This window comes from Heteronotia binoei, chromosome 21 (genome assembly GCF_032191835.1).
Source record: "Heteronotia binoei isolate CCM8104 ecotype False Entrance Well chromosome 21, APGP_CSIRO_Hbin_v1, whole genome shotgun sequence".
In the NCBI taxonomy this organism is placed as follows: Eukaryota; Metazoa; Chordata; class Lepidosauria; order Squamata; family Gekkonidae; genus Heteronotia; species Heteronotia binoei.
Genome location: NC_083243.1, coordinates 187,878,814 through 188,022,992, shown reverse-complemented (window position 1 = coordinate 188,022,992; position 144,179 = coordinate 187,878,814). Strand labels below are relative to the sequence as shown.

At 44.2% G+C, this 144,179-nt stretch overlaps 1 protein-coding gene and 1 non-coding gene across 2 annotated transcripts; both read left to right on the top strand.

The window, feature by feature from the left end:
- The first annotated feature begins 33,130 nt into the window (after window positions 1-33,130).
- On the top strand, window positions 33,131-136,252 carry TFCP2L1 (transcription factor CP2 like 1). Its single transcript, XM_060261873.1, has 15 exons — window positions 33,131-33,222; window positions 63,459-63,610; window positions 83,580-83,656; window positions 86,335-86,440; window positions 86,857-86,963; window positions 92,581-92,733; window positions 104,437-104,547; window positions 108,269-108,360; window positions 110,006-110,054; window positions 110,149-110,242; window positions 112,601-112,691; window positions 112,874-112,974; window positions 119,571-119,713; window positions 134,928-134,979; window positions 136,111-136,252. The coding sequence occupies exons 1-15, from the start codon at window positions 33,161-33,163 to the stop codon at window positions 136,146-136,148; spliced, it is 1,428 nt and encodes a 475-aa protein (XP_060117856.1). The 5' UTR covers window positions 33,131-33,160; the 3' UTR covers window positions 136,149-136,252.
- LOC132590328 (U2 spliceosomal RNA) lies at window positions 100,995-101,186 on the top strand. The gene has a single exon (XR_009556675.1). It is a non-coding gene; the product is annotated as a U2 spliceosomal RNA (small nuclear RNA).
- Window positions 136,253-144,179: the final 7,927 nt, after the last annotated feature.

Here is a 144,179-nt window from a genome sequence, read left to right as displayed (position 1 = left end):
AACAATTGAAGCCATGATGGGTTTTGTTTATCACTATCTTTCTTATCTTTTTTGGACTGTTGTCTTGTACAATATCTCCGTAGTTGATTTGGATCTTCATCACCAGAACCTTCTTCTTCTTGCTCCTCCTCCTCATCCTTTTCTTTGCCTTCTTTCTTCTTTATACTGTCCAAAAAATTCTGAGCTTTGAAAGTGGAGTTAATCCTATATCTATTCTCCTGGTACGTAAAAAGAAGGCCTTCTGGCATTAGCCACATGTAGGGTGTCTCTCTTCCTCTCAGAAAATCTGTTAGTGCTTGGGATTCTCTCCTTTTTTGCCTCACTGGCCAAGGAACCTCTCTAAAAATTTTCACCGTATTTCCAGCTATCACCATGGGTCTATCTCTTTCTTGTTTCAAGATGTCGTCTTTAATCTTTTTTCTTGCAAGCCTCAAATGGACTTCACTAGGTAGTTTGTTTCGTCTTGTGTAACTCGATGGAACCCTTCTAACTCGGTCAAACTCATCCTCCCTCCTCCGAGGAGTCACCTGTAGAATTTCAGCCAAGGCTTCTCTTAACATTTTCTGTAAATCTTCATTTTTCTCTAGTATGTTTTGAAACCTCAACATGTAAGTCGCTTTATCTACTTCCAACTGCAGGAGTCTGGAATCTTGTATGGTCTGTTCTTTTCCCAAATGTTCCACTTTTTGAATATTCTCTGTCACCTGACCTTCTAATGCTTTTAAGGCTTTATTGGTCTCCGCTGTCTGTCTACTTTTCTCCCTAAGTTCTTGTTTGATTTCTGTCATCTGTTCATCTATATTGTCCATTTTACTTGCCATCCATGTTATAGAAGTCATTAAAGTGGTTTGCCATTCTTTCATGTCTCCTTGCATAGGTGTAAATTTCTCTAGGCCCAATTGGCCACCAGGTGAATAAGATGGTTTCCCTTCTTTGATTTCTTTTTTTGGGGGAGGTTCCTTGGGAATGACCCCTACTTTACTATCCATTGTTATTAATGTAAGCCACAGAGAACTGTTGCAGGTGCGGCTTTCCTCCACATGCCAACTGGCTGGCATCAGGGGGAAGTCCCCAAAACCAGAGGATCCCCCCTGGGGACTGGCATCCCTATGGAGTCTCCAGCCTCATCAGACAATTAAGTGTTTGGTCTTCTGCCTCCACCATTGGCCTCAGTTCCTCCAAGATTGAATGCTCCATCATCTGCACTGGATCCAGCATCAGCCCAGCCCTTTCAGTGGGACCCTCACAGGTGTTTTGGTTTGCTTGCCACACCCATGTACTTACCACAGTGGGGTTCTGGGATCAGCAGCAGCCACAACAATGGGGCATGCTCTCAAAAGTCTTCAGATCCTAGAGGCATCCAGTTCCATCCACATCAACAGGTGAGGCTCACCCCCTGTCTCATTCAGATCCAGGCATAGTCCATAGATCTGATCTTGAATCTGACACTCCATCAATTCAATCCTCTGGACAATGCAATAGGCTCTCATTCACCCATCTCATCTATAGAGGACCTCAGAATATGCCCTGAGCAGCTCTTAAGGATGGCTAAAACCTTGGATGTTGTCTCTTCAGGTCCAAAGCCAATGGAACGTATTCCAAAGGTCCTATATACGGACAATCAGGCCTCATTTTTGAAAGCAGCTCACAGGAGCAGAGCTGCGGAACCTCTAAATTTTGTCATGCTCTTTCTTAAACACCCCCACCCCAATAATTGCTTTGGGGCTCCATTGCTCAAACCTCCTATTTGTGGATGTTCTCTCCCCTCATTGGTGGATCTGTATAATATGGGATATAAAAGGAAGATACAAATGATCTTAAGGGACCCTTCACATCTGGGCCACTTGCTATTTGAGATCTTACCGTCAGGTAGACGATATAGAGTGTTGAAGGCTAGGACAAACAGATTTAAGGACAGTTTCTATCCAAGTGCTGTGGTTAGGCTAAATGCAGGGTTATGAAGGATTATCTGTTTTAGATATATTTAAATGGTTTAAATGGTTTTATGAATGTTTATCTGTTTTAGATGTATTTAAATGGTTTTAATGGTTTAAATGGTTTAAATGGTTTTAGATGTATTTAAATGGTATGAATATGAATATGTGTGTTTGATGTGTTGGTGTGTTTTGTGGAAGAGCACCTCATTTCGTTGCTCTCTTTTTGTTGAGAACAATGACAATAAATTTATCTATCTATCTATCTATCTATCTATCTATCTATCTATCTATCTATCTATCTATCTATCTATCTATCTATCTATCTATCTATCTATCTATCTCCTGTGAGAATTTTACTGAACTCTAAGATTTTACAAACTTTCCAATATTTCCTCCCACAAAAAACTGGGAAAATAACCAAAACATATAAAGCAGACAGATGTAAATCTTCATCATGCTACTGTGGCCACATAGGAGAAAGTAATTTTAAAAGTATGATGGGAGTCAGGTTTTATTATGACCATTATAATTCAAGGAGTATTTTTAAGGTAGATGCTGAGCTGATATAATTTAGTACACCTTCCGGTGATGCCAGAGGTGCGTGGCATATGCAAATGAGTTGTGCTAATTAGCTCCGGCACCTCTTTTTCTACTAAAAAGAGAGAGCCAGTTTGGTGTAGTGGTTAAGTGTGCGGACTCTTATCTGGGAGAACCGGGTTTGATTCCCCACTCCTCTACTTGCAGCTGCTGGAATGGCCTTGGGTCAGCTATAGCTCTCGCAGAGCTGTCCTTGAAAGGGCAGCTGCTGTGAGAGCCCTCTCCAGCCCCACCCACCTCACAGGGTGTCTGTTGTGGGGGAGGAAGGGAAAGGAGATTGTGAGCTGCTCTGAGACTCCGGCCTTGAAAGGGCAGCTTCTGGGAGAGCCCTCTCCAGCCCCACCCACCTCACAGGGTGTCTGTTGTGGGGGAGGAAGGGAAAGGAGATTGTGAGCCACTCTGAGACTCTTCGGAGTGGAGGGCAGAATATAAATCCAATATCTTCATCTACCTCACAGGGTGTCTGTTGTCGGGGAGGAAGGGAAAGGAGATTGTGAGCCGCTCTGAGACTCTTCAGAGTGGAGGGTGGGATATAAATCCAATATTTTCATCTACCTCACAGGGTGTCTGTTGCGGGGGAGGAAGGGAAAGGAGATTGTGAGCCGCTCTGAGACTCTTCGGAGTGGAGGGCAGAATATAAATCCAATATCTTCATCTACCTCACAGGGTGTTTGTTGTCGGGGAGGAAGGGAAAGGAGATTGTGAGCCGCTCTGAGACTCTTCGGAGTGGAGGGCAGAATATAAATCCAATATCTTCATCTACCTCACAGGGTGTCTGTTGTGGGGGAGGAAGGGAAAGGAGATTGTGAGCCGCTCTGTGACTCTTCGGAGTGGAGGGTGGGATATAAATCCAATATCTTCATCTACCTCACAGGGTGTCCAATATTTTCTTCTTCTATCTTCTTAAATTACCCCTGTTGACAATATGGGCCCTTTGGCCTTCCCCACATGCTTCAGAAACTCACTGGCATTGCCAATGGGATTTGCTCAAAGCCAGTTTTCATCTCCACCCCCAACACTATAAAACCTTTATAGAATAAAGAGCTATGTGAGCTTTTGGTTCAGCATCCTCCAGGCAGCTATCTGGTGGGGGAGGCGCTTCCCTCCAAACAGAGGTCAGGTGCTCATGCCTCACCTCTGGACAAGGAAAAGCACAAACTGGACAGGCTTGGGAGGAAGGTCTACACATCTGGTGCCATGGGTCTCAGAGACACTGACTTTGCTGTGAGAATGGGGAGGTACCAGATATGCTTCTGGGAGAGGATGGTGCGATACACTGACCTCCTCCCCAATGATAAGAAATCGGGTCAAGGTCCTCTATGCAGAGGGTGTGAAACTTGGCAAACAACAGCTAAATGCCTCCTACCATGCCTTTGATTGCTATGCCATGGCCTCTGGCATATTGCTTTACAGACATTCATGGCTCAGGTCATTGGCCCTGCCCAATTATACCAGGGCCAGATTAGAAGACAGGCTCCTTTGAGGATAAAGAGCTTTTCAATGCACAGACCAACAGCACCTTATCAAAGATTTCAGGTTTTCACGGCTGGTAACATCATTAGGGTTTGTAGAATCTTTCGGGCTCAAGTGCCGTGTTCTACTGGAGAAAGTTTTCCTTCCAGACGTTTCGTTCTCAGCTGCGGAGAACATCCTCAGTGGCGTTGCAGCCGGAGCAGGCGCTCTGACCTTCTTGGCTGCTGTGCATTGAGTGAGGCCAGGGCTGCTGGAGAGCTGCTATTTATAGGCTGGAGGGGCTGTGATGAAAGGGCAGTTGGTTTGTGGATGTGCCCATTGTTTGGTGGGGCTTCCTGGAAGGGTAGTGATAAGGAAACTGGCTGTTGAATGTGACCATGGTTCTGTGTTAATTGCTGGGAGGGTTGGAAGGGGTGTGAAGATAAGGAAGATGGTTGTTGACTGTGCTGATTGTTCTGTGGAATGTGCTGGTTGTTCTGTGACTTTCTGCAATTTATAGTCTGTCGGGTGTTTTGCAGAGCTGGGTACCAAGATTGCTGGATGAAAATGCCTTCTTCCTTTCTGTTAAAATTGTGCTGGTGTTTGTAAATCTCAATAGCTTCTCTGTTCAGGCGGGTATGATAATGTGAGACCGTAGAAAGTCCTTTCTACAAACCCTAACAACAGCACCTTGGCAAGAATGCACAAAAACAAGCTCACAGCAAAATCTGACTACCCACCGCCTTCTTTTTTGAAGCCAAGATATTTCCCTCAGCACTCTCACCAATACTCCAAGCCTCACTAGCCCACCAATAGGAACAGCAGCCATATTGCCCCTCATACACCTAGCAGCATCCAAACAGGAAGCAGCAGGGGAAGCAGAGAAATCTGGCGGAGGAAAGTCCTTCACTTGACTAGCTAACACAGTCTTCTTTGTTAGTAGGTTGAGTTACTTTGCACATTATTGGTCTCCCATTCCTCAGGATAGTTGTATATTGTCCATAGTGCATATGTTATTTCCTTGTTTCTACTCCTACCTTCAATGTCTCCTCCTGGACCTTCTCCCCTGTTGAGGAAGGAGATCACCTCTCTCCTGGAAAAAGGGCCCATGAGACATGTTTCCCCCACAGGCTGCAACCTGGTTCTTATGTTCTTATGTTCTTAAGGTCTCTTATGTTCTTATGTCCACTGCGGGGTGACATGATAGAGGCTTACAAGGTTATGCACGGGATGGAGAAAGTAGAGAAAGAAGTACTTTTCTCCCTTTCTCACAATACAAGAACTCGTGAGCATTCAATGAAATTGCCGAGCAGTCGGGTTAGAAAAGAAAAAAAGGAAGTCCTTCTTCACCCAAAGGGTGATTAACATGTGGAATTCACTGCCACAGGAGGTGGTGGCAGCAGCTACAAGCATAGCCAGCTTTAAGAGTGGACTGGATAAAAATAAGGAGCAGAGGTCCATCAGTGGCTATTAGCCACAGTGTGTATGTATATGTATGTGTGTGTGTGTATACACACACACATATATTGGCCACTGTGTGACACAGAGTGTTGGACTGGATGGGCCATTGGCCTGATCCAACATGGCTTCTCTTATGTTCTTATGGTTTTTTACTTGAGGCACTTCCTCATTAAAAAGAAAGGGGGGAGAATGAGGCCCATTTATGACTTTAGAGGCCTAAATAAAACATTAAAAGTTGCAAAGTTCAAAACGGTGTCCTTGCATGATGTTCTTCCCCTATTAAGCCTCGGAATGTGATTCACAGTCCTGACTCTAAAAGATGCTTATTTTCAATACAGCAACTCATGAGGATTACAGGAAATTTCTGAGGTTTCAATGTTGAGATGCATTTTTTGAATACACTGTATTTGCCCTTCAGCCTAGCCTAGCATTTTTACAAACTGTATGTCAGTTGTTATTTCTCACCTTAGTTTGAAGGGGAAGTACAATTTATTCCTATTTAGATGACTGACCATGAACTCTATGAAGTAAGATCACCAAGATTCAGTAAACTTGGCCAATAACACCTTAAGCTTATTAGACTTGTTGACCAATTGGGAAAAGTCCCAGCTTGCTGCTTCACAATGTGAAGATTTCATTAGGTCCAGACTAGACTCTGTAGGGGATTGTGCCTTCCTTCCTGTGGACTATCACTTCCAGAAAGCACGAGCTGTCCAAAAACTAATAGGCATAATGGCCTCTATCACTCCTCCAGTTCCTATGCTAGGCTGCACATGAAGGACCTAGAAAACTGATTTCTTCAGGAGTTAAGACTCAATATAGCTCACCAGTGGCACAGGCTGTCTACCCCCGGATATGTTCTATGTTCCTTGAACTGGTGCTCAAACAAAGCCATTTTACCCAAGGGAACAGAATTTGGGACACACCCACATGACATACAGGTCCAGGCGGGCAGCCATATTGGTCTGAACTTCTGAAGCAATAGAACAAATTTTGAATCCAGTGGCACCTTGAAGACCAACAAAAGTTTATTCAAGGTATCAGCACACTTCCTCATACATTGAACTTGACAGTAGATAGATGATAGATAGATACAGGGCTTTTTTTGAGCAGGAATGCACAGGAACGCAGTTCCAGCTGGCTTGGTTTCAGGGGTGAAACCTGTGGCCTGATATGCAAATGAGTTTCCACTGGGCTTTTTCAACAAAAAACCTTATCTGAAACTATGCTGATGTCAGGGGTGTGTGGCCTAATATGCAAATGAGTTCCTGCTGGGCTTTTTCTACCAAAAAAAGCCCTAGATAGATAGACAGACACTGATACATAGGTGAGCAAATTAGCATACAGCTTAATAAAGACGTTTTAACATATGCAAAGACTAAGTAGTAATAACAAGCTAAGTTTATAGGTCACAATATATTTGGATTTAATTACAGGAAAACAACAGCGGAGCAATAAATATAACAAAGTAGGAGACTAATGTGTAAAAGTATCCTTCTTGATTGTTAGGAGTACCTGAGACTCTGTTGTTATGCTCCGCCCATCTCCTCTCAAGCATGGAGTAGGCTAACAGCATCATTTCCATTGAGGTGTGGAGCAGCGTTATATCAGAGGAACACATTCCAATATTTATTGCATTACATTGTATTCATAATTCAAATATACTATTCAAGCTGCCTCCCCCCCGCCGCCCCAATACAGAGGATGTTTAGCACTTCTAGGTGAGAATACATATGTAAAGAATGAATGAGTTTAGCATAGGTAATGAGATGGGAAACCAATATCCCCATTAAGTCCAGGGGGGAGGAGTTGTTCCAAGTTTTGCAATAATAAGAGAAACCTTGTTACAAAACAGGCCAAAAAAAGACACTAATAGAACATCATTAGTGATCATATACCACTCTCAGCTTAAAACAGTTCAACGCATCATCAATGACTTACAACCTCTACTGGACAATGACAGTCCTTTTCCACAAGTACTGGGGGGGGGGGGCAAACCTCTTCATTCACACAGACAACCCTCCAATCTCAAACAACTCCTCACCCACAATAATGCAACATCTAATTGGAACACCGGTAGCTTCTCTGCCGATAAAGTCTCGTTACTCTGCCGCAACCTCCCAACCAGTATCGATACAGGACATGAACTGGAGGCCCTTTGGACATCTTCAGATTGGTTTTTGACAACTTCAACTGGCTCTCCCATGCCAATGCCAATAGGATCCTGGGTGCTGTTAGGCCACCCACCTGTCTCATAGATCTGTGCCCCTCGTGGCTGGTGAAAGCCAGCGGTGAGGAACTACGAAGTCCCCTGGAAGATATCATCAGTCTGTCCCTGGGCTCAGGGGTCTTTCCAGTGAGATTGAAGGAGGCGGTGGTTGTCCTACTCTTTTTTTTTTTAAACCTTCAGCTCCTTTGGATCTGACAAATTACTGCCCAGTATCAAATCTTTCATTTCTGGGTAAGGTAATTGAAAGACAGAACAGCTCCAGAAATTCCTGGATGACACATTGGTGTTGGATCCATTCCAGTCCAGCTTCCACCCATGGCCCCGGGATGGAGACGATACTGGTTGGCCTCACAGACAATCTTCATAGGCAACTGGATCGAGGCGGGTTGGCACTGCTGATATTACTCAATTGTACAGCAGCATTCTACATGGTCAGCCATAATCTCTTGACCTACCACCTCACCAGTGCTGGAGTCCATGGGGTAGCCTTGCAATGGTTTGCCTCATTTCTCCAGTCAGGGACAGAGGGTGGCGCTGGGAAAGGCAGTATCCACAAAGCACCTGCTAGTATGTGGGGTTTCTCAAGGAGCACTTCTCTCCCTGATACTATTTAACATCCATATGCCCCCCCTTGCCTAACTGGTGCAGTCTGGGGTGTCATCAGCACAATGACGACACCCAGCTATATCTGTTGATGGGCGGCCGACCGTTCCTGTGAACTTAGCCGAGGGTTTGGAGGCCATGAAAGGATGATTAAAGCAGAGTTGGGTGAAACTGAATCCTGGTAGGATGGAGGTTCTGTGGCTAAGTGGGGGGGGGAGCCACAGCTGGGTTGCCAACTCCCAACTCTTGAAGTAGTGCCCCTAACACTGACATTGACCGTCAGGAATCTAGGTGTGATTCTGGATGCCTCCTTATCAATGTTGCAAAGGTTGCCAGGCTGGTGTTTCTCTAACTGCATCAGTTTAGGCAACTGGCTCCCTACCTGTTTCATTCTGACGTAGCCATGGTAACTCATGCAATGGTCACCTCCAGGATAGACTACTGCAACTCGCTGTATGTAGGCCTGCCCTTGAGACTGACCTGTAAGCTCCAAATGATCCGCAATGCAGCCATGCAGGTTCTTATAGGGACCCCTTGGATGGTTTATATTTAGCCTGTGCTGTGTGAGCTGCACTGGCTTTGGGTGGAACACCAGGTCAGGTTCAAGGTGTTGTGTTTGACCTTTAAGGCTCTTTGCAGTCAGGGACCCACATACTTCTCTCAGTATGCCCCCAGAAAAGCCTTTCACTCAGGAAGTAAGAACCTCCTGGTAGTCCCCAGCCTGAGAGAGATCCAGCTGTCCTCAACCAGGGCTAGGCTCTTCATCCCTGGCCCCTACCTGGTGGAACTCTCTGTCAGAGAGTATCCATACCCTGCAGGATTTGTTACCTTTCCACAGGGCATGTAAGACAGAGATGTTCAACCAGGCGTTTGGTTGAGGACAGCTGTGATATACCATGTAGTCTGGCAGTCTCATACTTTCCATTCTCTGCAAGCCCCTCCCTGCTCCGTTTACGAAATCTGAAATTTTCTTGCCATCTTGGAATAGATGGAATTATTGTTGCACACATTTGTATTTTATTGTAGGATTTTAACTTTTAGTTATTTATCAAAGATTTCAGGTTTTCACGGCTGGTAACATCGTTAGGGTTTGTAGAATCTTTCGGGCTCAAGTGCCGTGTTCTACTGGAGAAAGTTTTCCTTCCAGACGTTTCGTTCTCGGCTGAGGAGAACATCCTCAGTGGCGTTGCACCCGAAGCAGGCGCTCTGACCTTGGCTGCTGTGCATTGAGTGAGGCCACCAAACAATGGGCACATCCACAAACCTATTGCCCTTTCACCCCCCCCCCTCCAGCCTAGAAATAGCAGCTCTCCAGCAGCCCTGGCCTCACTCAATGCACAGCAGCCAAGAAGGTCAGAGCGCCTGCTCCGGCTGCAACGCCACTGAGGATGTTCTCCGCATCCGAGAACGAAACGTCTGGAAGAAAAACTTTCTCCAGTAGAACACGGCACTTGAGCCCGAAAGATTCTACAAACCCTAACAGTTATTTATCACATGTTCTTTTCTGTCATAAGATGCCCTGAGCTCTCCTTGCAGGGAAGGGTGGTCTAAAATTTAATTACTTCATTAAACACCAGAGCTTGCAATAAACTCAAATGCCAACTTGGCTGCCACATACACTCAGATAACACAATCACTGGACCTAACAACATCAACTACAACATCTCAGGCTCATTCACTTGCTCATCCTTCCAGCACTGTATATGCCATTAAATGCCAGCATATGCCCTTTGGTTCTCTACATAGGGCAAACAGGACAAACCCTGTGTCAAAGGATAAATGGACACAAATCTGACATCAGGAATCACAAGATTGAGAAACCTGTAGGAGATTTTAGAATCATAGAGTCATAGAGTTGGAAGGGACCTCCAGAGTCATCTAGTCCAACCCCCTGCACAATGTAGGAAACTCACAAATACCTCCCCCTAAATTCACAGGATCTTGCTGTCAGATGGCCATTTGCCTCTGTTTAAAATCCTCCAAGGAAGGAGAGCCCACCACCTCCTGAGGAAGCCTGTTCCACTGAGGAATCGCTCTAACGGTCAGGAAGTTCTTCCTAATGTTGAGCCGGAAACTCTTTTTGATTTAATTTCAACCCATTGGTTTTGGTCCTACCTTCTTGGGCCACAGAACACAATTCCACACCATCCTCTATATGATAGCCCTTCAAGTACTTGAAGATGGTGACCATATCACCTCTTAGCCACCTCCTCTCCAGGCTAAACATGCCCAGCTCCTTCAACCTTTCTTCATAGGACTTGGTCTCCAGACCCCTCATAATCTTCATCACCTTCCTCTGGACCCATTCCAGCTTGTCTATCCTTCTTAAAATGTGGTGCCCAAGACTGAACACAGTACTCCAAGTGAGGTCTTACCAGAGCAGAGCAAAGTGATACCATCAAATCACGTGATCTGGACACTATACTTCTGTCGATACAGCCCAAAATTGCATTTGCCTTTTTAGCCAGCGCATCACACTGTTGACTCTTATTCAGCATATGGTCCACTAAGACCCCTAGATCCTTTTCAAACATACTAATGCTAAGACAAGTCTCCCTCATTCTATAGCCATGTATTGGATTTTTCCTACCTAAATGCAGAACTTTACATTTATCCCTCTTAAAATTCATTTTATTGGTTTTAGCCCAGTTTTCCAGCCTGTCAAGATCATCCTGTATCCTGTTTCTGTCTTCTACTGTGTTTGCAACCCCTCCCAATTTAGTATCATCGGCAAATTTAATAAGCATTCCCTTTATTCCTTCATCCAAATCATTTATAAAGATGTTGAACAAAACAGGTCCGAGGAGAGATCCTTGAGGCACTCCACTTGTCACTCCTCTCGAAAAGGATGAGGAACCATTCACAAGCACTCTTTGGGTGTGATCTGTCAACCAGTTACAGAGCCACCTAACGGTAACAGGATCCAAACCATATTTTACCAACTTGTCAACAAGGATAGTATGTGAAACCTTATCAAAAGCCTTACTGAAATCAAGATAAACTATGTCTACAGCATTCCCCTGATCCAGCAAGGTAAAAAAAAAAAGATCGGGTTAGTCTGACATTACTTGTTCTTGAGAAACCCATGCTGGCTCTTAGTAATCACAGCCATTTTTTCTAAATGTTCCAGGACTGACTGTTTACTTGTTCTAAAACTTTTCCAGGTATAGATGTCAAGCTGATGGGTCAGTAGTTACCCGGATTCTCCTTTTTCCCCTTCTTGAAGATGGGGACAACATTTGCTCACCTCCCATCTTCCGGCACCTCTCCTGTTCTCCAAGAAGTCTCAAAAATAATAGCCAGAGGCTCAGAAATTACATCCGCAAGCTCTTTTAGTACCCTTGGATGCAGTTCACCTGACCCTGAAGACTCAGTTTCATTTAAAGAAACTAGGTGTTTATGTACTACCCCTATGCTGATCCTAGGTTAGAACTCCATAGCCTCATTATATGTTCTGTTTATGCCATGTTGAACATCGTTTCCCTTAGAAGAGAAGACTGAGGAAATGTAGAAACTGAACAATTCTGCCCTCTCTTCATTACCTGTTACAGTTTCACTTTCCTTTTGACCAGCCTGAGCTCATACTGAGCTTTAGCTTTCCTAACTTTTTCTCTACAAGCACTGGGGGTTTGTTTATATTCATCCTTGGTTAAAAGGCCCTCCTTCCAATTCCTAAAGGGGTATTTCTTATTTCTCAAGTCTTTAGAGAGCTGTTTATAGAGCCACCTTGGCTTCTTTAGACTTCTTCCATTTTTTCTTCTCATAGGAATTGTCTGTGATTGCGCTTTCAGTATTTTGCTTTTAAGAAATTCCCACCCCTCTTGAGCCCCCGTTTTCCTTAGTATTTCTGACCATAAGATTTTACCCAGCATAGTTCTAAATTTGTCGAAGTTTGCTTTTCTGAAGTCCAGCCTAAAAGTCTGACTACGTATAGTTTTTCCCTTCCCTAAGACTGTAAATTCCGAAATCACATGGTCGCTACTGCCCAGGGTGCCCACTATTTCCACTTCTTCAGTCATGTTTTCCTTGTTGGTGAAAATCAAGTCCAAGACAGCAGACCCCTTGTTTCTTTCTTCACTTTCTGGAAAAGGAAGTTGTCGGCAAGACAAGTCAGGAATCTATTTGATCTTTCATTTTTAGCAGAGTTGAACTTCCAACAGATGTCCAGGTAAATGAAATCTCCCATGATCACTGTGTCTTTTCTCTTGGAGAACTTTGCAATCTGTTGTAAGAGTATCTCATCCAAGTCCTCTGCCTGGCTTCGTGGTCTATAGCAGACCCCCAACATAATATCATTGTTATTTCTTACTCTATTTATTTTTACCCAGAGACTCTCAACTGAGCTGCCATGCTCAGATTCACATATTTCCTCACAAGTAGATACCTTCTTAACATATACTGCTATGCCTCCGCCCTTTTTCATTGTCTGTCTCTTTTAAATAAGCTGTACCCCTGAATCTTAATATTCAAGTTGTGAGTGTCATCCCACCAAGTTTCAGTAAGGCCTATTATGTCATAATCTCTTTCCTGTATTAGGAATTCCAGTTCCTCCTGTTTGTTTCCCATACTTTGTGCATTACTGCAGAGACATTGGAATCCCTGTTTTATGCATCCTGAAGGTTTAGTTTCTGTACATACATACCTGCAAGTTAACATTACCTAGTGTATGCGCCACTCTCTGCAAAGTTGTAGTGTTCTTATTCACAGTTTCTGGCATCATATGAGGCTTTGAATTATTTAGTTTAAAGCCCTTCTTATTAGGTTAGCAAGGGTGTTACCAAACACCCTTTATCCTACCATCATAAGGTGCAAACTATCTCCCAATAGAATTTTTATTTATTTATTATTTATTACTTTACATTTATATCCCACCCTCTCCGCAAGCGGACTCAGGGCGGCTTACAATATCATAAAAACAATCAATTCCATAAAACATATAAAACCATAATTCACTTATCAATTTAAAACTATTTGCGCTGTCTTGAAAGAAGACCACCATCTTGAAAGCGTAAGCCATGGTCCAGAAATCCAAATCTTTCTTGATGGCACCATCGACCTAGCCTGAAGTATTCTTCTTTCTTGTCCTAAGCCACGGCTTTCAGCTGGAAGAACTGATGAGAACACAGGCTGAGCTCCCATCTCCTTCACCTTCTGACTCAGAGTCTTTTCTAATACTTTCAGGCCTGTGACGGGCAGTATCATTCGTTTCTCTTTGATTTGAACCAAATAAGGACTTTATTGAATAGCTACATGTCCACAGCAAGGTGTTCATTGTTAGAACTGACCTCATAGGGTAAGGCCAGACACTTATACTTTAGGTATCACAGTTAATGACATCAGCAACAGTAGGCATGCAAAAGCATTTGAATTATTATGTGCTTAATTTCCCCCCTCCCCCCATAGTCATTCAGAGTCTTTCTGTGAGAATAAAACTCCAAGCCATCCTTTCCCACACTTCAGGTAAGGGCCAAGTGCTCACCTGTGAGCACATCCCAGTTCTCTCTAAATTTACATGGGTTAATAATGAGCAGTGCAAAGCAAAGTCAAGCATCGCTATTCAGCAGATGCATTATAAAAGAGAAAATGTGAAAGATATATATGAATGGCATATGTTATAAAGAATATATTCACAATCACAGTATTAGTAATTAACATTGGCAATTGGCTGACATAACTTGAGTGGCATGAACTCAATGGAAAGAAGACCCTTCTTGACACATACCAAGTTACTCTCCTATGGCAGCAAAGGGAGCGCTGAGAAAGGCGTTCTCCCCCATCAAAGAATTGTGGAATCATAGAGTTGGATCTCCATGGTCATCCAGTCCAGCCCCCTACACAATGCAGGAAATCCAAAACTACTTCCACCTCCAGTGCCCCCCGCTCCATGCCCAGAAGATGGACCCCCTCCCCAAACCTCCAGGATCCCTGGCCAAACTGTCCTGGAGAAAATTGCTTCCTCGTCCCAAAGTGGAGATCGGCATTTCCCTGGGCATATAAGAAAGGACCATGGGTTTAACCTTCTGGGGCAACAGAAAACTCTGCACCATCCTTTATATGACACCCCTTCAGGTACTTGAAGATAGTGATCATATTACCTCTCAATCGTCTCCTCACCAGGATAAACATACCCAGCTCCTTCAGCCTTTCCTCATAGGAGGTCTCCAGACTCCTCACCAACTTTGTTGCCCTCCTCTGGACATGTTCCAACTTGTCCATATCTTCTTAAATTGTGGTGCCCCAAACTGAACACAATACTCTAGGCGAGGTCTAACCAGAGCAGAGTAAAGTGATACCATCACTTTGCATGATTTGGACACTATACTTCTGTTGATACAGCCTATCATCCCATTTGCCTTTTTAGCCACTGCATCACACTGCTGACTCATGTTCAGCGTATGGCCCACTAAGACCCCTAGATCCTTTTTGCACGTATTATTGCCAAGACAAGTCTCTACCATCCTATGATGATGCATTGGATTTTTCCTACTGAAATGCAGAACTTTACATTGATCCCTGTTAAAGTTAATTTTATTTGTTTTAGCCCAGTTTTCCAGTCTATTAAGATCATCCTCTGCCTTCTACCATATTTGCTACCCCTTCCAACTTAGTATCTGCAAATTTAAAAAGCATTCCCTCTGCTCCTTCATTCCTTCTATTCCTCTCCTGTCACATGCCAGTTTGGGTAGGAAATGCCAGCTCTGGACAGGAGGGGGAGGAGCACTTAGACAGCTCCAGAAAGTTGGAGAATTGTTCCCCGTGGCTGGCCTGCACATGTGCAGTCCCATGTGTGCCTGCCTAGAAGACGGACACACTTCGAGGACAGTTAACAGGCAACTACAACTCTGTTTTCCAGCATCCAAGATAATTCCTAGCAACCTAGACCATTCCAGCATCCAGGTGTTTACTTCAACCATTCCTTACATATACCAGCCTACATGCTAGTTTCTGGTTACTCACAGAACTTCCTTTATACTTTTGCTCAGTGTTTCTATAAACCATACTTTATTATTTGTGAAGCGAAAGGGGAAAGAATGTTGGAGGGATCTTTAGTGCTGCAGTCCTAAGCACAGACAGGGCCTGTTCTGATTTTCTTTTTCTTGCAAGGAAACTGTTGCAACACAATTCCTCCTACACCACTCTGATAACAGAGGAAATCCTAAACTCACATGGAAAGTGTTAACGGAGCTTATGCCAGAACAGGCCATTATGTACTGTATACTTGTAAATATACTAATGAGGAGGGGAAGAGCTGCAAATTATTAATCGAGATGGAAATGGCATGCACCTAATCAGGCGATTCCAATTTCTTAGCATAGAAAGGCCTTGTGATTTTGGAAGTGAATGGCTGCTCAGGTGTCCTTCAGTTCGAGCAGAATACTCCTCTGAGTTGTTTGCCAAATAGTAAAGCAGGCTCTTCAATTGTTCCATTGTTTCCAAGTGACAGCATGTGATGGAATCTCTTTTGCTATATCCAAACCAGCTGAGTATCTTACTAAGGGAAGAGTTGATATTAGTGTTTTAGTTTATCAGGATGGGAGGTGGGCTGGTTTAGGCTGACATTGGGAACTGTTTATAGAGGAGGAAAAGCGAATAATTTTCACACTGACTTTTATGGTTAATCAGTGACGCCAACCATTCCCCGTTTATTAGGCGATAAAGGGCAACCAAAGCTATCTTACCTTCTGTTGCGTTATCTACGTTCAATCTGAAAGGCAAGGATTTTAAGCTGGATCATTTACCTGCCTCTGGTTTAACATTAGTGAAGCCAAGATGTCGCAAAACTGAAGAAATGGTGAGATGTGGAACATTTCTTCCTTCGGAATCCCTGGGTAAACATTTATATTATCTCTGAGAGAGTCCAAGCCGGTTATTACAAAGCCTTTACAAAGCGATCTCTGAGTTTCCCAACAAACAACACAATCTCAACGTAGAAGAGATAGCAGCCGTTGGCTTTGTTTGTAAATCAGAACACGGGCACAAATGTGAAGTATTCAGAACACGGAACAATCTTTGTGATTTTTGCGGACGGATAACTGTCTCTTAGGGATAGCCTGTCAGGGTGACAAGTTGATCGGAGCTCAGTATTCTGTAGTTTATTGCAACTGTCCTTTTCTGCAAAAGCAATAGTGCAAATTATAAAATAATTCAAAGGTCACTTAAAATGCTAAAATTAAGCACATGTGATTAATTGCGCACTCAACGTGAACAGCCAAAGTAATACAAGGTGCTTCTAGATGAAAAGACAAAATATTTTAATGGCGTACTACAGCTATACTACAGGTTCGGGGACGTTAGAGGAATTTTCCAAGGAAGGAAGGTTTTTTTTGCAGCAGCTTTGTTAAAAGAAGCAACCGGGGGACGCCTCGCCTGGGCAGCACAGATACTTTCACTTGATTACCTACTTGACCATCCTGTAGAACAACAGCTGACATACATGCTGGATTTTTAAACTATTGAAGAATTAAAGATATGTTTTGGGGGTTGGAGAATATATTCGGGGCAGAAAGGAAAACTTGAAAGAAAGCTTGGTTGTGTTTATACGTGGGCAGCAAATGGTCATCTCTGGAGTATCAGAAGAAAGACAAAAACCCTTCCATGCTCAGCAGATCTCTAGTATAGTCATTGCCACATGATCTTTCTGATGTGTCCTTTGTTCTCTCACAGATCAGGCCAAGTATTTGGCACTGTTACACCTCCAGAAACTCAGGGGCCATCTTTCATTGGCAACAGTAGATGCTGTCAGTTCATCAGGTGTCTTTTAAGAACATAAGAGAAGCCATGTTGGATCAGGCCAACGGCCCATCCAGTCCAACACTCTGTGTCACATAAGAACATAAGAGAAGCCATGCTGGATCAGGCCAGTGGCCCCTCCAGTCCAACACTCTGTGTCACATAAGAACATAAGAGAAGCCATGCTGGATCAGGCCAATGGCCCCTCCAGTCCAACACTCTGTGTCAGATAAGAACATAAGAGAAGCCATGTTGGATCAGGCCAATGGCCCATCCAGTCCAACACTCTGTGTCACATAATAACGTAAGAGAAGCCCTGTTGGATCAGGCCAATGGCCCCTCCAGTCCAACACTCTGTGTCACATAAGAACATAAGAGAAGCCATGCTGGATCAGGCCAGTGGCCCCTCCAGTCCAACACTCTGTGTCACATAAGAACATAAGAGAAGCCATGCTGGATCAGGCCAATGGCCCCTCCAGTCCAACACTCTGTGTCAGATAAGAACATAAGAGAAGCCATGTTGGATCAGGCCAATGGCCCATCCAGTCCAACACTCTGTGTCACACAGTGGCAAAAAAATTTATATATACACACACACTGTGGCTAATAGCCACTGATGGACCTCTGCTCCATATTTTTATCTAAAACCCTCTTGAAGGTGGCCATGTTTGTGGCCGCCACCACCTCCTGTGGCAGTGAATTCCACATGTTAATAACCCTTTGGGTGAAGAAGTACTTCCTTTTATCCGTTTTAACCTGTCTGCTCAGCAATTTCATCGAATGCCACGAGTTCTTGTATTCTGAGAAAGGGAGAAAAGTACTTCTTTCTCTACTTTCTCCATCCCGTGCATTATCTTGTAAACCTCTATCATGTCACCCCGCAGTCGACGTTTCTCCCACACTGCTGCCGGTTTTCAGGAGGAAGCAATGGATGTGCTAATACCTGGTATTTGTACCACTGAGCCGAGTGACCCCGGCAGCGCTGACTTGTACCACCATAAGAAATGCTGAAATTAAAGAGCATCTTGAACTCCTTTGTGAACAGGTGAAAGATATGAGCGTAATAAGGGATAGTAATATAGCAGTGGGAGACCGATTTTTAGAAAATATCTTTTGTGTCCACTGTCTTTCCCTCTTGTGAGTCCTTCAGGAACACATGGGTAGATCTGTTTCAATGGGTAATTGCTGTTATTTTGCCTCAGCCCTTAAGGCAGGGGTCCTCAAACTACGGCCCGCAGGCCAGATGCAGCCCGCTGAGGACATTTATGTGACCCGCCAGGTTATGGCAAAATCAGACGCGAAGTGACGTTCGACCTAAACTCGCGTTAGCAACGCACACTTCCGGCACTGGGCTGAGGCGGCGGAGACAGAGTGTGAGGTGAGTTCCCAGGCCGGGGTGTGTGGTGTGGGGAAGGGAGAGAGATGCAGAAGACAGAGAACTGACGGCCCGCGGCCTTGTACAGTAACGGCAGTCTGGCCCTCCAACAGTCTGAGGGACAGTGAACTGGCCCCCTATTTAAAAAGTTTGAGGACCCCTGCCTTAAGGTATGGCAGGACATGAAGCAAGCTGTATAAAGTGAGGTTAATCACAAACATTGCGAGCTTACTGCTTACACTGCAGCTTTGTGTTTGTGCAAATGCTAAACATTAACTCAGATATTTGTGTTTAACATAATAAAGCATTTTTCAATTGAGATGTGAAGGTGGCATAAGATTAAATTCCTGTCAGGCTCATATGAAGTGCAGGAATGTATAAGTCAGCCGCCAGGGGTATTATTGCTGGTTGCTATGCACGGGCACATACGTACATGAATTAAAAACATTCTGACTGCAATTAAATACATCCACAGTGTTCTCTCTATTGTGTAGCTAGAGTTTTGTATACAGTAGTGTATACGCAGTTAGTAATTTATTGCCGATAGGACAGCAGGTAGGTTTGGGAGGAAATTGAAGATAGCATTTTTGTCAGGGATATTTAGACTGTGCCCTGACCGGAATAGTACAGAATAGCATGGTCTTGTCAGATCTCAGAAGCTAAACAGGGTTGGTCCTGGTCAATATTTGGATGGGAGACCACCAAGGAATTCCGGGGTCATTAAACAAGGCATGCAGTGGCAAGCCGCCTCTATACATCTCTTGCCTTGAAAACCTTAGACACCATTTTGAATAGAAAAAACTCCCAGGCAAAGAATATTCTTTGGTAAAATCTGCACTCAAACCCACATGGCTGAACCAGGCCCGATTGATCCATGGTGTAGATTGCATCCAATGGACAGAGAACATATGAACATATAAAGCTGCCTTATACTGAATCAGACCCTTGGTCTATCAAAGTCAGTCTTGTCTTCTCAGACTGGCAGCGGCTCTCCAGGGTCTCAAGCTGAGGTTTTTCACACCTATTTGCCTGGACCCTTTTTTGGAGATGCCAGGGATTGAACCTGGGACCCTCTGCTTCCCAAGCAGATGCTCTACCACTGAGCCACCGTCCCTCCCCAATAAATAAAGGATTATACTTTTATTTCCTCTGTGCATCGTAATTGTTTTTAGGTAGACTATTTTCTTGTTTCAGCTTCTTTGATGCCCCACATCATTGCCTGAGATATAGAAGTTAGTGTTATTTCAGATCATGCCATTCATGTAATTAGTCCTTCAGTTTCCAGAATGTGTTAGGCCACAGGTCTATGACATTTTAATGTTTCTCATTTAAAGGATGAGATTGAAAAATCAGATGATGGCTGAGGAAGCAGAGTGTCTTAATATTAATCAAGGAACAACTACTACTTATGCTATTTAATGAGATGCTTGTAAAGCTTTTATTATTGGAAGAATTGTTACGTTAGAATATTAAAATACATAATAAGAGTTCAAAATGTAACCTTGATAGTGAAAAGAAGCAGAATCAGGGCTTTTTTTGAGCAGGAACGCACAAGAACGCAGTTCTGACTGGCTTGGTGCCAATGGGGTGTGCCCTAATATGTAAATGAGTTCCTGCTGGGCTTTTTCTACAAAAAGCTCTGTGTAAAACAATGGTGACATCACGGGGTGTGGTCTAGTATGCAAATGAGTTTCTGCTGGACTTTTAAAAAAGAATTTACAATAACAATATTCCTATAATAATAATGAGTAATCCAGTACAAAACTTGTGAACTATTTATCACCAGCTTAGCACCTGTGGGTTTTGACTATATTAGCAAAGTTGCAAACTTTGCTAATTATAGTGTTACCCATTTATCTCTATTTGCAAGGAGTATCACCAGTTTGTTTTAGTCCGACTTCCCTGAGCATCATGATAAAATGTTCTCAAGATGTCTTTTGTGATCAACTGTGAATGCTGAGTATGAGTACCAAAGAATCACACAAGCCAGATCCTCAATGGACCTATGGTCACAAGAGCAGACTTACTCATTATATGGGGAACTGAAATTATCACATGACATTGTGGGTGGAATAGCCAGGAGATGAAGGCTGAGCGCAGAAGAATAGATGCTTTTGAGATGTAGTGCTGGAGAAGAATCTTCAGAGTCCCTTGGACTGCAAGAAGATCCAATCAGTCAGTCCTAAGGGAAATCAGCCCAGACTGTTCCCTGGAAGGTCAGATGCTGAAGCTGAAGCTCAAATACTTTGACCACCCAATGAGAAGGCAGCACTCACTGGAGAAGAATCCTGAGAGACCCTTGGACTGCAAGAAGATCCAATCAGCCAGTCCTAAGGGGAATCGACCCAGACTGTTCCCTGGAAGGTCAGATGCTGAAGCTGAAGCTCAAATACTTTGACCACCCAATGAGAAGGCAGCACTCACTGGAGAAGAATCCTGAGAGACTCTTGGACTGCAAGAAGATCCAATCAGCCAGTCCTAAGGGGAATCAACCCAGACTGTTCCCTGGAAGGTCAGATGCTGAAGCTGAAGCTCAAATACTTTGGCCACCAAATGAGAAGGGAGCACTCACTGGAGAAGATCCTGATGCTGGGAAAGACAGTAGGCAAAAGAAGAAGGGGACGGCAAAAGATGAGATGGCTGGACAGCGTTACTGATGTAACAAACACAATCTGAGCAGACTTCGGAGGATGGTGGAAGACAGGAAAGCCTGACGTGACTTTGTCCATGGGGTCGCAAAGAGTCGGACTCGACTATGTGACTGAACAAACAAACTAGAGAGTCTGGCTGCCAAAGCTGGAGCTCTTTTTTGACACCACTAGTCACAAACTATGCTTATATTTTAGGCTGAGAACGATGCAATTCGCCTAAAGTTGCCCAGCTAGCTTCAAGTACAGAATCGGGGAATCAAACTGGGTTCTCCAGATTAGATTCCACTGCTCATTACCACTACACCAAACTGGTTCTCAGTATAACAACCTCTTAACATTGCCAGTTGTAAAGTATCCGACATAAAATAGCCCAGGAGGGCTAAACAGAGGAGGGGAAACTGCTTTTGATTTACCAATCCATCACCATTGGAGAGTGTTTCACCACCCCCACCCCTTTCTTCTTTGGAACAGAAGTCTTTGTGGCAACTTAAAAATAAAAAACATCGCATTGTATTATACAATTTTTAAATTTATAATTTTAATTAATTTTAACAATTTCAATACAATAGCATTGATATCTGATGAACATTCATTAAAATAACAGACTGTAACCATAACCTTGAAGTTTTATGTTAGAAGAAGCTGAGTGAAACTTACTGGTCTGCATATATCCAATAAGTAAAAAAGGAGCATTAAAACCTAGTATAGGGTATCACACATAAAATATGGGTTGTAAGGCAGAAGACCCATTCATGCCATATAATCTAAGAATGGGGACCACTGTTTCACAAATGTGGAATAGCAATTATCAAGGTCCAATTGTTACAATATCTCTCATAAGTGTTCCACAGCAAAGCAATCACAAATTTTATGTAGCCTTAAGTTTTGTCATGGGGACCATCTCTTCTTTCCGTTTTGAAGCATTTGCTAGGTTGGCTGCTGTGGGTAAAATGATTATAAAGTCATCGTGATAATCCAGGGAATCCTCCCCACATAGATTCAGCAGTATTTGCTTAGGAGTAATTGCAATTTAATCATAGAATCATAAGAGTTTGAATGGACCTCCAGGGTCATCTAGTCCAACCCCCTGCACAATGCAGGAAACTCACAAATACCTCCCCCTAAATTCACAGGATCTTCATTGCTGTCAGATGGCCATCTAGCCTCTGTTTAAAAACCTCCAAGGAAGGAGAGCCCACCACCTCCCGAGGAAGCCTGTTCCACTGAGGAACTGCTCTAATAGTCAGGATGTTCTTCCTAATGTTGAGCCGGAAATTCTTTAATTTCAACCCATTGGTTCTGGTCCTACCTTCCAGGGCCACATAAAACAATTCCACACCATCCTCTATATTACTGCCCTTCAAGTACTTGAATATGGTGATCATATCACCTCTCAGCCACCTCCTCTCCAGGCTAAACATGCCCAGCTCCTTCAACCTTTCCTCATAGGACTTGGTCTCCAGACCCCTCACCATCTTTGTCGCCCTCCTCTGGACCTGTTCCAGCTTGTCTATATCCTTTTTAAAATGTGGTGCCCAAAACTGAACATAATACTCCAGGTGAGGTCTTACCAGAGCAGAGTAAAGAATATCCTGTGATAGAGTGAATTGTGCATGTAACCACACACCAGAATTTAGCAATGTGAGTACAAGCCCACCAGGAATGAAAGTAAGAATCCTCTATATATCTACACTGCTAAGTGTCTAGTATATAAGATTTCATGGTAGTTAAATACATAAATCTAGCAACCTGGGATATCCCGTTTTCTCAGGCAATGTGACAATCCCTGAAGGGGGTCTGGGGTAGGCATCCTTGGCATGCATGCTGACAGTGGCACACCAGATCATTTTGCTTGGCACCCAAGGACAGATCTCCACCCAAGCAACCGAGGCACTGACTGTACTGTTTGGGCCAGCAGTGCAGAAGGCAACAGACACACTATCCTTGTCATTATCTCCCAGACATACAGTCACCAGCCAAGCCTTCCTCTACCATCTACATGGGTAGATGTTGTATTATTCTTCTGCGCTTGAGCCAAAAAAGGTTGCCTACTCTAGCCTTATGCCGTCAGTACCCCCAGTTACTTGAGTGACACCATGGAAGGGATCTATTTCTATGGGACCCAAAAGAAGGTGCTTCTATGAACATATGAAGCTGCCTTATACTGAATCAGACCTTTGGTCCACCAAAGTCAGTCTTGTCTTCTCAGACTGGCAGCGGCTCTCCAGGGTCTCAAGCTGAGGTTTTCAACACCTATTTGCCTGGACCCTTTTTTGCAGATGCCAGGAATTGAACCTGGGACCTTCTGCTCCCCAAGCAGATGCTCTGCCACTGAGCCACCATCCCTCCCCTGCTCTCCAGGGTCTCCAGCTGAGGTTTTTCACACCTACTTGCCTGGACCCTTTTTTGGAGATGCCAGGGATTGAACCTGGGACCTTCTGCTTCCCAAGCAGATGCTCTACCACTGAGCCACCGTCCCTCCCCTGCTCTCCAGGGTCTCCAGCTGAGGTTTTTCACACCTACTTGCCTGGACCCTTTTTTGGAGATGCCAGGGATTGAACCTGGGACCTTCTGCTCCCCAAGCAGATGCTCTGCCACTGAGCCACCGTCCCTCCCCTGCTCTCCAGGGTCTCCAGCTGAGGTTTTTCACGCCTACTTGCCTGGACCCTTTTTTGGAGATGCCAGGGATTGAACTTGGGACCTTCTGCTTCCCAAGCAGATGCTCTACCATTGAGCCACCGTCCCTCCCTCTATTCTCCATTGCTTTCAGTGGAGGGGAAGAAAAGCATTTAAAGAGGCTCAGCATTGTCTGTAGCCAAATCAGATTCTCTAATAATAGCCGATTTAGATTATCAAATCTAATTCCGCTTTAAAAAACTAAAAAAAAAAAATACTGGTAAATCATTCCCCCCCCCCCCCCCAAGTTTTTTCTTTTTGGATAAACTGAATGTGCACTCTTAGTCAGCTCTTAGCACATACCCAGAATGCTCATATGAGATGTTTATGAAACTGGTTTCTGAATTAGGAAATCAGACTCTATACTTTTCCCCCTTCTTGATCGTTCTTTTTAAAAAGTGCAGTGGATGTGGGACCAAGATGGCTCAGTCAGATGACCATGAGCTTTGTCTGACCTCCCACAATGTAACCGCCTGTGCTATCTGCCACCAGTTTGCCTCAAATGTGTGTCAGGAAAGAGCTTCCTGACTCAAAGCTTTCCTACGAGAAAGAGTGCTTCGGGCCCTGGAGAAAACCAGCTTTCTTGGAGTTGAAGAACTGGAGGCTTGGGTTCAAATGCCCTTGGTGGTGTCAGTACACTCAGAATCCTTGTCAGAACTGTGCACCTCATTGCTCTAAAGTGGGTCCCAGTACCTTATTGAACTACTATTAGGAACCAACCTCCAGGTGATGACTGGAGATCTTCCAGAATTACAGTGGATCTCCAGGCACAGATTAGTTCCCCTGGAGAAAATGGCTACTTTGGAAGGTGGACTGTATGGTATTATACCCTGTTGAAGTCCCTCCCCTCTCCAAACCCCACCCACCTCAGGCTCCACTGGCAAAATCTCCAGATTTCTCAACCTGGAGTTGGAGGTCTTCAAGTGTCTGTCTTAGAAAGAGTAATCTAAGCCTTGGCTACTTCAAATAATTAAGTGTCTGGCAACTTGGGGAAAGAGGATTTTCCAATTATTCCCACTTCTCATTATTCTTTGTAGTCTCCCAGTTTCCTTCCTTATGTTTGGGTTTTTATGCATGTACCTCTGTTTTGGGTTTTTGAGTTTTTACCTATGTGTCTCTGTTTTTGAATAATTAGAAATAGGGATTTATTTATGCACTGGAACCTGTTTGCAATGTTGTGCTCGCTTCTGAAACAACCTCTGAGCATGTGTTCACTGTTATGTATTGCATTTTACTGGGTTCTCGTTGTCTGAGCTTGAGGCAGGCACTCCTTGCAAATCAGGATCCTGAAGCCTGGATGAACTGGCCACTCAGGATGCTAGGCATGTGACAACATGTAACAAGGGGATGCAAATGAAGGATTCTAGAGAGAGCCAATAGGATTAACTGTTGTCTGCTAGGGGAGTATGGCTAGCCATGGCCAGATTGTATATAGTTCACTGTGTTGCCTGTGTTCCTCTGTGACTGTTTCTTCTTGAGCTGGCTGAACTAACAATTTAACAAAATAAGTCCCGTGACCCACAGGGAGATTTAGACAGGCAATTACCGTATCTCTCTTAAAAAAAAAAAATACTGTAAATGATCTATTTCCCAAATTAGGATTCAGCTCTGAAATAGCTACAATGTAAAATAAAAAGCTGTGTATGAAAAGGGTCCTTTCTTTATTATGAAGTAATGTCTGCAGTCCTAAATATGCATGAAATTGGGGATGTGCTGGAGTACCAATGCTCCTGGGTCTAGGGTTGCGAAGTCCAACTCAGGAAATATCTGGGGACATTGGGAGTGGCCAGGAGCAAGCACAATTGAACTCTGAAGGGAGTGCTAGCCAACATATTTAAAGGGACCATGTTCCTTTTAAGTGCCTTCCTTCCATTGGAAATAATGGCGGATAGGGGCACCTTCTTTTGGAGCTCATAGAATTGGACCGCCTAGTCCAATATTTTTGAAACTTGGGAGTGCTTTTGAAAAGAAACTCCAGATGCTATGCTGAAAATTTAGTGCCTCTGTCTCAAAAAGCAGTCCCCAGAGTCCCACATTCCCAAATCAGTTCTCCATTATGCCCTATGGGGATGATCTCCAAAGGGTATAAAGGAGGTCCCAGTGGACATTCAACCCCCCTCTGATAACTTTGAAGTGGGGGAGGGCCTCCAAACCAGGGGATCCCCTGCCCCCAGCTGGCGATTAGTAGAAACAGTGGCGACACAGTATGAATAAGAAATCCAAAAAAACAACTGCGCCAAGAATACCAAACACTTAGTACAAAATACAAAAATTATATCTATTATGAGAGTGCATAAGCATCCCAAAATTCATACACGAGTAATAAAATTAATAGTCCTATACACAAAGTCCCATGTAGAATAAATCAGTTTCATTGGGTGACGCCGAAGAAATTCACCAATCTTTGTTGAGTAATCCTACTCCAAAGTAATCCAAAAAGCGGAGTCCTTCAACTGATGTCGGCTTCCAAAGAAAAATTCACCTTCAGGTGATTACCGGCTTGTCACCATGTTCCGCTGTGCTGCAGCTTCTTCATAAGCCAACTCTTCCTTGCTTTTGCCGGACCATACTCGAAATCCGGCGGACGTGAACTCCCCAGCCCATCCTTTCGAACCATAGCTGAGGAGCTACAAAGGACGAGAGTTTTGGAGGACGGTTTGGACAGGTGCCTAAAAGTAGGAGGAAAGAAACTGAAAGGCGAAATCATGTCCATCAGATTTTATATTTTTATATTTAAATTTTTAAATTTTTTATATTTTCAAATTTTTATATTTAGCATCTAGAAGGCGCTTAGTGTATTTGTAAATTGCCATTTGATTGATGGATTGGTTCCTTGTAATGTTCGATATCATGCCAATAAAGGTTATTGTACTATTTTCTGTACTTTTTCTATACTTTTTCCAATGCTATAATATCTTTTTTGAGGCGGGGTGACCAGAATTGTACACAGTACTCCAAATAAGGCCGCACCATCGATTTATACAGGGGCAATATGTTACTGGTTGATTTGTTTTCAGTTCCCTTCCTTATAATTCCCAGCATAGCGTTAGCCTTTTCTATTGGAGTTGCACACTGTCTCGACATTTTCAGTGGGCGTTTTCGCACTGACCTTCAAGTGGCGCGACGACCCTCTTCACACCGGAGGATCTGCGCGGATTTCGCACAAGAAGCGCCGGCGCACCCAAAAGAGCCGGCAACTTCCGTCGCGAAACCCGCTCAAACGGAAACCGCCAAGAAGCAGGAAAACGTTTGAGCGGGTTTCGCGACGGAAGTCGCCGGCTCTTTTGGGTGCGCCGGCGCTTCTTGTGCGAAATCCGCGCAGATCCTCCGGTGTGAAGAGGGTCGTCGCGCCACTTGAAGGTCAGTGCGAAAACGCCCAGTGAGTTATCTACCACGATCCCAAGATCTCTCTCTTGGTCAGTCTCCACCAGTTCACACTTCATCGACTTGTATATATAGTTAGGATTTTTGGGCCCCAATGTGCATAACTTTGCACTTGGCCTGAAGAAGTAGCCAAAAGTTGATCCCACAAAAAGTCACAGATTTGAATTTTGAGTATCAAGAAAGGGCAGGGATACCTGACGATAATTCTATCTAACCCAATTAGGGCTGCCAATCCCCAGCTGGGAAAGAAATCCAAAAGACAACTGTGCCAAGAATACCAAACACTTAATACAAAATACAAAACTGGCTTTATTGCTTGCAATTTGCCCTGAGCCTGCTTGTGAAAGGGCGGAATATATATTCACCAAATGAATGAATGAATGAATGATTTAAAAACAACAAAAGAATTAAGGAAAGCAGCTAGACAAAAATAACTGTGCCATAATAGCTTATTTTGACTAGCCAAACATTAATTTGGTCAGTAGGTGTTCAAGTCAGAAGAAAGATATTAGGTTTCTGTGAAGAAGAAGAAGAAGAAGAAGAAGAAGAAGAAGAAGAAGAAGAAGAAGAAGAAGAAGAAGATATTGGATTTCTATCCCGCCCTCCACTCCGAAGAGTCTCAGAGCGGCTCACAATCTCCTTTCCCTTCCTCCCCCACAACAGACACCCTGTGAGGTAGATGAAGATATTGGATTTATATCCTGCCCTCCACTCCGAAGAGTCTCAGAGCAGCTCACAATCTCCTTTCCCTTCCTCCCCCACAACAGACACCCTGTGAGGTAGATGAAGATATTGGATTTATATCCCGCCCTCCACTCTGAAGAGTCTCAGAGCGGCTCACAATCTCCTTTCCCTTCCTCCCCCACAACAGACACCCTGTGAGGTAGAAGAAGATATTGGATTTATATCCCGCCCTCCACTCCAGTCTCAGAGCGGCTCACAATCTCCTTTCCCTTCCTCCCCAACAACAGACACCCTGTGAGGTAGAAGAAGATATTGGATTTATATCCCACCCTCCACTCCGAAGAGTCTCAGAGCGGCTCACAATCTCCTTTCCCTTCCTCCCCCACAACAGACACCCTGTGAGGTAGATGAAGATATTGGATTTATATCCCGCCCTCCACTCCGAAGAGTCTCAGAGCAGCTCACAATATCTTTTCCTTTCCTCCCCCACAACAGACACCCTGTGAGGTGGGTGGGTCTGGAGAGGGCTCTCCCAGCAGCTGCCCTTTCAAGGACAACCTCTGCCAGAGCTATGGCTGACCCAAGGCCATGCTAGCAGGTGCAAGTGGAGGAGTGGGGAATCAAACCCGGTTCTCCCAGATAAGAGTCCGCACACTTAACCACTACACCAAACTGGCTCTCCAGGGGGTAGAAACTAATCAAAGTGTCAAAATTACTGATTTTACAGAGCAAATTAAAAAAAAACACACCTGGCCAACAACTGACAAATTACTGAACAATTTAATTTCAGTTTATTTATAAATTAAAATAAAACTGGGACTTCGTTAAAAAGTATTATTATCTGGCCTCCACCACCCCTATAGCCAGCCATCGCATACCTTTTGATTGGAAAAAAAATATTTTTATGAAGATAGGACTTTTTGTTATTTCACAAAATTTAAGTCAAAAAATATTGCCTTTTAAAAATAATCACATCCTGCAGAGAATAAAATGGCAAAACAATTCCGGCCTGGGGCGTCATCAATATGCTCATGACACCCAGCTATATCTCTTGATGGGTGGCTGGCCGGATAGGGCCTCATCAGTTTTGGCTGAGGAGTTGGAGGTTAAAGCTGAGCCAGCTGAAATTGACGCTTACTGGGATGGAGTTCTGTGGCTGGGTAGGGAGGTTTCAGGGTGCAAACTCCCAGCTCTTGACCGTGTGCCCTTAACACCTCCACCAAATGCCAAGCACTTGAGTGTGATTCTAGATGCCTCCTTATCAATGGAGGCCTAGATCACAAACGTCTTGGCACTTTTCCAGCTGTGCCAGGTCAGACGACTGGCCCCCTAAACTGTCCTGTCCTAGCCACAGTAACCTCCAGATTGGACTACTGTAACTGCTCTATATGGACCTACCCTTGACACTGACCTGGAAACTCCAACTGGTACAGAATGCAGCAGTGCTGGTCCTTACGGAGACCCTCTGAAGAAGAAGATGATGATGATATTGGATTTATATCCCGCCCTCCACTCCAAAGAGTCTCAGAGCGGCTCACAATCTCCTTTCCCTTCCTCCCCCACAAAAGACACCCTGTGAGGTAGATGAAGATATTGGATTTATATCCCGCCCTCCACTCCAAAGAGTCTCAGAGCGGCTCACAATCTCCTCTCCCTTCCTCTCCCACAAAAGACACCCTGTGAGGTAGATGAAGATATTGGATTTATATCCCGCCCTCCACTCCAAAGAGTCTCAGAGCGGCTCACAATCTCCTTTCCCTTCCTCCCCCACAACAGACACCCTGTGAGGTAGATGAAGATATTGGATTTATATCCCACCCTCCACTCCAAAGAGTCCCAGAGCGGCTCACAATCTCCTTTCCCTTCCTCCCCCACAACAGACACCCTGTGAGGTAGATGAAGATATTGGATTTATATCCCACCCTCCACTCCAAAGAGTCTCAGAGCGGCTCACAATCTCCTTTACCTTCCTCCCCCATAACAAACCCCCTGTGAGGTAGATGAAGATATTGGATTTATATCCCGCCTTCCACTCCGAAGAGTCTCAGAGCGGCTCACAATCTCCTTTACCTTCCTTCCTCACAACAGACACCCTGTGAGGTAGATGAAGATATTGGATTTATATCCCGCCCTCCACTCCGAAGAGTCTCAGAGCGGCTCACAATCTCCTTTCCCTTCCTCCCCCACAACAGACACCCTGTGAGGTAGATGAAGATATTGGATTTATATCCCGCCCTCCACTCCAAAGAGTCTCAGAGCGGCTCACAATCTCCTTTACCTTCCTCCCCCACAACAGACCCCCTGTGAGGTAGATGAAGATATTGGATTTATATCCCGCCCTCCACTCCAAAGAGTCTCAGAGCGGCTCACAATCTCCTTTACCTTCCTCCCTCACAACAGACACCCTGTGAGGTAGATGAAGATATTGGATTTATATCCCGCCCTCCACTCTGAAGAGTCTCAGAGCGGCTCACAATCTCCTTTACCTCCCCCCCCCCCACAACAGACACCCTGTGAGGTAGATGAAGATATTGGATTTATATCCCGCCCTCCACTCCGAAGAGTCTCAGAGTGGCTCACAATCTCCTTTACCTTCTTCCCCCACAACAGACACCCTGTGAGGTGGGTGGGGCTGGAGAGGGCTCTCACAGCAGCTGCCCTTTCAAGGACAACCTCTGCCAGGGCTATGGCTGACCCAAGGCCATCCCAGCAGGTGCAAGTGGAGGAGTGGGGAATCAAACCCGGTTCTCCCAGATAAGAGTCCGCACACTTAACCACTACACCAAACTGGCTCTCTGAACAGCACACATTCAACCTGTGTTGTGTGAGCTGCACTGTTTACCAGTTGAGCACTGGATCAGGTTCAAGGTTTTGGTGCTTACCTCTAAGGCCCTTGAGACGTAACAGGCACCTGCCCTTAGTTCTTGCAACTGTGCATCCGTCGGAGGCTTGCAAGTCCCGCTGCCGCCCTACCCCACCCCCTGGTGCTTGTATTCTTTCCTTAGTTCGCTGCCACCACTCACTGAATTTGTCACTGCTGTCTTAGTGAGACCCCTCTGGCTGAATCTTCTGGTTTGGAGGTGAAATCTCCAATCTTTGGGGTGGCCCTGGAGAGTTTGCTAACCAAAAACAGGCCTCTCCTTTTCTTTTTTGGTAGCGCGCAGAGCGGGGGAGGCTAAGTGGTCAGAGCACGACTCCAGTAGTTAACTTCAAAAATATGTAAGAATTTATTCAAACTATTTACGTTATAAACAGGGAACACATATATTGATTAGGTAAGGGAAAACTCTACAAGGGAAAGCTTATGCTGAGGACCAACAGGGCACAACTAAACCAGAAGAAAAACGCAGTCCTCTACCCCTACGCACTTCTCTAACTATCTCTCTCTGGGAGGTTGCAGGGCAGAGCAGATCTCTTCTCCAACAGGCCTTCAGCTCTCCCTTTCTCTCTCGAGAGAGGCCAGAGAAACTTCCAGTCCATCCCAGACTGGTTGCAGCTGAATCCCTTGGGTTTCCACTTCTGACTTGCAGGGTTCTCCACTTCTGTGGCCTGGTCAACCTGCACAGCCCTTCCACAGGAGTCTCCCCTATTCTTCTGCCTGCTTCCTGGTTGTATAAGAGTCTATATAGAGGTCACCCCCCCCCTTGCACTTTTTAGGTCCAAGGGCTGCTGGGTCTTGTAGGTCAGAGGGGGAGGACATTTTACATCTAAGACTACAAACAGCAGCCATTTTAAAACCAGCCAACTGCCAGCACTTTAACCATTTCGTTACAGCCCTTAATGGTTTGGGACTCATGTATCTTTGGGACCACCTCTTCTGGTAGATCCCTGGAATGGCATTGCACTCTGCTGATAAGAACTTGCTTGCGGTCGCTGGCCTGAGAGATATCTGGCTGTCTTGAACCAGGCCTGGCCCCAATCTGGTAGAACTCTTTGCTGAGTAACATCCGTGCCTGGTGGGCGTTGATGCGGTCTTGCAGGTTCCATTGGGCATTTGGTTGAGGACAGCAACAGTGCTCATCCATCAGGCACTTTCCTTCCCCTTGCTTAGGGTTGCCAATCCCCAGGTGGGGGCAGGGGATCCCCGTGTTTGAAGGCCCTCCCCCCCGCTTCAGGGTCATCAGAAAGCAGGGGGAGGGGGGGGAAATGTCTGCTGGGAACTCCGTTATTCCCTATGGAGATTTTTTCCCATAGAAAATCATGGAGAATTGATCTGCGGGTATCTGGGGCTCTGGGGGGGTTGTTTTTTGGGGTAGAGGCACCGAAGTTTCAGTATAGCATCTAGTGCCTCTCCCCAAAATACCCCCAAGTTTCAAAAAGATTGGACCATGGGGTCCAATTCTATGAGCCCGAAAAGAAGGTGCCCCTATCCTTCATTATTTCCTATGGAAGGAAGGCATTGAAAAGGTGTCCTGTCCCTTAAAATGTGATGGCCAGAACTCCCTTTGGAGTTCAATTATGCTTGTCACACCCTTGATCTTGGCTCCACCCCCAAAGTCTCCTGGCTCCACCCCCAAAGTCCCCAGATATTTCTTGAATTGGACTTGGCAACCCTACCCTTGCTGCAAGATGGCAGTATAACTGAAAATGTAGAATGCCATTTGTGCAAACTTGACTGATAACTGCAATCTTTTAATCTACCTGTGTTGCTTACTGATTGTTGTACACCACCCTGAGCTCTGTTTACAGGGAACGGGCGCTATAAAAATCAAATTTAATAAATAATAAAAATAGATTAAGGATCGCGCATAAAATAATCCTTACGAGGACAAAACATAATTGCTGTAAGCCCTGTCTTTGCTTTTGCTTTGGGTTTTTTTTTGCTGAAAAAGAACTTATGAAAGACTTTTGTTTCTCAACAGTTTTCTGCACTGCATCAGCAAGCTTTCCCCCCTCCATCTTCCTTCCCCCCCCAAACACAGTAATGAAAACGAAAAAAATAAATAAATCACAAACTGCATTCACAGAAACAAACCACCGACCACCTTACAAACGAACGACCAAGACTTTTGCTCCTTTCCCTTCCTCCCCCACAACGGACTTTTGCTCATTTCTCACCCGCGATTCTGCTCTTCTCTACATTGCAGGAGCTGCGCTCCAGCTTTTTGCACTGCACTAAAGGGAGCGAAAGGCGGCAGAGCGCTGCGTTACGGCTTGCTCGCTTGCCTTTTTTGCGGGCTCGCCGTGTCCCGTGGCTGACCTCAGAGCCTGGGAGCGGCCAAGCAGCGGGTCACGCGGCTGCCCAATAAAAGCGCGCGGCGCTTGCTTTGCAGTCGAGCGGCGGCCGGGCTTCGTCTTCACTTGGGGCGAGGATTTTGTTGGGCTGACTTCGAACTTGCTCGTCGAAGAAGGAGGAGGAGAAGGAAAATAAAAAATAAAAATGCTGTTTTGGCACACCCAGCCGGAGCATTACAACCAGCACTCGACGGGCAGCTACTTGCGGTGAGTGAGAGTCCCTAAAGCCAGGCAAACCACCGTGGCGGGGCTGGGGGAGGGAGAAGAGTGCCGGCTCCCCGGAGGGAAAGGGGTGCCAGGCCAGCCCAGTGGAAGCCTTGCATTGGCGGCGCTCGAGGGTTTCATCACGAATGTCCCAAAGCTGAGACCGGAGAGAAAGCCTCGGCTGGGGAGAAGGGGGTTTTTTCCATGCGTCCTCCCCGCTCCCGGGCAAAGACTGGAGTCCTCTTGGAAGCTTGAAGCACGCCCCGCAGCCGGGCGCTTGTTCGACGGGGATTTGCCGCGGAGCTGCTGCTTTTCGCTTGGGGATTGAGCGAGCGAGAGAGAGAGCAAAGGCCCGGGACACGTGTCTGCTGGAGGTGCTACTGCTGCAGGGGGCAAGACGCGAATCCAGAAACATGTGGGGATGATGGGTCGGGCGCAAGGTGCCGTTGTCGGAGCGTTTTAGAGAGTTGTGCTGCAGCGGCGAGAGTTGTGGGCAGGCTGGTTCTTGGGTTGTCTTGGGAGGGGCGTCGTCGAAGGGATTGCGTTTGCTTTGGCTCGCGTTGATGTCGGACGCTGTCGGGCGCTTTTCACGTCGAAAGGGCTATTTTTTTTTCTGTTTCGGCACAGAAAAATCCCGAGTACTATTGAGTGAAGAGGCTCAGATCTCCGCGAGGGCTCTCAAGGATGTGGCTGGGCGCCCTACTGTCAAATGGCGGGGCGCCTGCGGTGCATCTAGCGGGGCCGTCTGCGGTGCATCTAGCGGGGCCGTCTGCGGTGCATCTAGGGGGCCGTCTGCGGTGCATCTAGGGGGCCGTCTGCGGTGCATCTAGGGGGCCGTCTGCGGTGCATCTAGGGGGCCGTCTGCGGTGCATCTAGCGGGGAGTCTGCGGTGCATCTAGGGGGCCGCCTGCGGTGCATCTAGGGGGCCGCCTGCGGTGCATCTAGGGGGCCGCCTGCGGTGCATCTAGGGGGCCGCCTGCGGTGCATCTAGGGGGCCGTCTGCGGTGCATCTAGGGGGCCGTCTGCGGTGCATCTAGGGGGCCGTCTGCGGTGCATCTAGCGGGGAGTCTGCGGTGCATCTAGGGGGCCGTCTGCGGTGCATCTAGGGGGCCGTCTGCGGTGCATCTAGGGGGCCGCCTGCGGTGCATCTAGGGGGCCGCCTGCGGTGCATCTAGGGGGCCGTCTGCGGTGCATCTAGCGGGGGCGTCTGCGGTGCATCTAGCGGGGCCGCCTGCGGTGCATCTAGGGGGCCGCCTGCGGTGCATCTAGGGGGCCGCCTGCGGTGCATCTAGCGGGGCGTCTGTTGTGCATCTAGCGGGGCGTCTGCGGTGCATCTAGGGGGGGCGTCTGCGGTGCATCTAGCGGGGCGTCTGCGGTGCATCTAGGGGGGCGTCTGCGGTGCATCTAGCGGGGCGTCTGCGGTGCATCTAGGGGGGCGTCTGCGGTGCATCTAGGGGGGGCGTCTGCGGTGCATCTAGCGGGGCGTCTGCGGTGCATCTAGCGGGGTGTCTGCGGTGCATCTAGAGGGGTGACGCGTTCCGCGGCTAGCTGGGAGCGCTGCCTCTCAGAGGGGCTTTTGGCCGTTTTCCGCTCAGCGGTGGAGGAGGGAATATTGTAGTCTGCGTAAATGATACGGATCCATTGAGTTGTTGGAGGGGGGTGATGTTGGCTGAACAAGAGAAATCCTACAAAACACGAGGCGCCTGACAACAACGCCGTTACACCCCAGGTCCCTCTTAAAAGAGGGTTAAGTACCCGTTTTAAAATGACCTTTCCTACTGAGGATGGGTAACGGCTGTAAGGTTGTAGATGAAGTGGAGTTCCTAGTCTACGTGGATGGAAAAAAAGAGCCGAGCGTGTATATGTGGAGGGGGGTTTAGGTGGGTGGGGGGTTGTATTGGTCTGCAGTAGAAGAGCTGGATTCAAGTCCAGGAGGGACCTTTAAAGATCAACATTTTTTGGGGGGGGGGGGTAAACTTTCAAGAATCAAAGCTCTCTTTTTTTCTGATTCTCAGAAGGTAATACGCTAGAAATCTTGTTGGCTCTAAGGTGCTGCTTAGCTTGAGTTGTATATATGGAGGGTGCACGCATCTGTTGAAGTGAGCTCTGATTTACCAAAGCGTGTGGTGCTGGAATACATTTTGTTAGTCTTTAAAGTGCCACTGGACTCCTACCTTATTTTGCTGCTACAAACTAACACAGCTACTCCTCTCTAATGATCAAAACTGAATATTCATTTCCCAGGCTTTATAAACTCATGTTTAAGGGAGAGTTTAAAGTCTGTGTTTAATGACTGAATCCATAACCAGGATAGTAGTTGTCCCAGAGTAAGACAAAGAGTGAAGGTACTGAATAGGTCCAATACCGCCCTGAAGTTCGTTATGAATACGCTGGTTTGCCTGTTGTGATGCACGATGGATGTCTTTAGAACATTTTTATTTAGCTGACATAGATTTGGGAGTGGCATCCAATCAGCTGCTCCCCCCTTCACTGATCTGGCTCAGGTCTGTATGCTGAGCATTGGAACACTGCAGGGTCCACAACAAGAAATGTCCTTAGTTGACACAAGTTCAACAGAAACTGATACTGTGTGTGGGTTGACTAACAGTAACCCTGCTCCTCAGTGCCTGTGTTTTCACCCAGCAACAACTTTGGGGAATGCGGTTTAAGTGGGGGAAACTGCAGGGATAAGGGTTGAGTTGTGTGAACCTTCCCCCTGTATCACTGCTTCAGCCAAATTCATAGCCTCTTTTCCCAACTCATAAAGCAACTTTAAAGTAGAAATAAAAACAATGCAAGATACAGTCTCAGGGCTGAATGATACTGCATGTGTGAGATATTACTCCCCCCCCCCCCTTTTTAGTTCAGAAAAAATTTATTTCAGAAACCACATACAAGATAACAAATATACAAAGCCAAAATTGACAGCTTGGTGTAGTGGTTAAGTGTGCGGACTCTTATCTGGGAGAACCGGGTTTGATTCCCCACTCCTCCACTTGCACCTGCTGGAATGGCCTTGGGTCAGCCATAGCTCTGGCAGAGGTTGTCCTTGAAAGGGCAGCTGCTGTGAGAACGCTCTCAGCCCCACCCACCTCACAGGGGGTCTGTTGTGGGGGAGGATGGTAAAGGAGATTGTGAGCCGCTCAGAGACTCTTCGGAGTGGAGGGCGGGATATAAATCCAATATCTTCTTCTTCTTCAAATCGATTGTTACATGTTAATATAAGATATAAAAATAATTGGTACTTATTAATGCCAAACCAATAAACTAGAATTAGATGTGCCCTGTCCAAAAATACCACAAGCAAAATAATCTAGAAAAGGGGGCCACTTAAGAAAGGGTATTCCTGGGATCTGGTCTCATCCTACCATCCAGATTGTGAGCAATTTTATCCAAGATAAAATGTTCCCAGACAACCAACGAGGGAGGGCGAATTTAACTTCCAAGTTGTTGCTATTGCAAACTTTGCCGCAGTTAGCAGCAAGGATATCTCCTCCTTCCGCTTAGAGCCTATTGATAGTTTTTAAAGATCGCGTACATCTTCGAAGCGTCTCAGTGATGTGCTTCGTGAATTTCTAGATCAGCCAGTTGATGAATCTGAACTGGAGTTAGCAATATCTTCTATGAAAAATAACAAGTCCCTGGGTACAGACGGCTTTTCATCTGAGTTTTATAAAACCTTCCGGGCAGTACTGGCTCTACATCTGCTAGACGTTTTTAATTATGCATTAGACACTGGTTCCGTTCCTGATTCCTGGACTAAGGCAAAAATTATTTCAGTGCCAAAAAAAGATAAAGATCCTAGGGACCCAAAGGCTTATAGGCCTATATCACTTATGAATAATGACTATAAATTATTTACTAACGTTCTTACCCAAAGACTTAATAGAATAATTGGTGAGTATATTCTGTTCGATCTGGATTCATTCAAAACAGGGATATGACGGAAAATGTCAGGAAGCTGGTCGATGTGCTTCATTACTGTCACATGCATGGTGTCCAAAATTTTATCACTTGATGTGAAAAAGGCATTTGAACCCCTGTATTTGCACCTTACGGGTTTTGGCCCAAGGTTTCTTACTATAACTAAGGCACTGTATTCTAAGCCAGTTGCATTTATCAGGGTTAATGGCCTTAATTCTTTGATTCTATTACTCTCCCTTAGCTAAATTTGGATCCTGTAACAGGTAGTCTAGGCTGGGGGTGGGGTGGGATGTTTGCTAAAGTCACAAAGTATTGCAGTAGTGTGAAGTTCTGCTGTCTTCATTGTAATGCTATATATATATTTAAAATGTGTATGTATGTGTGTGTGTGTGTATATATATATTAAAATGGGGTCAATTTTTATCTAAATTATATGGATTGGAGTTGGTTGAAGAGTCTGTCAAACTAGACAAACAGCCTTTTTCTATTTGTTTCCAATCACGCCCCCCCCCTCCCCTTCAGCTGAGTATTTTGCTTCCTAAAAAGCTCTGACTTACAAAGAGTTCTGTTTCGGACTGTGTTACCTGTTTTGGGCTGTATTAGGTCAGATTCCAAAAATGGAAAAGGTCTTATGATGTAATAGGGAACTGATTATGTCAAGATTGTTTCTCCCTAAATTAAGAACATAAGAGAAACCATATTGGATCAGGCCAATGGCTCATCCAGTCCAACACTCTGTGTCACACAGTGGCCAATATATATGTGTGTGTGTGTGTGTGTATACACACACACACACACATACATACATATACTGTGACTAATAGCCATTGATGGACCTCTGCTCCATATTTTTATCCAATCCCCTCTTAGAGCTGGCTATGCTTGTAGCCGCCACCACCTCCTGTGGCAGTGGATTCCACATGTTAATCACCCATTGGGTGAAGAAGGACTTCCTTTTATCTGTTTTAACCTGACTGCTCAGCAATTTTATTGAATGCCCACTAGTTTTTGTATTGCGAGATAGGGAGAAAAGTACTTCTTTCTCTACTTTCTCCATCCCATGCATAATCTTGTAAACCTCTATCATGTCACCCCGCAGTCGACGTTTCTCCAAGCTAAAGAGCCCTAAGCGTTTCAACCTTACTTCATAGGGAAAGTGTTCCAAACCTTTAATCATTCTAGTTGCCCTTCTCTGCACTTTTCCCAATGCTATAATATCCTTTTTGAGGTGCGGTGACCAGAATTGTACACAGTATTCCACATGAGGCTGCACCATCGATTTATACAGGGGCAATATGATACTGGCTGATTTGTTTTCAGTTCCCTTCCTAATGATTCCCAGCATGGCATTGGCCTTTGTTATTGCAATTGCACATTGTCTTGACATTTTCAGTGAGTTATCTACCACGACCCCAAGATCTCTCTCTTGGTCAGTCTCTGCCAGTTCACACCCCATCAACTTGTATTTGTAGCTGGGATTCTTGGCCCCTATGTGCATTACTTTGCACTTGGCTACACTGAACGTCATCTGCCACATTGATGCCCACTCACCCAGCCTCAACAGATCCCTTTGGAGTGCCTCACAATCCTCTCTGGTTCTTACCATCCTGAACAATTTGGTGTCTTCTGCAAACTTGGCCACTTCACTGCTTACTCCCAATTCCAGATCATTAATGTACAAGTTAAAGAGCATGGGACCCAGTATTGAGCCCTGCGGCACCCCATTGCTTACCGTCCTCCTCTGTGAAGACTGCCCATTTATACTCACTCACTGTGAAGACTGCCCATTTATATTTCCTATTAATTAGCCCGTTTTTGATCCACAAGAGGACCTCTCCTTTTACTCCACGACTCTCGAACTTACTAAGGAGCCTTTGATGAGGAACTTTATCAAAAGCTTTCTGGAAGTCAAGGTAAACAACATCTATTGGGTCCCCTTTGTCCACGTGTTTGTTTACCCCCTCAAAGAACTGTAACAGGTTAGTGAGGCAAGATCTTCCTTGCAGAACCCATGCTGAGTCTTCCTCAGTAACTTGTGTTCATCAGTGTGCCTACTCATTCTGTCCTTGATAATGTTTTCTACCAACTTTTCCGGTATTGAAGTCAGACTGACTGGCCTGTAATTTCCCGGATCTCCTCTGGAACCCTTTTTAAAGATGGGAGTGACATTAGCTACCTTCCAGTCCTCAGGAATGGAGGCAGATTTCAATGAAAGATTACATCTTTTTGTCATTAGATCCACAAGTTCAACTTTGAGTTCTTTCAGAACTCTTGGATGTATGCCATCCGGACCTGGTGACTTATTAGTTTTTAATTCGTCAATCAGTTGTAGGACCTCCTCTCTTGTCACCTCAATTTGACTCAGGTCTTTCAACACCCCTTCCAAAATTAGTGGTTCTGGAGCGGGCAAACACTTTTAATCTTCCACAGTGAAGACTGAGGCAAAAAATGCGTTCAGCTTCTCAGCCATTTCCCTATCCTCTTTCAGTAATCCTTTTACCCCTTGGTCATCCAAGGGCCCCACTGCCTCCCTGACTGGTTTCCTGCTTCTAATATATTTGAAGAATTTTTTATTGTTGGTCTTTATGTTTTTTGCAATATGCTCCTCACAGTCCCTTTTTGCCTGCCTGATCACAGTCTTGCATTTGATTTGTCACAGCCTGTGTTCCCTTTTATTAATCTCACTTGAACTAGCTTTCTACCGCTTAAAGGAGTCCTTCTTACCTTTTACAGCTTCCATTACTTTGTTTGTTAACCAGGCAGGCCTTTTCTTATATCTGTTTTTGCCTTTCCTGACTTGTGGTATATATTTTATCTGAGCTTCTACGATTGTAGTTTTAAATAGCATCCAAGCTTCCCCAAGGGTTTTGACTGTATTGGCTTTTCCTTTCAGTTTCCTCTTCACATGCCTCCTCAACTCAGAGAATTTACCCCTTTTAAAGTTAAACATGGATGTGCTGGTCTTTTGGGGCAACTCCCTATTTATACAAATGGTGAAATCAATAATGTTATGGTCACTGCTCCCAAGTGGTGTGATCACTTTTACATCTCTCACCAGGTCTTGGGCATTACTTAGGACCAAATCCAGGATCGCCCCACCCCCACCATCTGCTCCATAGCACAGTCATTGAGAGCATCTAGAAACCCAATCTCTTTCTGTCGACCTGAACACATATTGACCCAATCAATCTGCGGGTAGTTAAAATCACCTATTACAACACAGTTTTTACGTTTATCCGTTATCTTTAATCCTTCCACCATATTATAATCATCTTCTGTCTTTTGATTTGGTGGGCGATAACAAACTCTCATAGTTAAATTTCCTTTTGGGCCCTCTATTTCGACCCAAAGAATTTCTAGAAGGGAATCTAATTATTTTACCTCAGTCTTACTGGATTGTATACCCTCTCTGACATACAGAGCCACCCCACCTCCAACCCTTCCCTCCCTATCCTTCCGATATAACTTATATCCAAGAATCACCGTGTCTCACTGATTCTCCTCATTCCACCAAGTTTCTGAAATTCCCACAATGTCTATGTTTTCCCCCAAAACTAAACATTCCAACTCACCAATTTTACTTTGAACACTTCTAGCATTTGTATACAAACATCTATAATTTCCCAGGCAAGTTAGGCCCACAACCTTCCTCCTGCTGCCTCGAGACTTTGGCAGACACTCCATACTGTTTGTCACCATCTCAGTGGACAACTCTGATCCATTTCCCGGTAGAAAAGTAACAGCTAACCCTTCATCTCTTTGAGATGAGTCCTCCCAAACCAGAGACATTTAATCTCCTGTCGGCTTTCCCCCAAGATTTAGTTTAAAAACTGCTCTGCCACCTTTTTGATTTTAAGCGTCAGCAGCTTGGTTCCATCTGGGGACAAGTGGAGGCCGTCTCTTTTGTACAGCTCCTGCTTGTTCCAGAAAGCATCCCAGTGCCTAACAAACTTAAACCCTTCCTCCCTATACCATCGTCTCATTCACACATTGAGACTTCTAATTTGTGCCTGTCTCTCCAGCCCTGCACGTGGAACAGGCAGCATTTCTGAGAAGGCTACCTTGGAGGTCCTGGCCTTAAGTCTCCCACCTAGCAGCCTAAATTTTTCCTCCAGGACCTCACGACTGCATTTCCCCATATTGTTGGTGCCAACATGCACCACGACCATTGGCTCCTCCCCAGCACTGTCTATCAGCCTATCTACAACACGCGTAATGTCCGCTACCTTCGCACCAGGCAGGCAAGTCACCATACAGTGAGTACGCGGTTTTGCCACCCAGCTGTCTACTTGCCTAAGGATCAAATCACCAACTACCAAGACCCCCCCTCTCTCCCTGCCCAGGGATGGTTCCTTGGCGCGAAAGGATACCCGCTCACCAACTGAAGAAGAAGTCCCTTCTGAGGGTGCATTCCCCTTATCCTCAGCACGGTGTCCTGTTCCCTCTCAACCCTCATGCTCCCTGGCAGCAATGGGGCTGCCATGTTCAGAGTGGGGCTCATCTAATACGTCCCTGAGAGTCTTCTCCGAGTGCCTAACTGACTGTCTCTGCTTCTCCAGGTCAGTCACCTCGGCCTCAAGGGTACAAACTTGTTCCCTGAGTACCAGGAGCTCCTTGCATCGAGCACACACCCAAGACTTCTGTCCTGTGGGCAGATAGTCATACATGTGACACTCAGTGCAAAACACTGGAAAGCCCCCACCCCCCTGCTGGCATTCTACCTTCATGATAGCTTTTGTAAAATATACAGTCCCCTTTTAAATCCTGTTTGTTTATGTGACTCTCCTTCTGGAGGGTCTACTTACCTTATTGGGAACACACGGAAAATAGGGATCTGGGTTCCTGGTCCTTACACAGCCCCCAGGCTAAGAGCTAATTAATGGCCTTTTAACATGTTTGAAGTCTCAGCAGTTGTCTGCAAAGTACTGACAAGTATCCCGAAAAATGAAAACACTAGTTCTCTAAATGTATTACATAATATGTGATCATACCTCAATTCATTTGATTATTAGATCATTTTTCATTCATTTTATTTGGTTTGTTTTCATATAGTTTTGTCCTGCATTATATCCACATCAGTCACGTATCATTTCAGTTTAAACAAAGACAATGTAAACTTTTCGTAAATTTACAACCAATCCCAACTATTGTAATTTTAAAAACCCTATATTTATATATAGCTTTCTAGTTAAACAAGAGCCCTGTGGTGCAGAGTGTTAAAGCTGCAGTACTGCAGTCCTAAGCTCTGCTCACGACCTGAGTTTGATCCCCGGCGGAAGTTGGGTTTTCAGGTAGCCAACTTAAGGTTGACTCAGCCTTCCATTTTTCTGAGGTCAGTAAAATGAGTACCCAGCTTGCTGGGGGGAAAGTGTAGATGACTGCGGAAGGCAATGGCAAACCACCCCGTAAAAAGTCTGCCGTGAGAACATTGTGAAAGCAACGTCACCCCAGAGTCAGAAATGACTGGTGCTTGCACAGGGGACCTTTCCTTCCTTCTAGTTAAACAGTGTAATTTTCAATTTATATTGATTGTCTGGCATGCTATTGGCATTCATTAACGCTGCTAGAACTTCCAAATAGGTAACTCTTCTGTCATTGAATGTCACCTCTTTTTGCTTCCAACATTACATTTATACCTTCACTGATAATTCTAAGAGAAGGCCTAGTTCTCACTAGCTGGAAAATATATTCAGGCGGGTTGCCCTTTTGGTTTGAAGCAATAGAACTACTTTAACCCAATCTTAGGTATACTTATGCATCTTGACTCTAACAAGCCCTTCCTAGCAACTAACCTCCCTCTACCAACCTGCTCGTCTGTCTGTCCGTCAATCCAATAAAAACATAATCATCTAATTCATTACTTGTCTTCATTGACTACAGACGGCGCTAAAATCCTAACATCTTAACAGTGCCACTATCTAATGGGGAATGGGTGGGTGGGCATGAGGAATGGGAGTGCCAAGATAGAACCGTCACTGTCCTCTACCAGCCTGGCAGAACATCTCTGCCCTACAGACCTATGAAATGTCCCACAGGGTGTGGTTGTTATTTGGCAGAGTTGCTCCATGTTGGAGCCAGAGCAGAGAAGGCCCTGGCTTCGGTCGAGGACAGCTGGATGTCTCTCGAGTCGGGCACCACCAATAAGTTCTGATCTTTTTAGTGTAATGCTCTTCTGGGGATATACTAGGAGAGGCGATCCCAGAGATACATAGGTCCCTGATCATTAAGGGCCTTAAAGGTCAGTACTAGAACCTTGAATCTGAGCTGGTACTCCACTGGAAGCCAGTGCAGCTCATGCAGCAACTGGATGGATATGTGCTATGTGAGGTGTCTCTGTAAGGACCTGTGCTGCTGCATTTTGCAGTTTCCAGGTCAGCCCCAAGGGTAGGCCCACGTAGAGGGAGTTAACAGCAATCCACTATGGAGGTGATCATTGCATGGATTACAGTTGCTAGGTCAGAGCGAGACAGGTTGGAGGTCCGTTGTCTGGCCTGGCACAAGTAGAAAAATGCCAGTCTGGCAACAATTAAGAGATGGCCCTCCATTGTCAATGAGGCATCCAGAATCACACCCAGACTCCTGATGGTATGTGCCAGTCTCAAAGGCACATCATCGAGGTCTGGGAGTTGGCATCCCAACCCAGAGCCTCTCCAGGGCAGCTACAGACCCTCTGTCTTCAAAAGATTTAGGGCGTTTTTGCACTCACCTTCAGCCGGCGCGACCCCCCTCTTCACCGCGCAGGATCTGCGCGGATTTCGCACTAAAAGCCGCGGAGCAGCCGGAAGAGCCAGAAACTCCCGGTGCAAAAGCCGCGCAAATGGAAACTGCTTTTTGGCGGTTTCCGTTTGCGCCGCAAAAGCGTCAGGAGTTTCCGGCTCTTCCGGCTGCTCCACGGCTTTTAGTGCGAAATCCGCGCAGATCCTGCGCGGTGAAGAGGGGGGTCGCGCCGGCTGAAGGTGAGTGCGAAAACGCCCTTAGTCTCAGCTGACTCTTGTTTTAACCATCCCACCACAGCCTCCAACCCCTCTGCCAAATTGTCTCGGATGATATCTGGCTGCCCACCCATCAGCAGATAAAACTGAGTATCATCAGCATACTGGTGACACCCCAGTCCAGACCTCTGCACCAGTTGGTCAAGGGGGTGCATGTAGATGTTAAATAACACTGGGGGAAAAGATTGTCCCTTGAGGTACCCCACATATTACAGTACCTGAACAATGCCTTCTCTTCCAGCACCATCCTCTGTTCCTGATCCTGGAGAAATGAGATAAGTCACTGCAAGACTACACTCTATCTGAAAAAAGAAATGTGTGTGCACACCAAAGCTTATACACAGAATTAAACTTTGTTGGTCTTAAAGGTGCTACTGGACTCAGACTTTGTTCTAGGAGGAAAATTGTAAGATTGGAGGGAGATTAAATTCTTTCCCTGTCCTAGATGTGTTCCTTGGAGCTACTGAAATCTGTTCCTAGAAGGCAATCTGTATGTTTATTTCTCCAGGGCAAAATACTTTGTAAATAATGTACTTCTGCCTCTTTTTTAAAAAGATTGTTGCCTGGCATGTTCCGTAAAAATCAGATAGAGAATGTAAATGTTCTCTATGGAAATGAATTATCTAAACTGATGAAAAACTGGGGCTCTGTATTTCTCTAGGATCTCTTGTGTCTACTTGTACTTAATATATTTAGCCTTTGACTAAAGGGAATGAGTGGATTATATATATCTGGCCTTCAGTTGGGGCTAGATTGGGTGACTGGAAGTGAAGATGTTAGTTTAGTCTCAGATTCTTCTGAATATTCAGTGGTTGTGGTTAACACCTTCCACTAAGTTAGCCTTGTAAGGATCTATAAATCGTAACAAAATACTACATTTTCCAATGGTATTATCAGCTCAGTTCTTTTGAAAGTGAAATTTTGGAATACATATTTGAAAGTACTATCATTAGCTTTTAAAAATTTAAGCTTGCTACGTATGTTAACAGAAATCGAGTTTTAATTTGAGGCTTCAGTCATAATCTACTAGGAATATCCCTCCCCAATATTTTGATATTCATCTTCTTCACCTCAGAGAGGTTAATGTTACCTTTTCACTGAGAGTTAGGTAGGGCAAACTGGAACTCAGCTGCTTTGGTCATGGACGGTAATAAAGCAAACTGAGGGAAACTGAACTCAGCTGCTGGATTTTGCTGTCAGCTCTGGGGTTATCAGGGTTGTTTGTTTAGTGGCTGACTTCTCTAGCTTTTCAGATAGCCATTAAGGGGAATGTCCCTAAGGCTGCAATCCTGTTCATATGAAGTTTTTTTTAAAAAAAAAATGCAAAGGTCATTCTTTCATACAAATTTAGCCCTGCATTTTGATATGCTTGTAACCATTATAGACTTCCATATGACCTTTTTAAATGGAGGTTGCATTTAATCATTTATTAGAGTTGAAGAAACCGAGAGTAAGGAGCCTCAGTCTGACTAAGGTATCTTTAGAATAACTAAGTGAGTCTTCTTGCAGGACCTCTAAAATTTTAAAACCTTGCTCCTTGGATGGGAGCAGAGGGAAAGTTTGTTTTTAGGAATGGCCTGAAACCAACAAGATTTTCAGAGTATAAACTTTCAAGTGTCAAAGCTCCCTTTATTAGATACTGCCAAGGGGAGCTTTGACTCTTGAAAGCTTATACCCAAAAAATCTTGTTGGACTTTGAGATGCTACGGGACTCAAATCTAGCAGTTGTATTATAGATCAACACAACTACCCTCTGAAACTGTTGAATGAAGGGGGTTTTTTGGGGCGGGGGGGGGGGTGTTGTGTGTGAATTCTTCATCAAGTTAGTAACAGGTTAGAACTTGTCTGGATTAAAAGACAATCTCATTAATTCCAGTGGCTAGCCAAAGCCAATCCATTGAGAGTATGAACAGATTTAGACAGCTAAGGGATTTGAATGACAAATAAACTAGCTGTTAAATTTAATATTGGGTAAAGGCAGTTTGGTTCAGACACTTTGGTTCAGACAGTTTCCTAGCTCAGTTTATAAAGCAGTACTGTAGTTTGATAGCTTTGATTTTTAGTACCTTGGGCTAATCTGCTAGCTATTTCCACTATTGGAACAAAAGGACACTGATACCATGCCTTAGAGGTTTCTAGATCGTAAAGTGGTCTGTATGAGACTTCACCTCAAGACTGGAGGCTTCAGTTGGTTCAAAATGTTGCTGCCACTTTCTTGTGGGGCTTGAGCTATAGAAAGCATATTTCATATTTGTTCTGTGATCTTTTTCATTTACTGTCTCTTTTAATCTTTGAAGCTGCCAGGTATGCAAATGTGAAAAATAAACAATAACAACCGTATTTTTATGAAAAACAAATTCCATTTTTTAAGGTTTGAAAAATCTTAATACAGTTCTGTGAGTTCACATAAACATCTATATAATTCAGCAGTAATAAGCATAGTCCAGTAACATGATACTCCTTTCTATTGCTGAGGACTGCCTGGTCCTCTTCACTTCCAGTGTCATCCAAAGCAATCAAAATGCGAAAGGCTAAGAAAACATTCTTTATGTCTTTGTCTCTTTCTTGCTCTTGAACATATGAAGCTGCCTTCTACTGAATCAGACCCTCGGTCCATCAAAGTCAGTATTGTCTACTCAGACTGGCAGCGGCTCTCCAGAGTCTCAAGCTGAGGTTTTTCACGCCTATTTGCCTGGACCCTTTTTCGTTGGAGATGCCGGGGATTGAACCTGGGACCTTCTGCTTCCCAAGCAGATGCTCTACCACTGAGCCACCACATAAGGAGTCGCAATTCTGCTATTGTTATTGTTTAATTTTCATTTACCCATCCTGCGACCTCTCTAGTTACTTTAGCTGAGGTATGCAAACGTAACAGAAAGGCAGCGAGCTTAAAGAAAGGCAGCGAGACAAGTGTATTAGGTTTAAAACAGAAACGTGCTAATAAGGGAGGGTTTTTCTGGGAGCTGAAAATAACAAACAATACAGGACTTAACATCCTGTCTGACTACTCTGTAATCTGCATCTTTACCCTGAGACTTCTAAACCTTGTCTGAGGAAAGACTAGAGAGACAAGGACAAAGAGCAGTAAACAAACTCAGCTCCTACTCTCCGGTCCAACCCCAGTGTATTGATTATCCAATTGGAGATCCCCAATACTAATCATGCATTTTGTCACCTAGCCCTGGGGGCAAATACGTGCAGGCTTTGTCATTGGGTCGCTAGAATTAAACTAGCTAAGACATCAGCATGCATAAATAAACCGTTAATTCTTTCATGGCTTCAGGCAGGGAACTTGCAAATCCCAACAGAAGCCCTAAATGGTTTGGGTTCAGAATATTTGACAGAACATGTACTTCCCTGTAGGATCTGCCTAAGACCTGCCAGTGAGGCTTTGCTCCTGATTTCAGCTTGGATAGCAGTTAGGTTATTACCTGCCTGAAGCAAGTTATTTTTTAAAAAATAGCTGTCTGAATATTCTGGAATTCTCTTCCCCGTGATGTTCACAGCCCCTCTCTTTGGTCTTTGTGAAGGCAGTTAAGCTTTTCCACTGACCTTTTCCTATATAAAGCAATAAGATTGTGATTGCTTGCCGGTTTATTTTTTGTGCGGCTGCTTCTGTGTGTGCTTTTACAGAGTTTATAGTAATTGTTACGGGATCGAGTCCCAATGTCTTGTTGTGGAAGCATGGCCATGCCAAGATAGAAATGTCATAACATTTTAAGAAATATAATGTTATGCGCTATCTGTTCTTTATAATACATATCTCTTGCATTAGGGATAGTGGTTATTTGTTTTCCATTAACAGAGCAGTCTTGTATATTAATTTATGAACATATATGAACATATGAAGCTGCCTTCTACTGAATCAGACCCTGGGTCCATCAAAGTCAGTATTGTCTTCTCAGACTGGCAGCGGCTCTCCAGGGTCTCAAGCTGAGGTTTTTCACACCTATTTGCCTGGACCCTTTTTTGGAGATGCCGGGGATTGAACCTGGGACCTTCTGCTTCCCAAGCAGATGCTCTGCCACTGAGCCACCATCCCTCCCCTGCTCTCCAGGGTCTCAAGCTGAGATTTTTCACACCTATTTGCCTGGACCCTTTTTTGGAGATGCCGGGAATTGAACCTGGGACCTTCTGCTTCTCAATCAGATGCTCTACCACTGAGCCACTGTCCCGCCCCTATTTATTTATTTATTTCCTTTGATTTATACCTGCCATTACTGCAAGCAGGCTCAGAGCGGACAATGACAATAAATTACAAAAAGTGAAATGATTAGAAATAAATATGAACACAGTTAAAACAATTAAAGCAATTAAAAAGGTAGGCATTGTACAGATTATAGTTCAGCCGTCTTAAAGCTGGGAACAGTTGCACCGTAGCTGAGCAATAAAGACCTTATTAGTGGCAGGGTGATAACAGAGAGGCGGTTTAAGCGTGTACACACGTACATAACTGCCTCCTGACCTCTTTCCAACCTCAGCCCGCCCAGGGCTAGATTGATGCCGCCTCAGAAAGACACCGCTTACACAGTGGTGCCTAAATACTGAGGCTACTTTTAGGTGCTTCCCAACCATCTGGACACCTGGGAAGCATCTGGGGAGTAGCCAAGAGGTGCATGAGTGCTCCGGAAGCTCCTCCAGGGTGCATGCATAAGAACATAAGAGAAGCCATGTTGGATCAGGCTAATGGTCCATCCAGTCCAACATTCTGTGTCACAAAGTGGCCAAAAAAACAAGGTGCCATCAGGAGGTCCATCAGCAGGGCCAGGACACCTTGTTGCCCCTCCCAAGCACCAAGAAAACAGAGCATCACTTGCCCCAGACAGAGAGTTCCAACAATATGCTGTGGCTAATAGCCACTGATGGACCTCTGCTCCATATGTTTATCCAATCCACTCTTGAAGCTGGCTATGCTGGCAGCTGTCACCACCTCCTGTGACAGTGAATTCCACATGTTAATCACCCTTTGGGAGAAGAAGTACTTCCTTTTATCCATTCTAACCTGACTGCTCAGCAATTTCACGAGTTCTCGTATTGTGAAAAAGGGAGAAAAGTACTTTTTTTCCTACCTTCTCTATCTCATGCATAATCTTGTAAAGCTCTATCATGTCACCTTGCAGTCGATGTTTCTCCAAGCTAAAGAGCCCCAAGCGTTTTAACCTTTCTTCATAGGGGAAGTGTTCCAACTCTTTATTGATTCTAGTTGCCTTTTTCTGCACTATTTCCAATGCTATAATTTCTTTTTTTGAAGTGCAGTGACCAGAATTGTACACAGTATTCCAAATGAGACTGCACCATCGATCTATACAGGCACATTATGATACTGGCTGATTTGTTTTCAATTCCCTTCCTAATAATTCCCAGCATGCCGTTTTTATTGCAATCGCACACTGTCTCAATATTTTCAATGAGTTATCTAACACGACCCCAAGATCTCTCTCTTGGTCAGTCTCTGCCAGTTCACACCCCATCAACTTGTATTTATAGCTAGGATTTTTGGCCCCAATGTGCATTACTTTAAACCTCATCTGTCATACTGACACCCACTCACCCAGCCTCGACAGATCCCTTTGGAGTGCCTCACAATCCTCTCTGGTTCTCACCACCTGAACAATTTAGTGTCATCCACAAACTTAGCCACTTCATGGCTTACTCCCAACTCCAAATCATTAATGAACAAGTTAAAGAGTATAGGACCCAGTACTGGCACCCCACTACCATCTTCCATTGCGAAAATTACCCATTTATACTCACTCTCTAAAAGTGATGCTGTTAAAGTGATGCACACATTATGTCAACAAATTTGGAAAATGCAACGGTGGCCACAGGATTGGAAAAAGTCAGTTTATATCCCAATCTCAAAGAAGAAGAAGATATTGGATTTATATCCTGCCCTCCACTCCGAAGAGTCTCAGAGCAGCTCACAATCTTCTTTACCTTCCTCCCCCACAACAGACATCCTGTGAAGTGGGTGGGGCTGAGAGGACTCTCACAGCAGCTGCCCTTTCAAGGACAACCTCTGCCAGAGCTATGGCTGACCCAAGGCCATTCTAGCAGGTGCAAGTGGAGGAGTGGGGATTCAAACCCGGTTCTCCCAGATAAGAGTCCACACAATTAACCACTACACCAAACTGGCTGGATAATGCCAAGGAATGTTCAAACTATTGCACCATTGCACTAATTTCACATGCCAGCAAGGTCATGTTAAAGATCCTACAAACTAGGCTTCAGCAGTACGTAGATCGGGAACTACCAGAAGTTCAAGTTGGGTTTCGAAGAGGTAGAGGAACTAGAGATCAAATTGCCAACATTTGCTGGATTATGGAGAAAGGACGGGAATATCAGAAAAATGTCTATTTCTGTTTCATTGACTACGCTAAAGCCTTTGATTGTGTGGATCACAACAAACTGTGACAAGTTCTTAAAGAGATGGGAGCACCAGACCACCTCACATGTCTCCTAAGAAACCTGTATAAGGGTCAAGAAGCAACGGTCAGAACGGGGTATGGAACAGCTGATTGGTTTAGAATAGGAAAAGGAGTTCAACAAGGATGTATATTGTCACCCTGCTTATTTAATTTATATGCAGAGTACATCATGCGGAATATGCTGGCCTGGATGAAGCAGAAGCAGGAATTAAGATTGCTGTGAGAGCATCAACAACTTCAGATATGCAGATGACACCACTCTAATGGCAGAAAGTGAGGAGAACCTAAAGAACCTCTTGTTGAGGGTGAAAGAGGAGAGCACAAAAGTAGGCTTGAAACTCAACATCAAAAAAACTAAGATCATGGCATCCGGCCCATCACACCTTGGCAAATAGAAGGGGAAGACATGGAAGTTGTGACAGACTTCACATTTCTGGGATCCAAGATCACTGCAGATGGTGACTGTAGCCATGAAATTAAAAGACGTTTGCTCCTTGGGAGGACAGCTATGGCGAACTTGGGCAGTATAATAAAAAGCAGAGACATCACCCTGCCAACAAAAGTCCATATTGTCATAGTGATGGTATTCCCAGTAGTAATGTATGACTGTGAGAGCTGCACCATTAGGAAGGCCGAGTGCAGAGGAATAGATGCTTTTGAGCTGTGATGCTGAAGAAGTATTTTGAGAGTCCCTTGGACTGCAAGAAGATCCAATCAGAAGGGAGCACTCACTGGAGAAGATCCTGATGCTGGGAAAGACAGAAGGCAAAAGAAGAAGGGGACGGCAAAAGATGAGATGGCTGCTAAGTTAACTGCAGATTTACGGTGACATGACCAGGACATATTGTAACTAAAATGGAGACCTAGGTATTTAAAATGCCTGACCTGTTCTATTTCTTTCCCATCGAATAGCCATTTGTGGATTTTACAAGACTTAGTAAAAACCAGAATCTCAGAGGACTTGTCCTTTTTCTCCATGACTCTCAAGCTTACTAAGGAGCCTTTGATGAGGAACTTTATCAAAAGCTTTCTGGAAGTCAAGATAAACAACATCTGTTGGGTCCCCTTTGTCCACATGTTGGTTCACTCCCTCAAAGAACTCTAAGAGGTTAGTGAGACAAGGTCTTCCCTTACAGAACCCATGCTGAGTCTTCCTCAATAACTTTATTCATCAATATGCCTACTCATTCTCTCTTTGATAATGGTTTCCACCAACTTTCCCAGTATTGAAGTCAGACTGACTGGCCTGTAATTTCCTGGATCTCCTCTGGAACCCTTTTTAAAGATGGGGGTGACATTTGCTACCTCAGGAATGGAGACAGATTTCTATGAAAGATTACATATTTTTGTCAGGAGATCCACAAGTTCACCTTTGAGTTCTTTCAGAACTCTTGGATGTATGCCATCTGGGCCTGGTGACTTATCAGTTTTTAATTTGTCTATTAGTTTTAGGACTTCTTCTCTCATAACCTCAATCTGACTCAGGTCCTTCAACAGCCCTACCAAAAGGTGCAGCCTTATAAATGCAAAGAGGGTAGGACCAGTAGTCAGCCACAGGCAACACAGACACTCCCAATCAGTAACAATCACCTGCTGCAATTGCCTACAGCCCACTCAAAACAAACAAACAGCAGTTCCCCAGCAACCACACAAACTCTGACTCTTTCCTCCCATAGAGTAGCACCCAGCTGATCCCCCAGCTATTAAGAAATGGCAGAAAGAAAAGGCAAACATTCTTTCAGCAGCACACCTTTCCCCGCTCTCTCTCAGAGCTCTTTGTTCCAGTGGCGGGTTGGATGCCATCTGGAGGCTCCCAGCCGCTCTGTTTCTGGCTGGCTCTCTTTGGGACAGCTTCATGCCACCCCGAACTGTCTGTCTGTTATCAGTGGCAGTGTAGAATTTAAAGCTGCAGCAGGGAGGCCAGCTGTTGGACATCCACCACCTCAACTGAAGACCTGGTGGAACAGCTCCATTTTGCAGGCCCTGAGAAACTGTGATAGGTCTCGTAGGGCCCTGATCTCAGTCACAAGCACATTCCACCAGGCCGGCACCAGGGTGGAAAAGGGCTTGACCTTGGTCGAGGCTATAGCAGTACAAATGAGAATCATGGATAGTAGTTAGGGAAGCAATGCAAAGCCTCTGCGTAAATAATCCAAACAGTAACAAATTCATAAACGCTCAATGTTCTTGTGCGAAAATGTTCTTAATATTAAACATTTGGTGTCAAATATTTGAGGCTATGTTTAATATTAAGAACATTTTTGTAGAAGGGCATTGAGTGTTTATGAATTTGTTATTGTTTGGGCTGGAAGGTTGTTTACACGGAGACTTTGCCTTGCTTCTCTAACCTGGTTGAGCCAAAGCAAATGCCAGCAAATGGTGCTCTGCAGAGCGCGAGGCTCTCCAAGGCACATATGGGGACAAGTGGTTCCTTAGATATGTCAGTCCCAGGCCATGTAGGCCTGTAAAGGTCATCACCAGCCCCTTGCAACAAATTCGGTACTCAATTGATAACCAGTGCAATCAGTGGAGCACTGGCTGTATGTGCACTCATACATGCATCACAGTTAGCAGATGCTCTGCTGTATTTTACACCAGCTGAACTTTCCAGGTCAGCCTCAAGGGTAAACCAATGTAAAGCAAGTTACACTAATCAGGCCTGGAAGTGACCATTGCATGGGTCACTGTAGCCAAGTCTTAGGTGGAGAGATAGGGATCCAGCAGCCTGATCTGCCATAGGTGACAACAAGCAAAACAAATGAGAATCATGGATGAGAATGGAAAAATCAAAGCAGTTGCTTCCATGACAACTAGCCTCTAAAAAGAAACTCGCATCAAAACACTTCAAGGTATATCCCAACTCGTTCAATCCAAATACTTAAAACAATCAATATCTAGTCTCTCATCCAAAAAGTATTTCTAATACAGAAACATATGTTCAACCACAATATACCAGGAGTCTCATTAATCTCATGTAAAATCAAATGTCCAGTCAATCTCTAGTATTATTTGCAGTCCTCTGTCTAAAAGTAATTTGAGTTACACATTAGCAGTAAGATAGGTCTTACTCCAGCCTATTACCACTGGTACAACATCTGCCCGGGGATTGCAATTTTTCTGCCCTGTCTCTTGCAGCAACCCGAAACTCTGTTTCCTGGGCTTTGCTGTCCCTCAGGAATAAGATTTGGGGGAACATTTGGGACCGTTGTGGGAGGGAGAAAGCAAGAAAGTCACACTCTGCAAGTAGAAACCCTTGCCTGGGAAATGCTGATCTGGATCCAAGCCCATGCAGGTTTTTCTACCTCACAGTGCTGAAGGCTGACTTCCAAGAACCAGAGTTTGCTGTTTATTTAGCACTCATGATGATGCCTAAAACCCAGTACAGTCTTAAATCCCTGATACAGCCTCTGGGCTAGGGGTGGCCAAATTTGCTTAATGTAAGAACTACATAGAATAAACGTCAGATGTTTGAGAGCCGCAAGGCAAGAACATCAAATATCTGAGAGCTGCAAGACAGGAAGGAAGGAAGGAAGGAAGGAAGGAAGGAAGGAAGGAAGGAAGGAAGGAAGGAAGGAAGGAAGGAAATAGATGGACAGGGAGGAGAGAGAGGTGAAAATAAAGCATATGTAACTTTAAATGCATTCTCCAAGCCACCAGCCATTGGGGTGGTGGGGGCTTTGAAAGAGCCCCATGTGGCCTCCAAGCCACACTTTGGCTACCCCTGCTCTGGGCTCTCCAAAACCATACCCAGTCTCTTGAGGAAACTCTGCTCTCTTCCGTGAACTGTGAAGGAAATATTCCAGTGCTATGTGTTGTGTCATGGTAGCAACTCTGTGATGGGAAATGCCACATTTTGTAAAACTCTGGATTCTGCCTCTCTGTCATCTTTAGGTCTAGCAGGTCTAGCTACAGGCTATTGCGAGTATGAGAGAAAATTAGTAAGTGGCATTAACACTAAGTTAAGTGGGGGTCTCCATATGGTTTTGCTGAGATTGTAGTGGTTTGGTTTATTTATGCTGTCACAAATGATGTAAATGTTGCCATGATAATGTAGTTCTGTTATTTTTAAATTTGTCTCTGATTCCATTTATTCTTTGTCCATAATTAGCAGTTATGTATAGATTATCTGTGGGTGGATAGCAGGATTGTGAAATGCCAATGTGATATAATGGTTGAGGCATCTGGGGAGACCAGAGTTCAAAAGTAATATGTATTTTCTTGATGCCCATAGATGAAAATCAGGAATACAAATGTCTCGCAAGCAAACATACATTCAGGAGCTATTTATCTCTAATGAGACTGTAAGTGGGGGAAATGCTTTATCCACTAATGTCTGTGGCAGTTATCTTGAGCATTCTTGAGGAGAAGGGTGGTGGTGAAGAGGAGTTTTCAGAAAACTCAGAGCAAACTAAAAAACAAGAGCCCCAGCAGGCCTTTGTAAGTAAAACTATCAAGGTATCCTTAAAAGTTCCGTCAAATATGGCAATATTTAACTAATTGTATGGAACAAAAAATAATACTTGTGCATATTCAAATATTTGGTGTGTTTAATCCTCATCCAGTTTTTATCACCTGTGTACTAAATTGGTGTCTGCCTTTGCCTGGTACTGGAGTTCATTTATCAGTTAGTATTAGGGTTGCCAATCCCCAGGTGGGGGCAGGGGATCCCCCGGTTTGGAGGCCCTCCCCCCGCTTCAGGGTCGTCAGAAAGCGGGGGCAGGGGAGGGAAATGTCTGCTGGGAACTCTGTTATTCCCTATGGAGATTTATTCCCATAGGGCGTTTTCGCACTGACCTTCAAATGGTGCGACCACCCTCCTCACGCCGGCGGATCTGCAGGGATTTCGCACCAGAAGCGCCGGCGCACCCAAAAGAGCCGGCGACTTCCGTCGCGAAACCAGCTCAAACGGAAACCGCCAAGAAGCAGGAAAACGTTTGAGCTGGTTTCGCGATGGAAGTCGCCGGCTCTTTTGGGTGCGCCGGCGCTCCTGGTGCGAAATCCCTGCAGATCCGCCGGCGTGAGGAGGGTGGTCGCACCACTTGAAGGTCAGTGCGAAAACGCCCATAGAAAAACATGGAGAATTGATCCGTGGGTATCTGGGGCTCTGGGGGGGGGGCTGTTTTCTGGGGTAGAGGCACCAAATTTTCAGTATAGCATCTAGTGCCTCTCCCCAAAATACCCCGCAAGTTTCAAAAAGATTGGACCAGGGGGTCCAATTCTATGAGCCCCAAAAGAAGGTGCCCCTATCCTTCATTATTTCCTGTGGAAGGAAGGCATTGAAAAGGTGTGCTGTCCCTTTAAATGTGATGGCCAGAACTCCCTTTGGAGTTCAATGATGCTTGTCACAGCCTTGATCTTGGCTCCACCCCTAATGTCTCCTGGCTCCACCCCCAAAGCCCCCAGATATTTCTTGAATTGGACTTGGCAACCCTAGTTAGTATGAAGCATTTTTTATTTTTTTGCAAAATACATCTGATTCTGAATGGTTTATCAGTGTCACCTCAAAAGGAGTTCTTACAGAATAGGTAAATATGACTTCTTTTACTAAATCAATTTTATTTGCTTACTTTTATCCTTTGTTTAAAAGATGCTATTTAGGAGACCTTGATATTTGGTGTGAGATTCCATGAGATTGCAGCGGCATCACCCCTCCCCTCCCAGATGTGATGTGCGTCCCTTAACCGTTCTGTAGAAAATGGCAACATAGTTTGGCTTGCAGGATTGGAGTCGATTGTGAATCAGCTTCCCCATTCTCATTCTAATTTATACATTGGCATTGTGGTAGAATGTGAAATTGCATGTGGCCTATTATAGGAAATGAGCTAAAATTATTGGAGTTAATAAAGATAATGTAAGTCTGATTAAGTGGAGATTGTTCTTGATGTACATGTGTTTTTCCAATATTGTTACTGGAGAAAGGCTAACTGGAAAGTGTAATACATCTATTCCACCCTTCTTCAGTGAAGCCGAGAGCAGCGGATGTGGTTCTTCTTCCCTAATTTCATCTTCAGAAAAATCCTGTGAGGTAGGCTGGATTGTGAGAGAGTATGAGCTTCATGTCACAGTGGGTCTTCCAGATCCTAGTCTAACACCATAACCATTATGGCTATCTTTGGGCACTGTAAAAAGAGAGGCATAACAACGATGTCTGGGGTATGTTGAGTGAGCATTCCAGATTTTTAAGCAGCTATCTTGACAGACGGGTTGAAGTATCTGATCAGAACAAAATTGTACGGATCCAAATGGACTGTTTGGAATGCCCAGGGCTAGGCTAGCATACTAGACTTTAGAATCATTGAATCATAGAGTTGGAAGGGACATCCAGGGTCATCTAGTCCAATCCCCTGCACAATGCAGGAAACCCACAAATACCCCAAATTCACAGAATCCTCATAGCTGTCAGATGGCCATCTTGCCTCTGTTTAAAAACCTCTAACGAAGGAGAGCCCACCACCTCCCGAGGAAGCCTGTTCCACTGAGGAATCGCTCTAACAGTCAGGAAGTTCTTCCTAATGTTGAGCTGGAAACTCTTTTGATTTAATTTCAACCCATTGGTTCTGGTCCTGCCTTCTGGGGCCACAGAAAACAATTCCACACCATCCTCTATATGACAGCCCTTCAAGTACTTGAAGATGGTGATCATATCACCTCTCAGTTGCCTCCTCTCCAGGCTAAACATGCCCAGCTCCTTCAACCTTTCCTCATAGGACTTGGTCTCCAGACCCCTCACCATCTTCGTCGCCCTTCTCTGGACCCATTCCAGCTTGTCTATATCCTTCTTAAAATGTGGTACCCAAAACTGAACACAATACTCCAGGTGAGGTCTTACCAGAGCAGAGTAAAGCGATACCATCACATCATGTGATCTGAACACATGAGCTTTTTGCCTTGCTGCGCATACACAAACACACACAGATTTGTTGGCTCGTTATGCCAGGGCTCTCCTGGATACAACTGAGTTTGCCTCCCCCCTTTCACTGTATTCATGCCTTCACGATCCAGTCTTTTTCAGTAGGAAAGCAACGTGAAATATTTAGATGAGGAATAACAAGAAGCCATGGAGGTGGGTTAGGATGAGAGTGTGTGTACAGACCAAGTTCACCCAGCACATTTCCTTTGCAGATAGGACTGTGAATTTAGGCTTCCCAGATTGTAGGCTGATACTGACCACTATACATCATTGACTCTCTTTTCATGCACTGCCATATAAGATTTGTAGTTATTTCTCTGAGGAAGTTTTGTAGACAAACACATAGTGACATGTTCTTCTCATGTTCTTGACCAGCACACAAAGCATCTTATGTACAAAAGCTCACAATACCCAGCCATTTCATGTTTTCCTCTGGGTCTTAGGTTCAAAGTGTCATGAGCCCTGACGAGGAGGAGCTGGAAGGGTTAACAGACCTGGAAGAGTTGCCAACCAGTTCCTCTGCTGAACAAACAGCAGCTGGCCCATCAATCACTCTCCAGGCACCAGTGTCAACTGTTGATGATCAATCTCCTCCAAGCTCTCCCCCTCCCATCTCAAGAGTTCGAAGCAGGCTCCGGAAAGAACTTTCAGAGCGAAGACATGAGGCACGCCGATGCTTCAGATCTCTCAGCCCTGAGTTTTAGCAGAGTCACTGCCACCCAGGGAGCAGGCTAATTGAGACTCCCATATAGCTCCCACCCAGGACCTGGTAACCTTGTGGAAGCAACCAGTCTATTCTCTGGCTTGCATCCACGCTCCTTCCTGACCCTGACCTGCTTGATTTCCTTGGCACCCTGACCTTTTGGCTTTTGGACATTGACTTCTGATTCCGATTTGTGAATCTGCATTGGTGACTTGGCTCCTGCTTGGCTTCCTGGACTTTGAGCTTGGACTTGCTTTGGACTCCTGCCTGCCTGCACCCTGAGAATGTGACCTAAAGCATTGGCCATGAGATTTCTGTAATGCATATCAATAAATCAAAAGTAGATTTGCATCTTACAGATACACACCCAAACAGCGTACTCTGGATTGCTACAGGACGGACATTGTCCATAGATATGTTTCACTGTTTTACCCCTTTCATACAGACCCTTACCAGAGTGGTGGCAGTCAATAGAAGGCCCTGCTAGGTCCGGCTGTGTGACAGACCCATAGGATGGAATGGACTCCATTCTGTCCTATGGGCTCATAGGATACAAAGCAGTCCATTCTATCCTATGGGCTGATAGCATAGAATTGAGCCCATTCTGTCCTATAGGCCCATAAGATACAGTGGAGTCCTCTGTCCTATGGCCCCATGAGATGGAAAGGACTCCTTTTTGCTTTCCCTCTGCCTGCAAGCGAGAGGGAGCAAAAGGGAAGCTTGTAATTGCTACAGGACAGACATTGTCTCCAGATTGTGATGCAGTAATTCAGAGCAAGAGGTGTCCGTTATCAGGGACTGTTAAGCAAAATACTGCAAGAGTGCTAATGCTTTTTTTTTTTTAATTGAATTCTGTTTGTCTGTGTTCTTTATAAAGTTTGTATCTCCACTACCAGGCATTGCATTTTATGACACACACACGGGCCAGCCCGATAAGGTCTCATTTGTGTCAGATCTGGCCTGCATAACAAATGAGTTCGACACCCTTGTTCTAAAACAAACAGAATCATTTTTTAAAAAGCATTTTAAGGCAGGATCTGGCAGTCTTTTATTAGTAGTGGGCCACAACATCATAGAGTGATACCAGCGAGGGCTAGAATGTTAGCTATGCCTCTATAAAATATTTGGTTGTCAGGTTAATAGTAATGAGGGGAACAGGATTCTTTGTCGGTCTCTGTCTGTCTTTCTGTCTTTTTCTTTCATTCTTTCTTCCTTCTCATTTTTCTTTCTCTCAGTCCTTTCTCTCCCTTTTTTTACCTCTCCCTTCTGTTCTTTCTCTCATTCTTTCTCTGTATCGCTGTCTTTCTGTCTTTTTATTTAAATCTGTCTACCCTTCTTCCTTTCATTTTTCTTTCTCCCACTCCTTTCTCGTCATTGTTTTCCTACCATTCTTTCTTTCATTCTTTTTCTGTCTCTCTTTTTTCTTTCATTCTGTTTGTCTACCTTCCTTCCTTCCTGCCACCTACACATTCATCAAACCGCCCCCCCCCCCCCTTTTTCTAGGGCCCGTTGTATTTCTTCCTACAACAGGTTTTACGGTTAGTTTTAAAATAATTTTCAGTCTCCATAGCTTCTTCTGGAGGTTCATTGCCAGTTCTACTGCACATTTTTACAAAAATTTCAACAAGATAATACTTTTAAGAACTATAATGTAAGGGCCAACCTACACCTGATGACACCTGATGACTGGTGATTGTTTCTTGTCTTTAAAAAAAAAATCCAAATGCAGTCACAGGAGTTGCAATCTGCAGTGAAAGGTTGGTGGTTTATCTGCTAAGAAGAAACCACTGAACAAAAACAGCCTAGGGAAGGTGATTTTTTTTTTTAAAAAAAGTAATAAACGATGGGTGAGAAAGGTCAAACTACATGTGAGACTCACATGGAGTTAAGGTGCAAAGTTGCTAAAAGCATTTTAATGCAGTGAAGTAATTTGGCTGCCAAGTATTTTCATAGCGCTAAGGAAACTGTCTTTCTGTACACAGTCCTTTAGTTTTATTTCTCCATAAAACGAAATGGTGGCCTTTCAGTTGAGAACACTGTGTCATGTTTACTGCCAATCATGCATGCCTCATTTAATGGGCTTAAAAGGCTTCCTCATCTCTCCCAGCCAGGTGATTAGAAACTGGAACAAGGATTGAATGATTAAGCCATACAGAAGCAGGGCAAACATCTTTCATTTCCAGTCCATCCAGGGTCTTCATGCTTACAGATGTAAATCTGTACATGGCATGAAATTAATTTCATGAGACTGTTCCTTCCATATCTGGAAAGGAAATTGATGCCTGTTACTGATGGATTGAAATGAGTAGGAGGGATGAGCACATCAAATGCTACACAACTGGAGCATTTAGGTTTGAAGACTGAAATATTATATTTGGCAAATAAAGTTAGCTTGATATATAGCAGACCTGTTTTAGTTCCTTGTGTTAAAAAGAGGGCATCTGAATCTACAGGCCTTATATTTAGCTACAAAGTTGTTATTTTGAATAGACTAATGTAACTCTGTTGGTTTAATTAAATCAAAAATAGATCTGTGAATAGCATATAGTTACTTCTGGACATCATATGGTAGATTCAGATCTCACAGCTGTAGCTTTTTCCACATTTCTATTGCACCCTTCTTAAATCTTCGTTCGCGAAGCCAAGCCGAGAGGTCACCAACTTTAAAAAAGTTCCCATGACACGTGGCCTTATAATGTGGTACAATTCATTTGGAAACGTTTTAATTTTTTAAAAATTTATATCAGGTAAAATAACACATAATGTCATACAGCATCCAAAATTTTTGAATTCTAATATTCAGGGAACAGTATCAAATGTTGTAGAAATCTGTTATCTTGATTATCCTTCCTTTTTGTTTTACAATAAGTCAATATTGTTAATAATGCTGTAATGCCGATTTGCCTATGCAATTCAGTCAGGGATGACAGACTTCCATTGTGTAGCAGTAAACACCTATCTTGTCAGTTTCAACACAATTGTTAAAATAGCCCTATTGCTTTCTTGATGTATTAATATTTCACAGCCTGACATTTCTTTAATGACAAAGATCTATTATTTTTTAATGATACAGTTCCAGAATATGTACCATAGCTGCTTTTGCTAGCATTAAGTACCAACAGAATGGTAGTTTATAATAACTTTTGTTCGTATTAGTCATGATGTCCCTGTTGATTCTAAATAAAAGTGTATGATTTGCAATTGGATTATTGCATTACTGATCCACCACAACAAAAGTTTCTGGGGTGTGTATGTATGTGATTTCCAGTTTCCTTTTTCGTCCCTGAAGTATGGATCTGCTTTGGACAAGTGTTAGTGATAGATGTTATAGACATGATTAGGGTTTGTAGAATCTTTCAGGATCAAGTGCCGTGTTCTACTGGAGAAAGTTTTCCTTCCAGACGTTTCGTTCTCAGCCGCGGAGAACATCCTCAGTGGCGTTGCAGCAACGCCACTGCAACCCCACTGAGGATGTTCTCCGCACCTGAGAACGAAACGCCTGGAAGGAAAACTTTCTCCAGTAGAACACGGCACTTGATCCCGAAAGATTCTACAAACCCTAATGATGTTACCAGCCGTGAAAACCTGAAATCTTTGTTATAGACGTGGTTCTGTTTCTTACTTGGAGACTTCAGTGACCTGTCTTATCCATAGCTAATATACCAGCTGAAGCTAATGCCACTAGGTCTTTTATGAAGGGGTTGATGTTCTTCCAATATACTGCAATAACCATTTTAGGAACTGTGAGCAAAGTTTAGATTACCAGTGGGAATAGGATTGAATTCGACTGCCTTGGAAAGCGCATTCCAGAGATGCAATCCGGATACCAAATTAACACGACTAAACTGAGGCTATTATAGTTCGGTCACATCCTGAGAAGACAAGACTCACTGGAAAAAAACAGTGCTAGGAAAAGTCGAAGGCAACAGGAAAAGAGGGAAGACGCAGCATGAGATGGGTTGACTCAGTAAAGGAAGCCAAAGCCTTCGGTTTGTGAGACCTGAGCAAGGTAGTTAATAGGTTCTGGAGATCATTAATTCATATGGTTTTCATAAAGCGGAAGTGACTTGACACTGTAAAGTAGAAGTGACCCACCCACCCACAACCTTGATATTGAAAAGTACCTCTCACCTTGTAACTTGCTAGTTGACACGCATAAAAAAAGAACCTCAGTTCCTGATCAAATGTCTACGGGATCCAGTGGTGGGGAACCTTGGTTTTCTCTGGGATCTTCTGTGTGCACAGAGTGATGACGTCACCCAGGAGCGATGTTATCATGTCACCGATTTGGGGTGCGTGTGCTCCGGTTTTTGGGCAGAACTATATGGTCCATAGCCGATTTTACCATAGAATTGTGCCCAAAAACTAGAGCAGTGCTGCACAACATCAGCAACGTGACAATGTCACTTCTGGGTGATGTCATCATGTCACATTTTTGAGCCGTTTGGTGGTGAGATTTCCCCCCAAGTGGCTGGTGGCGGGGAAGTGCCCTGTAAAAGTAGGAGCTCCCTTGCCCTTGGTGGGTGTCATGGCTGGGGCCGGGTCAGGCAAAGTCCAGAGGCAGTCCGAGGTCTGTAGCCAGTAAGCAGGAGGGTCCGAGGCGCCAAATCCGAATCTCTGTACAAGTATCACAGGTCCGAGGTCCAGAAGCCGAGGTCAGGGAGTCCAGAAGTCACAAGCCAAAGTCAGGGAGTCCAGAAACCAAAGCCAAGCCGGAGTGGATGCTAGAACATCAGGGAGGTGACTAGTTGCTTCCACAAAGCCTCCTCCCAAAGCCTACAGCTATATAGCCCTCTGCTGGCTGTTGCCCATTTGGGCTAATTGCTGGCTCAGAGAGGCAGCCAGGATCCTGTTACAACTCAAGCATCCTTGCTCTTAGAAGAGCCAGAATCCTCTCAAAACTCAGGGCTCAGGGAGCGTCTTGCTTGTGAGCGTGCCGCCCTCCTCCGATCCCTGAGGTCTTGACGGAGGCGGTTACGCACACGCGCCACCCGAGAGGGCGACGCAGGGGGGGCTGGGATCTTCTCCAGCAGGAGGCAGGAGCACTGGTGCAGGTGGCAGGGGCACAGTTTCTTCTGCAGGCTCAACTTCCTCTGCAGGGTCCCCAGCACCCATGACAGTGGGGTCCGGCAAACCTAGTGAGAGGATCCAGTCCACAGTGCTGTAATTACTCTGCAGCTTTTGTGTTCTAGCAAGAATGTTTCCCTGTTTAATTAAATACCATACCAAACCTTTAATGGCATAATTCCCTGTTTAATTATGTGTTAATTGTGTTGTTTCAGTGATGTCCTTGCGCTGCCAATCTTCAAACAGGAGGAACCTCAACTGTCTCCTGAGAATGATTCAAAGCTTCCTCCCTTTCAGTATGTGCTCTGTGCAGCTACGTCTCCTGCTGTGAAGCTTCATGAAGAGACTTTAACCTATCTCAACCAAGGTAGGACCAGAACAAACTGAATAAGTAGAGAAGCAGTGCTGTCCATTGGCTTCTTGATTAAATGAAAGCCCTACTTGGTCTGGGAATTGTTGAAACTACGTTTATAAGCATTTGGTTGCAGCACTGAGGGAATATCACGGGAACTTCATATATCCTGTTCTAAGCAGTGTTCCCGCTAAGCTGAGTTAAGTGAGCTAGCTCACAGGTTTTTTGGGCTCTAGCTCACACATTTTTGTCTTAGCTCAGGAAAAAAATCATCCCAAGAGCAAGCAAATTTATGCAGTAGGTCACAACTTTAATGGCAGCAACTCACAAAGTAGAATTTTGTTCACAAGACTCCGCAGCTTAGAGGGAGTATTGGTTCTAAGTTTCCTAAAAGAAAAAGAAATACGGTATTACTTCTGCTGGGAAAAAAAATGAAACCTGTTTGATCATATCTTCACAATGTGAAAGCCAGTTAATTTTAATGTGAACTCCCAAGTTGATTTGCAACAAAGCATATGATACCAACAGGCCCATAGCCACAGGGGGGCCTCTGGGGCCCCCACTCCAAATTCTGCTAGAGGCCTCCCAACTCAGGGTCCCCAACCCACTGCCTGGCTGAAGCCTTCTTCCAGGAGCCCGCTGCTGGGTTCCTTGGGGCTGGGTTGCACCACAGTGGCAGCTTCCTGGAGCCAATTGCTACCACCATTCAGGGCTTGTTGGCCAGGCTTGTGGGGCTGGGTTGCACTACGGTGGCATCTTCCTGGAGCCCACTGCTGCTGTTCAGGACTTACTGGCCAGGCTGGAGGGGCCAGGATGCGCTGCAGTGGCAGCTTCCTGGAGCCCACGACCATTCAGGGCTCACTGGCCAGGCTCAAGTGGCTGGGCTGTGTCACAGTGGCAGCTTCCTGAAGCCCTCTGCAGCCATTTAGGGCTCACTGGCCAGGCTCATGGGGATGGGCTGTGTCACAGTGGCAACTTCCTGAAGCCCGCTGCGGCCGTTTAGGGCTCACTGGCCGGGCTCATGGGGATGGGCTGTGCCGAGCTGGAAGCTTCTCATCACTGCACAGCTCGCCTTCCTCCTGGCCCAGTGACTCGGGGCAGCATGTTGGGTTCCAATTTAAGTGGCAGCAGTTTACCCTTGCTCTGCTGTCACTCCACTTGTGCCTCTGTTGCTGCTGTGGAGCTGGCAGGGGGAATCCTCAGGGGAGGTGACAGGGCTTTGGAGAGAGACAATTGCCTTGCCGAGTAGGGTACTGTGCAAAGGCTGAAGGGGATGGGAGGAGGAGGCGGGTTGTGGGGGGAGAGTTTGGGCAGCTGAGGGCTGGCTGGCTGGCTGGGTTGTTGTTGCTGAGGCACTGTGTCTTGAGCTGTGCTCCTCCAGTGGTGCCCCCCGACTGTTTTCAAGGCCCCCCAAATCCAGAAATCCTGGCTATGGGCCTGAGTACCAATGAGTATTGAACATATGAAACATTTATTTATTTATTTATTTATTTATTTGGGATTTATATCCCGCCCTTCCCACGAATGGCTCAGGGCGGCTTCCAACAATTAATCAAACTTAAAAGTAAACAATTTCAAATATAAAACAGTTAAATAATTTAAGCAGTTAAAACATTAAAACAGAGTAATTCAGTTTCCTATGAACAGATGGCTGGCAAGTTTCCTCAAGTTGTTATCCTAGCTAAATGTAGGCTAGGTATAGGCTAGCCGGAAGAGGGTCGTCTTACAGGCCCTGCGGAACTGCGCCAAGTCCCGCAGGGCCCTCACCTCTTCCGGCAGCTGATTCCACCATACGGGGGCCCTTAACGGAGAAAGCCCTTTCCCTGGTGGCTTTCAGACGGGCTTCTTTTGGCCCGGGGATAGTGAGGAGATTTTGTGTTCCTGACCTCAGTGCTCTCTGGGGAACATGTGGGGAGAGACGGTCCTTCAGGTAGGCAGGTCCCAGGCCATATAGGGCTTTAAAGGTAATAACCAGCACCTTGTACCGGACTCGGTATATCACTGGAAGCCAGTGCAGAGTCCGGAGACCCGGCTGGATGTGCTCCCACTTTGGGAGACCCAATAACAGCCGGGCCGCGGCATTCTGCACCAGCTGCAGTTTCCGGGTCCGAGACAAGGGCATATGAACATATGAAACTGCCTTATACTGAATCAGACCCTTGGTCCATCAAAATCAGTATTGTCTACTCAGACTGGCAGTGGCTTTCCAGGGTCTCAAGTTGAGGTTTTTCACACCTATTTGCCTGAACCCTTTTTAGTTGGAGATGACGGGGATTGAACCTGAGACCTTCTGCTTACCAGGCAGATGCTCTGCCACGGAGCCACCGTCCCTCCCCTGCTCTCCAGGGTCTCAAGCTGAGGTTTTTCACACCTATTTGCCTGGACCCTTTTTAGTTGGAGATGATGGGGATTGAACCTGAGACTTTCTGCTTACCAGGCAGATGCTCTACCACTGAGCCACCGTCCCTCCCCTGCTCTCCAGGGTCTCAAGCTGAGGTTTTTCACACCTATTTGCCTGAACCCTTTTTAGTTGGAGATGACGGGGATTGAACCTGAGACCTTCTGCTTACCAGGCAGATGCTCTGCCACTGAGCCACTGTCCCTTTCTTTCAGTATTAACTGCCATTTTGAAATATAGTTCTGTCATCTACCTGCAGATTGATATTGTGCTAATGTTAAAAACAGGAGAAATTTAACTAACCATTTATAGCCTCTCCTAGATAGGTTTGCCAGGCTAAGGTTGGCAGCCAGTGGGAGGGCCGTGGGCAGGGACACGATGGGGGTGAGGAACAATGTTGCTTCTGCCATACAGTACTACAGAATTTCTGGTGATTCCTAGACCCACGCTTTGTCAGTGACATTGCTGGGGTTTTTTTTCCCCTCTTGCTGCCACTCTGAGTGGCAGTGGGCAATGGATCTTGCCAGAGGAAGGCTTCCCACTATAACAGAAGGCCTGACAAGTCTGTGCTTAAGTTTGTGTTTCAGTTCCACTGTTTGGTTGTCCTGGTTACTCAGTTAGAAAACACCATACAATATATTGAGTAAAATACTGAAACTAGACCAGAGATGTATATGGTTTCAACTTTGTGTTTACTGAGTGACCTTGGGCAGGTCATGACTTTTAAACAATATATGCTGTAGGATTGTTGCAAGAATAAAACGGAATAACACTGCTCCCTGAGCTTCTTGGAGCAGCAAATGTGAAATATTAAGTTCAACTATACTATTTTAAGATGCAGTGGAAATGCCTTTGCCCAACTCACAGTCTTTGTAATGTATTTGGTGTAATCTGCTGATAATTCCTATGTATACTGTAGACATAACACATTTTTCAGGATATGTTTGTTATTTAAATGCAAACAGTTTTGGCAACAGTTGCTATACTTCACTGTGTTTGGTGATAATACATTATTAAGGAGTTCAGTGTTTTTATTGATATTCAAAATAGCTATTGTGACTCAACTGCTTCTGTCCCAATAGTACACTTTCATGAGTTTACTACAGAATCTGTTGTTTGTAATTTCAGCTTCCGTTTTTTTCCTGCTTCTCAAATGGCAAAAATTAAGATACATGTGCTAAAGTAGTATAGGGTGCAGTGAGTCAAAAGGCCATGAAATGCAGGAAATACAGAGTGAAATGTAACTGTGTAATATTCAGATAAGTAAAAAAAAAAAGTCCAGTGACTGTTTACAAGGTGGGAATGCAATCTGCATAGTTTTGCTCAGTTAAAACCTGTAAGGCAGGTTCTCTCTGGAGGTCTGATGTGTGGATCTGCTATTCTTTAGCAGATCTACTTTGTTTTACATGTACTCTTATATTTTTACATACAATTAAATATTCCAAAGACACTATACAGTCTCAGTCCCTTTTCATCCCAAGGAAATGAACGCTGTTATCGCTGCCCCTGGAACTTTTAGCTATAGCCTCCTTTTATTCATTATGTCAATAAGATGGTGAAAAGAATGCTGATATACCTTTAAAGCTAACTGTAAGAAACTGAGAAAGGTCTCAGTGCTCAAAAGTGCTATATATAATATTTCTGTGAGTAAATAGTAAAGAGTCTTTGGCTGCCAGATTGTACCTTTTCATCCAATACTATTATTATATATAGCCTGCTTTTCTCACGCTCTTAATGGCTCAAAACAGTATGGTCGTTTTCGCACTTAGCGTTTGCTCCCCTTATTCCGCGGCGCAATTATGTCCGGATCATTTTTCTCGTTTTCCCACTAGTGACTCTTTGCGGAGTCGCCTTCCCTGAAGCCCCGGCTCAAATCGTTTTCCCACTGGCATCGACTTGAGTTCGATGCCCTGTCAATCATTTTTTTTTTAAGCGCAAGTCTGGTTGCGTAAGGACGTACTAATGTACTAACGTAACATCGAGCTGTTCCCTCCCCTTCTTTTCGTGGACAAACCGCATCACGTGTGCTGCTGCTGCTTATGGATTGGCTGCAGCTGTAGAATCCTCCACAGCCCTTTATGTATTAACAGAAGCATTCACAGTGGAGAATCCTAGCACTAGATTCCCCCCCCCAAATTCTGAAGTTGCGAAGGGTTTGTGTGTGTGTGTGTGTGTGTGTGTGGCAGCTCCCTCCCGGGTGGCGAAGCTGGGATTTCCTCCGCTCTCTTTCCCCTCCCCGGCTGGCGCTTGCAACGGGGACCTGACTGATTCCTGCTGCCAGAGCTCCCCCCCCGCCCCATTCTCTCCTTCCCCTTCTGTGGCGCGTGTGAAGAGCGAGCTCGCGTCTATTTTCTAACCGAGCGGAATGTAGCCAGGGAGAAGAATGCAGGACTCCAACTTCCCATTTTATACATGGCGATTTTGTGCAGGTCCAGAAATCCTGGTGGCACAGCTGAGGGAGGCATTGCCTTTTTAAAACACACACACATGAACGCTTTGGCCCGCACCGGCACTAGATTCCCCCCCCCCCCAACAATGGTCGTTTTCGCATTATCGAGATAACGCAACAGCGAAATAACGCAACTAAAGTCAATAATAATAAAAAAAATTCTAACGAAACCAATTGAAGTGGCAATTGAGGCTATTCCAGGAGGGGTTTTTTTTTTCTATTTGTTAATTTCGAAATATCGCTATTACGCAAAACTGTGAAGTTTAAAAAAAAAAATGCCCGTGCCGGCACTTTGGGGAAGCGCCGTGAAAGGCTGATGACTGGCCAAGGGGGTGGATGGGGTGGGAGGACGGAAAGGGAGAGGGTGCCGCCCACACAGCAGTCGATCCGGCGTGGATGGATTTCCCACAGAAAACTCCGCGGAGTGGATCCGGAGTGGATCTGGAGGTTTTCAAAAACTCCAGAAGGAGGTGGATCTAGATACTCCGGCGTGAAACCCCTGCAGCGCCGGAGCAAACCGCAGCGCCGGAGCAACAGGTGGGAAAACCAGGAAAAGATCCGGAGGTAAATGGGGTGCTACGCCGGAGTAAACGCTAGTGCGAAAACGGCCTATGAGTCAGTAAGGAGTGAGAGACCTGCCTGTAGTGCAAAACATGATTGTGCCATCCTTTATTGTGGGACAGCCATGGCTACTAACATCAGCCTGATATTAGACAGTGTTATAGGCCAGGGTTTGAAGGGGATGTGGAATGCAAGACCGAAAATGTATTTATTAATTTACTGAATTTATAACCAACCCTCTCTTGCATAACAGGGCTCAGGACAGGTAACAACAATAAAAACAATGATTATAAATTAGCTTTATTAATATTGAGCAGATGGCACTTACAGCATAGTTGATACCTCTTGTCCAAGGGACAACTATCCCTCATGTGTGACAGCAGATTCTATGTATTTTTTTATGTTTGTGTACGGAAAGATCAACAGCAGAGAAATTGAAATAATCGACTTATCCTTCATGAATCCCTCCCCTAATAATTTTTAAAGGCTTACCAGCCCGTGGGCCATCACCATAACTGTCAGTAACATCTATACCAGAAGTTTATTATATGTTTGTGAAGTCTTTTTTGTCTGAACAAAAAACCACGCGGCTTCACTTGATAACCCTACTAACGTGAAAGTGGGGTGGGGGGCAGGCCTCATTTTGGGCAGGAGCTCAAAACTATCAAAACTATCACAGCTCAAAACTGTGGGCAGGAGCTCACAGGAGCAGAGCTCCGGAACCTCTAAATTGTATTGTGCTCTTTCGTACCCCCCCCCCCCCAAAAAAAAAAACCCCTCATTTCTGGGCTGCACTGTTCAAACTCCTGGGAGAATTTGACGAACTTTCTAATATTTATCCCCACAAGAAATGGAAAAATAACCAAAACACATAAAGCATTTAATTTAAATATTTTATTGTTTTTACAGGTTTCATTGTTAAATCTTCCTCAGCAGCTTACTGTTTTACTGTTTAAATCTGTTGTAATCCACCCTGAGACCATCACCAGGAGAAGGCAGAATAGAAATCAACAAAATTAAAATGAAATAAAGACAGTTGGAAATCTTCATCATGCCACTGTGGCCACATAGGAGAAAGTAATTTAAAAAGTATGATGGAAGTAAGGTTTTATTATGTCAGTTATAATTCAAGAAGCATTTTAAGGTAGATGCTGAGCTGATATAATTTAGTGCACCTTCTGGTGATGTCGGGGGTGTTATGCAAATGAGGTGTGCAAATGAGCTCCAGCACCTCTTTTTCTGTGAAATGTCGCCTGGTGGGGGGAATCTCTGCTGTCTCCATAGCATAATGATTCAGTACACCAATCAAACAAACTTCTTTCATTTATCTTCTTTACAGTCTTCTTGCTTTAGAAAAAGTTCCAGTCATTAGCTTTTCCTTATAGGGGAAGTACTCTTCCTTGAACAGTTTAAAGAGAAATTATTTCTTTGTAGTTTTGTTGTTGTTCAGTCGCACAGTCAAGTCCGACTCTTTGCAACCTGTCATGGGTGCTGGGGACCCTGCAGAAGAAGCTGAGCCTGCAGAAGAAACTGTGCCCCTGCCATCTGCACCAGTGCCCCTGCCTCCTGCTGGAGAAGATCCAAGCCCCCCTGCCTCGCCCTCTCGGGTGGCTCGTGTGCGTGACCGCCTTCGTCAGGACCTCAGGGATCGGAGGAGGGCGGCACGCTCACGAGCAAGACGCTCCCTGAGCCCTGAGTTCTAAAAGGATCCTGGCCCCTCTAGGAGTGAGGATGCTTGAGTCTCAGCAGGATCCTGGCCGCCCTCTGAGTCAGCAATTAGTCCAAATGGGCAACAGACAGCAGAGGGCTATATAGCTGTGGGCTTTGGGAGAAGGCTTTGTGGAAGCAACTAGTCACTTACCTGACGTTCGAGCATCCACTTTGGCTTCTGACTTTGGCTTCTGGACCCGTTGGCTTTGACTTCTAGACCCCCTGACTTCGGCTTCTGAACCTCTGACCTGTGATACCTGGACTGTGATTTGGTTTTGGCGCTTTGAACCCTCTTTGCTCACCAGCTACAGACCTTGGACTGCCCCTGGACTTCGCCTGGTCTGGCCCCAGCTCGTGACACAACTGAACGGACAAAGTCACGCCAGGCCCTCCTGTCTTCCACCATCCTCCAAAGTCTGCTCAAATTCGTATTTGGTACATCAGTAACACTGTCCAGCCGTCTCATCTTTTGCCGTCCCCTTCTTCTTTTGCCTTCTGTCTTTCCCAGCATCAGGATCTTCTCCAGGGAGTGCTCCCTTCTCATTTGGTGGCCAAAGTATTTGAGCTTCAGCTTTAGTATCTGACCTTCCAGTGAACAGTCTGGGTTGATTTCCCTTAGGACTGACTGATTGGATCCTCTTGCAGTCCAAGGGACTCTCAAGATTTTTCTCCAGCATCACAGCTCAAAAGCATCTATTCCTCTGCGCTCGGCATTCCTTATGGTCCAGCTCTCACAGCCATACATTACTACTGGGAATACCATCGCTTTGACTATACGGACTTTTGTTGGCAGGGTTATGTCTCTACTTTTTATTATACTGCCCAGGTTCACCATAGCTGTCCTCCCAAGGAGCAAACGTCTTTTAATTTATTGGCTACAGTCACCATCTGCAGTGATCTTGGATCCCAGAAATGTGAAGTCTGTCATGACTTCCATGTCTTCCCCTTCTATTTGCCAAGGGGCTGGATGCCATGATCTTAGTTTTTTTGATGTTGAGTTTCAAGCCTACTTTCGTGCTCTCCTCTTTCTCCCTCAACAAGAGGTTCTTTAGGTTCTCCTCACTTTCTGCCATTAGAGTGGTGTCATCTGCATATCTGAAGTTGTTGATGTTTTCCCCGGCAATTCATCCAGGCCGTCATATTTCACATGATATACTCTGCATATAAATTAAATAAGCAGGGTGACAATATACATCCTTGTCGAACAGTTGTTCCATATCCCATTCTGACCGTTGCTTCTTGACACTTATACAAGTTTCTCAGAAGACATGTGAGGTGGTCTGGTACTCCCATCTCTTTAAGGACTTGCCACAGTTTGTTGTGATCCACACAAAGGCTTTAGCGTAGTCAATGAAACAGAAATAGACATTTCTCTGATACTCCCGAGCTTTCTCCATAATCCAGCGAATATTGGCAATCTGATCTCTATTTCCTCTACCTCTTCGAAACCCAGCTTGAACATCTGGTAGTTCCCGATCTACATGCTGCTGAAGCCTAGCTTGTAGGATCTTTAACATGACCTTGCTGGCATGTGAAATAAGTGCAATGGTGCGATAGTTTGAACATTCTTTGGCATTACCCTTCTTTGGGATTGGAATATAAACTGACCTTTTCCAATCCTGTGGCCACTGTTGCATTTTCCAAATTTGTTGACATAATGTGTCCATCACTTTAGGATTCTGAATAGCTCAACTGGGATACCGTCATTTCTGCTCACTTTGTTGTTAGTAATGCTTTCTAAGGCCCATTTGACTTCACACTCTAGGATGTCTGTCTGGCTCAAGATCAGCGATTTCACTGTTATGGTTGTTAAGGACATTGAGATCCTTCTTGTATAATTCTTCTGTGTATTCTTGCCACCTCTTCCTGACCTCTTCTGCTTCTGTTATGTCCCTACCGTTTTTGTCCTTTATCATGGCCATCTTTGCACAAAATGTTCCCTTTATTTCTCCAATTTTCTTGAAGAGATCTCTTGTCCTTCCCATTCTATTATTTTCCTCTGTTGCTTTGCGTTGTTCCTTCAGGAAGGCCTCCTTATCTTTCCTTGCTGTTCTCTGAAAATCTGCAGTCGGTTGGGTAAATTTTTCCTTTTCACCTTTGCCTTTCTTTCTTTCTCTCCTCAGCTATTTGTAAAGCCTCATCAGATAGCCACTTTGCTTTCTTGCATTTCTTTTTCTTTGGGATGGTGCTGATTGCTGCCTTCTGTACAATGTCATGAACCTCTGTCCATAGTTCTTCAGGCATTCTGTCTATCAGCTCTATTTCCTTAAACCTATTCTTCACCTCCATGGTATATTCATAAGGGATGTGATCAAGGTCAAACCTGAATGGTCTAATGGCTTCCCCAGTTTTATTCAGTTTAAGCCTGAATTTTGCAATGAGTAGCTCATGATCTGAGCCGCAGTGAGCTCCAGGTCTTGTTTTTGCTGACTGTAAGGAACTTCTCCATCTTTGACTGCAGAGTATATTATCAATCTGATTTCTGTGTTGCCCATCAGGTGATGTCTATGTGTAGAGTTGCCTTTTAGGTTGTTGGAAGAGGGTGTTTGCTATGACCAATTTGTTGTCTTGACAAAATTCTATTAGCCTTTGCTTGGCTTAATTTTGTTCTCCGAGGCCAAACTTGTCAGTTGTTCCGGTTACCCTTTGACTTCCTACTTTGGCATTCCAGTCCCCTATGATGAGGAGGACATCTTTTTTTGGTGTTAATTCTAGAAGGTGTTGTAGATCTTCATAGAACTGGTCCACTTCAGCCTCTTCTGCATCAGTAGTTGAGGCATAGACTTGGATTACTGTGATATTGAATGGTTTGCCTTAGATACGGACCGAGATCATTGTCATTTTTGAGATTGTATCACCTTGACTTCCAGAAAGTTTTTGATAAAGTTCCTTATCAAAGGCTCCTTAGTAAGCTCAAGAGTCATGGAGTAAAAGGACAGGTCCTCTTGTGGATCAAAAACTGGCTAATTAATAGGAAACAGAGCGTGAAAATAAATGGGCAGTCTTCGCAGTGGAGGGCGTTAAGCAGTGAGGTGCCGCAGGGCTCAGTACTGGGTCCCATGCTCTTTGACTTGTTCATTAATGATTTGGAGTTGGGAGTAAGCAGTGAAGTGGCCAAGTTTGCAGATGACACTAAATTGTTCAGGGTTGTGAGAACCAGAGAGGATTGTGAGGCACTCCAAAGGGATCTGTTGAGGCTGGGTGAATGGGCGTCAATGTGACAGATGAGGTTCAGTGTGGCCAAGTGCAAAGTAATGTACATTGGGGCCAAGAATCCCAGCTACAAATACAGGTTGATGGGGTGTGAACTGGCAGAGACTGACCAAGAGAGAGATCAAGACAGTGTGTGATTCCAATAAAAAAGGCCAATGCCATGCTGGGAATTATTAGGAAGGGAATTGAAAACAAATCAGCCAGTATCATAATGCCCTTGTATAAATCGATGGTGCAGTCTCATTTGGAATACTGTGTACAATTCTGGTCACCGCAAAAAGGATATTATAGCATTGGAAAAAGTCCAGAAAAGTGTCAAGCATGCAGATTTCAAGTCAACCAGTCCTTGAGTTGAAACAAAGTATGGTTTATTGATAATCCAAGTGCTTCTATTGAGCAAGGTATTGGAACTGATACAAAGTAACAGTAGAATGCATACTTAAAGATGGCACATCAAAGGTTCTCTAAACATTGCTACAAACACTAAACAATTCTATATTTACGTGTGAAATTCACACGGTCACTTCCTTATCTCCCCTGTGGTTATTCTTCCTGGGCCCAGGTCTGGCCCGGGAAACTGTCCCTGGAGGCCTTATCTTCAAAGAACAAATTTGTTAGTAAAAGCGAAAGGGGCGCGAAGGAGGTGCCGCCGCTTCTCTACTTTGATGTGCCCAAGCGTAATTCAGGGTTAGTAATGCCTTTGAGACATTGCAGTTACATTCAGATAAAATTAGACAGTCAGAGAAGGATTAAACATTGCTTGACAAAAAGGGCAATTAGAATGATTAAAGGTTTGGAATACTTTCCCTATGAAGAAAGGTTAAAACGCTTGGGGCTCTTTAGCTTGGAGAAATGTCGACTGCGGGGTGACATGATAGAGGTTTACAAGATTATGCATGGGATGGAGAAAGTAGAGAAAGAAGTACTTTTCTCCCTTTCTCAAAATACAAGAACTCGTGGGCATTCAATGAAATTGCTGAGCAGTCAGGTTAAAACAGATAAAAGGAAGTACTTCTTCACTCAAAGGGTGATTAACATGTGGAATTCACTGCCACAGGAGGTGGTGGCGGCTACAAGCATAGCCAGCTTTAAGAAGGGATTGGATAAAAATATGAAGCAGAGGTCCATCAGTGGCTATTAGCCACAGTATAAATATGTGTGTGTGTATGTGTGTGTTTATACACACACATATATATTGGCCACTGTGTGACACAGGGTGTTGGATTGGATGGACCATTGGCCTGATCCAACATGGTTTCTCTTATGTTCTTATGTTTTTAATGGAATTCTTTTTCCCCAGAATACACTCCCAAACACTCTCTCTCGTCTTCATCTTTCTTTTTCTCCCTCTGATTAATTTTAGAAAAGAAAGGGCTCAGACACAGGAAACTGGAGAGGAGACATCTGTGAAAGCAAGGAGGAAATAAATCAAAGAGCTGCTGACATGAATCCTACCATTCCATTGAGCAATGCCTGAAGGTTTCCTCCAGCTTATAAAGCCTTTCTCCAACAGAAGAACTTCTTAAATTAGAAGAATGCTGCTTAGGCTGGAGGAACTTTCTCCTTCCTAAATTTGCATGCACACTAGTATTTGGGATAAATGAAGTCTCATCCACACTCACCACTTCAGCAGCCAACACTTTTAGGCTGCATTAAGACAATACTGTAAACCAATTTTAATCAAATGTGTGCAACGCATCTTGTTGTTACACACATGCACAAGCCATGCTCTTCCCTCCTCATGTCCTCTAGTGCATTGGTCCCCAACCTTTTTGGCTCCAGGCCCAGACCACCGACCGTGGCCCCAGGGCCAGCAGGGTAAGGGCACCCAATTCGGCCTCCCCTGCCCCCCCCCCGTGGCGCCTCCTCCCTGCCCCCTTTTCCTCCTTCGTTTCCTCCTCCCTCTTTCGTGGCCCCCGTGCGGCCTCGCAGCCTCCTCCTCCCCCGTTTTCCTCCTCCCTCCCTTGCTGCCCCCCACGCAGCTTTGCAGCCTCCTCCCTCCCCCATTTTCCTCCTCCCTACTTCACCGCCCCCCCATGCAGCCTTGCAGCCTCCTTCTCCCCGTTTTCCTCCCCCGTTTCCTTGTCCATCCTTCGCTGCCCCCCCCCCCTCCCGCGCAGCCTCACCGCCTTCTCCTCCCCCCTTTTTCACCATTTTAAGGCTGGGGAAAGGTCTGTGAGGCGCCTTTTAGGCTGACCCCCCCATCTGATCAGCTGATCGGCGGGAAAACCGTCGCAGCAGTGGTGAGCGACGCTGCCCTTGCCTCCTTCCCTTCTCCAGCCTTAAAATGGTGAAAACGGGGGGAAGAGTAGGCGCCGTGGGGGTGGGGGGCGGCGGCAAGGCTGCATGGCCTGTTGCAAATAGGCTGCGGCCTGAAACCAGTCACCGGCCCAGGGGTTGGGGACCCCTGCTTTAGTGTGGAAGATCCCAGGGAAAAAAACAATTTCAGTTACCTGTCATGTCTGAATGCAGAAAATTGTACCTGGAATTAGTTATATGCCATAAACCAGGGAGAATCCTGGTTTGTGGGGATGGGGAACTAACATGCATTCCTAGGTCACAGGTAACCAGAGTAAGTTTTTGACCAGGATTCCGTACATGGGAAGGCAAGGAGGTAAGGGCAGTGAAGTGAATATGAGCACAGTAACTAATTGGGCTCCTGGACATGTCCACTTAACATGGCATCTGTATGTAAGAGTGCTGGAAGTAATAAGCCAGCTATAAAAGGAAGGGTCAGCAGAGTCTCTGAAAATCTGCTTTGGATCTGCCTTCTTAGGACAGTGGGACATAGTCCATACATAGGGTTACCAGCTCCCTGGTCCAGGTGAGAGTTCCCCTGTTTGCAGCCTCCAACTGACTGGTGAGGAAAAACCCCGCTCACAATGCCCCAAAATGCACCATGATTACATCACCTGGATGTGACATCATCACACCACTGATGCTCTAGTTTTATGGGCAAAACTATATAGTAAATTTGGGCTCAGACCATAGAGTTTTTCCCAAAAACCAGAGCATCACTGCGTGATGTTCCTTGGCATCATGATGTCACTTCTGTGTGACATCATCGCAGTCAGGATGTTGTGCCTGTTGAGTGTGGGGCTTCCCCCTGCTGGCCAGCTGGTGAGTGGCAGGCAGGAGCCCACAAAATTCCCGACTCCCACCTGGGGGCTGGCAAGTGGCAACCCTAAACCTTTTCAGCCCTGGCCTGATGGAACGCCCTCCCAAGTGAAACCCAGATCCTTTGATACCGGACACAGTTCCGCAGGACCTGCAAAACTGAATTTTCCTCCAGGCATATGACTGAGGCTATAACAATATTTGGGCCCCCCCTGCCTTCCTTTGGCTACCTACTCTGTCTTTAAGACCCTAGTTGTTTTCTTCCCATGAGATACTGAAGAGCTAGAGGAACAGAAAGGGTATGTTCTTGAGTGTAAAACTGAACTATTCTGACAGGCCTTTAACACTTAAATGGGAGAGGACTGCCGCCCTACGCTGCTGAGCGATCTCATTCATTTTGACCAGATCATTGTAGGATCATCATTATAGGATCGCTGTCAGAAGAAAGTTATGATTGAATATATGAACATATGAAGCTGCCTTATACTGAATCAGACCCCTGGTCCATCAAAGTCAGTATTGTCTTCTCAGACTGGCAGCGGCTCTCCAGGGTCTCAAGCTGAGGTTTTTCACACCTATTTGCCTGGACCCTTTTTTGGAGATGCTGAGGATTGAACCTGGGACCTTCTACTTCCCAAGCAGATGCTCTACCACTGAGCCACGGTCCCTCCCTGCCAATACTGATTCCGCCAACGCTGATGTTTGAACAGCACCATGAAATGTATTTGAATTGCTATTTTATTGTTTTAAATTATAATCATAATTTTTTTTTTAAATTGACTGTTAGCCACCCTGAGTCCGCTTGCGGAGAGGGTGGGATAGAAGATTAAAGTAATAAATAAAAATAAATAAGTGCTTGCACAGAGTGTTCTTTAAAAGGGACAGCTCTCTTGTCTTTCTCAAGCTCCCGGATTATTGCTCAGAGTTCGCTTTCTGATGAAGCCTTATCACTGTGGAGGCTTATTACTGTGTTATAGCAAAAACCAGAAGTTCTTAAAGTATAAATTAAATATATGAAGTTGGACTGTCGCTCTATCAAGGTTGTTGTTGTCGTCGTCATCAATCACTCAATTGCCCCATCCTAGCTTGCGCTAGGCTCTGGGCGATGTACAACACACGGTTAAACAATAAATAAAAACAACAGAGCAAATTAGTTAAAATTATAAAATCTCAGATGGTGCTCTGTAATTTTTTCTGCATTCTAGACTAGTAGGGAGTCATGCTGTGGGGGGAAGGAAACTTACAATGTGGCTGGGGGCGGGGAGGTGAAAACTGCCAGCCGAATAATAAACCGTTGCTGCCCTCAACCAAAAGCTTGGTGGAACATCTCTGCCTTACAGGCCCTGTGGAATTGCAAAAGGTCCTGCAGGGCCCTGATGTCATTTGACAGAGTTCCGCTAGGTTGGGGCCAGCACTGAGAAGGCCCTGGCCCTGGTTGAGGACAGCCAGACCACCCCCCCCCCCCAAAGCCAAGGATCACTAGAGTATTGCTAACAATAGAGTGCAGTGCTCTTCCAGGAACACACTGGAGGAGACCCGAATGGCCGCTTAATTTTGGCAGCAATTTGCGGCTGCAGTATATGGCTCCCAAATCAGATCAGAGAATCTGATTCAGCTTTATACAGCCTGAATACAGCCGAATCAGCTGTTTTTCAGGGGTGTATTTGATTCAGCTGAACTGAATGCACACCCTTAATCCCTAGCATGATGAGCCAACAAAACTCTCTCTCTCTCTCTCTGTATAAAGCAAAAAACTCATACCTTGAATAAAAAATTGTTGGTTTTAAAGGTGTTTTCTTTGTATCTCTCCTGTGGGATTGAGGGAACCGGGCAAAGAAAGCTCTAGCTCTTTTCCTCCCTCCCCAGTGGACAAGGAGGAGGAGGAGAAGGAACCTTAGCCAATAGAAGGAAGAGAGGTTTGGCTCAGTAGCTCTGCTGTGTGATTGAGAGCCTGGCAAAGTAAGCTCTCCCTCTCCCCTTCCTCCCCAAGGGAGGAGCCTCAGCCAATGGAGAAAACAGAGGCTTTGTTCTGTAGCTCCTATGTGATTGAGCAAGCCTGGCGAAGCAAGCTGTGATGCAGAAGGAAGCAAGAGAGAGGGAGAAGGAAGCAGGCTGCATATTTGACACCCTATAAGTGATCTAAAAGCTGTCCTCTTAGGAATTGCAGGATACGAGTATCTAAAAGAGCAGTAGTGTGTATTTGACTAATGTCAGTGGTAGTAATCTTTTAGAAAATTAAATGCACAGAGATACGTCATTGCTGCCCGGGTTCAAAATGGGCTGCAGACAGGGTTGCCAACTCTGGGTTGCGGGGATTCCTAGGGATTTGGGGTTGGAGCTTGGACAGGATTTGGAGAGGGGAGAGAAAGGATCCCAGTGGGAGTATAATACCATAAAGTGCACTCGCCAAAGCAGCCATTTTCTCCAGGGGAACTGATCTCTATCACCTGGAGGTCAGTTGTAATTCTGGGAGAATTCCTGGCCTCAGCTGCAGATTGGTAACTTTAGCTGCATAGGAAATGCAGCCTGCCTCAGAGCTAGCAGTGACATGGAAGGAGATGCTCCCCTGCCACTCCAGCTGGTGGAGCCTTTCTGGGGGCAAAAAGAAGGCATTTATTAATTGCTGTAGATTTTCTGGGCTGTATGGCTGTGGTCTTGGCATTGTAGAACCTGGCATTTCACCAGTAGCTGTGACTGGCGTCCTCAGAGGTACAACAGAGAAGGCTAGAGTTCTCTCTGTGTCAAGGTGAGAGGAAGATGGTAGTCAGGTAATTTATAAATACTCGGGAAGGTGGGTGGAGCTGAGTCGTTATCTTGTAGAGGTTTCCCAGAATGTGACATGTCCCGCGTTGGTCTTGTCAGCCATCAGCGAGCCTGCAGCAGACGTGGACTACTGCACCTTTCTTAAATCTTCGTTCGCGAAGTCAAGCCGAGAGAGAGAGAGAGAGAGAGAGAGAGAGAGAGAGAGAGAGAGAGAGACATGCTAATGGGGGAGCTTCCCTGAGGAGGTTCTTTTGCATATGGATTGGTTGTTGAAATTCTAATCTTATCTGTAGCTCTGTTGTAAGATGCAGAGCATTTTGTGTTTTTCAGGACAGGAAACAATGCCCTATTAATTTGTTTAATTCTCTTCTTTCCTGTTGAAATGGTGTTTATGTTTATGGATTTCAATGGCTTCCCTGTGTAATCTGACATGGTAATTGGATGTGTTGTCCAGCATTACAGTGTCTTAGAATAAGACACTGTGTCCTGTTTGAGTTAGGCTACGTTCAGCCACTGCTGATTTTTCAGGTTGGCCAAGTATGCAGTGTCTTTCATGTTCTTTTATTCTTGTCTGGATGCTACGTTGTGTGGTCTCAATGTAAATCTGTCCACAACTGCAGGGTATGTTGTATACTCCTGCAGAAGCGAGGGGGTATCTTCTGTCTTTTGATGATCGTAGCACCTGCTGTATTTTTCTGGTGGTTCTGAATACTGTTTGTAGGTTGTGTTTTTTCATAAGTTTCCCCATCTGATCAGCCATTCCTTTGATATATGGCAAAAAAGAAGGCATTTAAGTCAATAAAATGTGTTGAATTGGCTCCAACTGTTGAAGGCTTTGGGTGGGAGTAGGTTCTTCTGAACTTGTATAAGACCAAGATACTTGTCTCTTTAATTATAACAGGATTTGAGTAAAGCTCATTGCTGAAAGAAAAACAAGCATGTTTTCTGCTGGCATTTCTGATACTACTTAGAAAAGAATGCCTGTGGCAAATTAAATATTTCAAGAAGGGACCTTAAGAATGAGTCCTAAATCTAATTAATAATCATGCTGATGGGAATAAAGGGCAAGCAGTTGTTCTGAATGATTTGTTATGCAAAAGAAGTGTGCATGCGCATGAAAGCTTATGCCCAGAATAAAACTTTATTGATCTTAAAGGTGTTACTGGACTCAAACTTTCTTATGCAAAAGAGTGTGATAAATGTAATTTTTGAGTGCACTGTGTCTGAATCTTTCTGAAACCAATTTTAAAATGCTAATTACTAAAATGAGATTTCTTTTTGTGAAAATCTTACATTATCCATGGACTCTTGTGTTTTTGTTGAACCCTAGCTAATGCCATGTCTGCTGAAGTTGTCGTGGTCACATCATATTCCTGGGACTCCTTAGTGCAAAGCTGAGCTGTCAGAATAAATCTAGATCGAAATCCATAAATGTAGCATTTTTCTTTTCTCTGTGGGAGGAAATTATATCTTTTGTACCACTTTCTTTGGAAGGCCAGCCATACCACTGGCCAGAAAGCTTAAACTGATTACAGTTTTCTGATTGCCTTGTTATACATTGATCAACATTCTTTTGTAAGGAGGGGAAGTGGTTGCAGGAAGAACCTGAAAAACCAATTTTTGTGTATCTGTTCCTTAATTTTATTATATTTATGATGTTGCTCATATTAGGGCCATTGACTTTCTCTACAGAATTTTTTGTTGTTCCAACAGCTTTATCTCCCTAATTACTGTGTGTGTGTGTGTGTGTGTGTGTGTGTATATATGGGAACATGTCAACTGCTGTTGCCTCCTTTTTAGAGTCTCTAGAGAATAGTTGCCATGCATGAGATTTTGATAGCAAAAGCTTGCATTGATTCCACTTTTCCCATTTTGAAAATCTGACCCGAGGAAACTATCATTCTAATAACTACCAGTATCTAAAATGAATATTCAGATCTTTATATCTAGGCTTAATAAGAATGTTTTGAATAGTAACAGAAACAAGCAGACAAGCATTTCATTTTCTTCTTCCCCGCTATTTCCATTTTCTCTTTCCTGAAAGCCCTTCTCTCCCTTTTTCCTCTTTCCTTCTTACCCAACAGTGAGCCTGCATTCATCTTTCCCACTTTCTTCAGCTTCCCCCTGGCAGCCTCTACTTAGGAAAAATATGTCTGAGTTGTATGGTGTTCACTCCTCCTTTAAAGGCCAAAACAGCACTGGAAAAGATCCTTTTTATTCATAGAAGTCCAGCCTAGAAAGCAGTGGGAGCCTAGCAACAGCCACTGATGGAGTTTCTTAAAGCTACAGGCACTCTTTTTATCATTTGATGGCTTTTAAAACCCCACAATGTAATTTTTTTTAGTTTCCAGATTTTTCTGCAAATCTGTGGCGTTTTTCAGGTTTGTGGAAAAACCTGTTTTCCCTGTTCACAGCTCCAGTCACCAGATTTAATTATTCTCAGATTTGGCCAACTTTACTATTAGTATATAGAATCATAGAATCAGAAGGAACCTCGAGGGTCATGTAATTCAACCCCCTGCACAATGCAGGAAATTCACAAATACCTCCCCCAGGGCTTTTTTTTTTGTAGCAGGAACTTCTTTGCATATTAGGTCACACATCCCTGATGTAACCAGTTCTCCTGCAGCTTACAGTAGGCCCTGTACAAAGAGTCTGGTAAGCTCTTGGAGGATTAGCTACCCCAGGGGCGTGTGGTCTAACATGTAAAGGAGTTCCTGCTACAAAAAAGCTCTGTCCCCCCCCCCCCCCCCCCCGCACATACATCCCCAGTGACCCCTGCTCCATGTCCAGAAGATGGCAAAAATTCCAGGATCCCTTGCCAAACTGGTCTGGAGAAAAATTGCTACCTGACCCCAGAGTGGCAATCAGCATTTCCCTGGGGGTGTAAGAAAGGGTCACAAGAACAAAGCACTGATGTAGCCCTTCCTGCCCTCCTTATGATCTGCCTAATTCACAGAATCAGCATTCTGTCAAACTAGCCCCTGCGTAAAAACCTCCAAAGAAGGAGAGACCTCCTCCTCCTGAGGAAGCCTGTTCCACAGAGGAACCGCTCGGTCAGAAAGTTCTTCCTAATGTTTAGCTGGAAACTCTTTTGATTTCATTTCAACCCGTTGGGTTCTGGTCTGATTTTCTGGGGCAACAGAAGACAGTCAGACCAGAACCAATGGTTCTGTGATATTTACATATAGAGAAGTTTTAAGAAGTTTGGGATAATAAAGCCATTATTAGGAGCCATGTTAGGACCAGTCGTCTTTATATGACCATGGCATTGTATACTCAGCAATTACATCATCCCTAAGCTGCCGAGAATGCTGATTAGCATCCACGGTCCTTCATGCTAGTTGTTCGGAGTCAGAGGTAAAGTTCCATCTTCAGAATTGTGGATGTTTAGACAACAAAACCATGCATTCTGAATGTAAAAACCAGATTCAAGCAAACCTGTTGGGGAGCACTTCTTGTGGACTTATGAACCAGTAATGGTCTATGGCTTGTCATTCAGGATGCTTCACTGATGAGTTTTCCTTGATGAAAAAAGTTACATGCTCATTATATCCATCTTTTGTTTTTAAGACCCAGTGGTTCCAGTTTCCAGCGTAGTGGCTTAACAGAAAGGCTTGATCTTTTCATTTGCTTGACCATTAATTGAGAGAAACTTGCTACGTTGCCAGAAATGAGCCCTTCCAAACATAGTTGATGCCAGTGCAACTGTCTCTTACTGTTCTTGCTGCAACATGCTTAAACACCTTGGAAATGTTTCCTTGAACTCCTAGGTCAGTCTTATGAAATCCGTCTCCTTGAGAATAGGAAATTGGGAGAGTTCCAAGATTTAAACACAAAATATGTAAAGGTAAGGAGATTTTCTTCCTGCTACTACATACAGACATGCTATATAATTAGTTGGTCATGCCACTGAAAGACAACTTAACAATGAGAGCAGGACTTGCGTGAGGGTCTATCTTCGTTATCTACCAGGATGTGGTCTTTTGGCAAACCGCAGAAATTTTAGAAGCCACATCTCCTGCCTTCCTTGAATGCTTTCCATGCTAATTACCTAAAGTAGGTTTACCAGGTCTGGCTTAGGAAATATCTGGGGACGTTGGGGGTGGAGCCAGGAGACTTTGGAGGCAGAGCCAAAAGCAAGGGTTGTGACAAGCACAATTGAACTCTGAACAGAGTTCTGGCCATCGCATTTAAAGGGACTGTGCTCCTTTTAAATGCCTTCCCTTCATTTAGAAATAATGAAGGATAGGGGCACCTTCTTTTGGAGCTCATAGAACTGAGCTCCAAACTCTTTGAAATTTAGAGGTTTCTTTTGAGGAGAGGCACTAGATGCTATACTGAAAATGTGGTGCATCTATCTCAAAAAACAGCCCCCCAGATACCCACAGATCATTATCCATTACGCCCTGTGAGAACCGGTCTCCACAGGGTATAATGGAGTGCCCAGCAGACATTCAATCCCTCCTCCCACTTTCTGTTAACCCTGAAGTGAGGGGAGGGCCTCCAAACCAGGGGATCCCCTGCCCCCAACTGGAGATTGGTAACCCTACCCTTATATGCCCATTATAGCTCCTCTGCACGTTGTAGAAAGCTCCAGTGTTTGTTTTAGAAAGTGGCCTTAACACATGCCAGCTGTTGGCCAAACCTGTTAGGCCTCCATGTTGGCTTAAGTGAGCTGAATTAGGACTCAACCTCTGGCTGCATTTTCCTGGAAAAGATTAACGATCAGCAAGGTGTATTTTCTAGCAAAACTTGTCTACCACTGCTGATCTTCCATCTGGTCATCCCAATAAGCTTCTGGGGGAACAGAGCATTCCTTGGAACAAAGTGAAAACCACTGGTGTAGAATTTCTACTAGTAAGTAACAGGGCAGTTTCAAACTGAAAAGAGCTTGGAAAATAGGTGCTTGTTCACATGTGATTTGGAACGCAACCTGGGTGGTGGTGGTTGTTTTACTGCTGTCTATCGTGGTGAATATTACTTTGGCAATGTTATCGTTCAAATCTTAATACATACCCTGTATGCAGGAATGGATTGGTGGATGTTCATGCAGCACAGTGATAGATTTAGTAATGTGTAGATTAAAAAAAAAACATTCTTAAGATATTTGGGGCACCAAAATACAGCGTGCAAACTAACACTTAAAACCACGGTGGGTTCCTTTCATGGCTAGCCAGAGCCTCACAGATCTTTTGGAGATACATATGCACAAGCAGGGGTTGTTTTGTAGAAAAATAGGTGGTGGAGCTCATTAGCATAACTCATTAGCATATGCCGCCCCCCTCAGTCAAAAGCAACCTGACATAAGAAAGGAGAGCCCCGGGAGAGCGAGGCCTGCTTGGGCTGGTTAGAGATCCAGACAGCCCAAGAAGATCTCACTCACCTGGGGCTCTCCTTGGCCGCCCCACCCCAAAGTCAAAAGGCCAGCAAGCCATCTGCTGCCCAAAATCACATAAGAAGTGGAGAAAGGGTGGTGTAGGCTTCTCCAGGAGTTAGTGAGGGCAGCTAGAGGTATGGCAAAGCGTCTGGTGGGTGACTGACTGCCCACTCTCCTAATCCAAGGATTGTTATGCAGCTGCACCTACTATTCAATGAACAAAGTAGATGGGGGGGGGGCTGTGCTCCTGTGAGCTCCTGCTGAATTCAAGGTCTGTGCACAAGGAACATTCATCTCAGTCTGTTTTGCATTTGATAAGCGAAGCCCACAAATTCAGTTAAATCCTGAAACAAAGTGCTGTGGATCTTTTCTTGCTCACACACTCTCTTTTCTCAGTTTCCTGATTTTAGACGAATCCAGCTTAGACAGTCTTCTGCCCCAAGAAATGTTCTGCTCAAATTACTTTGCTTTTAACTAAAGGGGGTCTCATTTGCCAAAACAGCATTTTGTGTTGCGCGTTGCAAAGGCTGCTAAGTTTTATTTTGAAAATCTCTGAGGAATTACGACTTTTTGCTTTTGTGTCCATTTGCTTGCAGCCGACAAAAAACCTTTCATGACATAGGTATATGTTTTGTTCTTTACGCTTTCCCCAAGGTATCGAAAACTTGTATTGGTTTTAGGTCTTCAGGTATATGTTTGAAATATTTTAAATATACATCTTCAAGGACCAATATCTTCTTTTCTCTTGTCAAGTGGGATGTGAGGTCTGACTAGTAGGTATCTCATGTACTAAATGATTCATGAGAGATACTGTGGTAGTGTATACCGTTTGTTGTTCTGTGTTTTTTTTTTGTCTCAAGTGACAGGCTGTCAGTTTTATATTCAAGATAATTCTAATACTATATTAGTTGGCCTGGCCAAGCTATTTTTTATAATCCATTTTATAGGATTCTGTTGGCAGAAAGAGAAATTTCCATTGTTGTTGCAGTGCTTGGTGTATTTGGTGGCAAGGAGTAGCTACAGAAAGCTACTGACCCTGGAGTTAAATGCAAATGGCACGTCTTCTCTTGCTTCCGTGACAGAAAATGAAGCTCTTCTGCATTTTTAAAAAGTCCTTTAATTCACGTTAGTCCCTTCTCTCTAAACAGAGCATCATTCGCGTGGTTTTTCATGACCGACGTTTGCAGTATACAGAGCACCAACAACTAGAATGCTGGAGATGGAGTCGGCCTGGAGACCGCATCCTTGACATAGGTGAGAACCTTTCATTATGATATCCATATAGATATGAACTTTGCAAGATACATTTTACAGTTTCAAGACTTTTTTGTACTAACGTCTCTTCGTGGTAATTGTCATGAAGCACAAGCATAAACTTTCAGCCCTGCATCTCTTTATTGGATAACAGCTTAAAAAAATACAATACCTATTTTTATAGTATATTTTATGCAAATACATCCTGCTTCTTAGGGTAAACAATCTTTTTATAGCTGTCATTAGCATTACAATGAGAACAAGATTTAAATTATCTATTTTTTTTACAGTATTGAATTTGGAAGCATGTCTTGTGTTTTTTGGTTAGGTGACTTTTCAAATGGGTCTGATATTGCAATGTTGTTTCTGTTCTTCAATTTTAATTTTTTTAAAATTTTAGGGGTTTTCTTCTACAGATATCCCACTGTCCGTTGGTATCTTAGATCCTAGAGCCAGCCCAACACAATTGAATACAGTTGAATTTTTGTGGGATCCATCTAAGAGAGCATCAACTTTCATTCAGGTAAGGCTAGAAGGAAGTATTTGTTTTGAAGATGTTACCCAAACCACTTATGTGGAATTCCAAATACAGGACAGAAGCCTTGCCGTTCTTCTCTGGGCTAGATTTTGTTTCAAGGTACTACTGAAAGCTAGGAGAACTTCAGTGAACAACAACACACTAAATAGGATAAGATTTTACACAATATGAAATGTGAATGGAAATCTACACTGACTGTAGATTCTGAAATGATAACAGGAATACTATAACAAATACCGTATTTTTCGGTCCATTAGACGCTCCGGACTATTAGACGCAGGTGCCTGGCTGGGAGACAAGCGGCGCGATCGCTCCCTCCGCCCCCACTGCAAATCCAGTACTTCGCAGGGAGCGATCTCGCCGCTTGTCTCCCAGCCAGGCACGCAGGCGCCAGCGTGCTTCCCCCGCGCCTGCATGCCTGGCTGGGAGACAAGCGGCAAGATCGCTCCCTGCGAAGTGCTGGGTTTGCGATGGGGGCGGAGGGAGTGATCTCGCCGCTTGTCTCCCAGCCAGGCACGCAGGCGCGGGGGAAGCACGCCGGCGCCTGTGTGCCTGGCTGGGAGACAAGCGGCGAGATCGCTCCCTGCGAAGTGCTGGGTTTGCGATGGGGGCGGAGGGAGCGATCTCGCCGCTTGTCTCCCAGCCAGGCACGCAGGCGCGGGGGAAGCATGCCGCCCCCTCCACAGCCGCGCTCGCGAAGTGCTGGGTTTCTGGAGGGGGGGCGGGTGCTTCCTCCATGCCTGTCTGCCTGGCTTCAGCTGATGCTTACAGCAAGCGCCAGGATTGCTCCCTCCGCCCTCCGATCCCGGCGCTTGCTTTAAGCATCAGCTGAAGCCAGGCAGCCAGGCACAGAGGAAGCACCCGCCCCCTCCGCAAACCCAGCGCTTTGCGAGCGCCGGCTGTGGAGGGGGCGGCGTGCTTTCTCCGTGCCTGTCTGCCTGGCTTCACCTCTGATGCTTAAAGCAAGCGCTGGGATCAGAGGGTGGAGGGAGCGATCCTGGTGCTTGCTGTAAGCGTCAGAGCTGGAGCCAGGCAGGCAGGCGCGGGGGAAGCGCCGGGATCAGAGGCGGAGCCAGCGGATCGCCCCCTCCTGGAGGAAGGTACGTACCTTTGCTCCATAAGATGCACACACTTTCTCCCCCACTTTTTTTGGGGGGGGGGGAAGTGCGTCTCATGGTGCGAAAAATACGGTATATAAAAAGAATTCAAGGGAGAAGGTGCAAGTTATTGCCATTCAATCATGCTAGGTTGAAAAGAAAGTTCAGTTCAGTTCAGTTTTATTGCATAGGGCCAATGGCTAAGTTGAAAAGAAAGTAAATAAGCACTTCTTCATTCTTCTGTGAGTAGGAGATAAGTTTTCAAGAAGTACCCAGAGTTATTCCAAGGTATCAGCTGAAAAGCTCTTCTTCAGCATTCACTTGGATGCTTCTAGTAATGGGGAAGCTGTAAATCTGTGACATGGATCCAGGCTAGACATTTTCACGGGCACAAGTATCGCTGCCCGCCGAGCATGTTTTTCCTGCCCCCTCCCTTCAAGGCAGCCTGAAATGCCTCTGAAATTCTGCTCTTCGGGGTTGGGTTCCCTCTCACCCAGGAATAGGATTTCAGAGGGCATTTTGGGCTGCAACAGAAGTGTGGGGAAATTGTGCTCTCTTCTTGGAAATCCTGTGTGTGTAGAAACATTCGTCTGGGTACATCTCTGTATATGTAGATATAGCCCATGCAGATCCTTCTTTAAACTGATCTTACTGTACATTCAGCAGGCAGTAGTCCTCCAGAAGCATCCAACGCCACTCTGAGACTGGGCAGACCGTGGGCTACCTCTTATAGCCAAATCACTAATATCTTTTGCAAACAAACCTTTGCAGGAGATTGTCAGATAATAATAATAATAATAAAATTTTATTTATATCCTGCCCTCCCCGCAGAGGCGGGCTCAGGGCGGCTAACAACATTTCATAAAATTATACAGGGTTTAAAATCACATTAACTTTAAAACATGCCAATTAACAGATTTCCAGGTGCTAATTCCATTTATAAATGATAATAGCGAAGTCATTCACAGCAGTCTCTCAGCCAGCAAAGGCCATCCTGAAAAGAGTGGTCTTGCAGGCCCTGCGGAACTGGTAAGGGCACCGCAGGGCTCGCACTTCTTCCGGGAGCTGGTTCCATAGGTGTGGAGCTGCGATGGAGAAGGCCCGTGTATGGGTGTTTTGGAGTTTGGCCTCCTTTGGTCCAGGGATAGTCAGCTGGTTCTTCCCTGCTGAACTCAGCGCTCTCTGGGGTTCGTATGGGGAGAGACGGTCCCTCGGGTAGGCAGGTCCTCGGCCATATAGGGCTTTAAAGGTAATAACCAGCACTTTGTAACGAACCCGGTAGGTAACTGGCAACCAGTGCAGTTCGCGTAGCCCCGGCTGTATGTGCTCCCACTTCGGGATACAGGACGCTGTCATGAACCCAGTGAGTTGCTGCCGCCGCTCTGGATTGGTGGTCCCTTGGGAAGGCCCAGAGTGCCCTCCCAAGCCCAACAAAAATGCCCCCTTTAGCCGAGAAACATAGGCATGATGACCAGGCAGAGAACATTAGAAAGATAAAGGTTTATTAATACAGGGATGGGTATTTGAACAAGGCAAGGTGCTTAACAGATATAACAGTGGATAAAGGAAAATGAAAATAAACCCTAACGCAGCTACCTGTAACTCCCCCTAGCCTGTTAGTCGTCAGACCCCACAGCCCATTCCCCCAGGCTGACTGCCTGTGACTCACCCTACCTTCTGAGTGAGGGATCCTTCTCTCAGCCACAGACTGTCCTCCCAGCCTGAGAGAAAAGAACGCAGTTCCACAGCCCATGAAGTTTATGTATCAATCCCCTCACACAATCTCTGGACACTGATTGGTTACAGCAGGCACCGGGCATTGTGGGGATTGTAGGCTGCGTCTGCTTCCTACTCCCACACTCGTCTCTAGGCCTAGGCCTCCCAAGAGAGCCAGTTTGGTGTAGTGGTTAAGTGTGCGGACTCTTATCTGGGAGAACTGGGTTTGATTCCCCACTCCTCCACTTGCACCTGCTAGCATGGCCTTGGGTCAGCCACAGCCCTGGCAGAGGTTGTCCTTGAAAGGGCAGCTGCTGGGAGAGCCCCCTCCAGCCCCACCCACCTCACAGGGTGTCTGTTGTGGGGGAGGAAGGTAAAGGAGATTGTGAGCCGCTCTGAGACTCTTTGAAGTGGAGGGCAGGATATAAATCCAATATCTTCATCTACCTCACAGGGTGTCTGTTGTGGGGGAAGAAGATAAAGGAGATTGTGAGCCGCTCTGAGACTCTTCGGAGTGGAGGGTGGGATATAAATCCAATATCTTCATCTACCTCACAGGGTGTCTGTTGTGGGGGAGGAAGGGAAAGGAGATTGTGAGCCGCTCTGAGACTCTTCGGAGTGGAGAGCGGGATATAAATCCAATATCTTCTTCTTCTTCTTCTTGTCTCCCAATCCTGCACAGATCATGATAGATGCTGTAAGAGAAACAGGGCCGGCTTCCCTGCTAGGCAAACTAGGTGGTTGCCTAGGGCACCAGCAGGGTGGGGGTGGCAAATTCAGCCTTCCCCCCTCCTCCCTAGGCAAACACCTAGTTAGTGTTCTCCCCCCTCCCTTCCCCACCCCACATTGATTTCAATACCAGGACGGGCTCTAGTGTCACGTTCCCAGCAATCCAAAGGCGCCCCCCCCCCACTGATCAGGTGATCTGATCGGTGGGTAAAACTGCGCCACCAGGCTCCATGTCTGTCAGGACCAGTGTCCTGAAAGGGCGGCCTTGCTGCCGCTGACTCCTCCCCTCTGGGAGTCAGCGGCAGTGGGGCCACTCTTTCAGGACACTGGTCCTAACAGACATGGAGTGCGGTGACACGGTTTTAACCGCCAATCGGATCACCGCCTTTGGATAGCCGGGAATGCGGCGCTAGAGCCCGTCACATCATTGAAATCAACATGGGGTGGGGAAGGGAGCGGGGGAGGCGTGGTGGGGGGGAGTTGAGGGGGGCTGCAGAACCACGAGGCAGCATTGTGAGGGGGCAGCAGGCAGTGAGTCTGCCTAGGGCGCCATGGAGCGTCGGGCCGGTACTGAAGAGAAATACAACTATTGCAGCACCGACAGGCTGCGTTATATTTGTACTGGCTCTTGCTACGTAATGCTTATTGAACGCTTTTTCTATAAAACAGCCATATATTCTGTATATAGCTTTGACCCAGTGACTTAGTTCAGATATATTGTGAAGATTTGGTATAGTTAAACTTGCTTTTTTTGAATGTAGCCATGCCGCTATCTATGATTAGCTACGTTATTCAAATCGAGTTCTAAAGTTGTGTTATTAGATTCTTTGAGTCTTGATGGTTGTTTTGTATGACATATGAACATGGGCACCTTGTAGCAAGAATGGCTCACGGCTGAAACCTCTTGCCTTTCTCTGCCTCTCACGAGCAGTTTTCCTTTCAGTACTCTTGACTGCTAGTGTTCCTAGCAACAGCTGTGTCTTTCCACTGTCCCCACTGTCTTAAAGGTCTGGGAACACTGGCATACCACTTTCAAAAATAAAGCCATGCCAAAAGAACCCATCTGTCCTTGTATTAAAAAGTTGCTCACACAAACACTCTGTTAGGCTTCACCTTGCTTCTTTGTGGGTTGAGACTTTGCTTGTAGGAGTGTTCCCAGTATATAATTAGGGTGGCTTTTGTTTGTGGTGTGTGTGTGGGGGGGTATGAAACTCCCAGCTGTGTAATATGAGAAACACCAGGAAGAGAGATGGGTGTGTAAGGTATGCAGTAGCTGCTGTAGGAAACAGAAGTGGTATGAGAGTGAAAAAAGGTTGCCAGATGTAGGGTAAAACTTTTGGTGGGGTATGTTGGGCACTTGGAGTGTTTGTGCAAATTTGTGTGCCTCTAGCGAAGTTAAATTGTCAGCAGAAATTCTGAGTCTTCAGAAGGGATGTGGGTCACAAGACTGAATGTGAAAGGCAGCTTCCTCTGGAAGTGACTGAAGGAAGGGATATGGATCTGTGCTGTATGCCGTGCCAACCAATGGTAATGATAAGAACATAAGAGAAGCCATGTTGGAGATATAGATAGATAGATAGATAGATAGATAGATAGATAGATAGATAGATAGATAGATAGATAGATAGATAGATAGATAGATAGATAGATAGATAGATAGATAGATATAGATATATATAGATATAGATATAGATATAGACATATAGATATAGATACACACACACACACACACACATATATACACACTGTGGCTAATAGCCACTGATGGACCTCTGCTCCATATTTTCACCTAACCCCCTCTTGAAGCTGGCTATGTTTGTAGCTGCTACCACCTCCTGTGGCAGTGAATTCCACATGTTAATCACCCTTTGGGTGAAGAAGGACTTCCTTTTATCCGTTCTAACCCGCCTGCTCAGCAATTTCTTTTTATTGCCATTCAATGATGTGTGATGTCTAGGCAATTCTCTAAACAGATCTGAAATCTTACATTCTATGTCTGCGGTTATGGAGTGCTGATCAGGACCATTTTGTCGTTAACTCCTCTCACTTTTTTTGACTAGGTACACTGCATCAGTACAGAATTTACTCCAAGAAAACATGGAGGAGAGAAAGGAGTACCCTTCCGGATACAAATTGACACATTCAAGCAGAATGAGAATGGCGAATATACAGAACACTTGCATTCTGCAAGCTGCCAAATCAAAGTGTTCAAGGTGTGATGCTATTGTGGCTTCAAGAAATTCTCCTGGTACTCCAGAGGGTTTATTTTTTTTAAACCTAGTAGCTGCTAAATGGCAGAAAATAGGTTGGCAGTGGAGGGGGTACTAGAAAAAGAAGAATTAGGGTAGCTTGGAAACCTACCTGAGGAAATGCTGACTCTTGAGGCACGGTTGAAACCCAGAGGCTGAAACACGGATGCAGGTAGGTCAAACACGGGCTGAAACAAGATGTCATTTGGCAATGTATAAAGAAGTAAAATATACCCCTTTTACTTGATGCACTGTGCCACACTTTTGACGGTGAAGAAACCTGCGACTCTTTAATTCCACCAAACTGTAATTTTCCTGAGTTGTCTCTTTTTCTGCATTGATTTCCACCGTAAGTATGTTTTTTATTGTTGTGTTTTGAGTCTGAGTAGCACTCTAAAGTATTCTTAAGGATTCCAAGTGTTCAAAAAGGATTCCTTCATTATCATGGTACTAGAGATGGGGCACAAACCAAACCATGAAGAAAAATCAATGATGAATCTTGCCCTATTCGTGGTTTGCGAAATCAAAATTAACGATGAACTTTTAAAGCAGCTTGTGGTGGTTCATGGCAGTTAATGGGTAGAGTAGAAAGCAGGGGTTTATTGTTTGAGTCCCTTTCAACCTTTGCTTTCTGTTCCCTGCTAGCGCCACAAAAACAGCTGAGTGGTGGGAGCAGCTTGCTCTCCGCTGCTCAGCTTTTTCAGGCTGTCTTTTGCAGTCTTTTTAGCGTTTAAAGGGACTGCACAAGACAGCCTCAAGCAGCTGAACAGCAGGGAATAGTTGCTTTTTCCACTGAGCTATATTTTGCACTTTCTTGTCCACTCCCATTAAACTTTAAAGGGACCATACAAGGCAGCCCAAAACACCTGAGCAGTGGGGAGCAGACTGCTCCGTGCCACTCAGCTGTTTTTCAGGATTTCTGCAAACCGTGTTTAAAAGGACTGTGATCCCTTTCAACACAGTTGGTAGGGCCACAAACTGGGTTTGGTTTATGGTTCAGCTATGAATTGACACACGCCGCAGTTTTCTCATTCATGCCTATCCCTAGTTGACACTTCAAAGCACATGGCTCACAAGAAGTTAAATCGCGGGTATCAAACATGTAGCCCAGGAGCTGAATCAGGCCCCCAAGAGGGCTCCTATCAGACCCCCAAGCAACTGGCTGTCATCTGTTTCCTTCTCCCTCTCTCTTGCTTCCTTCTGCATAACAGCTTGTGTCACTTTCTCAGGGTGCAGGCAGGCAGGAGTCCAAAGCCAGTCCAAGGTCAAAGTCCAGGAAGTCAAGCAGGAGCCAAGTCACCAATGCAAAATCACAAACCGGAATCAGAAGGCAGTGTCCAAAAGCCAAAAGGTCAGGGTGCCAAGGAAATCAAGCAGGTCAGGATCAGGAAGGAGCGTGGATGCAAGCCAGAGAATAAACTTATTGCTTCCACAAGGTTACCAGGTCCTGGGTGGGAGCTATATGGGAGTCTCAATCAGCCTGCTCCCTGAGTGGCAGTGACTGTTCTAGAACTCAGGGTTGAGAGATCTGAAGCATCGGCATGCCTCTTGTCTTCGCTCTGAAAGTTCTTTCTGGAATCTACTTCGAACTCTTGAGATGGGAGGAGTAGAGCTTGGAGGAGATTGGTCGTCAGCAGCTGAGACTGGTGCCTGGAGAGTAATTGATGGGCCAGCTGCTGTTTGTTCAGCTGAGGAACTGGCTGGCAACTCTTCCAGGTCTGTTAACCCTTCCAACTCCTCCTCAGCAGCGCTCATGACAACTTGCTTTGCAAGGCTTGCTCAATTGCACAGTTTTCTCCATTGGATGAGGCTCGCTCAATTGCACAGGAGCTACAAAGCAAAACTTCTGTTTTCTCCATTGGATGAGGCTCCTCTCTTGGGGAGACAGAGCTTGTTTTGCCAGGCTCTCAATCACACAGCTGAGCTACTGAGCCAAGCCTCTCTTCCTTCTATTGCCTGAGGTTCTTCCCCCTCCTGATCCCCTGGGGAAGGAAGGAAAGAGCCAGAATTTCCTTCGCCCAGTTCCCTGGATCCCATGGGAAAAATACAAAGAAAGCACCTTTAAGATCGAGTGCTAATGTTTTGAGCATGTTTTATTTTAAAGAATTTTTTTTTAAAAAAAATCTTTGTGTTTGTCTCTGTCCTTTATCGATTTTATATCTCTGCTGCCTAACCTTAAATAGGAAGACACATGGCCCGTCCCAACATGGCCCAGCCCGACAAGGTCTCATTTATGTCATATCTGTCCCTCATAACAAATGAGTTTGACACCCCTGTGCTAGATAGTATCATTTGATATCAGTTTCTGGGGATCCTAGGCTAGAAAGAGAACCACATACTCTAAAGCATGGGTGTTGAATTTGTTGAATTCATTTATTTTGGGGGTCAGATTTGGCATAAATGAGACCTTGTCAGGCCATGTGCGTCATAAAATGTAACGCCAGGTAGCACGGATGTAAACGTTAAAAAGGGTACAGAAAAACACAAAGGTTTTTTTTTTACTTAAAATAAGGCAAGCTTAAAACATTAGCACACTTGCAATATTTTATTTAAGAGACTCTGATAACTGACATCTCTTGCTCTGAATTATTGCATCAAAAACTGGAGGTCATCTCTGAGCTGTAGCAGTCTTGAGTAATGCTGTTCAGGTGTGCATCTGTAAGTTGCAAACCTACTTTTGATTTATTGACATTCATTACAGAAATCTCATGGTCAGTGCTTTGAGCCTAAGACCCAAAGGAAAACGTGAAATGGCTGGGCATTGTGAGCTTTTGTACATAAGCATCTTAGATTTTTGTTTATTTATTCTTAGACCCGCGACTTGACCATAGTCTTCTAATTCTTTTAAAATCTCAACCACGGACTCTCTGTTATTTTGTGATATCAATACCAAGTCATCGGCATATGCTAAGATCTTATACGACTCTTTCTTAATTTCCAGTCCTTTAATTTTGCTGTTAGCCCTGATTAAGTTATTTAAGATTTCCAATAGTAAAATAAAGAGCAGCGGAGAGAGTGGGCATCCTTGTCTTGTACCTTTATGTATCTTTACCTCTTCTGTTAAGTCTCCATTAATGATAAATCTAGCAACTTGTTCTGTATACAAGGCTTGTATGCTCTTAATAAAAATCTCACCAAAACTCATCTCCCCTAATGCTCTGATCATAAAATCCCAATTAACATTATCGAAAGCCTTCTCGGCATCGATAAACAAAAGAATCATTTGTTTTTCTCTATGTAAGTCGTAATATTCTAATATATTAGATATAATCCTGATGTTTGTTCGCATATATCTTTTCGGGAGGAATCCGGCCTGATCAGAATGAATTATATTTGCCAGAATTTTTTTAAGTCTGTTCGCTAAAATAGACGTATAAATCTTGTAGTCTATGTTTAATAGAGAGATCGGGCGGTAGTTCTTAATATCCTCTAGATCTTTTGATGTTTTGGGAATGAGTGATACATTTGCCCTTTTCCAAGACGGCTTCCGGGTTTGGCAGAGCGAGGCGGTCGCGTCTCGGAGGAGCTCCGAAGAGACGAGCCGAACTTGGCTTCGCAGAGGGACGTTCTGTCCGTACAGACCCCTGTTGGGGGGGCCAGTACACTGAGGGGGCTAGGGGAAGCGTCTGGAGGAGTTTTGTCTCGAAGACGTTTCTCTCCTCCCTGTCTTGAAGCCAAGCGCGCCTAATGGCGACTTAGCTCCGACCTCCGGAAAGAGGAGGAGAAGCCGCGGCAAGGCGATTTGCTGCACAATGAAATGCTGAAGGCTCAGCTGTATACTTTCAAACCAGGATAGTGGAGAAGTTGCTGTTTATTTGCGGTTCCTCAGACTTGGAAAGGGAAAAAAAAAAGGAAGGCGGATACGTTTGTTTCTGTTCCCTTTGGAGGTGAGAACGCAGGACCGACCACTCCCAGGAGCGGTAGGACGGATAGAACAAAGAGGCTTAACAAAACTTTGTATATTCTTCTCTTCACGGACGGATAAGCGCTCTAGTGACAGTGTTGATGGTGATTTACTATCGTGCCTGGCGGTCGGGACTAACAAGGCTGACAAGATAAATCACGGAGAAGAAAAAGTGGAGGGTGACGCCCTGCTAATCAGCGGCTGTAGGAAACTTTGGCTGGACTTTATTTAAGAGGTGATTTAAGGAGGTCAAAGGAGACCAAGACTGTGTAATTGGAAGTGGTGGAGAAAAGAAGAAAGGTGGACTTTTGTTTGAATCACTTTGCTTGTGTGCTAATTATTGATTACCTTTAAGATATCTGTTAATTGGTAATTTTCTAAGCTGTACACCACTGTTAGTTAGTTACTGGTTATTAGTGGGAGAACAGAGGTTGGCTGAGATAAAATGTCGCAACAGGCTAAGTTTAAAGGTTCCCCGGGTCAACCCAAAACGGTGGCAGATTCCATAGCTCAAGACTCTCTTAAAGAGATCCAACAGATTAAAGAGACCCAACAGACTTTCTTAGAGGCCTTGAAACAAGTTCAAATAGAACTAAGCAAGCAGACAGAAGCTCTAACAAAAAAATTTGAGATTTTAGAGGCGAATTATAGAGATACTAAGGAAGACATTAATGAGATAAAAAATATTACAAAGTCAATAGAAGAGAAGTTTAGTAAAACAGAGGACAGAATAGAAGAACTAGAGATAAAACAGGAAGAACATGAGATTAAGCTAGCTAAGTTAGAGATGGTCCAAGCGGACTATATTATTAGGTTACTAAATATCCCAGAGGAGAAATTGGAGAATCTTTTGGATATAGTAGCTGAGGCATTGACTGAAGTCATAAAAATAGAGAAGGAGGATATAATAAAAGAGATTGATTTTATACATAGAGTTGGTACCCAATACGCGAAAAAGAACGATTTACCAAGAGAGGTTCACATAAAGTTTGTTCGTAGGTGTATGAAAGAACGTGTGTGGCGTGAGTTAAGAGATCAATCTCTCACGATTAAAGGTACAAAAATTAGAGCTATGAGAGAGATCCCGTGGATAATAAGGCATAAGAGAAGAAACTATACTAATTTAGTGGGTATGCTGCAAGACCGAGGGATAATTTACAGATGGATGATCCCGGAAGGGGTGTTGTTTACATATGGTGGTGTAAGATACAAGATTGACTCCTTAGAGAAGGTAGAGGATTTTATACTTAATCAGGCTAGAACGTGGGAGAAGAAAACGGATAGAAGGATCTCTAAAGGAAATTGGAGTCCAGGAAGGCAATCAGACCCAGTTGAGGTTCCAGATTATCGTTCACAAGAAGAAAAGACTGAAACTGAAACTGATCAAGCGCAAGAGCGAGGACAGAGAGAGACAAGAGCTCAAAAGAAAAAGAAGAATTTTTAAGGAAGATTAAGATATTGTTTAGATTCCTAAATGATGAATAGTTTAAAGATTTTGTCTCAGAATGTAAATGGTCTGAACTCGCCTCAAAAAAGGAAACGTGTTTTTCAGCAATTAAAGAAATTAAATTTGGATATTATATGCTTGCAGGAGACTCACTTAAGAAAACGGGATGAGGCATATCTTTTTAATAAGAAGCTAGGTAATATGTTTGTGACCTCAGAATTGGAGAAAAAAAAAAGGGGTTTGGTGACCTATGTTAATGAGCGACTGCAAGCCAAATTGATTTTTCAAACAGAGGATGCAAGGATGCAAGGTATAGAGATAATTATGGAAAAAGTAAAATTTTTGTTAGTTAATATTTACGCACCTAATGTTAAACAGACCCAATTTTATAGAGATTTATATACAAAGATCAGTGCATACAACTATGATGAGATTTGTCTATTAGGAGACTTTAATGCGGTCACTTGTCCCATGCAAGATAGAAATTCTATAAATCATAAAAAAGGTAGGAAAAAACTAGGTAGTAATACACTACCAGATAATTTTTTCAGGATGGTAGATGAGTTTACCCTGGTAGACCCCTGGCGAGTCATGTATCCAAACAAAAGTGATTTTACATTTTTTTCAGGCAGACATAATTCCTGGTCGCGTATCGATATGATCTGGGTGACAGCTGGAATAATTAAGATACTGGAAGATGCAGAAATACTACCATGCACAATAGCGGACCATAATCCGATTATGATATCTATAAAAGATGTTAAGAAAAGATCAGGATGGAGGTTTAATATAAAGCTTTTAGATGACAAACAGTTTGTGAAATTTATTAAGGAGGAGATGAAGGTTTTTTTTCAGATTAATTCGCAGAGAGAGACTTCCCACAGATTACTGTGGGAGACTAGTAAAGCGTATATGAGAGGGTTAGCAATAAGCTTTAACACTTTTAAAAAACGAGAAGAGAATAAAACTTTAACAAACTTAACTGAATTGCTTAGGCAGAAAGAGAGTTGCCTAAAAGAGAAACCTTCGGTTCAACAAATTAAAGCTGAAATGAAGTTAGTGCAACATAAGATACATTTAATATTCTTGGATGAGATGAAAAAGAAGATTCAATATACCAGATCTCAATTTTTTGAAAATGCAAATAAGCCAGGTAAATGGCTGTCATACAAGATAAGAAAAGAAAAAGAAAAGAAAATAATAAGGGTCTTGAAAGATAAAGATGGTAGTCAGAAAGCAGCAGCAGAAGATAAGAAAAAAATAATATGGGATTTCTATTCTCAATTATATAGTAAAGAGGAGGTAAATTCCGACAAGATAGAAGCTTATTTCAAAGAGAAAAAAATAATACAGAAATTAACGGAAGAACAAAGGACTAGCTTAGCTAGTCCAATTACAATTGGTGAAATTGAAGAAGTATGGGCTAGATTAAAAAAGAACAAGGCAGCGGGACCGGACGGGCTGCCAGCCGAATATTACATATGTTTTAAAGAAGATATTATAATCCAATACAAAAATCTGATTGAGGAGATTTGGGAAACCCAGCTGTAGCAGTCTTGAGTAATGCTGTTCAGGTGTGCATCTGTAAGTTGCAAACCTACTTTTGATTTATTGACATTCATTACAGAAATCTCATGGTCAGTGCTTTGAGCCTAAGACCCAAAGGAAAACGTGAAATGGCTGGGCATTGTGAGCTTTTGTACATAAGCTGCTTTATGTGCTGGTCAAGAACATGTGAAGGCGCCATGGCCCAGACTGAGGGCTATGTGTTTATTTACAAAACTGTAGTCTTTCCTAGAAAAATAACTGCAGCTTTTATGAGGTAGTGCAGGAATGGAGAGACAGGTCAAGGAGACTCAAGCATTTCCAGTAACACCATCTATCTGGGAAGTCCAAGTTCAAAATCTCCTATCAGTCAGTCAGTCAGTGTATTTATACGGCACCAAGCCAACAAAAAGCCTAATAATTAGACAGATATAAACATCGAATGGCAAAATTATCAGTGGTTAAAACAGGATAGTAAAATTAATAAAAGTGTTACCTTTAAATATTTGCATTTTAAGTAAATAACACCGTCGGGGGTCAAGTAACGGGGGGAGGGGTGGGTAGAAAGTAATATATGGGGTAGATAAAAGAAGGTTTTTTTAAAAAAGATGTAAGATATAGATTTATTACCATATGTTACCAATAAAATTGTTTTAAACACGTAAAATTAATAAAAGTATCAATAAAATCAAGAGATACGTACCTTTCTAATACAGAGACAAGCACTGCAAAACTTAGCTACCTGTTTTGTGATATTCTGATTGGCATCTGAGAGGAGATGGATTCTGTTAGCCCTGTCTTAGCCTTAACCCAAGGGAGAAAATATTTAGCACGGACTAAACTATGTTCAGTTGTTTCTATTTCTTGCCACTCACACTGGCAAAGTCTCTGAGCAAATGGAATTTTCTTATACTTTCCTTCAAGAACAGCAGAAGGAAGGGTTGAAAACCTTGCCAGGGAGAAAACTTTCCTCATCTTATGATCCTCTAAGCTAGTAAGATAGCGGAGAGGAGCGAGATGATACCTAGTTGAATCAGACACAATAAAATCTGGGCATTCTGAGAGATCAAGATGTCTTTCCGCATCCTTTATCCTTTGTTGTAAAACTTTTTTGGCCTGATCTCTGCTAAGGGACAGAATAAACTGAGGGGAGAAACCAAGTAAATTTAGTTTATTGGTAATCATTTTTAACTAGCTAGATTGAAATTTATTTAAAAGCAGCAAATATGTTAGGTTTTGAGGTTGAGAATTGACATTGAGCCATTTGTTAAGTGAGGACAAGGTTACCTTGACTTCAGTGGATATCAAACCTGTCTCCAGTCTGAGCTTATCGCTTCTCGGCCTTTTGGCTAAGATCAAGTGTAGTATCTGTTGTTCTCAGTTTAATCCCCAGTCAAAGGAAATTAAAAGAAAATGTGAAAGAAAAATCAAAGGAAATGTGCTGGGTAAACTTGGTCTGGACACATACTCAGTCTAATTCTGGCTTGTTATTCCTCTTCTAATCAGTTTGTATGCTTTCCTATTGAGAAAGACTGAATCATGAGAGCATGAACAAAGGAGGAGGCAAACTCAGTTGCACCCATAACAAGCCCAACAAACACACACACTCTCTCTGTGTCTCTCTGTAGCAAGACAAAAACTCATATCCTGAATAAAATGTTGCTGGTCTAACAGTTGCTTTCTTTCTATCTCTCCAGTGGGATCAAGGGAACTGGGCAAAGGAAGCTCTCTTTCTTTCCCTCCTCTCCCAGAAGATGAGGAGGGGGAGGAGCCTTTGCCACTAGGTGGAAGAGAGGCTTGGCTCAGTAGCTCTATAGTATGATTGATTGAGCCTGGCAAACTTAATCACACAGCAGAGTTACAGAACCGAGCTTCTCCATTGGCTGAGGTACCTCCTCCCTTTGGGAAAAGGGAGGGAGAGGAAGGAAAGAGCAAGGAAAGGCTGCTTTGCTCAGTTGCCTTGTCACAGGAGAGAAATAAAAACTGGTGAGCAGCAGTGTATTGCTCATCAAAATAAATTTGTACTAGTTTTGAATTATGGTATAAGGATTCCAAAAAGCAGAATGAATACACTTATTTTGACTAGTTTAGGGAAAAGATGACACGTGAAAATGGACAGATATTTAGATTCTATAATAGCTGCTTATACTTCCAGGGCATCTTATGAAGAGGGCTGTCAATAGAAAAAAAAATTGTTAATATCCAGATTCGGAAAATTTTTTTTCAGTATTCCGGATAGTACCGAATAGTGGTATTTGGATATATCTGAATATAGCGCTATATTCGGATATATACAGTATTCAACTCCCATTATGCCCTATGGGCCATTGAAGTCAATGGCAAAATAGGGTATATTGGAAGCCGCCTGGAGGGGAGAGGGTTTGAGGGAGAGCCCCCAAATTTGCAGGGAACCTGCAGGGGACTCTCCCCTACAAACCCCACAAAACCCCTATGTTCCAAAAAGATTGGGCTAGGGAGTCCCATTCCTCTTTGGGTGCCCCTATCCCACCATTATACCCTATGGGCCATTGCACTCAATGGCAACATAGGGCATAATCAAAGGCTGCTGGGGGGCAGGGGGGGTTGAAGGAGAGCCAAGGGACCACCAAACCAGGCTACCAACAGAGCAGAGACGAGGAAGGGTTACCAGCCCTCCCCCCACCAACACACCCACAAGCCCAAAGCACGCCAACCAGACCAGGTAGGCTACGCACTGAGGTCACAGGAGAATGGCAGGGAAAAATGGCCTTTGCCAAGGGACCACCAAACCAGGCTACCAAAGGCTCACAAGCACAACAACCAGAGTCCAGGTAGACACTCATGCCACAGAAAAATGGCCTGTGCCAAGGAACCAAAGCAGACTACCAGAGGCCCAAAACAGCAGGGCAGAGCAAAAATAATTTTAACAAACTAGGTAATGTAATAAAATTATAAAGTGATTAAAACAATCCCCATCAGGCCAGAGCCACTCCCTTCCCCCCCCCCCCAGCAACCCCCCCCAAACACTTACCCAAAGCAGGAGGAAAACAGAAAGTTTTCTAAAAGATAGAAACAGAAACCTGCTTATAAAAATTCCCTAATCCCCTTCCCCACAATAAGGGAAAAAAGGAAGGATCTCACCAAGTCAGATGCTGAAGTCCAGGTCCAGGATTCAGGATCAAGATCACCACTCCAGGCCACAAAGAGCAGAGCAGCAGAACACTTTGCCAAAGCAGCAGAGGCTCAACACTAGCTCACAGTCTCTCTATGGCAACAGGAACAGCAATGGAGTCCAGGGGACAAGAGATGGTAAATAAATACCCTCTCTCTGCCCATGGACAGAACAGAACAGTTTGAAAATAAATTGTTCTGTTCTCTGATTGGCTTGAGAGGGAAAACATGCAGAGAATTGCAGTTTCTCCCTTCCCCCTGCAGAAGCAGCCCTGCAGGGTCCTGTAAAGCCACAAAGTTGCATTTTGCAGAAATGCATGCCTCTGATTGGTCAGAGGCCTCCTTCCCCCCTCCCCCTCACCCCAGCCAGAGGCGGGAAAAGGCCAGGGAAAGTCAATCACAGACTGCCGTTTGCCTTTCCCTATTGTTTTCAATGGAAGGAATAGCTTTACTGAATATTTGCGAATAGTACCGTAAATATTCGGAAATCAGGTATTCGGAAATACAGAATAGGCTCAAAAGCCTATACGGAATACCTATTTCTGAATATTTACCGAAATGGCTCTATTCGGTAAATATTCGGTAAACCTTTTACCGAATTGACAGTCCTACTTATGAGATGTTACAGGACATCTTACTGGTTTGTTTTATTTTATTAGCGAAAGATAAAGGGGGACCCCCCTCCTGAAAGTCAAGTGAGGAACCAAAAGGTTGAGCAACTGAAGGAAAAATATAAAATGCAGCTATTTATTACACAGTGCACAGAATTTTAGGTTTAAAAATTACATACATAGGGGACCATCAAAAACAAAGATCATGGTATGCAGCAGCAAGGTGAAGTTGCACATCCAGTAACAGAGAATCACAGTAATGGTTGCACATGTATATTAACCTAATAACCCAATGTGTTTCAGCCCTAAGGTCCTTCAAAAGTCAAAATTGTACTTACACACACATATAAAACTGTAACTATATCAGTATCAAAAATCTTTTTCAGGCCAGGAAAGTTCCACTCTGCCACTGGGAAACTTAGTCTGGATACAACCCTGTTCCCTCATTTTACACATTCTGCCAAACAATAGAAGCATGGGAGTCTCAAGCAGGCCATTCTACCTGGTCAGAATCACAAAAGTCAATCCTACTATTGTTCAGTTTCTTATTTCAGTAAGATTTTTTTTGGGGGGAGGGGGATAGATTATTTTACGGCAAGAAAACTTAAATTAATGAAGACTAGTGTAATGATTCACTGTCAAAGAGTTTTATAATTTGGGACCCATACAATATAACCTGAAGTTGTATGTCACCAATTGCCATAGTAACTGTACGCTGGAGTTTAGTTATGTACATAGACTAGATAGTTTCAAGACTTGGCAATTGATTCTCATGACTGAATACATCAGAAATGTATGTCAGGAATACCAGTATTAATGGAGGTAAATTTAAAAAAATAGCAGAAATTTTACTCTGCTTCTTCTGGCCAGTAGGGAAAATGTACTGTTTTTTTCCAGTGAAATTTATCTATTAAACTCTTTTTAAAAAATGTGTCATGAGATAACACTCTATTCCACAGTTTTATATGTCTTGGCTTAGACTAAATAATACCTTCTCTGTGCTTTTGTAGCCCAAAGGAGCTGATCGGAAGCAGAAAACAGACAGAGAAAAAATGGAGAAGAAAACTGCTCAAGAAAGGGAGAAATATCAACCTTCTTATGATACAACTATTCTCACAGAGGTAATAGCTTTAATGCTAGATGTCATAGATGTATTTATTAAAATATTCATATGCTGCCTTTCCCACATAGAATCATAGAGTTGGAAGGGACCTCCAGCTTTATCTAGTCTGTACTAGACAAGTATGGTTATTATATATAATATAGGATGCACAAAATTATTGGGCAACTTTTTATAGAAAGATGTTTGATGTTTCAGGAAGATAAAGGATTTTATGATGAACTGAACTATAGTTTAAAATTATTCTGTTAACAGTTACAGTCCTAAACGGTGTTTTTACCCTTCAAAATCCATTTAAATCAATGGGATCAGAAGGATGTAACTCTGAAAATGACACTGTTAGGCAACCATTTGCCTTGGAAGCCGTTTAGTTGTAGAATCTCAATAATATTCCAAAGAGCTGAAAGTAGGCCTTTTCCTTCAAGCCTTTCACTTCATTAGGAAGCTTCTGGCCAAAGTCCAAAAGAGGATACTGCACTACATCCGGGGACCTCAAATGGCAAGTGGGGATTCAAGAATTTTGGGAGTAAGGCGGTCATCAAGAATGGGCAGTGAAAATAGTGCAAGTTGAAAGTTAAGAGCTTTAGTTGGCTAAATCATCTGTATTGTAACAACTGCACATAGTTACATGCTTTAATTTTAACCCGCTTTTTGCCCAGCTTTATTGGTCTTAAAGGTGCCAATGGATTCAAACATTGTTCTGTTGCTTCAGACCAACATAGCTACCCACCTGGATCTTTCTTTTACTTTGACATCTTCCTCTTGAAAATTCACACAGTGCTAGGAAATAGATCAGATTCCTTTTAAAGAAAAGTAGAAGTAACCTTGCTTCATTTAATTCATTATTAACATTTCTCTACAGTTTAGCCAGCTCTGTAAGCATGGCTGAGATCATTAGATTTAGAAAATGACCTTATTTTAAGGGATTGCCAGACCTAGATGGTTTGCTCTCAACAGGAATGGCCTTTGGCATCTAGAAGCAAGAATTTCTGTGGCCAGCAAAGAGTTAAATATTTGCTAATGCTTATGTTTGCTCAGGAGATAAATCCTAGGAAATGCCTCAGATTACCTCCTCCTATCATAGCAAACAAACAGAAGAAATACCATTCAGAATCTTCTTGAGATCTTGACAGGTTATTTAGCTTCCTGCCAGCGGTATTCACCAGGAGTTATTCCTTTAAATTCTGTGAATTTACTGCTAATTCAGGCTGCTTTCAACTGGAATAGGATTAGGACAAAGTTCAAAATACATAGTGGCATATCAGCTTTTATATAGCAGCAGTTTGTATTTAGATTCTTTAATATGAGTGCACTTTTATCTGAATGTAATTACAATTTGGGATGGATTATGGTTGGTATTGATTTCACTGAAATGCCACTTCTTACTTGTCACTCTTTTCTGGGATGTAGTGCTTTCAAGACCCTGGCTGAGAACAAAACCAGAAGTCCATGAGCTGATATTTTTTTCTTCCTTCTTTCCATGCACATCCTGCCAAGATCATAGTCTTCTTGTTTTAGGAAATCTTCAGTCTGGCTGGACAGTTTTAACAAACTGTGGTTTGTTCAAGATTTTAAAATAAAGACTAAACTCAATGTGCCCACAGAGTGTTTTAGTGTAGGTTTTGTAACATTTGTATAAGCTCAGCCAATCATGTATCTTCTCATGTACAACTGATACAAATGCGTAGTCTTCTTTTAAGACTGCTGTATTTCAAGGAATGTGTGTGTGTGAATCCCTCTCATGTAAAAAGCTAGCATATCACAGTGTTTGTTGGTTTATATTTCCTGTAATCAGAGGAAGGCAGCTGGTCTCGCCCTGCTGGTCCATCTCACATCAGCTTTCCCACAGCAACTGACTCACCTGCTCACCTTCCCTAGAGGCAACATGGGCTTAGCTAGATGCTGTTTAGGGCCAACTAGGAATTTTGGGGGGTTCTTGCAAATTGTCTGGGCCAGGAACCCCCTTTTTACCTGCTTCATGCCGTTTCTGTAGGGTGGGCTTCCCATTAAACAGGCCTGGTTTTAATAACTAGTTAGGCCACGGAATTGGCAGGAATAGGGTGGGTTGCTTTGGATAGAGAGGGTTAATCAGCAAACATCAGCAATCAGCAAGCATCCTGAGACATCTGCATGGAGGGCAGGTCCAGAACAGACCATCACATGCCTTGGATAGATAAATTTATTGTCATTGTTCTCAAAAAAGAAAATGAGAGCAACGAAATGAGGTGCTCTTTCACAAACATACCAGCACATCAACACCCACAAAAGGACATATACATAGACCATTTAAATGCATCTAAAAACACATAACCATTCATAACCCTGCATTTAGCTTAACCACGGCACTTGGATAGAAGCTGCCCTTGAATCTATTTGTCTTTGCCTTCAACACTCTATATTGCCTACCTGACGGTAAAATCTCAAATAGCAAGTGGCCCGGATGTGAAGGGTCACATGCCTTGTGGCTGGGTTCACTGTAAATAAGTGCCCTTGGTGTTAAATGGCATCTGCCAAGAAAATGTCATGATGTGGCGTCACCCAGTGGGTCAGTAATGACTCGGTGCTTGCACAGGGGACTACCTTTAGTAGCCTTGTGGCACATCAGGAGAGTGTGATGATGCTGTGCCGCTATCCGCAGTGCTGTGCAGGCAGTGATAAGCAAGGCCAGTGAAAACACCAGTCAAATCTGGAGCAGGGGTGGATTTGTCTAGAATGCAGACCATATATGAATGCCTTGTGTAGCCTACCTTCAAAATTGTCAGCTTATTGAAATAAATAATGACATAGACCAGCCATTTAGGCAAGTTGAATACAATTAAATAAACTAGCAGAACCTCTTCTTGATGTCTTGTGCCTTCATTTGAACATAAGAGAAGCCATGTTGGATCAGGCCAATGGCCCCTCCAGTCCAACACTGTGTCACATAAGAACATAAGAGAAGCATGTTGGATCAGGCCAATGGCCCCTCCAGTCCAACACTCTGTGTCACATAAGAACATAAGAGAAGCCATGTTGGATCAGGCCAATGGCCCTTCCAGTCCAACACCCTGTGTCACATAAGAACATAAGAGAAGCCCTGTTGGATCAGGCCAGTGGCCCATCCAGTCCAACACTCTGTGTCACATAAGAACATAAGAGAAGCCCTGTTGGATCAGGCCAGTGGCCCATCCAGTCCAACACTCTGTGTCACATAAGAACATAAGAGAAGCCATGTTGGATCAGGCCAATGGCCCATCTAGTCCAACACCCTGTGTCACACAGTGGCCAAAAAACCCCAAGTGCCATCAGGAGGTCCATCAGTGGGGGCAGGACACCAGAAGCCATCACACCATTACCCCTCCCAAGCACCAAGAGTACAGAGCATCACTTGCCCCAGACAGAGAGTTCCAACAATACGCTGTGGCTAATAGCCACTGATGGATCTCTGCTCCATACGTTTATTCAATCCCCTCTTGAAGCTGGCTATACGTGTAGCTGCCACCATCTCCTGTGGCAGTGAATTCCATGTGTTAATAGCCCTTTGGGTGATGAAGTACTTCCTTTTTGGGGGAGTGCCACTGCCACTGCCAGGGCAAATGCTTATTTTCTTGGTCAGCAGGAGTAAATTCTTTTCTACTAATGATGCTGCAGTAAAACTGGTGTTTGAAAGTGGGAGACAGTTGTTTCTGGTCCTTACAAAACATGCTCTTCTTACGGTTCCAAATTTGGTTTTGTTTAAATAGTGTTCCCCATGGCCAGATGTGCCTTATCAAGTAAACAATGCACCGTCTCCTTGTCACAACAGCTCTCCGAACAGTTTCAGCCTTGGAGATGGGTATGTGATAAAATATTTTTATCTCTTCAGCTGACAGTGTACGTGCTTTTTCCTTCTTTTTGCATAGATTTGGTTTATTAAGATTAAGTTAGCGTTAAGACAGGCATAAAGCTGTTTTAGTGAGATAGTACGAACAATTTCTGTCCAGTTGTAGTCTTGAACAAGTCCTATTAACTGTAATAGTAGTAAAGTGAAATTTCCAGTAGCTTGTACCTAACACTGGCAAAGAAGAAACATTCAAGCTCAACATCTGTGTTATACATATTATTAAGTAGTAAACGTGATAATAAGAGGGCTTTTTTGGTAGCAGGTACTCCTTTGCATATTAGGCCACATACCACTAATGTAGCCAGTCCTCCTGAAACTTATAGTAGGCCCTTTACTAAGAGCCCTATAAGCTCTTGTAGGATTGGCTACATCAGGGATGTGTGGCCTAATATGCAAAGAAGTTCCTGCTACAAAATAAGCTCTGGATAATAGTATTTGAGCTGTGCATTCAGCTTCTGTCTTACTTTGAGTCGTCTTCTAAAGAAAAACTAGGTAAAAATACCTTAAATGAATAGAAATTTAACCAAATTGATCCCTTTGTGCAGAGAAGTGTAGAATGAGGAGCAAGAATTCTGGACTACATGCTATGGAACAAATCCAAATGCCTCAGTTATGTGTGTTTTCCCCCTCCTGAGGTAAATTCCTGAAGATAGGAAATTAGTAGAAACTTGAAGAAGTAAAAGAAGTAAAAGATCACCAAGTTTTATTTCTTGCACTAATTCTGCAAAATGTTTTATACTCAGGAAGTATTCACTTCAAAATATGGGCCTACTTATTATATAAGGGGCAAGAGGCCCTGTGCAAATTTAATTCATACCCAGAGCACATGCTCTTTTTCTGGTAAAGACTTAGTTGTATTCTGTCTTGCAAATATGCCTTCCCACACTTCACTTTCTAGTTTCCAAGAACATTGCAGAAAGAATTTTAATAGTTGTTGTTTTTCCAATTAGTCAACAGAATCTCTTGCCAGTTTGGTGTTGTGGTTAAGTGCCCAGACTCTGGGAGAACTGGGTTTGATTCCCCACTCCTTCACATGCAACTGCTGATGTGACTTGAGTCAGTCACAAGTTCTCACAGAATTGTTCCTCTTGAGCAGTTTTTGTCTGAGCTCTCTCAGCTCCACCTACCTCACATTGTGTCTGTTGTTGGGGGGGGGAAGGGAAAGGAGATTGTAAGCTACTCTGACTCCTTTGGGTAGTGAAGGGTGGGGTATAAATCCAATCTCCTCCTCTATATAAGAATTGCTTCTTATAGAACATTACCTCCTTTTCAAAGCACACTTTGAATCTTCTTATGGAGATCGATCACTAGGCACAAGATCTCTGCATTGGTTGTGACCTTTGAAATATTGACTATGCATTTTTACTAATTATTGAGCACTTAATAAGATGTGCACATAGTCTTGGAACGAAAGATCTGGACATATATATGATTTTAATGGCATCTTCTGGTTCTTGAAATAGTCATACTGTACAAATCTGCATTTACATTTTTGACAACCCAAACAAGATGAAAGGTGGGGGAGAGACAGCAAATGTAATTGATGAGAGACTTAAAAATTCTGCTTTTTTCTTTCTCGACTTTGTATAATTTTTAGAAACAGTTCTCCAACTCAACAGGTCGAGCTCCTGTCTCCCAGCAATGACGTAAGTATTTGAGATCACGTTAATGGGATGCTTTTCTTTTTTTAGGACACTGAACAGTTCATTTCAAGACCCTCTTATTCTTTTTGCAATGTAGCATCTCCTTCCTTCTGCTTCTATTCAAGATGCTCAACAGTGGCTTCATCGAAACAGATTCTCTCCATTCTGTAGACTGTTCTCAAGTTTTTCAGGTATGTGGGTCGATATGTTTCTGTGCCTTTATCATCCTGTTCTTCTTATGTGGGGCAAACATGGTGTAATGAATACATTTTTAGGTCTTCTAAATAAAAACCTTTGTTGTGCGTAATACACGCACACATTCCTCATTTGTTTGACACAGTTCTTTCACTCTAGTTCAAGACTTCTGTTTTGTTATAGGGATATTATTTTCAGTGCTCAAATGGCAACGTTCTATACTTGGTAAAAATGCCACTGTTCTCCTGGGCAGCGGATCTGCTAATATCATGCTTATTGTTGGTATGTGAGTGTATACTTGAACAGTTCCGCAGGGCCTGTAAAACAGCCCTCTTCCGGTTGGCATACAATTAATTGATATCAGAATGCCTGAATATTTAAACTTCTAACATCAGAATATTGAACACTGGAATATTTGAAGACTTGATTGAATGAAAAGGTAGCGAAGTGCATATTGATGTGAGTTTTATGTATTTTTATGTATTTTATTGTATAATTATTAATGTATTTTAAACTGATCTTTGTTAGCTTTTTGTATTGTAAGCCGCCCTGAGCCCGCCTTGGTGGGGTAGGGCGGGATATAAATCGAATAAATAAATAAAATAAATACTTAAAATTAAAGGATCTGCAATACAGAGTCAAAATATGCATTCAAGGGAGCCCATTGTGTTCTTTAAGGAGAGTGATGATGATAGCAATAGGAGGCTATCTGTCAAAATCAAGCTGTTTGGAGAAGTGGACAGAATTTACCTCTTCAGTGTGTTTGAAAACTGGTTGGCGGGATCTGCTCCATTTTTGGAGTTTCGCAGTTGATGTGCTATCTACATCTAGCAATAATTGCAAACTGGATCAAGGACAGCAGTGTCCCACCATTTTGTAAAGCTTCTGTTTAGAGGCTGTGGACTTCTTCTCTGCACTGGAATGTCATCTAGCTAGATTATTTTTAAAGGGAAAGTTGCAGCAAACTTCCTTCCGTAGACCTATATCTTCTTCCCATTGTATGCTGGTGAGATCATGCAGTTGTCATGGAAAAGGGGCATTTGAGAACATCACAGAGGGTAAAGGGCAATTAGGATCTTATACAACGGAAGACCCTTCAATGTGGAAGCCCTTTCAAAGTACTGTATGAAGCCTGTTGGTATGAGCTGAGGCTGAACTGTGCTATCTCAAATCTAGGAGTCAACTGTTTAAATCAAAGCTAGGATATCTGGAAATTGATGTAGCTGCAATGGCAGTAGGTAGGAAAGTATCATGCTATGGAATGGAAATTCTGTGGGTTTCCCAAGTTTGGTTCTGTTTATGATTTAATAATGCATCTGTAATTTTCATATAAGAGCATTTTAGTTCCATTTCCTGAAGGCTATGCCTCTCTTTGGTGTAGGAGCCAGTTTGGTGTAGGAGAGCCAGTTTGGTGTAGTGGTTAAGTGTGCGGACTCTTATCTGGGAGAACCGGGTTTGATTCTCCACTCCTCCACTTGCACCTGCTGGAATGGCCTTGGGTCAGCCATAGCTCTGGCAGAGGTTGTCCTTGAAAGGGCAGCTGCTGGGAGAGCCCTCTCCAGCCCCACCCACCTCACAGGGTGACTGTTGTGGGGGAGGAAGGTAAAGGAGATTGTGAGCCGCTCTGAGACTCTTCGGAGTGGCGGGCGGGATATAAATCCAATATCTTCATCTACCTCACAGGGTGTCTGTTGTGGGGGAGGAAGGTTAAAGGAGATTGTGAGCCGCTCTGAGACTCTTCGGAGTGGAGGGCGGTATATAAATCCAATATCTTCATCTACCTCACAGGGTGTCTCTTGTGGGGGAGGAAGGGAAAGGAGATTGTGAGCCACTCTGAGACTCTTCGGAGTGGAGGGCGGGATCTAAATCCAATATCTTCATCTACCTTACAGGGTGTCTGTTGTGGGGGAGGAAGGGAAAGGAGATTGTGAGCCGCTCTGAGACTCACAGAGGGCGGGATATAAATCCAATATCACAGAGGGCGGGATATAAATCCAATATCTTCTTCTTATCTTCTATCTTCTTCTTAGGAGGTCTCTTTTGTTGATGGTTCTTAGGAGTGTTTGGGAGAGATCATTAAGATGTACATGTTATTAACTAATTCATTAATTCGTGATGTTAAAACCTGCTTTTGGCTCAGAGGAGCATGCACTTGCCCATGGCCTTAATGTCTAGATCTGCCTTTTCTTACTGATAACGCTATGGATTTGCATAAAACCTCTATTCACACAGCTGTTTGTTGGGCTTCTGCTTCTTTCAGTGCCCCTCCTAATTTGCTTAACAGGCCTGTGAGATTTGGTTTTGCATTCCTCATAAGAACTTTAACAAAAACAACCTTTCCTTGAAATGTGTAGGTGCTGACTTACTGAAGATGTCCAAAGAAGATTTTGTTCAGATCTGTGGGCCTGCTGACGGCATTCGACTTTTTAATGCCATTAAAGGAAGGTTTGTAATGGTCTCTTCCTTCTGTTGTTGTAGCATCAGTTTGTGACAGTGCTGTGGTTCTTGCGCCCTGTCACATTATCAGAATTCCGCTTATACCTGAGCCCTTAACAACTGATAATATGTCTAACATGAAAATGGTAAGCAGTGTATGTCAGTCTAAAGTGTTCACGTTTTGCCTATAGGAATGTAAGGCCTAAGATGACCGTTTATGTCTGTCAAGAATCTGAGCAGAATCAATCTCATCTTCACCAAAAACGAGAAAATGGCAATGGAAATCTTTGTGGTAAGCATCCTGTCCTTTGGCTAAGATCCCAATTTTCCATGAGCTTCATCAAGTTTCCATGAGCTACACAAGTAAGCAGGTATGTATGGGAATGTTGTGTTAGCACAGTAGTGTTAATCTAGACTATTCTGAAAGCGCTTTTCTGGAAGTCTTTAGATCACAAGAGAACACGAATGCTTTCAGGGAGCCATGATAAGAATTCCAGTTGATAAGTCAGCAGATAAGAATAGGATTGTCCCATCTGATCATTGTAGAGTTCCATTGTAAATATATCCAAGTTGGAAAAACACATGTAGCCACAAAGTTCTATAGGATCCAAATGCTTCTCGTTTCCAGTCATTAAAATCTTGTAAACATTTAGAATTAGAGTTTCTGAGACTGACACCTGAGCTTCTGGTTCAGTTTTCAGTCAATAAGTCAGCAGATAAGAATAGGATTGTCCCATTTGATCAATTTGGAGCTCCATTGTAAATATACCCAAGTAGGAAAAACATATGAACCTATGAACATATATGAAGCTGCCTTATACTGAATGAGACCCTTGGTCCATCAAAGTCAGTATTGTCTTCTCAGACTGGCAGCGGCTCTCCAGGGTCTCAAGCTGAGGTTTTTCACACCTATTTGCCTGGACCCTTTTTTGGAGATGCCAGAGATTGAACCTGGGACCTTGTGCTTCCCAAGCAGATGCTCTACCACTGAGCCACCATCCCTCCCCTGCTCTCCAGGGTCTCAAGCTGAGGTTTTTCACACCTATTTGCCTGGACCCTTTTTTGAACCTGGGACCTTCTGCTTCCCAAGCAGATGCTCTGCCACTGAGCCACCAACCCTCCCCTGCTCTCCAGGGTCTCAAGCTGAGGTTTTTCACACCTATTTGCCTGGACCCTTTTTTGGAGATGCCAGGGATTGAACCTGGGACCTTCTGCTTCCCAAGCAGATGCTCTGCCACTGAGCCACCGTCCCTCCATGTGTAGCCACAAAGTTCTATAGGACCCAAATGCTTCATTCTCATTTCCCCTGTTTCCAGTCATTAAAATCTTGCAAACATTTAGAACTGGAGTTTCTGAGACAGACACCTGAGCTTCTGGTTCAGTTTTCAGTTAGCTGCCGTTTTATATCCTGCTCCAGCTGTAGCGTATTGACAGCGCAATCCTAAACAGAGTTACACTTTCTTAAATTTATTTATTTATTTCATTAAGCTTATGAATACGTAATTCCTACTATTGTAGGGCTCTAGGTGATTTACGGTGCAATCCTAAGGAGAGCTACTCCGTTCTAAGCCCATTGAAACGAATAGGCTTAGACTGGAGTAACTCTCCTTAGGATTACACCGTAACAGCACTGAAACATTAAAACAGTACAAATTAATACGTTAAGACATTAAGTGGGGGAGTGTGTGCTTTCTCCCCATTTCTGGCCTGAGGATGCCTTGTCGGTGTGGGGGAAAGAAGCCAATATATGGGGATGGGCATGGGGGAGGGTGCCAGCCAGAATGTAGACTGTTGCTGCCCTCAACTAAAAGCCTGGCAGAACATCTCTACCTCACAGGCCCTGTGGAATTGTATAAGATCTCTAGGGCCCTGATGTTGCTTGGCAGAGAGTTCCACAGGTTGCGACCAGGACTCAAAAAGCCCTGATCCTGGTTGAGGACAACCAGATGTCTCTAGGGCCAGGGATGCACAAGAAGATTGTTATCCAATGAGCATAACGCTCTTCCAGGGACATTCCGGAGGAGGCAGTCCCACAGGTAGGTTGGTCCCAGACTGCTCAAGGTCAATATTAGAACCTTGAATTGGACTTGGTGCTCCACTGGAAGCCGGTGCAACTGACTGGTGCAGCACAGGTCATATGTGTGCAGTCCTTGGTGTCCCTGTTGGGACTCACGCCACTACATTCTGGATCAACTGAAGCTTCCAGATCAGGCTCAAGGGCAGGCCAGCACAAAGTGAGTTACAGTACTCTATAAGAACATAAGAGAAGCCATGTTGGATCAGGCCAACGGCCCATCCAGTCCAACACTCTGTGTCTCATAAGAACATAAGAGAAGCCATGTTGGATCAGGCCAATGGCCCATCCAGTCCAACATTCTGTGTCACATAAGAACATAAGAGAAGCCCTGTTGGATCAGGCCAATGGCCCATCCAGTCCAACACTCTGTGTCACATAAGAACATAAGAGAAGCCATGTTGGATCAGGCCAATGGCCCATCCAGTCCAACACTCTGTGTCTCATAAGAACATAAGAGAAGCCATGTTGGATCAGGCCAATGGCCCCTCCAGTCCAACACTCTGTGTCACATAAGAACATAAGAGAAGCATGTTGGATCAGGCCAATGGCCCCTCCAGTCCAACACTCTGTGTCACATAAGAACATAAGAGAAGCCATGTTGGATCAGGCCAACGGCCCATCCAGTCCAACACTCTGTGTCACACAGTGGCCAAAATTTTTATATATACACACACACTGTGGCTAATAGCCACTGATGGACCTGTGCTCCATATTTTTATCTAAACGCCTCTTGAAGGTGGCTATGCTTGTGGCTGCCACCACCTTCTGTGGCAGTGAATTCTCTGGCCTGGAGGCGACCATTGCATGGATTAGTGTGGTTAGGTCAGGGTGCAACAGGAAGGGGGCTAGCTGCCAGGTTGGCATAGGTGGAAGAATGCCAGGCTGAATGCCAAGAATGCCAATGCTGGGTTGTCATCAGTGTGCAGTCAGTGACAGATGTGCATTGTGCACCTGACAGGAGGTCCAGATGTCAGATGTGAAGTGCATGGTTGTCCCACAAGTGTGGGAGAGCTGTGCCTTCACGTGGTCCGTGGTAACCCTGCACAGTGAGGGCAATATGGTCCTGCTAAGTGTTGTGTGAGCAGGGAGTGTGTACCATGGAATGGCATCATGGAGCAATCCAATGAAAGCAGTGTCTTCAACTAAGGAGAAGCAGTAGCCATTGGCAACTGTTTGGGCAATGCAGCAAGTGACTCTCTTCCCTGCTGTGTTCAGGGACAGCACTGGAGGTGGTTGCAGGGTGACTCACCACCACCTGACGGTGCTTCTTCAGATGGCTTCACAAACTGGTAGATTATTGAGGCCTCTCCCACCACTGATCCAGGCCCTACAGAGCTGGCACTGTGCAAAGTGGGTGTTCTCCATCAGCTGGAAGTGCTTCTAGACACAGAGATGTAGGGGCACCCAAACTGGCCAGCAACGGCAGATATCCCTGGAGCTGCCTCCTGTGAGGAGCTTGGGGCAGACACACCATATCTTGGGGGCAGGAAAAGATACCTGAGGGGAAAGGGGTTAAGATAACAACACCCCTGGGTGCACCTCCATCTCCTCCTCTTACACCACCTCTGGACTCCCCTCCTGTTCCTCCTCAGAAGGCCTGCTGGACTTGAGGAACTGGAGCAGGGGTCTCTCCTCTAGCTCCTCCAGAAACCTCTCAGTCTTGGGGTGAGCTTCTCTTGTTCTCAAAGCTCACCCCAAAAGATACCTCAGGCTACTTCTCTTCCCGCTGCTGAGCCTCAGCAGCAACTGCTGGAGGAGGGGCTGCCTGAGCAGCAGACCCCTGCCCTGTGCCTGCAACTGTGGAGCAGCAGACCCCTGCCCTGTGCCTACAACTCTTCAGGGGGCACCTCAGCAGCAGCCTCAATGAAGAGAACTTTGTGTGGTCTATTCATTGCACCACCGTGGCTAGATGTCAGAGTGGTGGAAGGCAGTTGTGGAGCAATCCTCTACACAGGTGGTGGTGGTGGGGAAAGCTGCAGTCCGTCCCTTCCCCTCTCTAGATTTCTCCTTAGCTTTGACCCCAGGGCCTATTTCATTCCTTTCCTGCTGCTCATTGTCCTCCAGGCCAAACTCTTTCTAACTTATGTGGAAGGTAATGCACCTAACCTAACTACTTGCACAGCAACCTGAACCTAGCAAAGTCTGACACCTTTTTATGAACCTTCTCACCCCGAAACTATTTTTTTGTTTTTCAAAAGAGCCTAACCTACCCTTGCTTCAATTTTGGTTTCCTTCCTTCCTTCCTTCCTTCCTTCCTTCCTTCCTTCCTTCCTTCCTTCCTTCCTTCCTTCCTTCCTTCCTTCCTTCCTTCCTTCCTTCCTTCCTTCCTTCCTTCCTTCCTTCCTTCCTTCCTTCCTTCCTTCCTTCCTTCCTTCCTTCCTTCCTTCCTTCCTTCCTCCCTCCCTCCCTCCCTCCCTCCCTCCCTCCCTCCCTCCCTCCCTTCCTTCCTTCCCTGGTTGTTGTTTTTAGAATGAGTGACTTCCTACTGATACCCTGACTGTGGTTTAAGAAACCATCCTTGAGACAGAATGGCAAACCTTTGAAAAAATTTAAGGGTCTTTATAAAACTTCGGCGGACTAGATTCTATTGGAACAAGCTTGATTTCCTAATGGAAACATAGGAGCTCCTTCCTGAAAATTAAAAATACAGGACAACCTAAAGGGAAATCATTTGTCTAAAAACGCCTGCCTTCACTGAAGCTCAAGGCACCATACAGCACAGAGCTTTTTAGAAGTTAATCTAGACCAGGAGTGTCAAACTCATTTGTTATGATGCCTGGATCTGACATAAATGAGACCTTGTTGGACTGAGCCATGGATGTCATGAAATGTAATGCCAGGTCGCAGAGACATAAACTTCATAAAGGACACTGCATATGGGGAGGGACGGTGGCTCAGTGGTGGAGCATCTGCTTGGGAAGCAGAAGGTCCCAGGTTCAATCCCTGGCATCTCCAAAAAAGGGTCCAGGCAAAAAGGTGTGAAAAACCTCATCTTGAGACCCTGGAGAGCCGCTGCCAGTCTGAATAGACAATACTGACTTTGATGGACCGAGGGTCTGATTCAGTATAAGGCAGCTTCATATCTGCTTGGTAAGCAGAAAGTCCCAGTTTCAATCCCCAGCATCTCCTACAAAAAAGGGTCCAGGCAAGTAGGTGTGAAAAACCTCAGCTTGAGACCCTGGAGAGCCGCTGCCAGTCTGAGAAGACAATACTGACTTTGATGGACCAAGGGTCTGATTCAGTAGAAGGCAGCTTCATATGTTCATATGTCCATATGACACAGACACAAACACAATTAAATTTTTTTTAAAAAAAAAAACCTTTTAATAAAATATGCTTGAAAGATTAGCACTCTTGCAGTATTTTATTTATTAGTCTCTGATAACTGAAGGAAGCAAGCAAGAGGGAGAAGGAAGCAGACTTGCTCATGGGCCTGATAGGAGCCCTTCAGGGGCCTCATTCAGCCCCCGGGCCACGCGTTTGACAACCCTGATCTAGACAATTATACCAGTGTTTTGAAGACAAACTTTGCCTCTTTTAATACCCCCCTAGCACTGGCCTAGTTAGGAAGGAACTAAATCTCTATGCTGAAATTTATTTAAAAGTGTTTAAAAGTTAAACAGGCAGGATCTGATCCAAAGTCCACGCAGCAGAGTCTCAGGCAGCAGGAGTCGGGCTCAGAGCAGTAGCTGAAGCTGAAGCCAGCCATACACTCTCCAAACCCCCCTCAGCAATGGAGCCTCGCTCAGCCAGACTTTTGCTTTTATGCTCTCTGTCCATGCACAGAAGAATTTCAAAAAAAGAATAAACTTCTGTGATTGGCTAAAAAGCAGTGTTTCCCCCTAGCCTGAAATTCTATTGGCCAGATTCCCACTACTCCTTTCCCCCCGCCCTCTTGGGGTAAGGAAAGCAAACCTGCAGGACAATGCAATGCCATTTGCAGATGAATTGCAGTGATTGGCTCTAAGCTCCCTCTAGGGCCGGGGTGTCAAACACGCAGCCGAATTAGACCCCCGAAAGGGCTCCTATCAGGTCCCTGAGCAACTGGCAGTCATCTGGTTCCTTCTCCTCCTCCTCTCTTGCTTCCTTCTGCTCTTAATCTTGGTTTCTTGCTGTGAATTAAAAACAAACAAGAAGTAAACGAGGGCCTTTACATTTTGCAGTTTGCATTTAATAGAGAAGAAGAATTGCAGATTTATACCCCGCCCTTCTCCCTGAATCAGAGACTCAGAGCGGCTTACAATCGCCTATGTCTTCTCCCCCCACAACAGACACCCCGTGAGGCAGGTGGGGCTGAGAGGACTCTCACAGCAGCTGCCCTTTCAAGGACAACCTCTGCCAGAGCTGTGGCTGACTCAAGGCCATTCCAGCAGGTGCAAGTGGAGGAGTGGGGAATCAAACCCGGTTCTCCCAGATAAGAGTCCGCACACTTCACCACTACACCAAACTGGCTCTTTCAACCACCCTTTCAAGGACAACCACTGCCAGAGCTATGGCAAACCCAAGGCCATTCCAGCAGGTGCAAGTGGAGGAGTGGGGAATCAAACCCGGTTCTCCCAGATAAGAGTCCGCACATTTCACCACTACACCAAACTGGCTCTTTCAACCACCCTTTCAAGGACAACCTCTGCCAGAGCTATGGCTAACCCAAGGCCATTCCAGCAGGTGCAAGTGGAGGAGTGGGAAATCAAACCTGGCTCTCCCAGATAAGAGTTCACACACTTAACCACTACACCAAACTGGCTCTCACATGCAAATCCTGGTGCATTCCTACAGTGCAAATCTAAAGGTTTCTTCCATTGCTATTGCAGTATACCATGCCATCTTCTTAGAAGAGCTGACAACTCTGGAATTAATGGAGAAGATTGCAAACTTGTACAGTATTTCCCCACAGCAGATAAACCGGATCTATCGGCAAGGACCTACGGGAATTCATGTATTAGTGAGCAATGAGGTAAGTGTTTAACAAGAATACATCAAATCTGATACCAGGTGTTGTGTGCAAGGAATTTCTCTGACCTAAACCACATTAAACTTGGAGTGACCTTATCATTGTTGATGATGTGGGGTTTCCCCTGCACTTGAAATTACTAAATGTCAAATATTAAACACTCTCCTCTGTTCAGCTCTGTGTGGGGTGCAGGTTAGTAATGCGGAAATTGCTTGTCCCTCTTGCTTTTTTGTTTATATAAGACAGAAGAAATTTGCGTTCACTGTATTAGCCGTGTAGTAGCAATTAAAGTCCCAGGATTTACGATTGCTCCATAAAACATCTTGAAATGTGTTATCAACGTGCATTTGGATATCCAGAGCACTTGGCCTGGTTTTACTAATGGGAATGGATCAAGATGTAAGAAATTTCTAGAATAAGAAGAGAACCTTCAGTTCACTTCGCAGCTGCTGTAATGAATGGAATAACTGTGGAACCTTCTGTGGAAATAATATGAAGCATTTATATAGCACCTGAACTGGCTACCTGAAACCAGCTTCTGCTGGGATCAAACTCAGGTCATGAGCAGAGCTTGGATTGCAGTACTGCCGTTTGGCACTCTGCCACGGGGCTCCTAAACAGGATTTAGCTGAGAATAATTCTCAACCTTCAAAACGTGAGGTTTCAGCACCGTGAACAGTTCCTGCCATGTCTGTCTTTAGACTCCCCATCTTCCTTTCGGGATTTTGCCTTACAATTTTTAGTTTCTCGCATAAACATTACAAATATGGAAAGGCAATTAAAGCGTTGGGAGTAGCTGTATCCAGAAATCTGAATGTGTCATAGCGTAAAGTGTTGTAGTATTCACTGAACATATGAAGCTGCCTTATACTGAATCAGGCCCTTGGTCCATCGAAGTCAGTATTGTCTTCTAAGACTGGCAGCGGCTCTCCAGGGTCTCAAGCTGAGGTTTTTCACACCTATTTGCCTGGACCCTTTTTTGGAGATGCCAGGGATTAAACCTGGGACCTTCTGCTTCCCAAGCAGATGCTCTACCACTGAGCCACCGTCCCTCCCCTAACATATGAAGCTGCCTTATACTGAATCAGACCCTTGGTCCATCGAAGTCAGTATTGTCTTCTAAGACTGGCAGCGGCTCTCCAGGGTCTCAAGCTGAGGTTTTTCACACCTATTTGCCTGGACCCTTTTTTGGAGATGCCGGGGATTGAACCTGGGACCTTCTGCTTCCCAAGCAGATGCTCTACCACTGAGCCACCGTCCCTCCCCAATGGTAGAGAGCTCACAGTTCTGCAGGGCCTGTAAGACGGCACTCTTCCACTAGGCATTTGTGAACTAGGCTGTTGGGCCGCTACAGTTTAGCAGCTGCAGAGAGGATAACTTAAGATCTGCTATACAGGGAACTATAAAACTGGAAATGTAAGATCATGGCACCGAAACATTTTTTTATGAATTTTATGTTTATTTTTACTCTATGTTTTATGGTTTTAATGCTGCACTACCATGTTGAATCAAGCACATGCATGTCTGTATGAGCCGCCCTGAGCCTGCCTCAGCAGGGAGTGCGGGATATAAGTGGAATAAAATAAATAAATAAATATTACTGCTTTATTAAAGTTTGGGATTAGCTACAGAAATAAATTTTGCAAACCGTGCACATTCATGTTCGTTTAAGTTTTCTAAATCAGTTGCAGACTTTGCAGCTTTGCTCAATTTTGTGTTAATTTTGTCATAAGGTATAGAGTGGGGAATAGGGATACATTGGGGCCTTGAGTGACATATATGAACAGGACGCAAAAACCTCCCCCCCCCCCGAAAATTTCACCCAGCACTTTCCTAATTTCTTAAAAATAAGTGTGCACCTACACATCATTATACTTTCTTGTACTGAAACCATGCCCACCCCCCTCCATTGGCAGGACCTCGAGTCAAGGAGTAACACAGTCCAATAATTCAGCAGTTTATTCCATAAGCATCATAAGGCAGTACACCATCTTTGCTAAGACTAATGTCTTAGCCCAGTGACTCACCTTTTAACCCCTCGCCCCAGCCGTTACATTTCAGTTGCAAGCATGCCAAAGCAGAGCGGGAACCGGGGATTTGGCGGGACCCCCTCCCACCCCAAGTTTAAGAGTCCAGGTGTCTAATCTATACTTTCCTAGCATCTGACCTTGAGGAGGCTGGTGGAAACAGCTTGACTAATACATTCCCAAGATAAGCATGCAGGGAGATGAGCAAAGCAAGAATGCACCCAAGCAATTTGGTTACAGCACAAAAGCATGGCAAGAGGAATGCAGAGGAGATGACTCTTGATATTCTGCCCTCCCTAGGCTCCCCTCCCCCCCGGCTTCTCCGGGTATTTCTGGTGAAAGTCTTTGATAAGTTTCTGACAATGAGTATCGTTTGCTCGGACCCATTCAGCTTGGCTGAGGTGAAAGTGGGTCCATTTGATGAGAGAGTATAGTTCTCCTTGTTTGATCTTTGAGTCAAGGATTTCCTGCACCTCATGATGAATCTGACCACGAACCAGAATCGGAGCTGGAGGCTGTTGCTGGGGGGTGCCAAGCCAAGGGCCCAGGATCACGCTTGAGATAGCTAGCTTGAAAACAAGGATGAACATGTTTTAGGTTCTTTGGTAACTCCAGTTCAACAGTAACATTATTTATAATCCGTTTAATGGGGAATGGCCCCAGATATTTCATGCTCAATTTTTTACAGTTCTGGGCATTAGGAAGATGCTTTGTGGAAATATACACAGTGTCCCCCACTTTGAGGTCCCATAGCTTGGAGTGCTTTTTATCATAGTATTTCTTGTAAGTTTCTTGAGCTCTAAGCAGCTCCTTCTGTATGGCCCCCAGCCCTGTGAGATTTGTAAAATTCTGTAAAATCCACTTGGGCGGTGGGGGGGTGACAGGAGCTCCAGGAAAGGTTTCCTCTCATAGCCGTTTACCACCTAAAAGGGGCTAGCATTAGTTGCACTATGAATGCTGTTATTGTATGCATATTCTGCGAAAGGCAAGAGGGGCACCCAGTCGTCCTGTTGGAATGAGGTGTAATACCTTAGGAACTGCTCGAGCACCGCGTTCGTGAATTCTGTCTGTCCATCTGTCTGGGGGTGGTAGGCTGAACTAAGACCTTGTTCTATCCCTGCCAAGGTGCAGAGATGTGCCCAGAAGATGGCAACGAATTGTGGCCCGCAGTCGGAAATTACCTTACTCGGAAAAGCATGTATCCAAAAGACATGCTGTATAAACAATTGAGCCAACTTTTTTGCCACAGGCAACTGTTTGCACAGGATGAAGTGGGCTTGCTTTGAAGATGTGTCCACAGCCATCCACACCATCATCTTGCCATGTGAAAGGGGAAGATCAGTTATAAAATCCATGGAAATGCATTCCCAGGGTCTAGAGGCCGGAGCTAATGGCTGTAGCTGCCCGGGGGGGGGGGCAGCCCCCCTCTTTTCTTTGCCATGATGCAGGTCGGGCAGCTGGTGATGTACTATGCTGTCTTTTTGGAGCCCCAGCCACCAAAATTGCCTTTGTATTAGGTGGATGGTTTTTACAAACACGAAATGCCCTCCCAGTTTGGAATTGTGTGCTCGTTGCATCACTCCCGCTCGTAGCGATCCTGGGACAAATAGTTTATTGTCTTTGTACTATAGCCCCTCAGGGGAGGGGTCAAGTTGTAAACCACTGTCAGGCAGTTCGGCCACCAAGGCTTCCTTAAGAGACACTAGAAAGGAATCAGGTTGCTCCACCCCCTTACGTTCTTCTGCACGGGTGGTAACCAAAGCGCAGAGTTTGGGGGGGGGGGTGAACGAGCCTGTCACTGCCTCTCATTTGCTTTCATGTTGAGGTAAGCTGGACAAGGCATCAGCCAGAAAGTTCAACCTCCCCGGGATGTGCCCCAATGTTAATTTGAATTTGTGAAAAAAACCCGCCCACCTTACTTGCTTGGTAGTAAGCTTTCGGGTGGCAATTAATGACGCGGGGTTTTTATGATCTGTCCATAGCTCAAATGGTTCCCTGGCCCCTTCAAGATAATGCCGCCATTTTTCTAAGGCCAATTTAATGGCAGAGGCTTCTTTGTCCCATACTGACCAATTCCGCTCCGTGAGGATGAATTTTCACGACAAGTAAGCACACGGGTGGAGTTTCTCGTCTTCCCCCTCCTGGAGCAATACGGTTGCTCGGGCCACATTCCTTGCGTCACATTGTACAACCAACTTTTCGTTCTCATCAGGGTGGATGAGACAGGGTTCTGAGATAAATTTGTTTTTCAGTCCCTCGAACGCCCGCTGGCACTTTGGGGACCAATTTAGGTTGGCATTTGCTTTCAAAGCATGGACGCCTTTGCCCCTTAGTCTTTAACAAGTCAGTTAGGGGTAGGGTGACCTCTGCAAAATTGTTTATAAATCCTCTGTAAAAATTTGCGAAATCGAGGAAACTTTGGAGTTGTTTGCATGTCTTGGGGGCTTCCCACTCAACTACCGCTCGCACCTTAGCAGGGTACATCCCCAATCCTCCTGCTGAGACCCTCCTGCTGACAAGAAGTCAAGTTCCGTGTTGTGAAATTCACATTTCTAAAATTTGGCAAACAGTTTATTATCATAGAGGTTCTGCAAGACTTGGCGCACTAACTGGACATTGGAGGGGAGGTCTTGTGAAGAAAGTAAAATGTCATCCAGGTAACAGACCACGCCCTTGTAGAGGAACTTGTTTAACACTTCATTAATTAAGTTCATGAAAACCCCTGGGGCCCCCTTCAAGACGAAAGACATCACCAGGTACTCGAATTGGCCTAGGGGGTTGTTGAAGGTGGTTTTCCATTCGTCCCCCTCCCGGATGCGGACTCGGAAGTATGCATCTCTAAGATCTAACTTTGTAAAAATCTTCCCCTGTGAGAGTTTGCTTAACAGGTCTCTTATGAGGGCAAGGGGGTATGCGTTACTCATGGAGATGGCGTTCAGGCCTCTAAAATCCATGCACAGCCTCAAACTGCCATCTTTTTTCTTGCGAAAGAGAACTGGGGCTGTGTGTAGAGATTTGGCTGGTCGGATAAATCCCTGTTGTAGATTTATGTCCAAGAATTTCTTTAGCTCCTCCCTCTCTGACCTACTCATGGAATACAGTTTTGACTTTGGCAGGGGTTCCCCCTCCACCAACTCTATGGCACAGTCTGTGGGTCTGTGAGGGGGAAGTTCGTCTGCTTCCCGCATGTCAAACACCGCTTGTAAGTCTTGGTATTCAGGGGGAATGGAAGAGACTTCCAGCACCGTTAAGCACAGTTTCTCGACTTGGGCGGGGGGGTGGTTGGGGGCCCCAATCTGCACTCCAACAGTGTTTATCACACCCCCTGTCTTGGAAATAGATGGCATTCCTGCTCCATTGTATGAAGGAGTCGTGGTCCGCCAGGCAGTCCAAACTGAGGATTGCCTAGAATTTGGCAGAAGGTGCTATCACAAAAGTCCGGGGTTCCTAATATTCTCCCACTCCCAGGGCGCATACCTCTGTTACCTCAGTGCATGGCTTCCCCCTCATTGGTTCCCTGTCCATCTGTTCAAAGAGTAAGGGGTTTGGGAGTGGTTTTTTCTTAAATCCCAATGCCTTCACTAAACTTGGGGACAGTAGGTCCTTGGAGCACCCCGAGTCCAAAAGAGCCCAGATGCATAAGAACCTCTTAGTCACTGGGTTCACTAGGGTGATGGGCACAAAATACGAAGTTGCTGAGTTTCTCACCCGTAGTGGCGCGGCCGTCACATTGACCTGCTGCTGCACGCTCTTTACAGCAGGTCGTTGTTGTTTCCCAACAGCTGTTGCTCGTTGTCTTCTTCCCCCGCAGCCTCGGGGGCTGGGTCCCAGCAATGCAGTATGGCAGCCTTCCCCTTGCTGGATGGGGTCCCAGCGGGGCCTGATTTCTTCTTGGTCTTCCCCTTTGCTCAAGTGGCTGGTCTGGTTTCTTTCTGTTTGTGGGGGCATTCGTTGGCTATATGATTTTCTCCGCTGCACTTGAAAAACAGTCTGGCCTTTGTTAGATATCCTTTGTTAGAAATGAAATTCCGCAAGAGGATGAATATTTAGCAACATACATTATCACAGCGGCAAGAATAGCATTTGCCAGTTATTGGAGACAAGATAGTTGTCCAGGAAAAGTTGTGGTAATAGATAAGATATTCCAAGCCTCAGAAATGGATGTTCTATCTAATCTAATGAGAGGGGTGCAGAAAACAGACATGGATAAAAGATGGCGAAAATTTTATAGTTGGTTAAATAAAAATTATTTAGCGGGTTAAGAAAATTCTTTTTCTTTGTATCTTATATATATATATATATATATATATATATATAAAAATATTACTGTTAAATATAGAATGTAAAACTTTAGTATTTGAATGTTGAAGGATCTCTGAAAGCTTATTTCAGCCATGATCTACCTCTTTTAGCACAAATTGCAAGATATGTATTTTTCTTTTTTCTTCTTTTTCCTTTATTAAGATGTAAGATGTAGTTATTTGAAATTATTATGGATGTAATAAAATATATAATATTAAAAAAAATATGATTTTCTCCGCTGCACTTGAAAAACAGTCTGGCCCTCGCCCGGCGCTCCTTCTCCCCAGGGGTGAGCGAAGGCTCCTGGGGCGGTCTGCTTGGGGTGGGTTTCTGGACTTTCTCCTTTGAGTCTCGGGGCTTTCCGCCCCGCTGCTACTTGTGGTGGAGGGCTATGATCTTGTGGTGGTCTTCAACCTCACAGGCTAGCTGGATCCAGTTTATTAGCGACTGGGGGTCCCCTGTTTTGAGGGCTTCCCCAAAGACGCTGGAATTGAGACCTCTTTTGAATTGCTCAGTTCTGGCTCCATCATCCCAGTGGTGCACTTTTGCATTTAGGAGGCGAAACTCACTGGTATATTCTCTCACCGAGTTCGAGCCCTGCCGTAGATCTTGCAGGGCCGATATTGCATTAGTTTCTTGCAGGGGGTCTTCAAAGTGCCGTTGTAGAGCTCTGAGCAGCTCCCTAGTGGAATTCAGTGTGGGGGAGCAGACTTAGAAAAGTCACAAACCAGTCCACCACCACTCCCTCTAAGCAGCCCCCGATGTAGATCACTCCCGACTCCTCTGTTGGAAAGTTGCGCGCACACACGCTGAGGTGGTCCCTCACGAGCACCATAAAATATCCCAGCTTTGCTGGATCCCCACCAAATTTCGCTTCGTGGACACTCGGCTTTCTGGGCACTTGGTTCCTCCGGTACCTCTGGTGCAGGGGGAGGGGAAGGTTGATCGCTACCTGCCGGCACCCCTCCCCCCAGTGCTCCACCGCCCTGAGCAGCCGATGGTTCTCGTGCAGGAGGCGCCCCAGCGACCTGAGCAGCTACGTCTTGTAGTTTATGGGCGAGGTCTCTCATCTCCTGCACCAGGAACTCATTCATCGCCAGCATCTCATCTTGCAGTTGCCGGCTTTGCGATGCCAGCGCTTCGTGAATCCAGTCACCTGAGCTTTTGCTCACCCCGCTCCTATGGGAGTGCTCTATGTCTTCGCTCTCGTCGTCGAACCCCCATGAGTGGAAGGCTCTGTAGAGAACTGAGGACCTAGACCGGTGGGGGAGCCCCCGTATGTGTCTCCGATAATACTTTCCCGGAGATCCCTGGGCCCCCACTCCTTTTTCCTGACCGTAATGGAGGTGGGAACTAATTTCGGTCCCTCCGGTTTCGGTTCCTCCTCTACTGGTTTAGCTGGTTCTTCCTTAGCTTTGTCCTTCTCATCTCCCGACATTTTCGGGAATGGATAGGCAGCTAAGGTATTAGGTGAGTCTTAGCAATATGTCAGGACCTTGAGTCAAGGAATAACACAGTCCAATAATTCAGTAGTTTATTCCATAAGCAACATAAGGCAGTACATCATATTCGCTAAGACTAACATCTTAGCCCAGTGACTTGCCTTTTAACCCCTCGCCCCAACCATTACATTTCAATTGCAAACGCGGCAAAGCAGAGCGGGAACCGGGGATTTGGTGGGACCCCCTCCCACCCCAAGTTCAAGAGTCCAGGTGTCTAATCTATACTTTCCTAGCGTCTGACCTTGAGGAGGCTGGTGGAAACAGCTTGAATAATACATTCCCAAGATAAGCATACAGGGAGATGAGCTAAGCAAGAATGCACCCAAGCAATTTGGTTACAGTACAAAAGCATGGCAAGAGGAATACAGAGGAGATGACTCTTGACACCCATAAAATTTCAGATGGATTTTGCATAATTGGATGAATGCCATAGCAGTATGTATGGCACAGAACATTGGTAATGTTGTTATTGCTGTTTGCAATAATCTTGGTCATAGAATCATAGAGTTGGAAGGGGGCACACAGGTCATCTAGTCCAGCCCCTGCTCCATTCAGGATCAGCCTAAAGCATCTCTGACAAATAATCTTCCAGCCATGTTTTGAAGACTTCCAGTGAAGGGGAGCTCACCACCTTCCTAGGCAGCTGGTTCTACCTCTGAACTACTCTGACGGTAAAAATATTTTTCCTAATATCCAGCTGGTACTTTTCTGCTTGTAATTTGAGCCCATTGCATCAGGTCCTGTCCTCAGCTGCCAAATGTAACAGCTCCTTGCCCTCCTCTAAATGACAGCCTTTCAAATATTTAAGGAGAGCAATCATGTCCCACCTCAGTCTTCTCTTCTCCAGACTGAACATTCCCAAGGCCCTCAGCCTTTCCTCATAGGGTTCTTCCTCCAGGCCCTTGTTCATCCTCGCTGCTCTCTTTTGCACCCGCTTGATTTTCTCCACATCTTTTTTGAAGTGAGGCCTCAAGAACTGCACACACTATTCCAAGTATGGCCTGACCAAGGAAGTATATAGCGGATGCTATAGCCCTTTTGATACAACCCAGGATTGAATTTGCCTTTTTCGCCATGGCATCACACTCACTGCTCATATTTAGTTTACAGTTCACTAGTACCCCAAGATCTCTTTTGCACACACTACTTCCCAAAAGTGCATCCCCTGTCCAGTGTTTGTACTTCACATTTTTGTGGTCCAGATGTAAGACTTTGCACTTATCTTCGCTGAATTGCATCCTCTTTGCAGCCACCCACTTCTCCAGATTATCCAGATCTTGTTAATAAGAACATAAGAGAAGCCATGTTGGATCAGGCCAATGGCCCATCCAGTCCAACACTCTGTGTCACAGAAGAACATAAGAGAAGCCATGTTGGATCAGGCCAATGGCCTATCCAGTCCAACACTCTGTGTCACAGAAGAACATAAGAGAAGCCATGTTGGATCAGGCCAATGGCCCATCCAGTCCAACACTCTGTGTCACATAAGAACATAAGAGAAGCCATGTTGGATCAGGCCAATGGCCCATCCAGTCCAACACTCTGTCACACAGTGACCAATATATGTGTGTGTGTGTATACACACACACATATATACACACTGTGGCTAATAGCCACTGATGGACCTCTGCTCCATATTTTTATCCAATCCAATTTGTTGAATTTTAACTATCATAAGAACATAAGAGAAGCCATATTGGATCAGGCCAATGGCCCATCCAGTCCAACACTCTGTGTCACACAGTGGCCAAAAAACCCCAACCAAGTGCCATCAGGAGGTTCACAAGTGGGTCTAGAAGCCCTTCCACTTTGCACCCCCCTAAGCACCAAGAATACAGAGCATCACTGCCTCAGACAGTTCCAATAATATACTGTGGCTAATAGCCACTGATGGACCTCTGCTCCATATTTTTATCCAATCCCCTCTTGAAGCTGGCTATGCCTGTAGCTGCCACCACCTCCTGTGGCAGTGAATTCCACATGTTAATCACCCTTTGGGTGAAGAAGTACTTTTATCTGTTTTAACCCGACTGCTCAGCAATTTGATTGAATGCCCACGAGTTTTTGTATTGTGAAAAGGGAGATAAGTCTTTCTCTACTTTCTCCATCCCATACATAATCTTGTAAACCTCTATCATGTCACCCCGCAGTCGATGTTTCTCCAAGCTAAAGAGCCCCAAGCGTTTTAACCTTTCTTCATAGGGAAAGTGTTCCAAATTTTTAATCATTCTAGTTGCCCTTTTCTGCACTTTTTCCAATGCTATAATATCCTTTTTGAGGTGCGGTGAATTGAGGTGACCAGAATTGTACACAGTATTCCAAATGAGACCGCACCATCGATTTATACAGGGGCATTATGATACTGGCTGATTTGTTTTCACTTCCCTTCCTAATAATTCCCAGCATGGTGTTGGCCTTTTTTATTGCAATTGCACACTGTCTTGACATTTTTTGTGAGTTATCTACAATGACCCCAAGATCTCTCTCTTGGTCAGTCTCTGTCAGTTTACACCCCATCAACTTGTATTTGTAGCTGGGATTTTTGACCCCAATGTGCATTACTTGGCCACACTGAATCTCATCTTCATGTTGACGCCCACTCACCCAGCCTCAACAGATCCCTTTGGAGTGCCTCACAATCCTCTCTGGTTCTTACCACCCTGAACAATTTAGTGTCATCTGCAAACTTAGCTACTTCACTCCTTACTCCCAACTCCAAATCATTAATGAACAAGTTAATGAGCATGGGACCAAGTACTGAGCCCTGTGGCACCCCACTGCTTACCGTCCTCCACTGAGAAGACTGCCCATTTATACTCACTCTCTGCTTCCTATTAATTAGCCAGTTTTTGATCCACAAGAGGACCTTTTACTCCATGACTCTCGAGCTTACTAAGGAGCCTTTGATGAGGAACTTTATCAAAAGCTTTCTGGAAGTCAAGGTAAACAACATCTATCGGGTCCCCTTTGTCCACATGTTTGTTCACCCCCTCAAAGAACTGTAACAGGTTAGTGCGGCAAGATCTTCCCTTACAGAACCCATGCTGAGTCTTTCTCAATAACTCGTGTTCATCAATGTGCCTACTCATTGTCCTTGATAATGGTTTCTACCAAGTTTCCCGGTATTGAAGTCAAACTGACTGGCCTGTAATTTCCCGGATCTCCTCTGGAACCCTTTTTAAAGATGGGAGTGACATTTGCTACCTTCCAGTCCTCAGGAACAGAGGCAGATTTCAATGAAAGATTATTGTACATCTTTTTGTCATGAGATCCACAAGTTCACCTTAGAGTTCTTTCAGAACTCTTGGATGTATGCCATCCGGACCTGGTGACTTATTAGTTTTTAATTCGTCAATCAGTTGTAGGACCTCCTCTCTTGTCACCTCAATCTGACTCAGGTCTTTCAACACCCCTTCCACAATTAGTGGTTCAGGAGCGGGCAAACACTTTTAATCTTCCACAGGGAAGATGGAGGCAAAAAATGCATTCAGCTTCTCAGTCATTTCCCTATCCTCCTTCAGTAATCCTTTTACCCTTTGGTCATCCAAGGGCCCTACTGCCTCCCTGGCTGGTTTCCTGCTTCTAATATATTTGAAGAAATTTGTATTGTTGGTCTTTATGTTTTTTGCAATATGCTCCTCATAGTCCCTTTTTGCCTGCCTGATCACAGTCTTGCATTTGATTTGCCACAGCCTGTGTTCCCTTTTATTAATCTCACTTGGACTAGCTTTCCACTGCTTAAAGGAGTCCTTCTTACCTTTTATAGCTTCCATTACTTTGTTAACCATGCAAGCCTTTTCTTATACCTGTTTGTGCCTTTCCTAACTTGTTTTAAATAGGCTCCAAGCTTCCCCAAGGGTTTTGAATGTATTGACCTTTCCTTTCAGTTTCCTCTTCACATGCCTCCTCATCTCAGAGAATTTACCCCTTTTAAAGTTAAACGTGGTTGTGCTGGTCTTTTGGGGCAACTCCCTATTTATACAAATGGTGAAATCAATAATGTTATGGTCACTGCTCCCAAGCGGTGCGATCACTTTTACATCTCTCACCAAGACCTGGGCATTACTTAGGACCAAATCCAGCATCGCCCCACCCCTGGTAGGTTCTGTGACCATCTGCTCCATAGCACAGTCATTGAGAGCTTCTAGAAACTCCTCCTGGGTGTTTGCTACTCTTCCCAATTTGGTATCATCAGCAAATTTTATGAGCAACCCTTCCACCCCTCTATCCAGATCATTGATAAAAATGTTGAAATTTCAACAAGCCCTTCAGCACCCCACTGGACACCTCTCTCCGATCTGTTGAAACTCCAACGACAACCACTCTCTGGGTATGATCCTTTAACAATTTCCCAATCCACAAAAACTGTTCTATAGCCCAGTTCACAGTCTTCCGGTTTGCCCATCAGAATGTCATGGGGAACCTTCTCAAAAGCTTTACTGAAATCCAGATAAACCACATCAACAGAGTTCCCGCAATCCAAGCTTTGTTACTTGATGAAAGAAGGAAACCAGGTTGGTTTGGCAAGACCTGTTGGAGACAAATCCATGCTGACTTCCTCGAATCATCCTTCAGAAGCTCATAGATCAACCCCTTTAAAATCTGCTCAAGTATCTTTCCAGCAACAGAAGTCAGACCAACCAGCCTGTAGTTTCCTGGTTCATCTTTCTTCCCTTTTTTAAAGATTGGGATAATGTTTGCTCTCTTCCAATCTTCCAGGACATCCCTAGTCCTCCAGGAGGTCTTGAAGATGATGGACAAAGGCTCAGCTAATACTTTAGAAAGTTCTTTGAGCATTCTCAGGTTCACACCATCCAACCCAGGGGATTTGTATTCATCCAGTGTAGCTAGGTCCAATGGGCTGTTCTATAGCCTAGTTCACAGTCTTCCAGTTTGCCCATCAGAATGTCACGGGGAACCTTCTCAAAAGCTTTACTGAAATCCAGACAAACCACATCAACAGAGTTCCCGTAATCCAAGCTTTGTTACTTGATTAAAGAAGGAAACCAGGTTGGTCTGGCAAGACCTGTTGGAGACAAATCCAAGTACAGAAGTCATGTACTATCTAACATGCTTTGGACCACAGCTACTGCATGCTGTAATCTAACATGGAGTCAAGAATCTTTAAACTGCACTGAAGCCAGGGTGTTTAACATGCTTACTTCTCCACTGGATTGTGACCAAGGAACAACATTTTTATGAGGCTAAACATGTATATATAAATCCTGAAATAATTGGGCAAACTATTTTTTGGGAGAAATCTACTGCTGAGAGAGCTGCAGTGGTTGCCTGTTGTGTTCCGAGTTCGCTTCAAGGTGTTGGTATTAACCTTCAAAGCCCTTTATGGTCAGGGACCTGCCTATCTACGGGACCGCCTTTCCCCATATATCCCCCAGAGAGCACTGCGATCAGGGACAAAAAATCTGTTGTCTGCCCCTGGCCCAAAAGAAGCCAGGCTGTGTATGACGAGATCCAGGGCTTTTTCGGTGGCAGCACCAGAACTTTGGAATACTCTTCCAGAAGCCATAAGGGCCCTGCGGGATCTGTCTGCGTTCCGCAGGGCCTGTAAGACCGAATTGTTTAAACAGGCTTTTGCGGTTTGATTGAAAAAGGGCGGCCACCGGACATCTTACAGAACGCTGGCGATCATAGTCGAGAATCCAATACCGCCTATGCTGTACTGAAATAGCGCTATAGAATGGTTTTAAAGCTGATATATGTAAATTATGGGTTTATATGGCTTTTATATGGTTTTTATTGTATTTTATAATGTTGTAAGCCGCCCTGAGTCCGCTTGCGGAGAGGGCGGGATATAAATTGAAAGTAATAAATAAATAATAAATAAATAAGAATAAATAGTCCATAGTCCATGTTGTTTAATAGAGACAAAATTTGGTACTAGATAAATCGATACAGTAATCTTCCTTCCTTCTGTACATTTCCACAAACGTGATTTATTTCCCTCTATGAGGATATTTGCCGTGGAAATCAAGCAGTCTTTTCTAATTTTCCTGTGGTTGCATGCACTAGAATAACTTAAAGAAGTCTCGTTGCACATGACCTCTGAAGAACATAGGGACAGCAGGCAACTCAGAGAAAAGGACTCCCAGCCGGTTACAGATGCAACCAGTGATTTTTATTCTGAAAGTCTCCTTTCTGTCTCACTTGGATGGTTCTGAACCTTTTAATATTTGAATAGTCATGAAGTACTTTAAAGCAGTCTCTGGAAAGAGAATTGCCTTGCCCCAGCTCTGGTGCTGGATGGGGTGTGCTTCATTAAATATTTAGGTTACTTATTAACAACAACGATTGCTTTGTTTTTGTATTCAAGTTGGCAGGGCAGCCAAAGTGATGCAAACAAAAGGCACCAAATGGATGTTCTTCATGCATCGTTAGATGTGATGGGGGAGCAGCATTACCCTCAGTTTTCCCAGATATGTGGTATTCCACTGATATATGGAAGGAATCTGGGCTGGGGGAAAAAAGCAAGTGGAAGGAATTATTTTCTGTGAATCATCTAGCACAGGTTAAGGCTGACCAGATGTGGTGCACCAAGAGAGGATGGTGAAATTCTAGCTTCACTGACATGTAATCTTTCCAGTGGAAATGACAGCTTACTCCTTTATATCCAACGGACTTGGAGATATACAGCCTCCACCACAAACGTTCTCCTTGAACACTGTTAGAAACGAGACCATTAATCGGAATGTTCATCTCTTTGTGTTCTGGGGCCCAAGATAAGAATTTTATCTATTGCTGGGGCAGGAACAATGTTTGTTTGTTTGTTTGTTTATTTATTTATTACATTTGACTTATATCCCGCCCTCTCCGCAAGCAGACTCAGGGCGGCTCACAGTATCATTTACACAGTTAAACTAATAAAATATATAAAACCATAATTTACAATTCACAGTTTAAAAACATCTTACAATTTTTAAAAACCATTATATAGTGCTGAATCCATACATTATAAGCGGCATTAAAATTCCAAACAGTGATCACCGGCAATCTGTGTGATGTCCGGTGGCAGCCATCTTTCCATCAAGCATCGAAGGTTTGTAAATATAAATGCTCATGTCATGTGTAAAATTTTGCCTGATTCCCAAAATGGGTTCTTTGTAGATGATTCCATTGATTTTGGGTTTCTGGGAATACAGCATTTCCACACAGAATAAGAAAGGCATGTGAACACTTCTGCAAGACGTACTCTAGGAATTGTCTCGTGGTAGAGAAATGAGTCCTTATCTCAAGCTAGAATGGGAACCTCTCTCTACAACTGATCTCTCTGTACAAATATGACTATCTTCTGTGACGCTTAAATGGAACATGACCAAGATTGATTTCGGAAGAAAATTTTTAAAATATTTTATATTTGTTTTTATCCAGATGGTACAAAACTTCCAAGATGAGTCGTGTTTTGTCATCTCCACATTAAAAGGTATATGTATACTCACTCTCTCACACACATCAATTTTGGAATTACTTTCACCTGGAATAAGGGCCGCAGTGAAGTGACTGAAAATTGGCAGGCATAAAATGATTAGTACATGAACAGGGAGAATCAGAATAGAATACAGGATAGTACAATGTGTTAGAGAAGTAGAATACTGACTGATGATTAGCCTTATGGGGTACTAATGGAATGGTAGAAACTTCTAAAAGTGGACAAGTGAGCTTCTCATGGATGTTCTGGGTCCAACATCAGGGGCTCATTCCAGTACACTCACAGTAGCCAGATGGTTTCCATGGCACCCTTTTCAGAAAGCAATAATCATGCACAGCCGGCTGTTTTGTCAATGAAAGAGGAGTAGAAGGAACTAAATTTTGTTTTCCATCTGAATTCGTGATAGGTATGATTACTGCTTTTTGAAGAAAGCTCAATGTGCTTGCAAGCTTAGCAATGAAACTGGGAAGAGAAATAGTGTGCACGACACTACTTTGTGCACTTGTTTTTTCAATCAGGTATGCGTGCATAGAAGCCTACTTTGCACATATATGGCTCCTAGCTGGATTAAGGCATTAGTCTGCAGCAATTGATAGGGGGCATGGAAAAGACTCCATGCAAAAATGCAGCGGCACAAAGCCATCCTGCCTACAGCACTTATTTAGAGCAGTTTTTGGGCACAGATAAGATGGCCGTGGCAGGAACCTTTGCCTTCCCCCTAAAGAAGACATTCTCAAACTGCCGTTTCATTCGATTATTGATTTATTTGAATATTAAGTTATTCGGTAAATTTCATCCCCGCGTATTCAGTTCTTTTACAGACAGTGCAAAAAAGCTTTACCTCCACCAGTATGAAGTTAACAGTTTCTATTAATTGAAAATCTAGTACTTTCTTTTTTTTTACTTAACGTTATGTTTTCTTCCATATTTTCTCTCAAACGGATTGCATTTTCTAGCAAGCCATGCAAGGTGCCCATTCAGTAACAGAACCGTTTTATATGATGTTTATTGTACAGTTTGCGTCTGATGAAAGTACAGAATGGTAGAATGTTAATTCAGTCAGAGGAAAATAATCCCATAGATGTCAGTAAACAATGACAGTGTTTTTTCCACCTTCTTCTACAGCTGAAAGTAACGATGGCTACCATATCATTCTGAAATGACCACTTCTCTCTATCTGTTGGGACTTTCAGTGGCTTTACATTATGATGCCAATAACCCATATCACTGCAAGCAAGACTTGAAGAAAGATGGCAAACTCATTTGGATTAAAGTATTCCTGTCAACTGACTGCCATAACAAGAACAATAAAAGCCTCATAAATTTCAGAGCATTTGGGAACTGGCAAATAGCTTCAGAGATTGAAACTAATCTTCTATTTTTTTAGTGGTACGATGACATTTTTGGTTTTTTTATTCAGAACTGCCTTGTTAAGGGAATCTTAACGCATAAAACCCCCAAAAGCACTTCTTCCAATCCACCAGTGTCTGGAATTGAAGACCGAAAATCATCATCCTTGGATACTGATACGATTAGGCCCCTTATATATTCTCTTCTCTTTCTAGATAAAGTATTTGCAATTAGCAGTTGGCCATGGATGTCTGCAGTTAGCTTATATTACTATATTTTGTTTTTTGCCTTAGAGAAAAAGTACTGTTCTTGAAATTTCTGGTATAAGTGTGCAAAAGTGTACAAACTTTGGAGGGGAGGCACATCTCTTTAAGAAGTTGAAATTTTCAGAACAGTTCAAATATATGCAATACTGATTTTTCTTGTCAAACTTACTTTTCTACGCTGAGAACATGAGATGTATCATGTATAACTTAGCATGTAAATTACTACAGTTCAATATACTGGTGAAATTTAAGAAGACAACTGCCTTAGTTTTTGAACTATTGCAGATAAATCCTGTTTCAGAAATGCAGCTGCAAGCTGCTGCATCCTAAGGTACTGAAGTATAAGTTCTTGCAAAGTCAGAAAAGAAAGACTGAAAAATAAAGTCAAAGACAACATTTTAGGATTCAGCACTATAGAAAATAAGAGGAAGGTTTTAAATGGCATATGCCATCTTAGCAGGGCAAAACCCCTCAATTTTTAGACAAGGTACTCAGAAAAATATGCATTCCCGTAACGAAATTCAGAAGAATACATTTGAATATACTTACATCATCACTGTATACAGCGAGGGTGTAGTCCTATCCTAGGCCCACTTAACTGGTAGAGACATCATATTGAAATCAATTGGACATGTGTCTAGATAAAAATACAAGTAAGCACCACAGTAACCACAGAGAAAATTAGCTAGCCTGAACCCAGTTTTTAAAAACCCATATCCCAGTCCATTTCAGGAAACAGTATACCCTTTAAAACAGTAATATAACTTGCATAAGTTGGTTTAGTTGGTGTCTTGACAGAAGATATGGCTCTTATTTGGAAATGTTCACTTTAAAAATTCAAGTGCTTTGATAAATGGGAGGTTTGCAGAAATTAAAAGTAGTTTCAAGTGTTTCACATGTACGTTTGAGAGCCAGTTTGGTGTAGTGGTTAAGTGTGTGCACTCTTACCTGGGACAACCAGGTTTGATTCCCCACTCCTCAACTTACAGCTGCTGGAATGGTCTTGGGTCAGCCATAGCTATTGCAGGAGTTGTCCTTGAAAGGGCAGCTGCTCTGAGAGCCCTCTCAGCCCCACCTATCTCACAGGGTGTCTGTTGTGGGGGGAGAAGATATAGGCGATTGTAAGCCGCTCTGAGTCTCTGATTCAGAAAGAAGGGCGGGGTATAAATCTGCAGTCCTTTCTTTTGCAAACATTCATCAGTTTATTTCACTTGATACAGAAGAATGTGGAGTAAGAAAGAAGTTATAGAAGTTGGATCCTGTAGCACAAAGACCTCGTCCTATTTCAGGAGCAGCTTGCTTGGTAGTTTCCTAGGTCACACTCCAGCAGCAAATATTTGAAGATGTCCTGTATTCTGCTGCTTTTAAAAAATGCTCAACCTGACCAGGTCAAAAGAGTGCTGATAGTTATAGAAACTAGGTCAAACAAGAGCAGGGATTCACAAGTCTTCATGAAAAATTGGCTTCCCCCGCCGGCCCCCCTACTGCTGCCTCCTTTCTCTACCGATTCCAGCTCCCCTCTTCTTTCGTAGGCTGCCACCTCCCCTCCCAGGCGCCATTTGGGGTTGCCATAGCAATTCAAAATACTGATCAAATTCCAGCAGTTTCGTTTGTGAATCATCAGGCGTGCATTTTTTTTTTTCGCCCCCACCCCACCCCAATTTTTAAATAAGATTTTTCTGCAAAGCTGAGAAGTTCCTTGGTTTTGCAGAAGCTATAGAGGTCAGTCCTTCCCTATTAGATATAGTGGTTTAATACCAGCGCAACCATCGTGACTACCCATGAATTTTCACGCTTTGATTCTTGCAGCAGCGTGTAAGCTGTAACTGTACTTAAAAATTGTTTTTAATTGTGAAATAATATATTCCAAAAGTGGTTTCCCAAATTTTTCAGTTGTTTTAAAGAAACTTCTCTGGGGACAAAAAAAGAAAAGAAAAAGGAAAACCTTGTCTAAATTTTTGTCTACCCCTGCCTCTTGAAATCTCCAGTACCCGGCTGGAAAGTTTTGTTCCTTTTGGAAAAGACGAATGTGCTATTTTGTTTCCCCGTGCAACCGACTTGACACTGCCTGCAATGGAAGTGTTGCTAGTTTACTTTACTCCCCAAACTCAATCCATCCCACTAATATCTGTTGTTGAAAATAAATGTGCAAACATGGCAGGAGGATATTTACTTTCTGCCGTATAAGTGAATTGGCTCATCTGTTTCTGTGGCAGTAAGTTATGGGTTTGGTGATGGACATTTAGTCCATAGCTTAGTAGTTTGACCAAGTTTGACCTCTACTGTTATTTACCTCCCATGATAGTAGCTGTCAAGATCCTGGTACTGCAAGGAGAAAGAAGAGAACATAGAAAGTTGGACAAGTGCCTTCTCCCTTTCATCCCTTTGTGAAGTAGTCATCACTGGAAGTAAATGTACACACTACTTGTTAAAATTTTATGGCTAATGAGATATGTGCCAAGTTTTTAAATACTTCAAAACAAGAGTCCCATAATTTTGGGATTCAATAAATGTGCTTTTTGAAGCAAGCAATAAAACTATGGAGATTATTTCACTTTCCCTCCAAGAATTATGAATACTGGCAAGATAAAAATAACCAATAAGCAAATATACTCCTGCATTCATTAATATGGATGCAAAAATTATGACTGGATAAGGAAATATTTTTGTGAAGTGTTCACTAGTAAACACTTCAGGATTTTTAGTTACGGGAGGATTATCTAGTCGTGATTGTAGTTGTACTCCCAACGCATCAGCTTTTTATGGCTGTGAAAGGTCTCACATTGCAATGGCAGGGCAGTTATTTTCCATCCAGATTACCATCTGAGCCTTGTAATTAACGAATGTAGCTTCATAAGACTTGGTCACATTCTGTACTCAAAAGTCTTCTATGGAAAAATGTGTTTGAATACTTTGATTCTGAGTGCCTTCTTGTAATGATACTGTTGTCTAAACGTACGTATGGGGTTGTTTGTTTTTGTTTTCTTTTGCAGGAGACTGTTGTTTGCGCAAGTGCCTTCTTTTCCTATTTTGCTAGCTGACCCAACTTTAAACGGTGTAAATTCTTTCCCTCTTCATTTAAGACAGCAGAAGCTTGACGGTCACATGCCTAGCACTTGTATGTACGAGCAGGATGCTTGATCTTTGGTCTGCCCAAAAGCTGGCTTTTGGGCAGTGATTCCCTGCTGGAGCAGCCGTGTGCATGCTGAAGGATGCTGCATGTGTAGTTCTCATGGCTGGATGCCTATATAGAGCAGCTGGGGCTGTGATTGCAGTACCAGTCAGTGGATTGGGACCACAGATGGTTGTCACGGTCAGCTTTAATGGTGTGGACGACTTTTTGCGGAAGAAGAGCTCTATCCTGTTGCCTTCTCCAACTGGAAAGAGGTGTCGTCCAACTTGATCATAGCTGACATTTGTTGTTGGATATACATGAGCGCTCATTCGACTGGGTCCTCGGTATAAATCTTGTTGGCTTTATCAGGCTCTTAACATGAAGGAACTATTGTTACACCTCCTGACTAGTTCTATTGGGTATGGATCTCCAGAACATATATAATAATGGTTTAAAATAAGATTTAGCACATATGTAAATAATAGTTTGAATTGGTTGCATTTCACGCAAGTATGGACACTGACTGAAAACTGTACTTTTTACCGTTAAAGTTGATGCTTATGACAGATTGGTAGGTTAATGTAGGTTTTCAAAAGTAAATTAGACAAAAACTTGGTGTATTCAACATATTCTAAGTTCCACTGTGGCACTAAGCCAGGAAAACTGTTCTGTTATTTATACTTCCTGACTACTGCGCTTCAATTCTTGTGGTCCTCAAAAGGAAGAGAATAAGAAGTTAGAGGTGAGAATAGGCATTTTGTGCTCTGATCGCCTCCCATACACAGTTTACCTGTTTTGTCTTACCTATTTTGACTCCAATTCATGCTGAAGTCTAGGAGAAGGTGCAAACACTTTTTATTGGGACTGAAATTTTTAACATGCTCACATACAAAAATCTAGCTTGTGTCTCAGGAAAAGCAGCTTTAAACTAATGTCTAGTTCACCGTGCATTTCAAATGTATTCTCTTTTTCTGTTAATTTTGCACCCTATTTTTTAAAAGAAATCTTATTTCTTTAATGTGATTGGGGTAGGTGATATTGTTTTTCGAAGGGCTCTGGGACTTTTAATTCAGCTATTTAAATTAATACGATTAAATGAAGGGCGAGTGAAATGGCTGGAAGGAAGGCCAAGCATAAGAATTGTGAGTAATACTGCCAGAGTTTTGTTTTATATATGATTTTTTTTTAAAAAAAATTCCTGCATATTTTGCACTGGCTATTGTACTGTTGTACAAAAGAAAAATAATAATACTGTATCTAGCAACTGTGTTCTTGAAAAGATGCAAATAAACTTGTTTATAAGAAACACGTGCTGTTGAAATACATGGATGATCAAATCCATTCATACTAGACTGTGGCAAAATGTAAGCGCTTCTTGCTTGAGTTTACCCTTGCTCCTCTCACTCCAGTCTGCATATTTTTCTCATGAGCAAGGCTCTGCAAAGATTTTGTCAGAAGCAGGCCTCTATTTAAGCAGAAAGCATTTCAGTGCTACAGGCAGGGTGGTGCAGAGCTGTATGCCTGCCATGTTCCTATCTTGTGGCGGGTCTGATGCCACGAGTAAAGAGTTATCAGTTTTGGATGTCATGATCTTTTCCCTCCAGTGCTAGTCTCCACTGGGTTCTGCTGGTCCTCTCAAGACCCCATACATCTCTCCAGTCTGTCATTGTCTTTTCTTGCCTGTGGAAAGCAATGGCAGAGCTGCCGGGAGCTCTACACACTGGAGAACTTAACATAAGAACATAAGAGAAGCCATGTTAGATCAGGCCAATGGTCCATCCAGTCCAACACTCTGTGTCACATAAGAACATAAGAGAAGCCCTGTTGGATCAGGCCAATGGCCCCTCCAGTCCAACACTCTGTGTCACATAACATAAGAGAAGCCATGTTAGATCAGGCCAATGGCCCCTCCAGTCCAACACTCTGTGTCACATAAGAACATAAGAGAAGCCCTGTTGGATCAGGCCAATGGCCCCTCCAGTCCAACACTCTGTGTCACATAACATAAGAGAAGCCATGTTAGATCAGGCCAATGGCCCATCCAGTCCAACACTCTGTGTCACATAAGAACATAAGAGAAGCCCTGTTGGATCAGGCCAATGGCCCCTCCAGTCCAACACTCTGTGTCACATAACATAAGAGAAGCCATGTTAGATCAGGCCAATGGCCCCTCCAGTCCAACACTCTGTGTCACATAAGAACATAAGAGAAGCCATGTTAGATCAGGCCAATGGTCCATCCAGTCCAACACTCTGTGTCACACAGTGGCAAAAATTTTTTATATATATTTATATCTATATATCTATATATAGATATATAGATACACACACACACACACACACTGTGGCTAATAGCCACTGATGGACCTCTGCTCCATATTTTTATCTAAACCCCTCTTGAAGGTGGCCATGCTTGTGGCCGCCGCCACCTCCTGTGGCAGTGAATTCCACATGTTAATCACCCTTTGGGTGAAGAAGTACTTCCTTTTATCCGTTTTAACCTCTCTGCTCAGCAATTTCATCGAATGCCCACGAGTTCTTGCATTGTGAGAAAGGGAGAAAAGTACTTCTTTCTCTACTTAGTTCTCTCTGAATCCTATAGGAAAATCTCCTGATGTGGGTATGAGATAAGAACTGTCATAGGCACATATGTCATAATTCGTTATTTGATGTTATTTTAGCTTCCTCAAACTTCTTATCAAGTTTCTAGTCTGTGTCTGGAGTCTTTCAATCAGGACTCTTCTGTTTATTCTACTACCTGTCCTAATACATTTTGTGGGCCTGGTGTTAACTGCTTATAGCTCCTAGTTAAGCCCCCCCGTCTGGTTGTGTAAGCTTTTCACACAGAAAGCTGCTTTTTTGGATCACATTCATGTTAGTTTTTTTTCATTTCTGCGGTAAAGAATACAGTCATAAGCAATCTTAAATCCTGAGGCTTTTCTCACTTAGACTCTTAACTTGCTAGATCTGTAACCTGTCAACATGACTCGGAGAAGAATGGTTTACATGCCTGTTTTCTAAAAAACACCCAAGTCACTAAGCATAAAAACCAAACAGAGTGTTTTCGCACTAATTGCAACGCAGCACCTGGAAGAGCCGCAAAGTCCCGCGGCTTTTGCGTCGCAAACGTAAACTGGTTTTTGGCGGTTTACATTTGCGACGCAAAAGCCGCGGGACTTTGCGGCTCTTCCAGGTGCTGCGTTGCAGTTAGTGCGAAAACCGTGCAGACGCTGCGCGGTGAAGAGGGACGTCACTCCGGCTTAAGGTAAGTGCGAAAACGCTCAGAATAAAACCAGGCCTGGTCTAGTAGCCGACAATAATGGTAAAAAGTTATAGCGGCAACAGCAGCAGAAATCTGTAGTAAACTCTACAGCATCCCCGCCCCTAAGCCAGTGGGCTAAACGCTTTATAGAATCAAACCATTTTTAATTTATGTAACTAACTATCAAGTACTAAACAATTGCTATGGCTATCTCAAGCCATAAAGCTCAGTGTTGCTGAAAAGAAACCAGCAATTTTGACATCTTTGCCTCAAAAACAAAAATGGACTTAGAAATAGCTCAAAATGTAGCCCGGACCTGGATAGCTCAAGCAAGCGCAATATCATGAGATCTTGGAATCTAAGCAGGATCAACTGTGGTTAGTACTTTGATAAGAGACCTCCTTGAAATACCAAGTTGGGAAGCCGAGGACAGGCTTCATTCAGCCACCTTTCTGAATATCCTCCAGGCCGTCAGTAGGGGTCAGTCACCAGAGGTTGACATGATTTTTAGGTGTGGGTGCAGGTACGCACACACAAGAATACAGAAATACAAAAGAAAGAAAGAAAAATGCTATGGAAGTAAACTTAATGACCGATTCCTCACTAGCAGTGGCTCCACCTCCAGGCTTCTGCTTTCCTTGGCTCAAGCAATCAGTTCACCAATTGCTATTCAGGTGCATTTTGATCCACAGCTCCCTCCCGTTTCCCTCATAGCTTCTGGATCTCCAAAAAATGAGAGCTGAAAAAAAGACCATAGACAGTGTCAGGAACCATATGGATATTATAACTAAAGGCTCAAAGACAACTTTCAAATACTACTTTTTTTTACAAACTGAATTCAAACCCCACACAGGAATACAAAAAAGAACTAAGGGTTATAAAGGAATTACCACTGAACATTCGGGACATGCTCAGTGTGTGTGTTCCTACACACCCAAGATGCTAATCATTGTGTGCCTCTCCTCCATTGACTTCTACTCTTCAGACAGGTAGCTATGAATCTTCCAATCCCCCCCCCAAAAAAAAAATCTTACCCCCATTTGCTCCACTAAAACCATTTTTCTGGTGTTCTTATGTGTGTGTTAGTCTCATTCAGTGTGCGTGTTTTTATCATATTAAATTTATTTTTAATAAAATTCCTTTCTTTATTCACTTGGTTTGGTCATTTCAAAATATCTCTCTCTGAACTAATACTGGTATGT

Excerpts from the sequence above, each read along its gene's own strand:
- TFCP2L1 (XM_060261873.1), top strand. The coding sequence starts at position 33,161 with ATGCTGTTTTGGCACACCCAGCCGGAGCATTACAACCAGCACTCGACG. Across the intron at positions 112,975-119,570 it reads TGGCAATGGAAATCTTTGTG|TATACCATGCCATCTTCTTA; the intron begins GTAAGCATCCTG and ends TTGCTATTGCAG. Across the intron at positions 119,714-134,927 it reads ATGTATTAGTGAGCAATGAG|ATGGTACAAAACTTCCAAGA; the intron begins GTAAGTGTTTAA and ends GTTTTTATCCAG.